Consider the following 139,281-nt stretch of genomic DNA (forward strand, 5'->3'; position numbering starts at 1 on the left):
ATGGTACATCTCCCTGACGGCACACTGGGTAAACATAGTGGAAGCTGGGACCCAGTCGGACCTTGGGACAGAACACATCCTCCCCACACTGAGGATTGCGGGCCCTATGTCAGTCAGAGTTGCCCCCACAGTGTACAGCTCCTGCGCATCATCCTCCTCCTCCTCATGTTCAGCCTCCATCTCAGATATCACCACATCAGTTACAAGCTGGAAGCACTGCAGTACTGCCTCCGCCAAGTGGCAACAGGCTGTACTGAAACTCATTGTAACGGGGCCGGGAGGTGGAACCTCTGAGCTGCAATACAAAGGGGAAGTCCTTGTAAGGAAGCGGGTGACTCCCAGGGAAGGCAAGCAGGTAGTCACAGCAAGTGACGGGGACAGTCTCTGGGTAAGCAGGCAGGTGGTCACGGCAAGTGACGGGCACAGTCTCTGGGTAAACAGGCAGGTGGTCACGGCAAGTGACGGGGACAGTCTCTGGGAAGACAGGCAGGTGGTCACGGCAAGTGACTAGGACAGTCTCTGGGTAGACAGGCAGGTGGTCACGGCAAGTGACGGGGACAGTCTCTCCAGGTAGGCTGGCAGAAAGCAAGCAGGTGCTCCTAGGAGAGCGGGCAGACAGACGAGGCGGATACCTGACAGGTAACTGGCGGGCGCTCCCAGGTGAGCGGGCTGACGGAGACAGCAGGTAACAGGCAGGTAACTGGTGGACGCTCCCAGGTGAGCGGTCTGACAGACGAGGCAGGTGACAGGCAGGTAACTGGTGGACGCTCCCAGGTGAGCGGTCTGGCAGACAAGGCAGGTAACAGGCAGGTAACTGGTGGATGCTCCCAGGGGAGCGGTCTGACAGACGAGGCAGGTGACAGACAGGTAACTGATGGATAACAGGCTGGCAGGCAGGACGAGAAGTCAGGCTAGCAGCGGGACCTGAGGGCTGAAGCACAGGAAGACACAGTGCAAACAACTTTGCTCGGGCATCTCCATTTTGGAGGAGGTGCCTTATATATGGGAGATCCTCCGGCAATTGGCCGGGGACTCCTGAGGACGGCGCACGCGGTCCCTTTAAGAGAGGGGGAGCGCGCGCGCGCCCTAAGCACACTGCCGGGGAAAGAGCGCGCGCCGGCAGCAGCGGGGAGAAAAGCGCTGGAGGACGCCGCGCCAGGAGCGGGGAGGTGAGAGGGACGGCGTCTCTGCCTAGTACGGGGCAGAGACGCCGATGCTACAGTACCCCCCCCCCTTTAGGCCCCCTCTTTTTTTGGACAGAAAGAAATTTTTCAAGGAGAAGCGGGGTGTTGATGTTCTCCCTGGGTTCCCAAGTTCTCTCCTCAGGACCAAACCCCTTCCAATCTACCAGAAAAAAGGTTTTTCCTCTTACCCTCTTGGAGGCCAGAATACTCTCTACCTCAAAGACGCCATCAGCGGAAACGGGAGCAGGAGGGGCACCTGGATTATTGGAAAAAGAGTTAAAGACAACGGGTTTGAGGAGAGATACGTGGAAGGAGTTGGGAATCCGTAGGGTGGCCGGGAGTTTTAATTTGTAGGCCACAGGGTTAATTTGCCTGAGGACTTCGAAGGGACCGATGAATCGAGGGCCCAACTTGTAGGAGGGTACTTTGAGCCGCACATGTTTGGAAGAGAGCCAAACCTTGTCTCCCGGACGGAATTGAGGAGGATCCAGACGTCTCTTATCAGCATATCTCTTCATTCGCTCGGAGGACAGAAGAAGAGCGGACCTGGTACACTCCCAAATAGTAGAAAATTCGCTGACAAGAGATTCCGCAGCAGGGTTGTCCACAGAAACGGAGACAGGAACTGGAATCCGGGGATGTTGGCCACCGACTATAAAGAACGGGGATTTGGAAGAGGATTCGCTCTCATGGTTATTATAAGAGAATTCGGCCCATGGTAGGAGATCCACCCAGTCCGAATGGTGGGCATTAACGAAGTGCCGGAGGTAACTGGTCAGGATCTGATTGATCCGCTCCACTTGACCATTGGACTGTGGGTGGTAAGCGGAGGAGAAGTCCAGGGTGACGTCTAGCAGCTTACATATGGCTCTCCAGAAGCGTGAGGTGAACTGAACCCCACGATCCGACACGATGTGGAGGGGCAGGCCATGGAGACGGAAGATGTGGCGGATAAAGTCTTTAGCCAGCTCGGGTGCAGATGGGAGACCAGGCAGGGGAATGAAGTGGGCCATCTTAGAAAAGCGGTCAGCGACAACCCAAATGACTGTATAACCGGCAGAAATAGGAAGATCGGTGATAAAGTCCATAGCAATGTGCTGCCAAGGAGCAGCAGGTACGGGAAGGGGCAGGAGATGGCCGGCTGGTAGATGTCTGGGAACTTTGTTACGGGCACAGGATGAACAGGCCGCGACGAAGTCTACAACGTCCTTACGCAGGGTAGGCCACCAGTAATGCCGGGTAATGAGTTGGAAGGTCTTCTTTTGGCCAGCATGGCCAGCTAGTTTAGAAGAATGTCCCCAACGAAGAACCCTCTCCCGATCTGGTACAGCTACAAACGTCTTACCGGGTGGGAGACGAGTCGGATCCAAGGGGGCCACATTCATCACCTTGGAGGAGTCAATGATGTGCGTAGGCTCCTCCTCTTGATCGGAGGACAGGAAGGACCGGGACAAAGCATCAGCTTTGACGTTCTTGTCCGCCGGACGGAAATGAAGAATGAAGTCGAAGCGGGCAAAAAACAACGACCACTGGGCCTGGCGAGGATTGAGTCTCTGGGAATTTTGGAGATATGCCAGGTTTTTGTGATCCGTGTAGATAATTACCGGATAAAGAGCCCCTTCAAGCAGATAGCGCCACTCCCCCAGTGCCAATTTGACGGCTAGCAATTCACGGTCTCCTATGGAGTAGTTGCGCTCAGACGAGGAGAAGATTTTGGAGAAGAAGCCGCAGGTTACCATTCTCCCGGTAGAAGATTTTTGGGTGAGTACCGCTCCAGCTCCGGAGGAGGAGGCATCAACCTCCAGGTAGAATTGTTTATTACAGTCCGGACGGTGCAGGACGGGAGCAGAGGCGAAGGCTTTCTTTAAGGAAAGGAAGGCCTCCTCGGCTTCAGGCAACCATATCTTGGGATTTGCCCCCTTACGGGTAAGCGCAGATATGGGAGCAGTCCGAGAAGAGAAGTGTGGGATGAAAAGACGATAGTAATTGGCGAAGCCCAGGAATCGCTGTATCGCCTTCAAACCTTTAGGACGAGGCCATTTTAGAACGGAAGAGAGCTTCTCGGGATCCATTTGCAGACCTGTCTGGGAGATAACATAGCCCAAGAATGGAAGGGAGGTCTGGTCGAAGAGGCACTTCTCGTATTTGGCATAGAGGTGGTTCTGACGAAGTCTAAGCAGGACCTGACGAACATCCCTTCGGTGTGTGGGGAGATCCGGAGAGAAGACCAAGATATCGTCCAGGTATACCACTACGCAGGAGTACAGGAGGTCACGGAAGATGTCGTTGACCAGCTCTTGAAAGACAGCGGGGGCGTTACAGAGACCAAAGGGCATCACAAGGTACTCATAGTGACCGTCCCGGGAATTGAATGCTGTCTTCCACTCGTCTCCTTGACGGATACGGACCAGGTTATATGCTCCTCATAGATCCAGCTTGGAGAAGATCCTGGCGCCCTTGAGACGGTCAAACAATTCGGAGATGAGTGGCAGGGGGTATTTGTTTTTTACAGTGATGAGATTGAGTCCTCTGTAGTCAATATAGGGATGTAGCGAGTCGTCTTTCTTTTTGACAAAGAAGAATCCGGCTCCAGCCGGGGAGGTAGATTTTCGGATAAATCCCCTAGCCAGATTCTCTTCAATGTATTCAGACATGGCCCGGGTCTCGGCTGCAGACAACGGGTAGATGCGCCCACGGGGAGGAGTGGCGCCAGGTACCAGGTCGATCGGGCAGTCATATGGCCTATGGGGTGGCAACGTCTCTGCTTCCTTTTTACCGAAGACGTCCGCATAGGGCCAGTAAGGAGCCGGGAGACCTGGTAAATTAGCTGGAGTAGGCGGAGGGCGAGCTGGGCGGACCGGAACCAGGCAGGTCTTATGGCAGTCTGGACCCCACCGGAGTACTTCACCGGATCGCAGTTCAATACGGGTTTGTGTGTCTGGAGCCAAGGTAGCCCTAGCAACAGGGAGTGAGAAAGTCTGGACAGCACATGGAATGAGATTTCCTCAGAGTGCAGCATTCCCACCTGCAGGGTTATGGGTTCAGTGACGAGCAGGATGGTCTCCGGGAGAAGTCTTCCATCCACGGAGGTGACTGACAATGGTTCAGCCAGGGACTTTGTGGGAAATACGTTATCTTTCTACCAAAGACTGGGAGATGAGGTTTCCAGCAGCTCCAGAATCCAGGTGGGCGAGTTCAAAGTGACGGTTTTCTCCCCAAGCAATAGAGACCGATAAAGTCAGAGACGGAGAGGGCTTACTTTTGTCTAGGACGACCTCTCCGAGCGGTCCTAGACACTGGCGTTTCCCGGCTTTTCTGGGCAGGAACGGATGAAGTGCTCCATACTGCCACAATAGAAACAGCTTCCCTCGGCTCGGCGAGATTCTTGGCGAGATTTGACCATCTTGGTCTGGTCGATCTGCATAGGTTCAGGCGAGTGCGCCCACGGAGTGACTGGTTGAGAGGCAGGTCTCAGGGAAGTAGGAGCAGAGCAAGAAAAGTCTTTCTCCCAGGCAGTCTCTTTGGCACGTTCTTGGAACCGGATGTCAATCCGGGTAGCTAGTGACACCAGGTCATCCAGAGTGGTAGGAATGTCCCGACCAGCTAACTCGTCCTTAATCCGGCCGGAAAGACCCTCCCAGAAGACGGACACCAGAGCCTCATTTTCCCAGGCAAGCTCAGAAGCGAGGGTGCGGAACCGTATGGCATATTGGCCCACGGTGAGACTCTCTTGGCGGAGACGTAGCAGAGAGGAGGCAGAAGAGGTTTTCCGTCCAGGTTCATCGAAGACTTTCTGGAAAGCAGCGAGGAAAGACGGCAGGTCGGACACCAGGGGATCCCCTCTCTCCCACAGGGGATTTAGCCATGCCAGTGCCTCCCCAGTGAGATGGGACATGATGAAGGCCACCTTGGCCCGGTCGGAGATGAACTGGTATGCCAATAGCTCAAAGTGCAGGGTGCACTGGTTTATGAAACCCCGAGCTAAAGTAGGTTCGCCGGCAAAGCGTGGAGGTGCCAGAAGCCGAGGTCCATAGCTGGGTACCATGAAGGGACTGGATTGCGGTACCGCAGGAATGGGCACGGCTGGACCAGAGGTAGACAAAGACGAGTCACACAATGCGCCTAGACAAGAGTTAACGGACTGTAGATAGGACAGTACCACTTCCTGCTGAGTTTTCTGACGTAAGACTTCCTGGTGCAGATCGGAGATCTGGGGGCCACCGGGTTCCATGGCCCGAGCAAACTGTAACGGGTCTGGGAGGTGGAACCTCTGAGCTACTATACAAAGGGGCAGTCCTTGTAAGGAAGCGGGCGGCTCCCAGGGAAAGCGGGCAGGCAGTCACGTCAAGTGACAGGGACAGTCTCTGGGTAGAAGGGCAGGAGATCACGGTGAGTGACGGGGACAGTCTCTTGACAGGCGGGTGGTCACGGCAAGTGACAGCAGGATAAGAGTCTCTAGGCAGGCAGGGGATCACGGCAAGTGATGGCAGAGCCTCCAGGTAGGCTAGCAGGCAGGTAGCAGGTGAGCGCTCCCAGGTGAGCGGGCAAGAGTCTCTGGACAGGCAGGTGGTCACAGCAAGTGACGGCAAAGCCTCCAGGTAGGCTAGCAGGCAGGTAGCAGGTGGGCACTCCCAGGTGAGCGGGCAAGAGTCTCTGGACAGGCAGGTGGTCACAGCAAGTGACGACAAAGCCTCCAGGTAGGCTAGCAGGCAGGTAGCAGGTGAGCGGGTAAGAGTCTCTGGACAGGCAGGTGATCACAGCAAGTAACGGCGGAGCCTCCAGGTAGGCTAGCAGGCAGGTAGCAGGTGAGCGCTCCCAGGTGAGCGGGCGAGAGTCTCTGGACAGGCAGGTGGTCACAGCAAGTGACGGCAGAGCCTCCAGGTAGGCTAACAGGCAGGTAACAGGTGAGCGCTCCCAGGTGAGCAGGTAAGAGTCTCTGAACAGGCAGGCAGGCAGGCACTTCCTGGTCCGCGGGCGGACTGATCCATAGACAGACTGGCAGGTGCTGGTAGGCAGACTGTCGGACCGCAGGAATGCAAGCAGGTAGACAGAAATCTGGCAGGTATTAGGCAGGTAACAGGCAGGTATCTGGCAACGGGACCTGAGGGCTGAAGCAGAGTTGAAAGGCTTTGCAACAACATTGCTCGGGCACCTCCATCTTGGAGGAGGTGCCTTACATATGGGAGGTCCTCTGGCAATTGGCCAGGGACTCCTTAGGACGGCGCGCGCGGTCCCTTTAAGAGAGGGGGAGCGCACGCGCGCGCGCCCTAAGCACACTGCCGGGGAAAGAGCGCGCGCCGGCAGCAGTGGGGAGAGAAGCGCTGGAGGACGCCGCGCCAGGAGCGGGGAGGTGAGAGGGACGGCGTCTCTGCCTAGTACGGGGCAGAAACGCCGATGCTACACCGATAAAGGCGGAAATATTGTTTTATGGCCTACAGAACAGTACACTTCTGAGGCACGTAGAAATCATTATTGTTCAATTGTCTATGTAAAACTTCCTTCTGATCTGACTATTGTGTTTCATAAAAAATTGAACAACTTGATTATGGAGGCCATATGGAACGGAGTGATTGATTAGAATGAAAAAGATTTCCTGTCAACATCCCATCCAGTTGTACCAACTTTCTATCTTGTACCAAAGGTGCACAAATCACTAATTAACCCTCCTGTTAGACGTATAGTTGCAGGAATCGGCAGTCTAAATGAACGTCCATGTGAGTATGTGGATTTATTCCTACAGCCACTGGTAACGAGTTTGAAATCTTATGTACGTGAGATTGTACATTTATTAGAGATTCTTGAAGTTTTGAGAGAGTTTTGAGAGTACCAACAAGTGTGCTATTGGTTTCTTTTGATGTAGAATCCCACTACACTTGTATTGACCATGACCTGGGTCTTGAGGCTGTTTCCACCTTCCTGGAAAAAAATCTCAGAGGTAAAACCACACATAACAAGTTTCTCCTAGACCTACTGGCCTTTACACTTAGACAGAATTATTTTGTCTTTGACCGGACCTTCTACAGGCAGATCTCCGGTGCGGCAATGAGTGCGTGTTGTGCGCCCTCCTTTGCCAATCTATTTCTAGGTTGGTGGGAGGAAACACACGTGTACCCGACTTGTCGGTTCCGTGAGTCTGTCTGTGGCTGGTTCCGGTACATAGACGATATTCTGCTTCTGTGGACTGGGTCAGAAGAGACCTGTCAGGAATTCATCAGTGAATTGAATACTAATCTGTTCAATATATGTCTCAACTGCAGATTTCCAGAAATGTGATGGAATTTTTAGATGTCAAATTAACTTGAAGTGGGGACCAGATCCACACAAATCTGCATCGTAAGACAACTGCAACAAACAGTCTGTTGCATTTTAATAGTTTCCACCCACAACAGCTTAAGGAAAGTATCCCGATGGGACAGTTTCTGAGGGTTAAGCAAAATTGTAGTTTGAATTCGGATTTTATCTTACAGGCAGCAGATTTGAGGGAAAGTTTTCGCACCCATGGTTATCCTAAGAGAGTCATCAGCAAAGCATTCAACAGAGCAAATCAACAAGACTGGAGGGACCTACTGAAACCAAAAAACAAACAAAATGGTAATAAGGATAAAATTCGGGTCATTACCACATATAATAATCAGTGGCATGACATTAGGTTTCTATTAAATAAGAACTGGAGCATACTATCTTCTGATCCTAAGCTCCAATGTATTGTTCCCCACAGACCACTACTAACTGCAAAAAGAGGCAGAAATCTACGCGACAATCTAACAAGAAGTCACTACACAAGACCTACGAGAACGGGAACAGGTACGTCTGTTCACGGATCCTTTCCTTGTGGAAGCTGTTCAATCTGCCAGTTTATGCCAGTAACAAGTATTTTTGTAGGACAGGCCACAAATAAAGAATATGTCTTGAAGAACTACATCAATTGCCGTACAAGCAACGTGGTATATGTCCTTACATGCCCCTGTGGAAAGAACTACGTGGAACAAATGTCGCAAGAACTACGCAAAAAGATACAGCACCATTTTTCAGATATTGCTTCGGCAGAGAAATACTGAAAGAAAGGAAAGACCATCTATACTGTCGCCAAACACTATTTAGCGTGTCATAACAGTTGACTGTCAGGCACAAGGATTGTGGGACTGGAACGGGTCATTCAAAATATCAGAGGGGGCAATGTATCATACCCATTACTATGAAGCGAATTGCGCTGGATTTTTAAATTGAACAGCGTAGCACCAAATGGGATAAATGAAAATCTCCTTTACAGGGTTGAGAGAACATTTTATATTTCTCAAATTTCTGAATATTTCTTGTGCATTTTACATGTTCAGGAGATCTGCTTGCTCAATTATGGGTTTCTATGGCCCTGTTTCTACGGCAATACTCTTGTTGTATAGTACAAATTTATATGATTTAAGTAGCCCTATTTTTTATCTTGAGTTGGCTAAAGTGTTTTCAGATGAAAAAATATCACTGTGACCAGTGGATTTCTACTGAATTGTGCTGTTATCTCTACATAATATGCATTTATTTAACCAGGAACAAATATTCCTTGGACACTTTTTTTGTGTCTTGGTTCCCAGGGGTGTGTTTATATTACACGCTTCTGGTTTCTGAGCTCAGAAACAAAAGTTGCGGGAACAAATATTCCCTGGATGTGTCTTGGTTCCCGGGGATGTGCTTACATGCGTTACACACTTCTGGTCTCTGAGCTCACGGACAAATGCTGAAGCAACAATTGTGGCAGCAGTCAGGATGCAGTGACAGTGATTGCCCATAGGGGGTGAGTTGTCTGTTGATTAACACACCATGTGATCAGAATTTTTCATTTATTATTTAATCACATATGGTATAAATACCATGACTGGTATAACGTGGGGCTCATACCCCTGAGGAAGCCTGAAAAGGCACAACGCATGGGGTTTCTCTTTTGTATCTTCAGGTTTCCACTCTTCTCTATTCACAGGTTGCTACAATGCCAGTTTATTCCATATACAGTACAAACCAAAAGTTTGGACACACCTTCTCATTTAAAGATTTTTCTGCATTTTCATGACTATGAAAATTGTACATTCACACTGAAGGCATCAGAACTATGAATTATCACATGTGGAATTATATACTTAACAAAAAAGTGTGAAACAACTGAAAATATGTCTTACATTCTAGGTTCTTCAAAGTAGAATGTTTAAAATATCCAATAAATTTCGTTCCACTTTACGATTGTGTCCCAAAAAAATTAGAATTTTATATCTTTATGTTTGAAGCCAGAAATGTGGCAAAAGGTAGAAAAGTTCAACGGGGCCAAATACTTTCACAAGGCACTGTATATACACTGCTCAAAAAAATAAAGGGAATACTGAAATAACACATCCTAGATCTGAATGAATGAAATATTCTCATTGAATACTTTGTTCTGTACAAAGTTGAATGTGCTGACAACAAAATCACACAAAAATCATCAATGGAAATCAAATTTATTAACCAAAGGAGGCCTGGATTTGGAGTCACCCCCAAAATTAAAGTGGAAAAACACACTACAGGCTGATCCAACTTTGATGTAATGTCCTTAAAACAAGTCAAAATGACGCTCAGTATTGTGTGTGGCCTCCACGTGCCTGTATGACCTCCCTACAATGCCTGGGCATGCTCCTGATGAGGTTGCGGATGGTCTCCTGTGGATCTCCTCCCAGACCTGGACTAAATCATCCGTCAACGCCTGGACAGTCTGTGGTACAACGTGACGTTGGTGGATGGAGCGAGACATAGTAACATAGTTTTTAAGGTTGAAGGAAGACTAAGTCCATCTAGTTCAACCCATAGCCTAACGTGTTGATCCAGAGGAAGGCAAAAAAAAACCACGTGGCAAACACTAAGCTCCACATTGGGGAAAAAAATTCATTCCCGACTCCATACGACAATCAGACTAGTTCCCTGGATCAACGCCCTATCAAGGAATCTAGTATATATAACCTATATATAGTATAGTATATATAACTAAGGGGTATAGTGTACATTTTGAACCCAGAGGTACGACAGAATTTGATTACATTAGGTCATCATATTGAATAAGTTGTCATTAGTCTTGAGCTCAAGTGCTCGCTACTTGAGTTTGCATCGGGTACTCGGGTATGCACCAAGTATCATGGGTGCTCGAGTGACAAGCTCGAGTCCCTGCCCCACATGTTTCATGGTTGTTTGACACCCAAAAAAAACATGCGGGGATTGCTCGTGCATGGCAGGCGATCCCAGCAACGTTTTTTTTGGCAGTGAAGCATATGGGGCAGAGACTCGAGAATGTCACTAGAACACCCATGATACTCAGTGCATTCACGAGCACCAATGCAAACTCAAGTAGCAAACACTTGCGCTCAATACTGGTCGCCATATTGTCATAATTTTTTTTTCTTTACTTTTAAAAAAATCCCAATCCTAATACAACCCCAAACCTAACCCCAACCCTAGCTCAACCCTAATACAACTCTAACCCTAGCACAACCCTATAGTTTATTTTTTTACACCGTTCCTCGTGTGGTATTAGATGACTTTATTCTTCAGGTCGGTGCGATTACAGTGATACCAGATTCATATTGGGTTTTTATGACAGCTGTCGCACACTAAAAGATGAATTTTTTTCCAAAGACTAGTATTTGCATCGCCATATTTTGATAGCTATAATTTTTCCATATTTTGGCCCGACAGTCATGTGACGGCTTGTTTTTTGCGGGACAAGTTGACGTTTTTATTGGTACCATTTTCGGGCATGTGACATTTTTTGATCGCTTTCTATTACGATTTTTGGGAGTCAGAACAAAAACAAAACAAAAAACAGCAATTCCGGAATTGTTTTCATGTTTTTTTTTTATGCCATTCCGCGTGTGGTAAAATTGATAAGGCAGCTTTATTCTTCAGGTCAGTACATTAACAGCGATACCGCATTTATATAGTTCTTCTATGTTTTGGCGCTTATACACAATAAAAACTATTTTCTAGAAAAAATTATTTTTTTGTATCGTTTTATTCTGAGAGCTATAACTTTTTTATTTTTCGGATGATGGAGCTGTATGGCGGCTTGTTTTTTGCGGGACAAGATGATGTTTTCAGCGGTACCATTTTTATTTACATTTGTCTTTTTGATCGCGTGTTATTCCATTTTTTGTTTGGCGATATGAGGATAAAGCATTGTTTTTTGCTTCGTTTTTTATTCTTATTTTTTATCGTATTCACTAAAGAGGTTAACTAGTGGGACAGTATTATAGATCAGGTCGTTCCGGACGCGGCGATACCAAATATTTGTACTTTTATTGGTTTATTTTTTTTTTTTTCATAATAAATAAATATTATGGGTTCAATATATTTTTATTTTTGGGGGATTCTATTTTTTCATTTTGTTTTTAATATTTTTTTTTAAAAAATTTCTATTTTTTTTTTTCACTTTTCTACTTTTTTTTTTTACTCTTACACATTATCCCACTATGGGACTTTCACTTTTTGCAGCCTGATCGGCTGCATGGCATAGAGAGCAGCAGCCTGTCAGCACTGCACACAGGGAGACATTACTTTGGTAATGCACAGCGCATGACCAAAGTAACGTCTTGCCTCCTGGTGACCCGGATGTTGTCATGACGACATTGGGTCATCATGACAACATCCGGAGGCTGCCGCAGACATCGCTGGATGCCGGCAGGAGAGGTGAGTATTGCAATCACCTCCCCCCTTGCCACTTGCGACTAGAATCGCAGCATTGGGGGGGTTAATGTGCAGGGAGCGAAGCGGGAACGCTCCCTGCACATAGCACTTCACACTGCTTGTGTGCGGGCGCGATCGCCGCACGCGTAATAGTGCGTAGCTGGTCCATAAGTCCCAGGGCGCAGCTACATACTATTACTGACCTCGTCGGAAAGGGGTAAAAGAACATCCTTTCCAGGGTAATGACTTGTATATAAGGCAAAATAAATAACCAAAACAAAAATGCTCCTCCACACCTAGGGCTATGTTCACACGTAGCATTTTTGACACGTTTTTGCACTTTTGCATTGCTTTCAACCAAGACAAGTGCATTCACCAGGAAATATAATTTTAACATTTTACAACCTTATCTGGCCATGTGGTGTGTGACACCTCATCAGACACATCCTGTTTCATTTATGATGGAGGGACTCTGAAAGCTACAAAGCCTATTTTTATAGGGCCATCAGGCGGCCATTACTATTCTTAAAGGGCCAGCAGTTGGCTATGCTTTGTTGTTCCCATTATTAACGAGTGGGTCTACTATACTGTTATTGCGTATGCAGTGACTGCAAGGGTTGCAAAAATTTGGAGGCACTCCAATCCCCTTGCAAGAGACATAGAGGTCAGAGAGCCTCCTAAAAACAATGTTCCCATTATTAGGAAGTGGGTCTCCCATAGTGTTTGACTATGCAGTGAAGCAATGGCTGCCAAAAATTTGGAGGACCCCCAATGCCCCTTGGAAGAGACGTAGAGGTCAGAGAGCCTCCTAAAAACAATGTTCCCATTATTAGGAAGTGGGTCTCCCATAGTGTTTGCCTATGCAGTGAAGCAACGGCTGCCACAATTTGGAGGAACTCCAATGCCCCTTGCAAGAGACGTAGATATGTTGATATGGTACATATGGTGGTGATATGGTGGTGTAGGATTAGACCTCCCCCCCAAAAAAAGACACTGTATTTGAGTTTATGTTACGCTGCTATCATTCGGTAGTATTGAGAAGTCTGGCCCAATTCTGCCCTTGTTCATTTTTATAAGAGTCAGCATTTTCAGTTGACAGACGAATGCGCCTATCGGTTATAATTCCACTGGCAGCACTAAAAATCCGCTCTGACAAAAAGCTAGCGGCAGGGCAGGCCAGGACCTTCAAGGCATAGAGAACCAGTTCATGCCACGTGTCCAGCTTGGATACCCAATAATTATAAGGCACAGAGAAATCACAGAGGACGTTCGTACGGTTGGCAAGGTACTCCCTCACCATCTTCTGAAACTTTGCAATCCTTGTGAGAGTACCCCCCGTCTCAGGGCCTTTGCGATGGGAGGGTCTGAGAAAACTGTCCCAGAATTTTGACAGTGTTCCCCTGCCTCTGCTGGATTGCATTTGTGGCTCTCTCGCCTATACTCCTTGGTTGTCCAACGAACTGTGACCCATGCCTCCAGAATTTTCAGATGGGAATTTTTTTCACTAATTCCACAACAAGGGCCTTCTCGAAATGCCCCATTTTATTAGGCCTATACTGCAAAGGAATAAGAGACATAAAGTTCTCCCTGTAGTGTGGGTCCAGAAGCGCCACCAACCAGTAATGACTGTCACCCAAAATTTGGACAACGCGAAGGTCACGGGAAAGGCAGCGTAGCATAAACTCAGCCATGTGTGCTAGACTGCAAAGAGGCAAGACTTCCGTGTCCTCACCAAGAGGACAACTGACCATGCTCTCCTCCTCATCCTTCCTGTCCTCGGGCCATCCGCTCTGAACCGATGGTATGGCAGTTGTGCAGGTAATACCGTCTATAGCGCAGGAAACTAGCTCCTGTTCTTCCTCCTCCTCTTCCTCATTGTCACCCAATCCACGTTGGAATGAGATGAGGCTGGGCTGTGTGTAATCACCCTGTATGGTTCCTTGCTCCATCTTATCGTGCTAAGCCTGCAATGCACCCTCTTTAATTGCGAGCAGAGAGCGTTTCAGAAGACAGAGAAGCGGGATGGTGACGCTAATTATGGCGTCATCACCGCTCACCATCTTGGTGGAGTCCTCAAAGTTTTGGAGGATGGTACAGATGTCTGACATCCATGTCCACTCCTGAAGTTTTATGTGTGGAGTCTGACCTGAATAACGACGGCCTTGTTGATGCAGGTATTCAACAACTGCCCTCTTCTGGTCACAAATCCTTCCCAACATCTACAATGTAGAGTTCCAACGTGTGGGGACATCACACACCAGTCGGTGAGCCGGAAGCTGCAAATGCTGCTGAAGCACGGCAAGAGTGGCACAAGCTGTAGCTGACCTTCTAAAATGGGCACACAGGCAGCGTAATTTAACAAGCAATTCCGACAGATCTGGGAAGGTTTTGAGAAACAGCTGAACCACGACGTTAAGCACATGGGCCAGGCATGGTACGTGTGAGAGCTTGCCTCGCCTCAGAGCCACCACCAGGTTCTGGCCACTGTCACACACGACCATGCCTGGCTGTAGGTTCAGCGGTGTCAGCCACATATCTGCCTGCTCTTTCAGAGCTGTCCACAACTCTTCAGTGTTGTGTGGTTTGTCACCTAAGCATATTAGCTTCAGCACAAACTGTTGCCACTTGGCCGAGGCAGTGCTGCAGTGCTTCCAGCTTGCGACTGATGTGGTAATTTTGGAGATGGATACTGAAGAGGAGGAGGTGTAGGAGATGTAGAAAGTGGGGGCAACCCTGATTGACCCAGGGCCCGCAATCCTTGACGTCGGGAGAACGTGTTCCGTCCCAAGTTCCGACTGGGTCCCGGCTTCCACTATGTTAACCCAGTGTGTCGTCATCTAAATATACCATCCCTGTCCACAAGCACATGTCCACATGTCCGTGGTTAGGTGGAGTGTCCCAGTAACTGCATTGTTGAGGGCACGGCTAATGTTGTGGGATATGTGCTTGTGTAATGCGGGGACGGCACACCGGGAGAAATAGTGGCGGAGGGATGGCAGCCGCCATCAGGTTGCAGAAAGCTTCAGTCTCCACGAGCCTAAATGGCAATATTTCAAGAGCAAGCAATTGCAAAATGTGTAAATTTAGTAGTGTGGCCTGTGGGGCGTTGGCTGCGTATTTGTGCTTGCGTTCCAAGGACTGGGGTAGGGACAACTGATTTGCTGCGCTGGGACAAGGACGTGCTTGCTGATATCACATCATCACATCACATACCGCAATTTCCTCCGGGATAAAATAAAGTATCACAATGATGGTGCTAGTTGAGAGTGTGCAAAGACACGTGCAGAGCGGGAGGCATCTTGGCATGCACCATAGACAGGGTGATTGGCATACACGCACAACTGCGGAAGACGCAGTGGTGTCACTCGCAGACACTGTTGCTGGACTCTGGGGTTCGGCCCACTTAGTCGGGTGCTTTACTGCCATGTGCCTGATCATGCTGGTGGTGGTCAGGCTGCTAGTTTTGCTACCCCTGCTGATGCTGGCCTGGCAGGTGGTGCAAATGGCCTTTTTAGGGTTATCGGCAGAGTCTTTAAAAAACAACCAGACTCGGGAAGACCTAACAGTTGTGCTGGCAACGTCCGTCGTGATGATGTCACCATGAACGGTTGCCCGCCTTCTGTCTGCGGTCACTACACTGCTTGTTCTTGCCTGTTGTGGTGCTACGCCTCTCTCCCCGTGTGCTGCTGTCCTCGCTCTGCATGTCACCTTGCCAGGTTGGGTCAGTGACTTCATCGTCCACCACCTCATCTTCCACTTCTGCACCCTGGTCCTCCTCCTGACTTTCTGGCAATTGTGTCTCATCATCCACCTTTGTGTGACCATGGCTGTTCAAATATTTGGGCATCTCTACATGCGATCTCCTCTTGCCCCGTTTCAATTGGACTGGGCGAGAGGCCCGAATCTATAAATGGAAAAGTGAACAGCTCTTCGGAGTGTCCAAGTGTGGGATCAGTTGGCTCCAGGCACTCGGCATGGTGGGAGGAAGGAGGATCTGGGTGAGGAATATGCAGTCCAGACTCACGGTTACTGAGACTTGACCGTGTGGAAGACAGGGTGGTGGTGGTGGTGGCTAAGTGACTGGAAGCATTATCTGCTATCCAACCAATATCCTTTTCACACTGCTCTGTGTTCAATAGTGGTATACTGCGGTCCCCTATTAGGACAGGAAGGTCGAGCGACAAGATGTGGGCGTTTGTTGTGGCACAATTTCAGCTTTCCGACGGCCTCGTCCTCTACATGCACAATCACATCCAGTTCCCTGTCCCTTGCCACGCGCCTTGCCCATTTTAAATGGAGGACTATATTTTCCACGCTTACTACAAATGGCTGAATTTGAACTGCAGTGATATGTGATACATGTGATGGAAAAACAGTTTTAAATAGCTGGCCAGTAGGTTACTATTTTTCACAGCGACCTGGTGTCAATAACTTCACTGACACACTGCAACAAAATTTAAATGGAGGTCAATATTTTCCACGTACACTACAAATTTCAGTTTTTTTATCACTGTAATAGGTTACTATTTTTCACAGCGACCTGGTGTCAATAACCTCATTGACACACTGCAACAAAATTTACATGGAGGCCAGAAATGGCTGAATTTGGAGCAAACTTGTATGTGATACGTGTGATGGAAAAACAGTTTTAAATAGCTGGCCTGTAGGTGTCAATACCAGCGACCTGGTGTCAATAACTTCACTGACACACTGCAACAAAATTTAAATGGAGGTCAATATTTTTCACGTTCACTATAAATTTCTGTTTTTTTATCGCTGTAACATGGAAAGAATCTGACTGTATTCTGCTGTGGCAACAAACAAATGGAGCAGAAAAACTGTGTTCTCTGGATTGCTATTTTAACCAAATAATCAGGATTAAGATCAAAAAAATAATTATCCCTCGCCCCAGATACCTCGGGCTATTTGTAGAAATATCTGTAACAGCAGCAGCAGACAGAACTGGTATATAGTGTGACCAAGTTGACAAGCACTTTCCAAGTGATGCTAAAAACGCTTGTCAACCCGCATGCAGAAATGCATGTGAAGAACGCTTCACATCCGCATGTCCCTGGCAGGAAAAACGCATGGACAATCCGCATGTACAATCCGCATGCGTTTTTTCTGCCAGGGAGATGCAGAAACGCTCAGGAAAAAATCCTGAGCAATACTGCATCGTGGGCACATAGCCTTAGGATTGATCCAGGGTTCTTGTACTGATCGCCTTTTCTTGGGGTCAAGAAGGAATTTTTTCTCGTGATGCAAATTGGCTGAATGTGTCCTGGGGTTTTTGCCTTCTTCTGGATCAACAGATTTAGGCAGATTTTAGTAATACCATTATTGGTATCACAAGAGTAAAATATAAAACTAAATAAATTATAACCTTGTTAATTTTTAATTGTAATAGTGCATCAATAATAAAAATGGTAATACATTTGCGAGGCATAATCCAAGTAAGTTAGTGTATGGAGTAGAATTGAGGGAGAAAGGTTGAACTGGATGGACCTAGGTCTTTATTCAACCTTTGTTACTATGTTACACCTCCGCTGCTTCAGAACCTCACAATACACCTCAGCTGCTGCAGAACCTCAAAACACACCAGAGCTGCTGCAGAACCTCATAATACACCACAGCTGCGCAGAACCTTATAATTCACCTTGGGCCACCTTCACATGTACGTCTTAAAGTGTGGCCCGGTTCATTTTTACCATCTGTGTGTACTGTCTGTGTGACATGTACCAGAATAAAATGCATTCAAGAAATTACAGATTTTTATGTGTTAAAGGGAACCTGTCACCAGAAAAAATGTTATTAACCTGCAGATATAGGGTTAATCTGCAGGTTAATAGAACTATTAACCTGCCCAGCACCCGCACTTAGCTGAAAGCTACAGGGAGAAAATGAACTTTATTCGCCCCGGCAGCGTTCCGGTTTCAGTCACGGGGGCGGCGCCGGTTCAGTCCTCGCTCTGTGTATGCAGAATGGTGGCTCTAACCACGCCCCGACCCTGACTGACAGCCGGCTCTGAATTGGGGCCGGCTGTCAGCCAGGACTGGGGGGGGGGGGGGTTACAGCCGCCATTCTGTATACACAGAGCAGAGACTGAACCAGCGTCGCCCCCGTGACTGAAACCGAAGCACTGCAGGGGAAATAAAGTTAATTTTCTCCCTGCAGCGTTTGGCTAAGTGAGGGCGCCGAGCAGCATAATAACGCTGTTAACCTGCAGATTAACCCCATATCTGCAGGTTAATAAGAGTTTTTTTCTGGAGATAGATTCCCTTTAAAGATGTGCAAAGATAATGATACATAGAGAGATAGATTGTTAATAGATATATAACTTCACAACCACACAAAATATTATAAAATTGCACCCTTTAGTGACTGGCATGTGAAGCTTGTTGTCCAGCTTTGTATTAACCAAATAAAAAAAAGTAGAAAAAATGGTGTGGGGCCCCCTTATTTTTGATCAGCTGTATGCTTCCCCTTGGCTGGTTGTGAAGACCCGGGGTCTTCCGTGGGCGTAACGCTACTCAGACAACACAGGGCGAGGGTAAAACAGCGTGGCAATACTTTATTGAACCACAAAGTGGACAATAAACACACAAAACAGTCCTAGCAAATACTCAAGATGGTACAACATTACACAGTCTCACACTTCCTTCTCAATAATATACTTTTTATTAAGGGCTTTTTTTTACAAAACAAGGGAAAGGGGAAATAAAATATGATAAAGACAGTATAGTAGCATTACAACAGTTATATTATCCCAACAACAAAACTTACAACTTGGAAGAAGAACCTGGGAAAGGATGCAGGAGAGAAAGGAAGGAAAGAAAGGAAGGAAAGAAAGGAAGGAAAGAAAGGGAGGGATGGATGCAATGGGAAAAAGGAAAACAAAAGGGAAGGATAAATGAGGAAAATAGGTAAAGGAAGGTGAAAACACAATAGTGTTACATGATACATTATAATCATTGTTATGGCATCACAGGATTTCAGTTTAATTATATTAAAATAATAAATGATCTGTATACTTTATGGCTAAAAGAAGATGTTGTTATTTGTTTGGAGAGGTATTCTTATTCAGGGAAAAGTACGAGTTCCAGGAAGACCATATAGAATAGTATTTCTTAAGACAATTGTTTCTTAAAGCATAAGAATGTTCAAAAGAATTGTGAATAAACATTTTATCTATAATTTCTGAGATAGTAGGAACATTTACTGACTTCCATTTAGATGCAATAAGTAGCTTTGTTATAGCAAATATATGAATGGAAATATGTTTTATCTTCTGTGGGAGTGTATTTGAGTCAAGAGATAAAAGGGATAATTGTGGTGAAATTTTAGCCATAGAATTGTTGATTTTATTCAACAATTTAAAGATCTCTTTCCATAATAACACAACTCCAGGGCATGTCCAAAAGATATGAAATAAGTTGGCTTTTTGTCCGCAGTTTCTCCAACATGAATCAGAGTAGTCCACAAAAGCTTTATTTAGTCTGGGTGGTGTAAAAAAAACAGCGAGACAAAATTTTAAAGTAGTTTTCATGCAAATTAGCATTTACATTAGAGTTACAGTACAGACCAAAAGTTTGGACACACCTTCTCATTTAAAGATTTTTCTGTATTTTCGTGACTATGAAAATTGTACATTCACACTGAAGGCATCAAAACTATGAATTAACACATGTGGAATTATATACTTAACAAAAAAAAGTGTGAAACAACTGAAAATAAGTCTTATATTCTAGGTTCTTCAAAGTAGCCACCTTTTGCTTTGATGACTGCTTTGCACACTCTTGGCATTCTCTTGATGAGCTTCAAGAGGTAGTCACCGGAAATGGTTTTCACTTCACAGGTGTGCCCTGTCAGGTTTAATAAGTGGGATTTCTTGCTTTATAAATGGGGTTGGGACCATCAGTTGTGTTGTGCAGAAGTCAGGTGGATACACAGCTGATAGTCCTACTGAATAGACTGTTAGAATTTGTATTATGGCAAGAAAAAAGCAGCTAAGTAAAGAAAAACGAGTGGCCATCATTACTGTAAGAAATTTTACTCTGTATCGTCACACAGCTGTGCTATTATCAGGCTGGGAAGGTCCCTGGTTATTAAGCCTAAAAATACAAGCCCACAGCCGCCCCAGAATTGGCGCATCAAATGAGATGCGCCAACTCTGGCGCTTTACCTGGCTCTTTTCGACTGTCCTGGTGCTTTGGCAATTGGGGTAATATTTGTGGGGTTCATGTCAGCTGTGTAATGTTCAGCTAGCAACAAGCCCTGGTGTTAGTAATGGAGAGGTGTCCATCAGACAACCCCATTACTAGCCCAGTAATAAAAATGAAAAACACACACAAAAATACTTTATTGAAATAAACACTTTCCCTCGTTCATCACTTTATTTAAAAAAAAAAGAAAAATTCCCACGCAGGTCAGACGTAGTCCACCTAACCTGACGTAGTCCATTGAATCCGACAAAAAGTCTATGGAGACTCGTTATAGTTAGACTTTGCCGACAGCCACTTCAGGGTCAAGGTGCGCTGCGCGTGACTAGGCAACTCTACACTAGAAAGATGGGGAGAAAGGTTGAACTTGATGGACCTAGGTGTTACACGCACGCTCCTAGGTTCAGATAGGGGCAAGACAGGTTACATGAATTCTTTGGAATCCTGGGGGAACCGTTACTCAGGGCGACAATAGACCATGTACTGCAGCTTCTCTCAGGCACACAGGGGTATTGACCCTCAGGCACAGACACATAGTTTGTTTCACTTGCTGACCAGACACACTTGACAAGAGTCCTCAAACGGTAGAACAGTAGCATTTAAGAAGAAGCCGCACAGCCAGTGCAAGTTAAGTCTTATCAACAACACGCTCCAGTGACAAACAGTACAGTTTCCTTCGCAGCACAACAGTTCACAATTTTCCCAGTAGTACAGGAGAGCACAGTTCTATTGCAAAGGCACATTAATGAACACAGCATTCTTTACAGCACACTGAGATGGAGGAGGGTTTGCTGAGGGAGATGATCCCCGTGACACCATTTCTTATAGTCCTTATCTTTCTGCTTGACAATACTCTGCACTGCTAGTTCAGGAACTCTACCTGACCTGTGCTTGGCTTCTCTCCTGACTTGAATCCTTTTCACTTGCAGGGGCGCTTCCGTCAGATGCAGAACACACACACCACCTTTCTCTTCGGCTCCAGCCAGACAGTAAACAACTTCCCCACAATCCCCCTGGGGCTCTGCTAAAACCTTCCCTGTCTCCTGTGACTGTGTTAACCCCTCTAGTTGCTGGATGCTTCTGGAGCACAACACTTCCTGTCTCATGTGCTTGTGTTACTTCTAATAGTTGCTGAATGCTTTTAAAGCAACAGCACTACTTGTGACTGTCACACTCTGCAACAGCACTACTTCTGCATGTCACATAGGTCTTTATTCAACCTATATTACTCTGTTTAGATAATAGATAGACAATAGATCAATAGATAATAGATATGGGATAGAAAGATAGATCAGTAGACACACAGCACATTATATTCACCTATGAAGAAGCCTTTTCCTTCCTGGGGTTTCTGGAGAGCACTGGGTGTTCGGTACCTAGTCACATGAGGCTGTCATGTGACCCAAAGGTCCTGGCAGGAGCTTCAGACTTTCTTGAGATTGAACAGTGGAGAAAGCTTTCAGCGTTATTCTCCACCATTCAGTTCAGCAGTCTGTCTCTGGTAACAGCTGATTGGACTGGTTAGTCCAATCAGCTGAGTCATTCCCCTGCAGCCTCAAAGGCACTGTGAGCTGAACATGAGGCTGGTGTGAGCTGAACATGAGGCTGGAGCATGAGGAGGGGGAGGGTCTGGAAGAGATTGAGGTGGTGTCTGTGGCTGGAGCAGGAGGAGCGGGAGGGTCTGCACAGACTGGGGGCGGAGTCTGTGGCTGAAGCAGGAGGATGGGGAGGGTCTGGCAGAGACTCGGGATGGTGTCTGTTGTTACATCACCAACTAGACTCTGCTAGACAGGAAAGCTCTACTCGGGGAGTGAGCATCTCCTCTAGAATCAGGAGAGAGCTGCTCACATGACTAGGTGTGCTATCTACGACACCATGCAGACAGGGAGAATAGTACAAACTGTCAGCATTCTGCAGCCTAGATACACACGCAAATTATACAGAAAGCCCGGACAACCCCTTTAACTTAAATGGGAGAGGGATGTGGGATTAGTCACTCAGGAGGAGTGGAAGGATAGCCTGGAGACACCAGGAAAAGTATCTATAAATACGACCCAAACAAAATCTCAATTATTTCTTATACACAGAGCCTATAGAACTCCTAGAATAATGTTTAGAATGGACATTAAGGCCGATGATCTGTGTCCACGGTGTGGAGGGAATAGGCAGATTTGGTCCATATGTTCTGATCCTGTACTCATCTAGCTGAGCTGCAGGAAGATGTTGGTAAGCTGATCTCAGAGGTTTTTAATACTCCTATTCCTCTAGCTTCCACGGTATGTGTGCTAGGTATGTGGCGGAGGTTAGAGATTCGCCTCCTATACAACTGGCAATAGCCAAGATTTTATAGCCAAGACGATAGTCTTATGCAAAATCAGATGGGTAAGGGAAAAAGGAAGGGGGGGGAGCGGATTGGTAGAGTTTTTTGAAATTCTGGAATTGTGGTGTTTTATTATATGTTATATTTTCTGTATCAAACTGCCTGTAAGATTTGTTTCTGTGTTAAATACAAATATAAAAAGGTTTTTGGTAAAAAAAACCAAAACACTTATACAAACCTCCGATGCTGGCGCCATTCCAGTGGCGTCATCACGTGCGTTCCCGGGGGTCATGTGAGGTTGTTACATCCTGTGAGCCCAATAAGCGCTGGAATCACTGTCCCCACCTTCAGAAAAATCGAACATCACATGGAAATCAGAGCAGCCACAGCCCTGGCTTCCTGTTGATGTTCAATACGTTTGAAGGCGGGGACAGTTAAGTCGACACTGACTGAGCGCAGCACTCATGTGATATAACAACCCCGGGAACGTGAGTCCTGAAACCGCTGGAACGGCGCTGGCCCGGGAATTGAGAGTAGGAGTGTTTTTATTTTAACTAGGCCAAACATGAGGAATGACAAGGAGTTGTCCTACTAGTGGACAACTCCTTTATGAAGATACAATTTTCGGTTAAAACATTTCCAACATTGAAAAAGGCTTCTCCCCTGTGTGACTTCTCTAAAGTGTATTAAGACTTGATTTTCAAAGAAAACATTTCCGACATTAAGAATATAAAAAAAGGCTACTACCCTGTGTGACTGCTCTGGTGACTAAGAAGAGATGATCTCTTCACAAAGCATTTCCCACATTCTGAACAGGAAAAAGGCTTCACCCCTGTGTGGGTTCTCTGGTGCTTCACACAATCTGATTTCTGGTTAAAACATTTCCCACATTCTGAACATGAAAAAGGCTTCTCCCCTGTGTGGGTTCTCTGGTGCTTAACACAATCTGATTTCTCGTTAAAACATTTCCCACATTCTGAACATGAAAAAGGCTTCTCCCCTGTGTGGGTTCTCTGGTGCTTAACAAAAGCTGATTTATCGTTAAAACATTTCCCACATTCTGAACATGAAAAAGGCTTCTCCCCTGTGTGGGTTCTCTGGTGGTTTTTAAGATAAGCTTTACTGGTAAAACATTTCCCACATTCTGAACATAAAAAAGGCTTCTCCCCTGTGTGGGTTCTCTGGTGTATAACAAAACTTGATATCTGCGTAAAACATTTCCCACATTCTGAACATGAAAAAGGCTTCTCTCCTGTGTGGGTTCTATGGTGCTGAACACAAGCTGATTTATTGTTAAAACATTTCCCACATTCTGAACAAGAAAAAGGCTTCTCACCTGTGTGAGTTCTCTGGTGTATAACAAAACCGGATATCTGTGTAAAACATTTCCCACATTCTGAACATGAAAAAGGCTTCTCCCCTGTGTGGGTTCTATGGTGCTTAACACAAGCTGATTTATTGTTAAAACATTTCCCACATTCTGAACATGAAAAAGGCTTCTCCCCTGTGTGGGTTCTCTGGTGTTTAACACAAGCTGATTTATCATTGAAACATTTCCCACATTCTGAACATGAAAAAGGCTTCTCCCCTGTGTGGGTTCTATAGTGCTTAACACAGTCTGATTTCTGGTTAAAACATTTCCCACATTCTGAACATGAAAACGGCTTCTCCCCTGTGTGAGTTCTCTGGTGTCTAACAAATTCTGATTTCATGTTAAAATATTTCCCACATTCTGAACATGAAAATGGCTTCTCCCCTGTGCGAGTTTTCTGGTGTCTAACAAAATCTGATTTCTTGTTAAAACATTTCCCACTCTTGGAACAAGAAAATCTATTCTGTGTTGTGTGAATTTTTTGATGTTTAGGAAAAGACTTTTGGAGGGGAAAACTATTACCATATTCTGAACCTGAAAACGGCTTCTTAGCTCTAGGAGCAGTTCGTTTTTTAATGCTTATTTTGTGACTTTGATTTTCCTTAGTAGTCGGTAATGAATCAAAAAACAGGACCTGTTTCAGTGGATCAGATGACAGATCTTTGCTGTGAAGGGATGATGGTATATCTGGAGTAATGGTATTCATTTCAATTGTATCCTGTGGGATCTCAACATCATCTGATTTAGAAATTGAAGATGTCAGCTGTCCCTCTGATCTCCTGGTACAGTCATCTGCCAAGAATAAAACCAATCATTATTACTGACTGTAGAAATGGAAAATTATGTAAAAATATTGAATTATTCACCAAGACAATGACAGTTCAGTCTAATAGAAAACCTCATAGGATGAACCAGTGGAGTGTTGTGTTCAACTGTTTGTTCATTCTGCCTCCTAAATATGCAATAAAAACCCACCAAACAATATTATGTAGGTGAATATAATACCAATAAAAACTTGTACACATCTTACAAAAAACAAACCCCACTCAGGTCCATCATCTGCCAGGGGAACAACAGAGGTTTCCACATTATTAGTGGCTCAAAGGCTCTTGAAAAGCAACATGGCTTCCATAAACCAATCCAGCAAAATTACCTCTCCCAAAGTCAAAGCTCCCCTCCGCTTCTGAGCCTTGCAGTGTGCCCAAACCACATTTAGCATCCATGTATTTGGCATTACTATAGTGAGAAGAACCCACTTAATTGATGGCGTGTGCCTCCTGGAGCACAATCTGGGCACTATGTGTTGGGTAATGAAATTATATATTTGTAATTTTCACTCTCCAACATCCACTGCGTGCTAATTTCTGGAAAGTGCCTGTGGAGTCAAAATAGTCACTACTCTAATAGATTATTTCACTGAGGGTTAAAAATTCCAAAATGGAGTCATTTTATGGTGATTTCTAGTGCTCTGATTTTCTGTCATTTTGTCACATTAGGGCTTCTGTAAATGGTGGGTCCCATCTCCTCTGGGATCTGCTCCTGTGACGTCTGCTTCTGTCACCAGGAGCCGCCTTATTCATTCTGCATGCAGCGCTGGTGATGGAGGAGACATCAGAACCAGAAAGTGACACATGTCAGATTTGCAAAAATGGCCCTGATTAGGAACACAAAACTAGCTGCGGGAAACGGTTAAGTCAGAGTATTTTGGGAACTAACTACTGTAGCAAAAAACTGCGAGTAACGACAATATCACATCTACTGAAATGATCCAACTCAACATTCTTCATCAGTAAAAAATAAGTAACTAGTGGTGAAACCTCTCTGGGGTAAGTGGAGTATGGGGCTCGGTGGCTCTTGGCAATATAAACTAACGAAAGGGCCAATATTTTCAGTCAGAGGAGTTTCAAGAAATTAGTTATTCGGTTTTAAAAGAAATTGAACAGTCAGGATAAACTGAAATTCTGTTGTTATTGTACAGAAATTCACACTTGGCCTCACTGCACATTTAATGTTGTCGATCATAAAGGTAAAATTTAGCCAGAAAGACTGGACCTGGTCTTGTAGGAACCATATGAGCACATTCAGCAGCACAGAAGGGAGAGAAGGTAGATTCATCCAATAAGATATCAGGGTTCTAGGAAGCCAACACCATCATTACCCTCCGCTTTCTCTTACAGGCCCATCATAATATTTTTCTTCAAGCGATTTTCTAACTTGTCAGCAAATTCTATGTACGCTGTCATTTGGCTTTGTAGTTTACAGATCGAGTCAGGATCTTCTAATCCCAAGAAATAAGTGGATCCTCCAGGTTGTAAGTTCTATAGAAAAGGGCTTTCATTGCCCAAAGTCAATTGAACAATTTTTGGTGGAGGAGAATGTTGTGGTCTAGAGGCAAAATGGTGATCACACGATTGTGATATGGCCGGACTACACCACCGATAAAGCAGCCACAGTCGGTGACTGAGAAGAAGCTGTGACTTCTCTGCATTTAGTGGTCACTACTCACCTGGGTAGTCATATGTAGGAATCTCCTCTTTACACCACTCATCACCCCTCACATATGTCTCTGTAGTACCAATATGGGTCAGATCTTCACCCTGAAACAAATATTGTAAAAGTCACAGACAGATGGAGAAGTCCCATCTATGATCAGCTCTAATCCTGCCATCTCCACCATTCTCATTACACAAGTATCTACTATATAATTGTCTTATCCCGTCTGTCTGTCTGTCTTTCTGTCTGTCTGTCCTGGAAATCCCGGGTCGCTGATTGGTCCGGCCGCGGCCAATCAGCGATGCGGCATTTCTGAAAAACATGGCGGCCGTTAGCGGCTCATGTGCGGCACGGAGGTCAGCGGCGATGCAGCCAGGAGATGCAGCCGGATATCTCGCAGCTTAAGTCGACCGACCGCAGGCGCCGCTGACCTACATGCGGCTATCATCGGGAGATCAGCGGCTACGGCCACTTATCTCCCGAGGACAAGTGTGACGCCCCTCCCCTCCCTTCCTCTCCTCTCCCCTCCCCTCTCCTCCCGTCCCTCCCCCTTCTCGATCAGGACCCCGGCACCCAGCGTCATACTTACCCCTCCCCTCCTCTCCTCTCCTCTCCCCTCCCCTCTCCTCCCGTCCCTCCCCAAGCTCGATCAGGACCCCGGCACCCGGCGTCATACTTACCCCTCCCCTCCCCTCTCCTCTCCTCCCGTCCCTCCCCCTGCTCGATCAGGACCCCGGCACCGGCGTCATACTTACCCCTCCCCGTGCCTCCGCAGCAGCTCCTGTGTCTTCCGCTGATGCTCTGTGACGTCTCAGGTCAGAGGGCGCGGTGACGTCTTTACACCGCGCTCTCTCCTGACCGGTCACAGCGCACAGCGTCAACATGCGGGCTACGCTGGAGTCCAGAGAAGCAGCTGAGAAGGGAGGTGAGTATTGGATTTTTTTTTTTGTATGGGGCCATAGGGGACCTGCATGGGGCACTATGGGGGGATGGATATACAGGGGATATGACTTCCTGCATGGGGCATTATATGGGGGGGGGGTGACATCCTACATGGGGTATTATATGGGGGGGGGGGAGAGGTGACATCCTACATGGGGCATTATATGGGGGAGAGGTGACATCCTGCATGGGGCATTATATGGGGGGGAGAGGTCACATCCTGCATGGGCATTATATGGGGGGAGAGGTCACATCCTGCATGGGGCATTATATGGGGGAGAGGTGACATCCTGCATGGGGCATTATATGGGGGGAGAGGTGACATCCTGCATGGGACATTATATGGGGGGAGAGGTGACATCCTGCATGGGACATTATATGGGGGGAGAGGTCACATCCTGCATGGGACATTATATGGGGGGAGAGGTCACATCCTACATGGGGCATTATATGGGGGAGAGGTGACATCCTGCATGGGGCATTATATACGGGGGATGTGACTTCCTGCATGGGGTATTATATACTGGGGATGTGACTTCCTGCATGGGGCATTATAAAGGAGGGTCGGGAGACATATGCTAGAATACCCGATGCGCTAGAATCGGGCCACCATCTAGTAAAACATATAATCCTGGTGGATAAAACAAGACGGAGCACAAAACCTTCACAGCCATCTACACATCATAGGGGAGATCTCATGACACCTTCTCCCCATCTACCTGATGATCCTGAGGAACATTGGGGTCTTCTTGTTTACAGTCCTGTGGAAGAAGCGGACAGGGACATCTCTCTGGTGTTGTCCTCTTGCTGGATAGATCTGGAGGAAACATATAGAGGGACTGAACTCATTCTTTACATACAGATAATTATAGGCCGTGTGTATTTAGTCCTGTCTATTACCTGGTGATGTTATGGGCTCGGGAACCTCCATCATGACGTCCTTGTACAGATCTTTGTGTCCTTCTAAATACTCCCACTCCTCCATGGAGAAATAGACAGCGACATCCTGACATCTTATAGGAACCTGACACACACAATGATACAGTCATGCCGCCGATCCCTTCATAGCGTTACTGTATAATGTTCCAGCATTCCCAGCAGTGTCACCTCTGAAGTCAGCAGCTCAATCATCTTATAGGTGAGTTCTAGCATCTTCTGGTCATTGATGTCCTCATGTATCAGGAGGTGAGATGGAGGCCCCATGATTGGGCTCAGGGGTCTTCCCCATCCCTCAGACACAGGGTCCTGACAGTGCTCACTAGAGGTCTTCTTCACTACTGTGTAATCCTGGTTATGGAGAGACACATTAATAAATCTCCCTCGAGACATTTCCAGAGTCCTCACCTCTCCAGTTCTGTTCATCTGTTATTCCCATAGATAAGAATGATGTAATGTGACGTCATCAGAATCTCTCACCTCTCCAGTAAGCCGGAAGAGGATCTCTAGGGTGAGGTGTAATATCCTCTCCGCCATCTTGTCTCTGTCCATTTCCATCTTTGATGGGTAATTCAGAAAAATTCTCTTCTATAGTAGATGTCCACTTAGAGCATCCGATATTGTAGAGACCTGAATGAGAAGAAGATGAGCCGATGTAACATCATAAAAATCCTGTGTAATAATACAATTACTGGAGACAATAAGGGGAAACATATAAGGAGATTTATTATTTTACAGTATTTAGTTTCCTTCTTTACACCTACTAATAAAACATATACATTTTAGGCCACAGACAACAAGCAGTTTCTTCCTCTGAGTCTGTAGCTGAACACATTTCTCAGACTCATCTCACTTATTGCTAATTCTTGTCTAATTTACAGATACTGGAATCAACATTAGCAATACTGCAGGAGATATTCATTACACGTGACATAAGAAATAACTACTTCATGATGAGGATGACATCTTCATCTTCTACTACAGCACTAGAAACATATTTGGCCACAGTCCGTCACTGACTACATCACCACCGGCTGTCTATATGAATGTTTCCCGTCTTCCCCGGACTGTAATCTTCTATCACGTAAGATCTCATGTCTGATTTACACACAGATGTTTGAGGCTTTTATAAAAGCTTTTATGTTTGCACAAACACCGTGGACAGAAATTATTTGATACCAAAGTCTCCATGTAGAGTGTTTTATTGAGTTTAGTTCTGGCCTTAGGCTTTCCTATATTACAAGACAAAACACCAGAAAAAAAGCAGAAATTGAAATGTTTCAAAAGAAAATTTGACAAACAATTCTTGTAAAAAGAAAAAAAACATGCAAAAAGCAGAAGACATTTTATTATTTTTTAAATAACAGAAAATTAACTCTTTTCAGCACCAGAACATAGATGTACACCGCAGGGATGGCAAAGGTGCAGTTGCAACAAAAACCCTGGCAGTTTACCCACTTGCTGCTGTTAAGTGCAAACATGGCATCTAAGAAGGTTTGACAGAGTCTGGCTGTATGGGGTTGTTAGTATTACACTGACAGGCAGTGATGATACACGGCACTACAGTAGTACAGTGCATCACCTGAGCAATCAGACCCCGGTATGTTGTAGGATTGCACTAATGAAAGTTGTTTCAAAAAGTTTAAAGAAAGGTTTAACGTGAACAATAATATCAGTTTTAGCAACAAGAAATATCCGTCACTATAGGGAAAACAGACTCCCTGCACAATGTTAGGTAAATCATGTCCATAACAACTTTATTATACTCTATTATCCTATACACAATGGCATAGATAGAAATCACAGGTTCCTCAAACAGCTGAAAAGGGGAAAAAAAAAAGTATTATATATATCATATCTCCCAACTCTGCAGATCGAATGCTACTGTATTACTTGGCAGCCCTGGACCAGATGGTATGAAGATGAATGAGGGAGACTAAATTCCAAAAATAATCTTTTCTTTACTTAACAAGAACTTGATGAGAATTATATACATCAGATAGTAGGCACAACACTTTATGAATGACCACTGTGGTAGATCTGCTCACTTGGCTGCACATGGAGGTAGAAAAGAAATACTGTCTCTTTAAATTTTAAGTTGGTTAATTAAGCAGCATAAACCAAATGTAGAGTTCATGAAAGTAAACACAGCTCATCTGGCATAACGGCAAAACAAAATAAGATAGTGTCCAGCAAAGTACTTGGACCGGCCACTCAGGATTAGCAAAAACCACACGGTTGAGGTTAGCAGAAACAAACCCAAACTCCTCTCTCTGGCCTTCAGATACTGACCACCTCTTGAGTCGATAGGCTGGCTCTTTATAGCCCAAACCATGCCCTGGAGTGGAAATAAGGTGGATGGCGTCCCGCCCAGCACTTAGCCATCCACATGAAAAACATGCCCTTGTAAACCTGGCTATTTACCCTCTCTGCACCTAATGAGCAGGAGAAACTTCCATATTTCACATCACTGTAGCCAATAGTCTCAGTGAAACATATCTCCCCTCCAGTATTCTGCGAGTGACTTTGTCACATATCTCCCCCCGCTCTGCCCCAAGCCAGGGGTTTTGTCACCTTCACTTACTAAACATGGAAGTCTGGACAGGGCATCAGCATTCCTATGTAGCTTCCCGGGCCTATGTTCAACCGAGAAACTAAAGTCCTGGAGTGCTAAAAACCACCTAGTCACCCGGGCATTCTTCCCCATCCATCTCAGGGGTGCATGGTCTGAAACTAACCTAAACGTCTGACCTAACAGGAGTGTCAACTGCCCACTTTATGGACACGCACTCCTTTTCCACAATAGCATAGTTTTTCTCACAAGTCGAGAGTTTTCTGCTTAGATAAAAGGGGAGGAACATCCTGTGTTCTATTTCTTGAGACAACACGGCTCCTACCCCAACTTCTGAGGCATCCGTCTGGACTATGAACTCCTTATTGAAATCAGGGGCAATCAAAACCGGCTGCTTACACAGGGCAAGCTTCAATTCCTGGAAAGCCATCTCTGCCTCAAAAGACCAATTGGCCATTTCCATCTTTGTATCTTTCAATAGGTCGGTCAGTGGTGCGGCTATGATGGAGAAATTTGGGATAAACCGCCGATCGTACTCCACCAGTTCTAGAAAGGGTCAAACCTGTTTTTTGGAGGCCAGTTGTGGTCCATTCTGGATTGCTTCCACCTTCTTTACTTGCGGCTTTATTTCGCCCCTTCCGACAATATCGCCCAAGTACTTCACCTCTTCTTTCACCATAGCACACTTCTACAGGTTAATGGTAAAGCCGGCCTTCCTCAGCGCATTCAGAACCGCCTGGACTTTCTGTAGGTGACTTCCCAATCTGGACTGAAGATCACGATGTAGTCTAGATAAGCGGCGACGTACTTCCTGTGCGAGGCTAGGATCCGATCCATGGTCCTCTGGAAGGTAGCCGGGGCTCCTTGCATCTGGGTGTACTGAAAACACCTGTCTGGTGTAGAGAAGGAAGTCTTCTCCTTCAAACTTGGAGACAGGAGGATTTGCCAGAACCCTTTTGTTAGGTCCAGGGTGGTGATGTACCTGGCTGGCCCTAGCCTTTCAATAAGTTTGTCTACCCGGGGCATCGGGTACATGTCAAATTCAGACACTTCATTTAGCCTTCTGTAATCATTACAGAACCGCCACTCTCCGTCCGGCTTTGGCACAAGCACAATGGGGCTAGACCAGCTGCTCTTTGACTCCTCGACACCCAGGTTCAACATTCTCCGCACCTCCTTGGAGATTACCTTGCGGCGGGCCTCGTGGATTAGATACGGCCTCTGGTTCACCTGTACATGCGGTTCCGTCTGGATATCATGTTCCACAACCGGCATGCACACTGGCAACTCCGAAAACAGGTCTCCGTTTCGCTGAAGCAACTCTCTGCAGTGTTGCTTCTGGGCCAGTGACAGGATCTCTGCTACTGCGACATCCTTGGCCTTGGCTTCAAGATGGTTCTCCAAGCACATAGGTTCCACCAGTTCCCTGTCCTGCCAGGGTTCGAGCAGGATAATGTAATATACCTGGTATGGCTTTCTTCTTCCTGGTTGGTGTACCTTGTAGTTGACATTACTCAACTTTTCGACATCCTCGTATGGCCCTTGCCACCTGGCCAGGAATTTACTTTCCACAGTGGGTATTAACACCAACACCCAAGCTAAACTGTCTCAGCCTCGCCGCCCAGTTGTAGACCCGAGCTTGAACCTCTTGGGATTGAAGGAGGCTCTCCCTCACAATTGGCATCACCTTCTCTATCCGGTCCTGCATATGGGCCACATGCTCGATGACGCTCCTGTGGGGTGTCACCTTGGCTCCCCAAGTTTCCTTTGCAATATCCAGAAGTCCGTGAGGAGCCGACCATATAGCAGCTTGAAGGGGGAGAATCCTGTAGACGCCTGGGGAACTTCGCTAACTGAGAACAGCGGGTAGGGGAGTAAGACAATTCCAGTCTCTGCCATCCTTTTCCATCACCTTCTTCAACATGGACTTCAGGGTCTTGTTAAATCTTTCCACGAGGCTGTCCGCCTGCAGATGGTACATGGAGGTTCTGAGCTGTGTAATTTGGAGAGCCGTACACAACTCCCTCATCACTTTTGACATAAACGGGGTTCCCTGGTCCGTCAAGATCTCCTTTGGAAAGCCCGTCCGGGAGAAAATATGCACAAGCTCTCTGGCGATACTCGCAGCAGAGGAGTTTCTCAATGGTACCGCCTCTGCATACCGAGTTGCATAGTCCAACACTACCATGATGTATTGGTGCCCCCTGGCATACTTGACCAGGGGCCCGACAAGGTCCATTGCAATCCAGTCAAATGGGACCTCTATAATAGGAAATGGCACTAGAGGGCTTCGGAAGTGGGACACGGGAGCAGTTAGCTGACAGGTGGGGCAGGACTGGCAGTAATTAACTTTCCCTGTGACATCCAGACCAGTAGAACCTCTGCAAGACCCACTCTTGGGTTTTCTCTACTTCCAGATGTCCACATAAAATATAAGAATGGGCCAGGTCTAACACTCTACGTCTATAGGGACACAGCACCAGCAACTGCTCTACCACTTCCCCTTTTGGTTTAGTGACCCGATAAAGTAGTTCCTCATTTAGTGTGAAATATGGGAACCTGGTTTCAGCCCCCGGCTCTTGAGCAACCCCATTTACCACAGACACATTATCAAATGCATTTTTCAATGTGGGACCGTCTCAGTCTGCATTGGGAATTCAACATAGTGGGATCGGCTGCTTCCTGAGTCACGTGGTACACCTGCTTTCTGTCATAATTCCCAGAACAGGCTAAAGTCCCGCCCTATTATCACTGGGTGTAGCAGGTCCTTAACTACTTCCACCTAATGGGACTCAGCGCCGCAGTTAGTTTAATAGTCACTCTGGCAACTTGCAGTCTTTAGCATCCCCGTGAATACAGCGGACACCCACGTTTTTCCCGGGTATCAACCTGTCGGGGAGTGTGGCCATTATCAGAGTCACCAAACTCCCTGAGTCCAAGAGTCCCGTTACCAGTATCCCATTGATTGTTACGGGACATGCCTATGGCCCCTCACCGAGCCGTCAGTCCACACTGCAAGCTGGCTAGGCATAATATGAACAGCGCCTGCGCAGGCTGCAATCCATCTGCTCGGAGGACATAAGACAACGGGCAGCTATGTGTCCGGGACCGTATCATCTCTAACAGGTCAAGTTTTTACCAGCGACTTTTGGCAATCCCTCATCGACCCCTTAGGATCTCGAACTCCCCCCAGTTGTGGCTCTACTACCCCTCTTTTGAGAATTCGGGCTCTTTCTGGGTACTCCAGTATGGGGATGCGACCACACCCGACTTCCTTAGGGACCTCTCGACCACCTGGTACCTTTCTACTAGTCCAACTAGGTCGTCTGCATTTTGGGGGTCCCCCTGGACAAACCAGGTGTGCACCGGCCATGGAAGCCAGTGTATAAATCTGTCTAAAACAACTCATTCGACCATCTGGGGTAGAGTTGAGGAGTCCGGCTGCAACCACTTTTTTTCAAGATTTAGTAAGTCAAACATCTGGGAGCGAGGGGGTTTGTCACCACAATACGCCCAGTGGTGGACCCTTTGGGCTCAAACTGACAGTCACTCCAACACGTGCCAAAATTTCCGTTTTTAAATTTAGCATACTCCTGTGCATCCTGTAATGCCAGGTCATAATAAGCCTTTTGCGACTCGCCAGTTAGATAGGGAGCTAGCACCTCCGCCCACTGCTTCGGCGGCAGCCTCTCTTGCTCTGCTACCTGTCAAAAATGCCTCCACATCATCACCTGGGGTCATCTTTTGCATGGCTCGTCTTACTGCTTTCCGGACGTACAAGTCATCACCTGGACTTGGGGGAGGGGCTGCCGGCCTCCCACAAACCGCCTCTGTGAGCAACTCAATCTGATGCTGCTGTCGGTACTGGTCTTGCTGATGCTACTGTTGTCGGAACTGGTCTTGTTGCTGCTGCTGCTGTCCGTATGATCTTGCAGCTGTTGCTGCTGCTGTTGTAAGATCTGTTGCATCAGTAGCTTACTCATCTCCTGATGTTCCAGTTGTTGCTGTTGGGCCATCTGTTGCTGCTGTTGGGCCTTCACAGGGCGCTGAAGCAGGTCCTCCATGCTGTCTGACTCCGCCTCCTGGCTCACTTCCGCCTTCACCCAGGACACTCACTCGCTTGTAGCAGTCACACGTGTTTGCTGGGAATGCTGCCCGCACTTCTAACACCACCAGTGGTAGATCTGCTCACTCGGCTGCACATGGAGGTAGAAAAGGAATACTGTCTCTTTAAATTTTCAGTTGGTTTATGAAGCAGCATAAAACAATGTAGAGTTCATGAAAATAAACACAGCTCATCTGGCCTAATGGCAAAACAAAATAAGGAAGTGTCCAGCAAAGTCCTAGCAACGGCCACTCAGGATTAGCAAAAACCACACGCTTCAGGTTAGCACAAACAAACACAAGCTCCTCTCTTTGGAGCTGGCCTCCAGATATGACCATCTCCTGAGTCAATAGGCTGGCTCTTTATAGCCCAAACCACGCCCTGAAGTGGAGATAGGGTGGATGGCGTCCCTCCAAGCCATCCACCTGTAAAGCATGCCCTTGTAAACCTGGCTATTAACCCTCTCTGCACCTAATGTGCAGGAGAAACTTCCATGATTCGCATCACTGAAGCAAATAGTCTCAGTAAAACATATCTCCCCTCCAGTATTCTGCCAGTGACTTTGTCACACCCCCCCAAGGCAATGTTCTGTACTGTAGTGTTTAAGTAGGCCTCCTGGCCTGAGCCATGTGCCTCATCCTGCTGCTCACCTTAGCAAAGTTTTATCCCTATAATTAAGTCTCCAGGCCTTCTGCTGCCCTTGGGCAAAGTTCTGTACTGGTTAAGTAGGCCTCCTGGCTGAGATAAAGACATCACCCTGTAGGGTGCATGGCCTGGCCGGACATGTGAGTGGAAGTGTGCTAGGAGTGCTCCTGGGATAAGCATCCTAATGGAGGATCCACTGGGCCCCTAACTACATAAGAAGTGGTATTAGCCCTTCTATACACGTCCTAGCACTGACCGATGTGCATAGGAGGCGCGATCATGGCCGGAGGAGCAGCAGCGAGACGAAGGGGAGCAGCAGCAGGAGGGAATAGAGGCATCCAAGATGGCACATACTCCTCTGCAACAGGCACCAGTACAGGAAGTCAGTGGCTGCAGGCACAGCACTGAGGCAGGCTGGCTTCGTTAAAGCTGCAAGCACAGGAGCCTGAACTGGCAATGAGGCACATATATGGGTGCTACGCCAGATGACCTAGTCACCAGACCTGAACCCCATCGAGATGGTTTGGCAGAGTGAAGGCAAAAGGGCCAACAAGTGCTAAGCATCTCTGGGAACTTCTTCAAGATTGTTGGAAGACCATTTCCGGTGACTACCTCTTGAAGCTCATCAAGAGAATGCCAAGAGTGTGCAAAGCAGTCATCAAAACAAAAGGTGGCTACTTTGAAGAACCTAGAATATAAGACATATTTTCAGTTGTTTCACACTTTTTTGTTAAGTATATAATTCCACATGTGTTAATTCATAGTTTTGATGCCTTCAGTGTGAAAGTACAATTTTCAAAGTCATGAAAATACAGTAAAATTTTTAAATGAGGTGTGTCCAAACTTTTGGTCTGTAATGTACATATCATGGCGGTGTCTAATCATTTCTCTGTGCTCTCAGAGGAATTCAAGAACACTGCTAATAATGACTCTGAAAGTCCCTGAGCCCCGCAACCTCAGCCAGAAATCACAGCTTCCCACCATAAGGCTGCGTGCCCACGTTGCGTATTACAAGCGTATATGCTGCGGAATTTCCGCAGCGTAAACGCTTGTAAAACGCATGTATATCCGCACCCCATGGTCCCCAATGGCATTCCGCAATGTCAATGCCCATGCTGCGGATTTTTCCGCAGCGTATATGCTGCGGTCAAAAATCCGCAGCATGTTCATTAATTTTGCGTTTCCGCATGCGGAATCAATGTGCGGATGGTACCCAAGTCTGGAGGAGAGGAGACTCTCCTCCAGACCTGGGTACCAAAGAACCTGTAAAAAAAAGAATAAAATAAAGTTTATACTTATCTTCTGATGTTTTCCCGCCGTCGCGCTGCTGTGTGAAGGACCTGCCACGTCATGAGTCATGTGACCCATCACATGACTCAATGACGTCACCGCAGGTCCTGCATACAACAGCGTGAGCAGCTCAAGACTCCGGACGGGGCAGAGAATGCATCAGAAGGTGAGTATAAACTTTATTTTTTTATTTTTTACCATTCTGATTCTTTTTTTTTTAACTATTACTTGGTCACACTATATAAATCCATGCCGGTTGCATGGATTTATATAGTGTGAACAAGTTGTCAAGCACTTTTCCAAGTGCTGCTTAAATCACTTGGAGAAGTGCTTGATAACCCGCATGCGGAAATGCATGCAAATACGCTGCAAAGACGCCTCACAAACGCTTCTACCTGGCGGGAAAACCGCATGTAAAATCCGCATGCGATTTTCCCGCCAGGGAGAAGCGTAAAAAAATATGCTTCAGTTCCGCAACGTGGGCACATAGCCTAATACAGATCAGCACATTAAGGAGCCCACGTTAAAGGATGTGTTTATAGCTGTAACACAGTATGGATCTGCTTTAGCCTCACTTAGCAGTCAGATGGGAGAGATTAAAGAGGAGCTTTCTTTTATGAGGCAAGTGATACAAAGGGTTAATGAACGCACTACAGCAGCAGAGGGCAAAATCAGTGATCTGGAGGATAAGCGTGGCGCCCCTGAGGGTTCGGTCACCACAGGGGTACTGCATCTCTTTAATGAGGTGTGGTAGCTCTCCTTCGAGGTAAGGATGGTGTAACTGTCAGGACCCCACCTCTGCATCCAACACTACACCTCTCCCACCCGAGGGGGGGGGGCTCATATGCACCAGGGTGCTGCCACACCCGGGATAAGTGGAGATGGGGGGAACCAAAAGATAGGGGGAACCTGGTAGTGGGTGAGGGTGGAGGACGCACATTTAGGTTACACAACAAAAATTCATATTTAATAAACAGCCATCTTGGGCTTAAGGTCTTTGACTCTGATCTTCATCACTGAATGTGGCTTTCTGTGTGAACCTGCAGCCGATGGGGACACGATCCTCGTACTCTTGCCTTGAGACGAGGAGCGGGTCAGAGTTAACGGTTGTCTCTACCCGGTCAAGGTCCCTACCCAAGAAGGCCTGGAGGGGAGCAGAGGAGACAAGCTCCGCAGGCAAAAGGATCCCAGGGGGATGCAGCGGAGCGGTATACGCCACCTGTCCTCACTATTCTGGCCTAGTCAGAGGGATTCCTGCTGCAAAAGGGGTGCCAGCCCCCGATATCTGACTCTGTCACTTTAAGTCTTAGTCGGAGAAGCCCGGAGGCTCAGTGGATCCCACCGGGTAACGGAAGGAGCGGAGTAGCCACGCATACCCTTGTTCTGTGCATAGTCCAGAGGGAGACCCGGCCTTAGTACAAGTACCACACATGGATAGGAGAGGACCTAGTGGGAAAAGTCTAGGAACACTCTGGTGCGGGGTCCTGACCAAAGCACCTGAACTACTCGGAGGTTGTCGACCCCTGGTCCTGGTGGCCGCAGTGCGCCGTGAGGAGCAGGGAGAAGCCTTGCAGCTGTGCATTCTACCGTGAGTAAAGCTTGGAAGACTACCCCTATGGCCTCCGGTTTCTTATTGTAACACGACACCGCACGACACCACACCACATCTCCCACTACAATTCCCATCCTCCTGTTTCCTCTGCCCTGAGGCCCTGCTCCGCCTGTGGGGAGTAGTACCATCTGCTGCTGCCACTACATCCCGCCTCAGGGGACTGAACGCAGCGCTGGTGGAGGATCACCAAAAACCACAGGTGGCGTAGTCTTTCACACCACTCGAAACACTGTCACCGTCCCTCCTAGCCCTTAACTTTTTAATGTGACAACCCTGGGCACGGACCGGGCCTAGGACGCGACTACATCCACCCTGCACAGTGGCCCGGCTTCTGAGTACCCCAACTCTCAGGGTGGGCTAGCGAGCGGGGAGGGGAAGGAGAGGCGTCCCCTAGTCCAACCGAATCAGACGTATTGCTATTAACCATCTCTCTCCTCCACCCGGGCGTCACATAAGCAGCCTCAAATACTGGACAGCCAGAGACATGAATAACAAATCATGGCCCTATTAGCTAAAACAAATGATTTGGAAAACAGACTCAGGCGAAATAATATAAGAGTGATTGGGGTCCCTGAAATAACAGAGCAATAATCCGAATGAGTGCTTTGAGACATGGTTACGTTTTTGTTTGTAACTGATTGCCTGTCTGCCCTCTTTGCTGTGGAAAGGGTGCCAACCCGGCCACTGCCACCAGGGACCCCTTCACGTCCAGTATTAATAAAGCTGCTGCACTGCAAAGACAGAGATGCCATCCTTAAGACTCCCTGTGATAAAGGGGACATTTCTATTAATGGCCAAAGAATTTTTTTTTTTTCCGGATTACACCATTGAAGTTTCAAAACGTAGGGCGCAGTTACTTGATGTAAAACGAAGTCTGCAAACCTCATACTCCATGATTTACCCTGCGAAACTTAGAGTGGCGGCTCTGGGAGCCACTTTCTTTTTTGAACATCCGAAAGACGCACTCCTTTGGACTGATCTGAATGAGCAGAGGATCCGTCAAAATCAGTAACTTTGAACCTGGATAATTAAAGATATACAGTGCCTACAAGTAATATTCAACCCCCTGCAGATTTAGCTGGTTTGATAAGATGCAAATAAGTTAGAGCCTTCAAACTGCAAACGAGAGTAGGTTTTATGAACAGAAGCATAAATCTTACAAACCAAAAAGTTATGTTGCTCAGTTGAATTTTATTAAATTTTAAACATAAAAGTGTGGGTCAATTATTATACAACCCCTATGTTTAATATTTTGTGGAATAACCCTTGTTTGCAATTACAGCTAATAATCATCTTTTATAAGACCTGATCAGGCCGGCACAGGTCTGTGGAGTTATCTTGGCCCACTCCTCCATGCAGATCTTCTCCAAGTTATCTAGGTTCTTTGGGTGTCTCATGTGGACTTTATTCTTGAGCTCCTTCCACAAGTTTTCAATTGGGTTAAGGTCAGGAGACTGACTAGGCCACTCCAACACCTTGACTTTTTCCCTCTTGAACCAGGCCTTGGTTTTCTTGGCTGTGTGCTTTGGGTCGTTGTCTTGTTGGAAGATGAAATTACGACCCATCTTAAGATCCTTGATGGAGGAGCGGAGGTTCTTGGCCAAAATCTCCAGGTAGGCCGTGCTATCCATCTTCCCATGGATGCGGACCAGATGGCCAGGCCCCTTGGCAGAGAAACAGCCCCACAGCATGATGCTGCCACCCCCATGCTTGACTGTAGGGATGGTATTCTTGGGGTCGTATGCAGTGCCATCCAGTCTCCAAACGTCACGTGTGTGGTTGGCACCAAAGATCTCGATCTTGGTCTCATCAGACCATAGAACCTTGAACCAGTCTGTCTCAGAGTCCTCCAAGTGATCATGAGCAAACTGTAGACGAGCCTTGACATGACGCTTTGAAAGTAAAGGTACCTTACGGGCTCGTCTGGAACGGAGACCATTGCGGTGGAGTACGTTACTTATGGTATTGACTGAAACCAATGTCCCCACTGCCATGAGATCTTCCCGGAGCTCCTTCCTTGTTGTCCTTGGGTTAGCCTTGACTCTTCGGACAAGCCTGGCCTCGGCATGGGAGGACACTTTCAAAGGCTGACCAGGCCGTGGAAGGCTAACAGTAGTACCATAAGCCTTCCACTTACGGATGATGCTCCCAACAGTGGAGACAGGTAGGCCCAACTCCTTGGAAAGGGTTTTGTACCCCTTGCCAGCCTTGTGACCCTCCACGATCTTGTCTCTGATGGCCTTGGAATGCTCCTTTGTCTTTCCCATGTTGACCATGTCTGAGTGCTGTTCACAAGTTTGGGGAGGGTCTTAAATAGTCAGAAAAGGCTGGCAAAAGAGATCTTTAATCCACACATGTGAAGCTCATTATTCTTGGTGCCTGAACTACTTCTTAATACTTTAGGGGGACAAAACAGAATTCTTGCGGTTTGAGGGGTTGAATAATAAATGACACTCTGAATTAACTTTTAACGTTTTAAAAAAAAAACTAAAAAAAAGTTGCTGCAGTGCATTTCCCACTTCCAGGCTGATCTACAGTACAAATGTCACAATGCCAAGTTAATTCCGCATGTGTCAACCAGCTAAATCTGCAGGGGGTTGAATACTACTTGTAGGCACTGTATACCATCGGAGTTTCCCGATTGAATATTGGGGTCATATCCTTTACTCCCTAGCCCACGGCCCAGTGGACACAACTATCCTGAGCTACAACCCCTGGCAAAAATAATGGAATCACCGGGCTCGGAGGATGTTCATTCAGTTGTTTGATGTTGTTGATAAAAAGCAGATCACAGACATGGTCCCAAAGTAAAGTCTTTTCAAATGGCAACTTTAGGGCTTTAGAAACACTAAAAGAAATCAAAATTCAAAATGTGGTAGTCAGTAGGGTAATTTTTTTCAGACGAAGCAGAGGGAAAAAATTATGGAATCATGAAAAAGAAACACACAAAAGAACACTCCAATACATCACTAGTATTTTGTTGCACCACCTCTGGCTTTAATAACAGCTTGCAGTCTCTGAGGCATGGACTTAATGAGTGACAAACAGTACTCTTCATCAATCTGCCTCCAACTTTCTCTGATTGCTGTTGCCAGATCAGCTTTGCAGGTTGGAGCCTGGTCATGGACCATTTTCTTCAACTTCCACCAAAGATTTTCAATTGGATTGAGATCCGGACTATTTGCAGGCCATGACATTGACCTTATGTGTCTTCTTTCAAGGAATGTTTTCACAGTTTTTGCTCTATGGCAGGATGCATTATCATCTTGAAAAATATTATGTCATCATCCTCAAATATCATTTCAATTGATGGAATAAGAACACTGTCCAAAATATCAATGTAAACTTGGGCATTTATTGAAGATGTAATGACAGCCATCTCCCCAGTGCCTTTACCTTACATGCAGCCCCATATCATCAATGACTGCGGAAATTTGCATGCTCTCTTCATGCAGTCATCTTTATAAATCTCATTGGAACGGCACCAAATAAAAGTTCCAACATCATCACCTTGCCCAATGCAGATTTGCGATTCATCACTGAATATGACTTTCATCCAGTCATCCACAGTCCACGATTGCTTGTTTTTTTCTGTTTAGGTGTTAATGATGTCTCATGTTTAGCTTTTCTGCATGTAAATCCCATTTCCTTTAGGCGGTTTCTTACAGTTCGGTCACAGACTGACTCCAGTTTCCTCCCATTCGTTCCTCATTTGTTTTGTTGTGCATTTCCTGTTTTGGAGACATATTGCTTTAAGTTTCCAGTCTTGATGCTTTGATGTCTTCCTTAGTCTACCAGCATGTTTGCCTTTAACCACCTTCCCATGTTGTTTGTATTTGGTCCAGATTTTAGACCCAGCTGACTGTGAACAACCAACATCTTTTGCAATATTGCGTGATGATTTACCTTCTTTTAAGAGTTTGATAGCCCTCTCCTTTGTTTCAATTGACATCTCTCATGTTGGAGCCAGGATTCATGTCAGTCCACTTGGTGCAACAGCTCTCCAAGGTGTGATCACTTCTTTTTAGATGCAGACTAACGAGCAGATCTAATTTGATGCAGGTGTTAGTTTTGGTAATGAAAATTTACAGGGTGATTCCATAATTTTTTCCCTCTGCTTGGTCTGCAAAAAATTACCCTTACTGAGTACCACACTTTTAATCTTGATTTCTTTTAGTGTTTCTTAAAGCCCTAAAGTTGCCATTTGAAATGACTTTAGCTTTGTGCTATGTCTGTGATCTGCTTTTTTTTTTAACAACATTAAACAACTGAATGAACATCCTCCGAGCCCGGTGATTCCATAATTTTTGCCAGGGGTTGTATATCCGAATATTGCAGGCCCCCAGGAAGTGTTTAACCCTGTTCATTTTAGGTTTATTGTTTGCCTTATATACGGCTACAGGATGGACTGGTGCCTTTCTTCATGCAGATTGCATGGATGGATTAATGTTGACTTGTTTAAATGTGTTTGTGGGGTTTTTGTTTCTATAATTTCTTGTCTGGTTCTGCAAATACTAGCGGTCAAGCCGACTAAGTGGAAATACTGTAAAGAGGGTTATAAAAGGGAAGAGAAAGGTGAGATACCGCACAAGTCACCTGTGTTGGAAAAGTTTGGTATAGGACCAAGTTTTATTTCATGGGTTAAATTGCTGTATGGTAGGCCGATGGCTAAAATACGGGTAAATGGACGCCTCTCCCCGGCCTTTGGACTGAGTAGAGGTACGCGACAAGGGTGCCCGTTGTCCCCTCTGCTCTTTGCACTGGCCATTGAACCTCTGGCACCAGTTATCAGGGAGCATCCAGGAATAGTTGGCTATAACTTCTGAGTCCCTTCCTACAGCAATAGAAACGATAGAAACATTTGGAAAATACTCTGGTCTGAAGATAAACTGGAGCAAATCAGTAATACTTCCATTGGATAATATAGATGAGAATGCTTCCAACTACATTAATTTGGGTTTACAAGTGGTATCGGAGTTTAAATATTTAGGCATCAATATATCGGCAAAAATAAATGATTATGAGATGTTGAATCCTGACCCAGTCTTAATTAAATTTAGAGGTAAACTAGGCGCCTGGTCTAAGTTACCGTTGTCGGTTGTGGGCCGTCCTAATCTGGTCAAAATGATCTGGATGCCACAATTGCTGTATGTTCTACACAACTCCCCAATATGGATAAATCTGAGATTTTTCTTTAAAGTCAGTCAGGAGTTTAGGAAGGAGTTTAGAAAATTAATATGGGGCAAACAGGCTCCGAGAATTAAACTGGAAACATTGCAAAGAAACAAAACAATGGGATGGCTTGCGGTTCCTAACCCATGGGTATATTATGTGGCATCTCAGCTTCAACATATTCGGGGATGGGACGACCCTGGGGGAGGGGGATCTCGGAGTATATTGCTACAGCATTATTTCCAGTCAGATGAACTCTATGAGGTATTGGAGGTGCATACGTTTGGGACACTTGGAGGCAAAATACCGACTATGCTGTTATGTTACAAACTTTGGGGGACGGTGGAAAAATTACAAGGAATAGAAGGTGTTTCACAATTTACTTCATTATGGAACACTCCATGGCTTCCAAATCTATACCTGGTGGGATTTGGCTCCTGGAGCTCCAAGGGTTTAAACAGACTTAATCAAGTGCTGATACGTGATATGATTAAGGAATTCTCACAGCTGCAAAATGAGACAAATGGATTCTGGAGGCGCTCCCGTGGAAGAAAGAGTAACCAAAAAAATTGTTGAGTCTTCCAAATATGGTGCAATCAAATGGAGGATATTCCACAATGGATAAAAAAAAGATCACACAATGCATTTCTGCTCATAGAGCCTTCATCAGGTGTGTATCAAGGCTCTATGAGCGGAAACGCATTGTATAATCCTTTTTAAGACCCCCTTCTCCCTCCCCTTTTTTGTGTATCCATGTCCCTTATGTGTATTCATGGTTTTATGATTTTTTAATAAACCCACGAGTATTAATCCCTTGTGGAATATCCTCCTTGTGATTGCACCATATTTGGAAGACTCAACAATTTTTTGGTCACTCTTTCTTCCTTGGAAGCGCCTCCAGAATTCATTTGTCTCAACTTGTTCACGTTGTAGCTGTCTGTCGGGTAGGACAAATATACCACCACAGTCTATGGAAGAGCTGAAAACCGTGGTCTGAGAACCTCAATAACAGGCAAATTCCTCAAATAGAGTTGTGCCTATCAGCACAACTTGCTCAGGTGAGCATAAAAGATTTTTTATTCTTTTAAAGTTTTTAGTCTCTACTTACTAAGCTTAGGTAGCACTCTCTTTTTCCTCCACATATTTCTACCCAGGAACAATCATCAGCTGCAAAACGAATATGGGTTACCTCACTCTGAATTCTATAAATATTTACAATTTAGGAACGCATATCGGGCAGAAGGCATTGTTCTGGAAGGGGAAGGGGGGTACTCCGAAACTCAATAATACAGAGAATAGCTAATCTACACAGTTCTCGTGGACTGATCTCATCTATATATATATAATCGTCTTATCCCGTGTGTCTGTCTGTGTGTCTGTATGTCTGTCCAGGAAATCCCGCGTCGCTCATTGGTCCGGCAGCGGCCAATCAGCGCCGCGGGATTTCTGGAAAAAGATGGCGGCCGTTAGCGGCTCAACTGCGGGACGGAGCTGAGCGGCGATGCAGCCGGGAGATGAGCGCCGCGAGGCACTCATCTCCCGGCCGGCAACAGCAGAAGGAACCCGACCGCCGGACCCATCTGCGGGACGGAGATGCAGCTGGGAGATGAGCGGCGCGAGGCGCTCATCTCCCGGCCGGTAGCAGCTGACCTCCATGCGGAAGGGAGGACCGGGGAGCGGTGCTGCGGGTCGGGATACTTCTGCTGCGAGCGCCCGCTATGTCCCGGGTTCTCGCAGCGTAAGTAGCCGCACAGGCAGCGCCGCTCCCCGGTCCTCACCAAGACGATTCGATGATTGGTCACGGTCTTCGGACCAGACCAATCACTGATCTTAGCGCAAAACTTCAACACCGCTGTGCTGATTGGTCGGCGACGCCGCCCGCGACCAATCACCGATTTGGGCGCCACATTTAAATATCGGCCGCGACCAATCAGCACAGCGGTGTTTAACCCCTTAATAACATCTGACGTACTAATACGCGTCTGTGCCCTGGGACTTAAGAGCCAGACCCGTATTAGTACGTCATCGCGATCGCGCCCGCACACAGGCTGTGCGGGCGCGATCGCCGCCGGGTGTCAGCTGATTGTCACAGCTGACACCCGGTACTATGTGCAGGGAGCGGTCACGCACCGCTCCCAGCACATTAACCCCCGCGATGCTGCGATCGAAGTCGATCGCGGCATTGCGGGGGCAAGGGGAGGTGATCGGCGATACTCACCTCCTCTTCCGGCTTCCAGCGCAGTCTGCAAAGGCTTCCCGGGTGTTGCCATGACGACCCGATGTCGTCATGACAACATCCGGGTCACCAGAGAGCAGGAAGATTGCTTGGACATGCGCAGTGCATCTCCAAGCAATCTTCACACTGTGCACTTCTGACAGCCTTCATGGCATAGGGATGGTGCTCCATTCCTGTGCCATGCAGGCGATCAGAAAAAAAAAAGTGAAAGTCCCAGAGTGGGACAAAGTAATAAAGTGTATAAACTGTCTGAAAGTGGAAAAAAAAAAAAAAAAAAAATGTGCAAAAATATTATAAAAAAATAAAAAAAATAATACACCAAAAATAAAAATATAATGTACCCATCAATAAATATTATTATAAAAAAAATAAAAAAAAAACAATAAAAGTACACATATTTGGTATCGCCGCGTCCGGAACAACCTGACCTATAAAACTGTCCCACTAGTTAACCCCTTCAGTGAACACGGTAAAAAAAAAAAAAAAAAAACCAAGCAAAAAACAATGCTTTATCACCATACCGCCAAACAAAAAGTGGAATAACACGCGATCAAAAAGACGCATATAAATAAAAATGATACCACTGAAAACGTCATCTCGTCCCGCAAAAAACAAGCCGCCATATAGCTCCATCAGCCGAAAAATAAAAAAGTTATAGCTCTCAGAATAAAGCGATACTAAAAAATATTTTTTTCTATAAAATAGCTTTTATTGTGTATAAGCGCCAAAACATAGAAAAATGATACAAATGTGGTACCGCTGTAAACGTACTGACCCGAAGAGTAAAGCTGCCTCATCAATTTTACCACACGCGGAACAGAATAAAAAAAAAAAAAAAAAAACAATTCCTGAATTGTTGGTTTTTGTTTATTCTGCCTCCCAAAAATCGGAATAGAAAGCGATCAAAAAAAGTCACGTGCCTGAAAATGGCACCAATAACAACGTCAAGTCATCCCGCAAAAAACGAGCCGTCACATGACTGTCTGCCAAAATCTGGAAAAATTATAGCTCTCAAAATATGGCGATGCAAAAACTAGATTTTACAAAAAATGCGTCTTTTAGTGTGTGACAGCTGTCAGTCATAAAAACCCCATATGATTCTGGCATTGCTGTAATCACACCGACCCGAAGAATAAAGTCGTCTAATCACTTATATCGCACAAGGAACGGCGTCAAAAATAAACTCTTGAGTTAGGATTGGGCTAGGGTTAGGGCTGGGTTTGGGGCTAGGGTTGTGCTGGGGCTAGGGTTGTGCTGGGGCTAGGGTTGTGCTAGGGTTAGGGCTGGGGTTGGGATTTTTTTCAAAAGTAAGAAAAAAAGATGACGATATGGCGACTAGTGTTCAGAGCAAGTGCTCGCTACTTGAGTTTGCATCGGGTGCTCTGGTATGCATTTAGTATCGTGGGTATTTGAGTGACATGCTCGAGTCTCTGCCCCATATGCTTCGCGGCCAAAAAACTTTACGGGGATTGCCTGCCATGCACGAGCGATCCCCGCATGTTTTTTTTTGGGTGTCTAATAACCGTGAAACATGCGGAGCAGGGACTCGAGCATGTCACTCGAGCACACGCTGTACATGGTGCATACCTGAGTACCCGATGCAAACTCAAGTAGCGAGCACTTACGCTCAAGAATAATGAAAACTTATTCAATATGATGACCTAATGTAAACAAATAATGTGCCGTACCTCTGGGTTCAAAATGTTCACTATACACCTTAATAAAATCTTTGAGGGGTATAGTTTCCAAAATGGGGACACTTGTGGGGGAGCTCCACTGTTTAGGCACATCACGGGCTCTCCAAACGCGACATGGTGTCCGCTAACAAATTGAATGGAAAATCGGCTCAAATTGTTAGCGGACGCCATGTTGCGTTTGGAGAGCCCCTGTGTGTCCAAACATTGGAGCTCCCCCACAAGTGACCCCATTTTGGAAACTAGACCCCCCAAGGCACCTATCTAGATGCATAGTGAGCACTTAGAACCCCCAGGTGCTTCACAAATTGATTCGTAAAAATGAAAAAGTGAAAATAAAACACTTTTTCATTTTTATGAATCAATTTGTGAAGCACCTGGGGTTCCAAGTGCTCACTATGAATCTAGATAGGTGCCTTGGGGGGTCTAGTTTCCAAAATGGGGTCACTTGTGGGGGAGCTCCAATGTTTGGGCACACAGGGACTCTCTAAATGCAACATGGTATCCGCTAACAAATTGAATGGAAAATCGGCTCAAATTGTTAGCGGACACCACATTGCGTTTGGAGAGCCCCTCTGTGCCCAAACTTTGGAGCTCCCCCACAAGTGACCCCATTTTGGAAACTAGACCCCCCAAGGCACCTTTCTAGATGCATAGTGAGCACTTGGAACCCCCAGGTGCTTCACAAATTGATTCGTAAAAATGAAAAAGTGAAAAAAAAAACACTTTTTCATTTTTATGAATCAATTTGTGAAGAACCTGGGGTTCCAAGTGCTCACTATGAATCTAGATAGGTGCCTTGGGGGGTCTAGTTTCCAAAATGGGGTCACTTGTGGGGGAGCTCCAATGTTTGGGCACACAGGGACTCTCCAAATGCAACATGATATCCGCTAACAAATTGTCGGCTCAAATTGTTAGCGGATATCATGTTGCATTTGGAGAGTCCCTGTGTGCCCAAACATTGGAGCTCCTCCACAAGTGACCCCATTTTGGAAACTAGACCCCCCAAGGCACCTATCTAGATGCATAGTGAGCACTTGGAACCCCTAGGTGCTTCACAAATTAATTCGTAAAAATGAAAAAGTGTTTTTTTTTTCACTTTTTCATTATTACGAATCAATTTGTGAAGCACCTGGGGGTTCCAAGTGCTCACTATGCATCTAGAAAGGTGCCTTGGGGGGTCTAGTTTCCAAAATGGGGTCACTTGTGGGGGAGCTCCAAAGTTTGGGCACAGAGAAGCTCTCCAAACGCAATGTGGTGTCCGCTAACAATTTGAGCCGATTTTCCATTCAATTTGTTAGCGGATACCATGTTGCATTTAGAGAGTCCCTGTGTGCCCAAACATTGGAGCTCTCCCACAAGTGACCCCATTTTGGAAACTAGACCCCCCAAGGCACCTATCTAGATGCATAGTGAGCAGTTGGAACCCCCAGGTGCTTCACAAATTGATTCATAAAAATGAAAAAGTGTTTTTTTTTCACTTTTTCATTGTTACGAATCAATTTGTGAAGCACCTGGGGGTTCCAAGTGCTCACTATGCATCTAGATAGGTGCCTTGGGGGGTCTAGTTTCCAAAATGGGGTCACTTGTGGGGGAGCTCCAATGTTTGGGCACACAGCAGCTCTCCAAACGCAACATGGTGTCGCTAACAATTTGAGCCAATTTTGCGTTAAATTTGTTAGCGGACACCATGTTGCATTTAGAGAGCCGCTGTGTGCCCAAATATTGGAGCTCCCCCACAAGTGACCCCATTTTGGAAACTAGACCACCCAAGGCACCTATCTAGATGCATAGTGAGCACTTGGAACCCTCAGGTGCTTCACAAATTGATTCATACAAATGAAAAAGTGTTTTTTTTTTCACTTTTTCATTGTTACGAATCAATTTGTGAAGCACCTGGGGGTTCCAAGTGCTCACTATGCATCTAGATAGGTGCCTTGGGGGGTCTAGTTTCCAAAATGGGGTCACTTGTGGGGGAGCTCCAATGTTTGGGCACACAGGGACTCTCTAAATGCAACATGGTGTCCTCTAACAAATTTAACGGAAAATCGGCTCAAATTGTTAGCGACACCATGTTGCGTTTGGAGAGCCGCTGTGTGCCCAAACATTGGAGCTCCCCCACAAGTGACCCCATTTTGGAAACTAGACCCCCCAAGGCACCTATCTAGATGCATTGTGAGCACTTGGAACACTCAGGTGCTTCACAAATTGATTCATAAAAATGAAAAAGTGTTTTTTTTTTTCACTTTTTCATTGTTACGAATCAATTTGTGAAGCACCTGGGGGTTCCAAGTGCTCACTATGCATCTAGAAAGGTGCCTTGGGGGGTCTAGTTTCCAAAATGGGGTCACTTGTGGGGGAGCTCCAAAGTTTGGGCACACATGGGCTCTCCAAACACAACATGGCGTCCGCTAATTATTCAAGCAAATTTTACAATCAAAAAGTCAAATAGCGCTCCTTCCCTTCCGAGCCCTGCCGTGCGCCCAAACAGTATTTTTTCCCCAAATATTGGGTATCTGCGTGCCCAGGGGAAATTGCACAACAAATTTTGGGGTCCATTTTTTCTTGTTACCCCTGTGAAAATAAAAAAAATTGGGTCTAAATTAACATTTTTGTGAAAAAAGTTAAATGTTCATTTTTTTCTTCCACATTCAAAAAATTCCTGTGAAGCACCTGAAGGGTTAATAAAGTTCTTGAATGTGGTTTTGAGCACCTTGAGGGGTGCAGTTTTTAGAATGGTGTCACTTTTGGGTATTTTCTGTCATAAAGACCTCTCAAAGTGACTTCAAATGTGATGTGGTCCCTAAAAAAATGGTTTTGTAAATTTTGTTGGAAAAATGAGAAATCGCTGGTCAACTTTTAACCCTTATAGCTCCCTAACAAAAAAAAATTTTGGTTCCAAAATTGTGCTGATGTAAAGTAGACATGTGGGAAATGTTATTTATTAACTCTTTTGTGTGACATATCGCTCTGATTTCAGGGCTTAAAAATTCAAATTTTGAAAATTGCAAAATTTTCAAAATTTTCGCCAAATTTCCGTTTTTTTCACAAATAAACGCAAGTGATATCGAAGAAATTTTTCCACAATCATGAAGTACAATATGTCACGAAAAAACAATCTCAGAATCAGGGGGATCCGTTGAAGCGTTCGAGAGTAATTACCTCATAAAGTGACAGTGGTCAGAATTGTAAAAATTGGCCCGGTCATTAACGTGCAAACCACCCGCGGGGCTTAAGGGGTTAAATGTGGAGCCAAGATCGGTGATTGGTCGCGACCGATATTTAAATTTGGTGCCCAAATCGGTGATTGGTCGTGGGCAGCGTCCGCGACCAATCAGCACAGTAGTGTTTCACTTTGGCCGCAAGATCAACGATTTGAGCGGCACATTTAAATACCGGCCGCGACCAATTGGATGTCAGCGCCGCTCCCCGGTCTTCCCTTCACGCCTTAGCCGCATGGATGTCAGCGGCGCTGCCTGTGCAGGTACTTCCGCTCCCAGAACCCGGGACATGAGCGGGCGCTCAGAGCAGAATTATCCCAACCCGCAGCGCCGCTCCCCGGTCCTCCCTTCACACCCTAGCCGCTGATGTCCCCACAGTATCCGCATGGTGTTACAAAGGTCCGGACATTTGTGTTAAAAATCGCTGATTGGTCGCTGGCGCTGCCCGCGACCAATCACCGATTTGGGCGCCAAATTTAAATATCGGCCGCGATCAGCGATTTTTAACACAAATGTCCGGACCTTTGTAACATCATGCGGATACTGTGGGGACATCAGCGGCTAGGGTGTGAAGGGAGGACCGGGGAGCGGCGCTGCGGGTCGGGATACTTCTGCTCCGAGCGCCCACTCATGTCCCGGGTTATCGCAGCGGAAGCTCCCGCACAGGCAGCGGCGCTCCCCGGTCCTCACTAATACGATTCCGCTCCCCGCTCCTCACCAATACGATTCGCTGATTGGTCGCGCTCTCCGCACGCGACCAATCAGTGATCTTGGCGCTAAAGTTAAACACCGCTCTGCTGATTGATCGCGGTTGTCGGCCGTGACCAGTCAGCAGTATTGGCGCCAAATTTAAACCTCACTCTGCTGATTGGTCGCAACCACCGGCCGCGACCAATCTTCGTTTTTTGTGCCAAATTTAAACAACGCTCTGCTGATTGGTCGCTGTCGCCAGCCGCGAACGATCAGCGAGATTGGCGCCAAATTTAAACACCGCTCTGCTGATTGGTTGAGGCCTCCGGCCGCGACCAATCAGCGATTTTGGCGCCAAATTTTAACAACGCTCTGCTGATTGGTCGCGGCCGGCGACCAATCAGCAGTATTGTCACCAAATTTAAACACCTCTTTGCTGATTGGTCGGGGGCGGCGGCCGCGACCAATCAGCGATTTTGGCGCCAAATTTAAACAACGCTCTTCATCGCTCTGCTGATTGGTCGCGGTCGGCGGTCGCGACCAATCAGCAGTATTGGAACCAAATTTAAAAACCGCTCTGCTGACTAATCAGCGATTTTGGTGCCAAATTTAAACACGCTCTCCAGTTCTCACTAACATGGTTCGCTGATTGGTCGCCGCCGCCGCCCGCGACCAATCTCCGATATTGCCACCAAATTTAAACACCGCTTTGCTAATTGCGCCCGGTCGGCCGCATACATATTCTAGAATACCCGATGCGTTAGAATCGGGCCACCATCTAGTCTATATATATAATCGTCTTATCCCGTCTGTCTGTCTGTCTGTCTGTCCAGCGGCTCATCTGGCGGACGGAGGTCAGCGGCGATGCAGCGGGGAGATGAGCGCCGCTAGCAGCACAACTACCCCGACCGGCGCCGCTGGACTCCATGCGACTAACGTCGGGAGATCAGCGGCTTGGCCCGCTGATCTCCCGACAGCAAGTGTGAACGGAGGACCGGGAAGCGGCGCCGCCGGTCGGGATGCTTCTGCTGCGAGCAGCCGCTCATCTCCTGGCTTCTCGCAGCAGAAGGAGCCTCACACGCAGCGCCGCTCCCCGGTCCTCGCTAATACGGAGCCGCACAAGCAGCGCCGCTCCCGGCCCCACACTAATACGACGCTGATTGGTCGCGGTGGCCGGCCGCGACCAATCAGCGAGATGGGCGGCAAATTTAAACGCCGCTCTGCTGATTGGTCACGGCCGGCCACCGCGACCAATCAGCGAGATGGGTGGCAAATTTAAACGCCGCTGTGCTGATTGGTCACGGCCGGCCACCGCGACCAATCAGCGAGATGGGTGGCAAATTTAAACGCCGCTGTGCTGATTGGTCGCGGTGGCCGGCCGTGACCAATCAGCGAGATGGGCGGCAAATTTAAACAACGCTCTGCTGATTGGTTGCGGTGGCCGGCCGCGACCAATGAGCAGCATTGGCGCCAAATTTAAACCCCGCTCTGCTGATTGGTCGCGCCCGGCGGTCGCGACCAATCAGCGATTTTGGCGCCAAATGTAAACTCCGCTCTGCTGATTGGTCGCGGACGCCAGCCGCGACCAATCAGCGAGATTGGCGCCAAATTTAAACAATGCTATGCTGATTGGTTGCGGTCTCCAGCCGCGACCAATCAGCGAGATTGGCGCCAAATTTAAACAGCGCTCTGCTGATTGGTCGCGGACGCTGCCCGCGACCAATCAGCGATTTTGGCGCCACATTTAAACACTGCTGTACTGATTGGTCGCGGACTCCAGCCGCGACCAATCAGCGAGATTGGTGCCAAATTTAAACAGCGCTCTGCTGATTGGTCGCGGACGCCAGACGCGACCAATCAGCCACATTGGCGCCAAATTTAACCAACGCTCTGCTGATTGGTCGCGGCTGCCAGCCCCGACCAATCAGCAATTTTGGTGCCAAATTTAAACAACGCTCTGCTGATTGGTCGCGACCGCCGGCCGCAACCAATCAGCATTATTGGCGCCAAATTTAAACCCCGCTCTGTTGATTGGTCGCGACCGCCGGCCGTGACCAATCTGCGACATAGGTGCCAAATTTTAACACCGCATTGCTGATTGCGCCCGGTCGGCCGCATACATATTCTAGAATACCCGATGCATTAGAATCGGGTCACCATCTAGTTACTTTATAACACTCTCCTAGACATTATATTGACAAACTGATGCAATCAAAAGAGAAATGTGAGAGTGTAATGGGATCTGTAGGGGAAAATCGCTGGTCAGATATACTGGAAAGAGTTCCACAACTGTCTTTAAGTGAATCCCATAGACTGTCCCATATATATGTGATACACCAAGTATACAGGACACCTCAATTTTTATTTAACATAGGATTACGTTCCAGTCCCCACTGTCCTAGATGTAAAACTAACATAGCACATATGCTTCATATGAAGTGGAACTGTCCTAACCTGGTGTCCTTTTGGAAGAGTGTTGTAGCAATGATTAACAAGGTTTATTCAATTGATGCAGAGCTTTCACCATTAGTATGTATACTGGGATATGTTGAAAACTGCGGCGGCACGTATGTTCTATATGGCAAGAAAATAGATAGCCAAAAAATGGATAGCAGACCAGGAGCCTATGATATCAGAATTTATTGATAAAGTTAACTGCCTAGTAAATTTGGAAAAAGGCATATACCTAAAAAGAGATGCTATCTCTAAATTTGACAAGATATGTGGTCTATGATTGATGGCTCTGGTTTGACATCTATGGAATTGAGGAGATTTTGCCCCGGCTTGCTTTGAGTTACGTTTATACACTGCTCAAAAAAATAAAGGGAACACTCAAATAACACATCCTAGATCTGAATGAATGAAATATTCTCATTGAATACTTTGTTCTGTACAAAGTTGAATGTGCTGACAACAAAATAACACAAAAAATCAATGGAAATCAAATTTATTAACCAATGGAGGCCTGGATTTGGAGTCACCCCCAAAATTAAAGTGGAAAAACACATTACAGGCTGATCCAACTTTGATGTAATGTCCTTAAAACAAGTCAAAATGAGGCTCAGTATTGTGTGTGGCCTCCACATGTCTGTATGACCTCCCTACAACACCTGGGCATGCTCCTGATGAGGTTGCGGATGGTCTCCTGTTGGATCTCCTCCCAGACCTGGACTAAAGCATCCGCCAAGTCCTGGACAGTCTGTGGTGCAATGTGACGTTGGTAGATGGAGCAAGACATGATGTCCCAGATGTGCTCAATCGGATTCAGGTCTGGGGAACGGGCAGGCCAGTCCATAGCTTCAATGCCTTCATCTTGCAGGAACTGCTGACACACTCCAGCCACATGAGGTCTGGCATTGTCCAGCATAAGAAGGAACCCAGGGCCAACCGCACCAGCATATGGTCTCACAAGGAGTCTGAGGATCTCATCTCGGTACCTAATGGCAGTCAGGCTACCTCTGGCGAGCACATGGAGGGCTGTATGGCCCTCCAAAGAAATGCCACCCCACACCATTACTGACCCACTGCCAAAACGGTCTTGCTGAAGGATGTTGCAGGCAGCAGATCGCTCTTCACGGCGTCTCCAGACTCTGTCACGTCTGTCACATGTGCTCAGTGTGAACCTGCTTTCATCTGTGAAGAGCACAGGGCGCCAGTGGCGACTTTGCCAATCCTGGTGTTCTGTGGCAAAAGCCAAGTGTCCTGCACGGTGTTGGGCTGTGAGCACAACCCCCATCTGTGGACGTCGGGCCCTCATACTACCCTCATGGAGTCGGTTTCTAACAGTTTGTGCAGACACATGCACATTTGTGGCCTGCTGGAGGTCATTTTGCAGGGCTCTGGCAATGCTACTCCTGTTCCTCCTTGCACAAAGGCGGAGGTAGCGGTCCTGCTGCTGGGTTGTTGCCCTCCTACGGCCCCCTCCACGTCTCCTGGTAGCGCCTCCAGCCACTGGACACTACTCTGACAGACACAGCAAACCTTCTTGCCACAGCTCGCATTGAGGTGCCATCCTGGATAAGCTGCACCACCTGAGCAACTTCTGTGGGTTGCAGAGTCCATCTCATGCTACCACGAGTGTGAAAGCACAACCAACATTCAAAAGTGACCAAAACATCAGCCAAAAAGCACTGGTACTGAGATGTGGTCTGTGGTCCCCACCTGCAGAACCACTCCTTTATTGAGGGTGTCTTGATAATTGGCAATAATTTCCATCTATTGTCTATTCCATTTGCACAACAGCATGTGAAATTGATTGTCAATCGGTGTTGCTTCCTAAGTGGACAGTTTGATTTCACAGAAGTTTGATTTACTTGGAGTTATATTCTGTTCTTTAAGTGTTCCCTTTATTTTTTTGAGCAGTGTATTTATATATAAAGAAAATACACTGATACATTAAATAGGACCAGATACGACACATGGTATATACAGTGGGGAAAATAACTATTTGATACACTGACGATTTTGCAAGTTTTCACACCTACAAAGAATGGAGAGGTCTGTGATTTTCATCGTAGGTACAATTCAACTATGAGAGACAGAATCTAAAAATGAAAACAAGAAAAATCATATTGTATGATTTTTTAAAAAAACTAAATTGCATTTTATTGCATGAAATAAGTATTTGATCACCTACCAATTAGCAAGAATTCTGGCCCCCACAGACCTGTTAATTTTTCTTTAAGAAGCCCTCCTACTCTGCACTCATTATCTGTATTAACTGCACCTGTTTGAACTTGTTACCTGTATAAAAGACACCTATCCACACACTCAATCAATCACATTCCAACCTCTCCACCATGGCAAATACCAAAGAGCTGTTTAAGGACACCAGGGACAAAATTGTAGACCTGCACAAGGCTGGGATGGGCTACAGGACAATAGGCAATCAGCTGTGTGAAAAGGCAACAACTGTTCGCAGAAATATTAGAAAATGGACCAAACACAAGATGATTGTCAATCTTCCTCGGTCTGGGGCTCCATACAAGATCTCGCCTTGTGGAGTAAGGATGATTTTGAGAAAAGTCAGTAATCAGCTCAGAACTACACGGAAGGACCCGGTCAATGACTTAATGAGAATTGGGACCACAGTCTCAAACATTACTGTTAGTAACACACTATGCTGTCATTAAAATCCTGCAGGGCATGTAAAGTTCCCTCTGGTCCAGGCCCGTTTAAAGTTCACCAATGACCACTTGGATGATTCAGAGGAGGCATGACAGAAGGTCATGTGGTCTGATGAGACAAAAATAGAATTTTTTGTTATCAACTTCACTCGCCGTGTTTGAAAGAAGAAGGATGAATACAACCCCAAGAACAGCATCCCAATCATGAAGCATGGTGGGGGAAACATCATACTTTGAGGGTGTTTTTCTGCAAAGGGTACAGGATGACTGCACCGTATTGAAGGAAGGATGGATGGGATGATATATCGAGAGATTTTAGCCAACAACCTCCTTCCTTCAGTAAGAGCATTGAAGATGGGTCATAGCTGGGTCTTCCAGCATGACAATGACCCAAAACACACAGCCAGGACAACAAAGGAGTGGCTCTGTAAGAAGCATGTCAAGGTTCTGGAGTGGCATAGTCAGTCTCCATACCTGAACCCAATAGAAAATCTTTGGAGGATGCTGAAACTCAATGTTGCCCAGCAACAGCCCCGAAACCTGAAAGATCTGGAGAAGATCTGTATGGAGGCGTGGGCCAAAATCCCTGCTGCAGTGTGTGCAAACCTGGTCAACAGCTACAGGAAAAATCTGACCTATATAATTGCAAACAAAGGTTTCTGTACCAAATAAGTTCTGTTTTTCTATTGTATTACAGTATATACAGTACAGACCAAAAGTTTGGACACACCTTCTCATTTAAAGATTTTTCTGTATTTTCATGACTATGAAAATTGTACATTCACACTGAAGGCATCAAAACTATGAATTAACACATGTGGAATTATATACTTAACAAAAAAGTGTGAAACAACTGAAAATATGTTTTATATTCTAGGTTCTTCAAAGTAGCCACCTTTTGCTTTGATGACTGCTTTGCACACTATGTATAATGTATAAGGGGCATAATAGGGGCATTACACTGTGTGGGGGCATCATACATCTTACATACTGCATAAGGGGCATGATGGGGGCATTACACTGTGTGGGGCATCATACATCCTGCATAAAGGGGGCATTACACTGTGTGAGGGCATCATACATACTGCATAAGGGGCATAATGGGGGCATTACACTGTGGGGGGGCATCATACATCCTGTATAAGGGGCATAATGGGGGCATTACACTGTGTGGGGGCATACTACATACTACATAAGGGGCATAATGGGGGCATTACACTGTGTAGGGGGCATCATACATCCTGTATAAGGGGCATAATGGGGGCATTACACTGTGTGGGGGCATCATACATCCTGCATAAGGGGCATAATGGGGTCATTACACTGTGTGGGGGCATCATACATACTGCATAAGGGGCATAATGGGGGCATTACACTGTGTGGGGGGCATCATACATCCTGTATAAGGGACATAATGGGAGCATACACTGTGTGGGGGCATACTACATAAGGGGCATAATGGGGGCATTACACTGTGTGGGGGCATCATACATCCTGCATAAGGGGCATAATGGGGGCATTACACTGTGGGGGCATCATACATCCTGCATAAGGGGCATAATGGGGGCATTACACTGTGTGGGGGCATCATATATCCTGCATAAGGGGCATAATGGGGTATTACACTGTTTGGGGGCATTATACATCCTGCATAGGGGGCATAATGGGGGCATTACACTGTGTGGGGGCATCATGCATCCTGCATAAGGGGCATAATGGGGGCATTACACTGTGTGGGGGCATCATAAATCCTGCATAAGGGGTATAATGGGGGCATTACACTGTGTGGGGGCATCATACATCCTGCATAAGGGGCATAATGGGGGCATTACACTGTGTGGCGCATCATACATACTGTATAAGGGGCATAATGGGGGCATTACACTGTGTGGGGGCATCATACATACTGCATAAGGGGCATAATGGGGGCATTACACTGTGGGGGCATCATACATCCTGCATAAGGGGCATAATGGGGGCATTACACTGTGTGGGGGGCATCATACATCCTGCATAAGGGGCATAATGGGGGCATTACACTGTGTGGGGGCATCATACATCCTGCATAAGGGACATAATGGGGGCATTACACTGTGTGGGGGCATCATACATCCTGTATAAGGGGTATAATGGGGGCATTACACTGTGGGGCAGTAAAGGGGTCCTGTACTATGAGAACAATGCGTTTCCTCCCTTCCTGTCTCCATAGTTGGGTCGTATGTATCTATTACAGGGAACAGAACAAAAACCTTATGATTCTTATAAAGGGGCAACACAAGACCCCAAAAGAGTCTCCGTGCTGAAGGGGTTAATGCCCCCTGCGCCCAGTAATGGGGGTCTCCACATACCTCCACCTGCAGAGCCGCCACCACATATATGGCTGCTCTGTGCGCACAGGAGCTGTGATGAGGTCACAGGAGGGGAGGAGTCAGGGGTCACATGATCAGGGGCCTCAGTGGATGCAGGACTCTGCTGTGCTGGTTGTCATGGTGCTGGATGAGCTGAAGTTTATGTGTGGGGTCAGGAGGGGTTTACAGTGTGGATGTAGCAGAGCCGCGTGTGTACGAGGTGTACGGAGCAGAGCCGTGTGTGTACGAGGCGTACGGAGCAGAGCCGCGTGTGTACGAGGTGTACGGAGCGGAGCCGCGCGTGTACGAGGTGTACGGAGCAGAGCCGCGTGTGTACGAGGCGTGCGGAGCGGAGCCGCGTGTGTACGAGGCGTGCGGAGCGGAGCCGCGTGTGTACGAGGCGTGCGGAGCGGAGCCGCGTGTGTACGAGGCGTGCGGAGCGGAGCCGCGTGTGTACGAAGCGTGCGGAGCGGAGCCGCGTGTGTACGAGGCGTGCGGAGCGGAGCCGCGTGTGTACGAGGCGTGCGGAGCGGAGCCGCGTGTGTACGAGGCGTACGGAGCGGAGCCGTGTGTGTACGAGGCGTACGGAGCAGAGCCGCATGTGTATGAGGCGTACGGAGCGGAGCAACGCGTGTACGAGGTGTACGGAGCGGAGCCGCGCGTGTGCGAGGCGTACGGAGCTGAGCCGTGTGTGTACGAGGTGTACGGAGCGGAGCCGCGTGTGTACGAGGTATACGGAGCAGAGCCGTGTGTGTACGAGGTGTACGGTGAGCTGAAGTTTATGTGTGGGGGGTCAGGAGGGGTTTACAGTGTGGATGTAGCAGAGCCACGTGTGTACGAGGTTTACGGAGCGGAGGCGCGCGTGTACGAGGCGTACGGAGCGGAGGCGCGCGTGTACGAGGCGTACGGAGCGGAGGCGCGCGTGTACGAGGCGTACGGAGCGGAGGCGCGCGTGTACGAGGCGTACGGAGCGGAGGCGCGCGTGTACGAGGCGTACGGAGCGGAGGCGCGCGTGTACTAGGCGTACGGTGCGGAGGCGCGCGTGTACGAGGCGTACGGTGCGGAGGCGCGCGTGTACGAGGCGTACGGAGCGGAGGCGCGCGTGTACGAGGCGTACTGGGCGGAGCCGCGCGTGTACGAGGCGTACTGGGCGGAGCCGCGCGTGTACGAGGCGTACTGGGCGGAGCCGCGCGTGTACGAGGCGTACTGGGCGGAGCGGAGCCGTGTGTATGTACTTCTGCTGTGGCTGCTGCTGTGGCTGTATTGATTAGACTGAGGAGATGAAGGGTTTTTGGGGCTACAGAAGTAGAAGATGCTCCTACATGAGGGCTGCACAGGGAACAGGTGGATTTTTTTAATGTGTGGGTCTGCGTGGGGAAGAAGAGAGTCCTTTTACTTGCATGGGGCTTCGTGTTGGAGGTCTGCGTGGGGAAGGAGGTTGGTGCTGTTACTTGCATGGGGCTGGAGGTCTGCGTTGGGAAGGAGGGGGTGCTATTACTTGCATGCTGGGGGCTGTGTGAGGGAGGAAGAGGATGATGCGACATAGCTGTGTGGGGAAGAAGATGATGTTACATAGTGCTGCGCAGGATAATATATGATGTCCCTCTTCGACCGCCTGCTCCCTCTTTGACCGCCTGCAATCTGGCTTCCGATCGCATCACTCGACTGAAACTGCCCTGACCAAAGTCACCAACGACCTACTAAATGTCAAATCCAAGCGACACTACTCCATCCTCCTTCTTCTGGACCTGTCATCTGCCTTTGACACAGTGGACCATTCCCTCTTACTCCAGATTCTCTCATCTCTTGGCATCACGGACTTGGCTTTATCTTGGATCTCCTCATACTTAACAGACAGGACATTCAGCGTCTCCCACTCGCGCACCACCTCCTCATCTCGCCCCCTATCTGTTGGTGTCCCCCAAGGTTCAGTTCTAGGACCTCTGCTCTTCTCCATCTACACCTTTGGCCTGGGACAGCTCATAGAGTCTCACGGTTTTCAGTATCACCTCTATGCTGAAGACACACAGATCTACCTCTCTGGACCTGATATCTCCACCCTACTAACCAAAATCCCACAATGTCTGACCGCCATCACATCCTTCTTCTCTGACAGATTTCTAAAACTCAACATGGATAAAACAGAGTTCATCATCTTTCCGCCATCTCATTCAACCCTCCCAACTGACATAGCTATCAACGTCAATGGCTGTTCACTCTCCCCAGTCCCACAAGCTCGCTGCCTTGGAGTAACCCTGGACTCTGATCTCTCCTTCAAGCCACATATCCAAGCTCTTTCCACTTCCTGCCGACTCCAACTCAAAACATCTCCTGGATCCGTGCATTCCTCAGCAAAGACTCTGCAAAAACACTAGTGCATGCCCTCATCATATCCCGCCTCGACTACTGCAACCTCCTGCTCCGTGGCCTCCCTTCCAACACTCTTGCGCCTCTCCAATCTATCCTAAACTCTGCTGCTCGACTAATCCACCTGTCCCCCCGCTATTCCCCAGCCTCTCCTCTCTGTCAATCTCTTCACTGGCTCCCCATTGCCCAGAGAATTCAGTTCAAAACTCTAACCATGGCATACAAAGCCATCCACAACCTGTCTCCCCCATACATCTGTGACCTAGTCTCCTGGTACTTACCTGCACGCAATCTCCGATCCTCACAAGATCTCCTCCTCTACTCCCCTCTTATCTCCTCCTCCCACAATCGTATACAAGCTTTCTCCCGTGCATCCCCCCTACTCTGGAACTCTCTACCCCAACACATCAGACTCTCACCGACCGTGGAAACCTTCAAAAGAAACCTGAAGACCTGCCTCTTCCGACAAGCCTACAACCTGCAGTAACCACCGCTGCACGACCAGCTCTACCCTCACCTAATGTATCCTCACCCATCCCTTCTAGAATGTGAGCCCTCGCGGGCAGGGTCCTCGCTCCTCCTGTACCAGTCGCTGACTCGTTTTGTTAAGATTATGTAAATGCGTTTGTTATGTATATCCCTATCACATGTAAAGCGCCATGGAATAAATGGTGCTATAATAATAAATAATAATAATGTCCCTTGAGTTGGCCTTCATACGGTAGGTTGCACAGGGAAGTATTGTGTTACTTGTATGGGTCTGCATGTGGTGGGTACATAAAGCTGTTTTTCTCATTAACCCTCCGTCACATACAATAGGCCTGACAGACATCTCTTTTACTTTCATTTCTCCTTCCTCACCAGATTGTGAGGAAATCCCCTCCCTCCAGGTAGTCTCCTGTCTCTAGCAGCTCTGTGAAACCTCATACCACAGTTGGATTGCAGAGCTTCAGGAGGACAGATATAACTGCGCTAATCTCTCAGGCTCATTGTATGTGAACTAGTGTTGAGCGATACCTTCCGATATCAGGAAATATCGTATCGGATTGGATCGGGCCGATACCCAAAAAGTATCGGATATCGCCGATTCCGATACCGGAAACCAATGCAAGTCAATGGGACACAAATATCGGAATGAAAATAAACCCTTTCTTTCCTTGTAAGTTAATTCTACATGAAGTAAAACAACTAAGAATAATGTAGAATGACATGAAAAGCCGGCAATTCATCAGCGGCATTCACCGGTACCCGACAATTTACAACAGAAAGAATAGAGCTTCACACATAGATTAGGTAGATAGAACCATGTCAGTCACATATATATGAAGTACAGTGACAGTGTTACTTACAGAACTTGTCATTTAGTGTAAAGGATTTATTTAAAAAAATATTAGTGTTTTCGTGCACCGTCTCTTTAAAAAAGCCGGCCGGCAATTCAGCAGCGGTACCCGACAATTTATAACAGACAGAATAGAGCTTCACACATAGATTAGATAGATAGAAACATGTCAGTCACATATATATGAAGTACAGTGACAGTGTTGCTTACTGTACTTGTCATTTAGTGTTAAAATAAATGATTTATTTAAAAAAAAATTGGCGTGGGGTTCCCCTTAATTTTAGGCTCTAGCGGAGGTTAAGCAGACAGCTGGGGCAAATGTTTGAAGCCTGGGAAGGGGGTAATACCCACGGAGCTTCCCAGGCTACTTATATCAGCCCCCAGCTGAATACCTAGCCTTTACTAGCTATTAAAATGGGGGAACCCCCCCCCAAAAAATAACGTGGGGTTCCCCCTAATTTAATAGCTAGCAAAGGCTAGGCAGACAGCTGGGGGCTGATTTTAATAGCCCAGGAAGGGTGCCATGAATATTGGCCCCCTCCCAGGCTAGAAACACCAGCCTGGGAGGGGGCAAATTAAAAAAAATTGATGTGGGGCTTCGCCCTATATTTGTGTCCAGCCAGGTACAGCAGGCAGGAACGGGCTGCCCCCAACCACCAGCAGCCTATTTGTACCTAGCCGGACACAACAATATAGGGAAGCCCTTTTTTTCTTAATTATTCCATGAATTTCATGAATTTAAAAAAAAAAATACGTGGAGCTTCGCCCTATTTTTGTGTCCAGCCAGGTACAACTAGGCAGCTGGGGGCTGGAATCTGCAGCGCAGGGAGGCCCAAGCTTTCTGGGCCCCACCCGCTGCAAATTGCAGTCCGCAGCCGCCCCGGAAAATGGCGCGTTCATAGAAGCGCCATCTTCTGGCGCTGTACCCAACTCATCCAGGGCCCTGGTGCGGTGGCTCACTGGGTAATAAAGGGGTTAAGGCCAGCTTGGCATTATCAGCTGGCCCTAAGCCCGAAATTCATGGGGTCACGCCAATATTAGACATGACCACCATGAATTTCTAGTAAAGTATTTAAAAAAAACACAAACACACAGAAAAAAGTCCTTTAATTGAAATAAACACACAATTCTTTATTGTTCTAAATTAAACCATACTTACAGTCACGCCCATTCCAGCTGAAGCCAACGATCTCCTGCAATAAAAGTAAAATAATAAAGCAACATCATCCTTACCTTTCCATGGCTCCCACGACAGCTTCAGCTCTGCTACATCGAGATGACAGGCTGGACCGCAGCAGAACGCTGCCATCCAGCCTGTCATCCCGCAGACACTGAGAAGCGCAGGCATGCTTGCGCTCCTCAGTGTCTGGCTGTGACGGCATAAAGATGAGCCGAGGTCATGTCCAATGAACTCAGCTCACTTCATGTACGTCACTGACAGCGTGGGAGAATTCTCACGCTGAAGCGCTGAGTGCAGGAGAATTTTCCCACGCTGTCAGTGACGTGCATGAGGTGAGCTGAGTTCATTGGACATGACCTCACCTCATGTATGTCACTGACAGCGTGGGAGAATTCTCATGCTGAAGCGCTGAGTGCAGGAGAATTTTCCCACGCTGTCAGTGATGTGCATGAGGTGAGCTGAGTTCATTGGACATGACCTCGGCTCATCTTTATACCGTCACAGCCTGACACTGAGGAGCGCAAGCATGCCTGCGCTTCTCAGTGTCCGCGGGATGACAGGCTGGATGGCAGCGTTCTGCTGCGGTCCAGCCTGTCATCTCGATGTAGCAGAGCTGAAGCTGTCGTAGGAACCATGGAAAGGTAAGGATGAGGTTGCTTTATTATTTTTCTTTTATTGAAGGAGATCGTTGGCTTCAGCTGGAATGGGCGTGACGGTAAGTATGGTTTAATTTAGAACAATAAAGAATTGTGTCTTTATTTCAATTAAAGGACTTTTTTCTGGGTGTTTGTGTTTTTTTTAAATACTTTACTAGAAATTCATGGCGGTCATGTCTAATATTGGCGTGACCCCATGAATTTCGGGCTTAGGGCCAGCTGATAATGCCAAGCTGGCCTTAACCCCTTTATTACCCAGTGAGCCACCGCATCAGGGCCCTGGATGAGTTGGGTACAGCGCCAGAAGATGGCGCTTCTATGAACGCGCCATTTTCCGGGGCGGCTGCGGACTGCAATTTGCAGCGGGTGGGGCCCAGAAAGCTTGGGCCTCCCTGCGCTGCAGATTCCAGCCCCCAGCTGCCTAGTTGTACCTGGCTGGACACAAAAATAGGGCGAAGCCCCACGTATTTTTTTTTTAAATTATTTCATGAAATTCATGGAATAATTAAGAAAAAAAGGGCTTCCCCATATTGTTGTGTCCGGCCAGGTACAAATAGGCAGCTGGTGGTTGGGGGCAGCCCGTTCCTGCCTGCTGTACCTGGCTGGACACAAATATAGGGCGAAGCCCCACATAAATTTTTTTTAATTATTTCATGAATTTCCTGAAATAATTAAAAAAAAATTGACGTGGGGCTTTGCACTATATTTGTGTCCAGCCAGGTACAGCAGGCAGGAACGGGCTGCCCCCAACCACCAGCTGCCTATTTGTACCTGGTTGGACACAACAATATAGGGAAGCCCTTTTTTTCTTAATTATTCCATGAATTTCATGAAATAATTAAAAAAAAAAAAAACGTGGAGCTTCTCCCTATTTTTGTGTCCAGCCAGGTACAACTAGGCAGCTGGGGGATGGAATCTGCAGCGCAGGGAGGCCCAAGCTTTCTGCCCCCCCCCCCCCCGCTGAAAATTGCAGTCCGCAGCCGCCCCGGAAAATGGCGCGTTCATAGAAGCTGGATGCTGTACCTGGCTGGCATACAAAAATATGGCGAAGCCCACGTCAAAAGTTTTGGGAAAAATTAATTAAAAAATAAATAATAATTTAGGGACTGCATCTTTATTAACTCCTCAAATGTCATTTAGTGTTAAAATAAAGGATTTATTTAAAAAAAAATTGGCGTGGGATCCCCCATAATTTTAGTCTCTAGCGGAGGTTAAGCAGACGGCTGGGGCAGATGTTTGAAGCCTGGGAAGGGGGTAATACCCACGGAGCTTCCCAGGCTACTAATATCAGCCCCCAGCTGAATACCTAGCCTTTACTAGCTATTAAAATGGGGGACCCCCCCAAAAAAAATTACGTGGGGTTCCCCCTATTTTAATAGCTAGCAAAGGCTAGGCAGACAGCTGGGGGCTGATATTAATAGCCCAGGAAGGGTGCCATGAATAATGGCCCCCTCCCAGGCTAGAAACACCAGCCGTCAGCCGCCCCAGAAATGGCGCATCCATATGATGCGCCAATTCTGGCACTTAGCCTCGCTCTTCCACGCTGCCCTGGTGCGGTGGCAGGGGGTAATAGTGGTGGGGTTCATGTCAGCGCCAGCTGCCATGAAGCCCAGGTTAGTAATGATGGGCGTCTATAAGACACCCCCATTACTAACCTACAAAGTGTTAAAAAGAAAAAACACACTACACCCAGAAAAAAATAATTTATTTGAAATAAAACACACCATTTTATTTAATTCTTAGTTTACTAAAAATAATAGTTACCTGTCCACGTTCCTGCGCTGATCTCCCATGCACAGCTGTCACATCTGGAGATGGTGACAGCTGTGCATGGCTGCTGTAAGCTCACGCTGCCGGGAACACGTCCGCTCCCGGCAGCGGGAGCCACTGACTGAGGTCACCGGAGTGCATTCAGGCAGCGCAGCTCCGGAGACCTCCTTTACGGCACTACTGTACCGTGGGAATTTCTCACGATACAGCAGGGCCGTAAAGCAGCTAACCGAAGCAGCACTGCCTGAACTCCGGCAAACCCTTACGGCCCCGTCATTCTAGCGGCGGCAGCGGTTTAGAGCGGTCACATTCTATGTGGCTTCTCTGAACTGGAGATCTTCGTGGGACACTCGTGGACTACTACGGAGGGGTAAGGATAAGGTTGTGGTTTATTATTTTATATTTTATTACAGGAGATCAATGGCTTCGGGGAATTAGGTGTCTAGGTGAGTATAGGTGTAGTTTTTTATTTTATTTTAGGTGGCGATCGGCGGGGACAGGTAATGTATGAACTAATTTATTGTAGGCAACCACTGGCCACCAATGACATGTATTTAAAATTTATTGGGGACACAGTAGGGCAATTTAAATAGCAGCATCAGGCTGATGGGAACTACTGCTCCCATCGAGCTGATCCTGCTGGCACGAGTGGACGGGGGACAGACATAGGCCGATGGGAGTAGTAGTGTCACATCGGCCTATGTCTGCCTGCACGCACAGACACCGCGCACACCCGCACAAACATCGCACAGACACCCCGCACACACACGCAGACATCGCACACACACTAATCATGATCGGTCTGATGGTCTGGGAGGTGAGGCTGACCTGTGCGGCCGTGGGAAAGTTCATGTGAATTCAGGCTTCAGGTCACCAAAGCACCTTGTCCCGGCCCTAGGTACAGTAGGGTCATCATAATGTGGTGTGGAGGGTACTGTGTAGGAATACACTGTGTGGGTATCTTACAGTGTTTGGGGAGGCACTTTAGTTGGCATCATACTTTATAGGAGCAATGAAAGGGGAATCTAGGGCTTAAATAGGAGGAAAATTACTCTGTACGTGCGGTAAAGTGGTGAGATCTGCTCTTCTGGGCCCCTGATTATTATGATGCAATTTTTCTCTTTATTACTCACCTGCTTTGTTACCTGCTGTGACCTTCTTTCCTGTGATTGGTCGTGTTTGATCATGTGCATTGCAGGATATCCTATAAGACTCTTCCCAATTCACAATTGTATATGCAATGAATATAGACAGCAGTGTGAACATTTGCTGGTAACAGATGGTTACTGGACTTGTGACCTTTTAAGTATTTTTTTAATAAAGTGTTTTTACGAAGATTTGAATGCTGCAATTTTTCTTCCTACCTTTTTCCTGTGTCACCGCAAGTTTCCTCTGCACAGCTCTTCTGTATATGACTGAGCTGACCTGTTTCTCCTACTTTTTCGCTGGATTAGAGTTACTCCTGTGAGGATCTTACCGAATCAGCTCTAATCTACACTGTGTTCCAAATTATTATGCAAATAATATTTTCTCAGATTTTCCCAAATTACCTATATGAATTGCAGTCATTGTAATTTTTCAGTCAAATAACTATTAGAGTACAATTGAAAGGTTTTTGTACAAACTGGCTATGATAACAGTATATTTTTAAAAAAATAAAACACTCAAACTGCACTCAAAATGCATGTTCCAAATTATTATGGACAGCAGAGTTTTCAACCTTTTCATTTTAATAAAGAACAAAAAAATGGTCATTTTTGAAATTATAAGCATTAGCAGGTTATTACAAACTGAAATCAAACAGTTTTCAACTCAAAATTTTCATGGATGATAATGCACCGTCTCATGCTGCACAAAACACATCTGCATCTCTGGCTGCTATGGGCATAAAAGGGGACAAACTTATGGTGTAGCACCCATGCTTCCCTAACCTCAACCCCATTGAGAACCTCTGGAGCATCATCAAAAGGAGCGTCTATGAGGGCGGGAGGCAGTTTACATCTAAGCAACAGCTCTGGGAGGGTATTCTGTCCTCATGCAAAACAATTAAAGCAGAAACCATCCAAAACCTGACAAATTCAATGGACGAGAGAGTTCAGAAGCTCCTTTCAAACAAGGGGTCCTATGTGCAAATGTAACGTCACCTAGAATAAAGTTTTGAGTTGAAAACTGTTTGATTTCAGTTTGTAATAACCTGCTAATGCTTATAATTTAAAAAATGACCATTTTTTTGTTCTTTATTAAAATTAAAAGGTTGAAAACTCTGCTTTGCATAATAATTTGGAACATGCATTTTGAGTGTAGTTTGAGTTTTTTATTTTTTTTAAAAATATACTGTTATCATAGGCAGTTTGTACAAAAACCTTTCAATTGTACTCTAATAGTTATTTGACTGGAAAATTACAATGACTGCAATTCATATAGGTAATTTGGGAAAATCTGAGAAAATATTATTTGCATAATAATTTGGAACACAGTGTATATAAATCCATGCCGGTTGCATGGATTTATATAGTGTGACCAAGTTGTCAAGCACTTTCCAAGTGATGCTAAAATCACAACCCGCATGTGGAAATGCAAGTGAAGAACGCTTCACATCCGCATGTCCCTGGCAGGAAAACGCATGTACAATCCACATGTAAAATCTGCATGCGTTTTTTCTGCCAGGGAGATGCAGAAACGCTCAAAAAAAATCCGGAACATTTCTGTATCGTGGGCACATAGCCTTAAATTAATTGTATGACTCAATATTGAGCACACGTAGCCATCTATACACAGCGGGAGGCTGCACGGTGCCATCTATACACAGCGGGAGGCCGCACGTAGCCATCTATACACAGGGGGAGGCCGCACGGCGCCATCTATACACAGCAGGAGGCCGCACGGCGCCATCTATACACAGCGGGAGGCAGCACGGCGCCCCCCCAGAGACAGCAGGAGGCCGCACGGTGCCATCTATATACAGCATGAGGCCGCACGGCGCCATCTATACACAGCAGGGGGCCGCACGGCACCATCTATACACAGCAGGGGGCCGCACGGCGCCATCTATACACAGCAGGGGGCCGCACGGCGCCATCTATACACAGCAGGGGGCCGCACGGCGCCATCTATACACAGCAGGGGGCCGCACGGCACCACCGATACACAGCAGGGGGCCGCACGGCGCCACCGATACACAGCAGGGGGCCGCACGGCGCCATCTATACACAGCGGGGGGCCGCACGGCGCCATCTATACATAGTGGGAGGCCGCACGGCGCCCCCCGCAGAGACAGCAGGAGGCAGCACGGCGCCAACTATACTCAGCAGGAGGCCGCACGCAGTCACGCACACACACAAACATATACAGACATATACATACACGCATAAACACATTTGAATCACAAAAATACATATAAACAGACATCACAAAATATCTGCCCACACACACACACACACACACACATACATACACATACACACACACACACAGACTCACCATCCCCCGGCTCCATTCTTCCGGCCTGCTCTGACTTCTCCGTTGCAGCAGTGCAGGCCGGGCGCGCACTGTGTGACGTCACAGCTAGGAGACACGGCTGCGCACAGGGCCGTGTCTCCTAGCAGTGATGCGGCCGAGCCAGCACAGGGAAGTTAACTGCTGCAGTGCTGGCCCGGCCGATGAAGAAGTAGCGGCGGCCGCTGCTGGGGGAGCGTTCCGGGGCCCCCCTCCCACCACTGCTACCGGTATGTGCCGCGGCGGCCCGCACATATAATGAGGGCAATCCGGCATTAGACCCCCCCCCCCGCAGCCGCGGGCCCCCTTCAGGCTCGGGGGCCCCGGGCGGTAGCCCGGATTGCCCTCATTATAATCCGCCTATGGTCATATATAAGTACAGATTAGTGATGAGCGAGCGTGCTCACCACTGCTTGTTACTCACCCGAGCATCTCACTGCTCGAGTTGCTAAGCGAGTACTTCCGGATTGCTTGGGCGGGAGCTTGGGTCCGGGCCCCGCATGTTTGGCGCATTTTAGAGAGCCAATTAACATGCAGGGATTACCTGTCACTCACTGTAATGCCAAAGCCATGATGATTGTGGCATTACAGCGATTGGCTGGCCGCATAGCGTCATCGGGTCTATATGAGGCCCGGAGACCCTATGCTCATCACAGTCTACCTAGGAAACAAGCAGACCCACTCCTTAACAATGGTAACACTTTTTTTTATTGAGGCCCTCCTCTACGTCTCTTCAAAGGGGTATTGGAGTGCGTCCAAATTTTGGCAGCCCTTGGAGTCACTGCATGCGCAATAACTTTATAAGAGACCCACTCTTTAATAATGGGAAGTTCAAAGCATCTTCTGATCATGTCTCACACACCACATGGGCAAATAAGGTAGTAAAATGTTAAAATGACTGTCATGGAAATATTGAAAATCTCTCTTCTCCTCTGTCATAGAAATATTGAAAATACTGTCTCTCCCCCTGAAGCCCCTCTCACCCCTCCCTTATCAACCATTTATCAGTACAAGAGCTGTCCTCAGGCAAATGCTAGCACACATGAGAGGTGACTAACCCAATTAACATGAGAGTGTGTTTTCCAGTGGCCCAGGCTTGTGACAAATTTACACCCAGCTAATAAAGATGTAGCCCCTGGCTTCAAAAGAACTCTACAGTTTGGCCGGCACCGTTGCGAAATATAGAATATCTAAAGTTCTATATATCCGACAATAATGGGGTCCATAATTTTATTGGCAGGGTCAGCTAAGGAACAAGATGCATAATTTTCCGTAGCTGTATGCCCCTCAAGTGAGCGGTAATGCAAATGTATCAGATAACAGACCACAGCTATGTCATGTGGTCTCTAAAGAAAAGTAAATGTATAATGGAAAATATGGTATCACTTTCAAGCTTCGGCAATCAACCAGCGATAAGTTATCACAGAAGCCAGATATTTTAATAAAAATAAGAAGGCTGGAGCCCAGGCCACATGATGTCAGCACAAGGGGTGTGTAGGCAGGTCTCCTTCTTTGGAATAAAAGACACAGACGAAGGTGGGTCAGTATTCATTGCCAGAGAATGTATATTTGTAAGCAAGGGGTCCCGTTCCATAAAGGTCATTGGAGCGCCTCCCTCCAGCTAAACTGAATTGTCTCTGCAATCTTTTTAGTAAGTAATTCTTTAATCCTGTTTATTTTTGTGTAACTGTACATTCTGTATTGTAAACGTCTCCTTTTGTAAAACCGTTTGTATATTTTTCATGAACACTGCCTCCCTTTTGGATTAAATATAAAATGTAATAGTGCTGGCAGCGAATAATAATAAGTGGGCTATCGTGAAGCTGGCAGTGACCGTACTCTGGCATATACACAAGTTTCATGCGTTGGAATCCGGAGGTGTGTATGCCATACCCTCACTGTGCGTTTGTCGATACCTACATAGTGAGTAATCGGGATCGTGTGTGCGCAAATCCCTGACGACAGCGGTGAGATATTGTGTGATCCCCCGATGTAGTTCTTGACAATGACATTTACTGGTGAATGTATTTTTCACCGTTGATAGCAATGCAAAAGTGCAAAAACTCATCAAAAATGCTACGTGTGAACATAGCCCAAGGTGTGGAAGAACATTTTTTTGGTGATTGTGAGTCTGTAAAAGTGGCATAATACTCTGACAACATTGTTCACAGCAGTGACCAGGGAGTCAGAGATGTTTCCAGGGGTCTTCCCCACGCTGTTTCCACGTCATTTTTTGGGCCCCCTGCAGACCTCTGAGGGGGGCTGCAGGAAAAATGCTCGAGTTTCTTAGTGATTTACATTGGGCTCGTTGCTCGGGTCGAGCACCTAAGCATTACGATTTGCTCGACCCAATGCACCTGAGCATTTTAGTGCTCGCTCATCACTAGTATAGATTCATAGTGGGATTTATTGCTTTATACCATGTATATTTATGTCATTTTTTATGCGGGGCTTTCACTCTCCCTGTCTTTCCATACTGCAATATATGCTTCTGTGATCAGCTGGCCACTTATTAAACACTAGTAATCATATTACCCAAATTGAATCTCTCTATGCAAGAGAGCGCAACACTTCGGATTCAATTATAACATACCAGTTCTATGATAATTTCATCACAGAAAAACGATTGAAGTGCATGATATAAAGTAATCTCTTTATTAAATAACATTTAAAATAATAAACTACAGAAAAAATGTTAAAAAGGTACCTCCAATCAAACGGGGAGACCCACACAGAGAGAAAATTCAAAACTTAATTAATAATAATGACGTAATAATCTGAAATTACACACGGTGCCTGTAAGAGGAGCAGCAGATTAAGCTTTCTTCTAATGTTGATCACAACAAAAATGGAACTAAACTGAGTCATGTTCTAATAATTCAAGTAATTATTAAATAAATGGAAATAGTTATACAAATCTTAATATAATTAACATATATGCAGCTATAAACAATCAAAAAAGTATATTCCCATATTGGCATAATTTGCTTATATGCGACTGTGAATCATTAAAAAAGTATATTCTTACGATTAAAATATATGTACATATTGACTCAAAATAATCAAACAATTTTTAATTCCAAATCTTCTTTTTGAGAAATGTGGTGCAGCTCGCTTTTATGAAATGCTGTGCAGCTCGCTTTTATGAAATGCGGTGCAGCTCGCTTTTATGAAATGCGGTGCAGCTCGCTTTTATGAAATGCGGTGCAGCTCGCTTTTATGAAATGCGGTGCAGCTCGCTTTTATAGAGTGCTGCAGAATCAGATGAGGCCAAGCATTGCCCATTATCTAGTCAGGCTGGCAGCATGTACTTATATTTAATGTAACTTACCCAAACAGACAGCGCTGTAAACACGGATATACCAAGCATAGAAAAAGGGAAAAGGAGAGTCAGCTTACCGGTGAATAAAGCCGTCCTCTATTGGGAATGATATCGCACGGAGACGCCCTGGTTCAGGTCAAGCAAATGCACAGGGAAAAAGAGGAAATGTCCGGCGATAAAATAAAAGTATCTCACTTTATTGATTCCTTTAAAACAATTCTGAGTAGGAGAAACCCAACCAACACATTACAGCTCGATCTATCTAGATCATGACTAAGACTTTCTAAAGTTGTGTTGGTTGGATTTGTTCTATTCAGGATTATTTTAAAGGAATCAATAAAGGAAGATACTTTTATTTTATCGCTGGACATTTCCTCTTTTTCCCTGTGTAAACACCGATACTGCTAACACATGATCTGCTAAGACAGTTAATCAGACAGTGCCTAGATATATGCCATGTGGCTATCTTAGCAAAATACTGAGTGTAAAGATGGTATAAAGGAATTACCTGTCAGATCAGAGACCAGGCCATGTGTGAACACTGAGTTTGCTCCCCTCATCCTGACACGCGTTTCTCCTTGCTTCTTCCTGTCGGCATGTCAGGGTGGGGAGCATCACGACTATTTAAAGTTTAGGCAGCCAATCAAAGCACTCGCTGATTAAGCACAGCGCTATTCCGCCAATACTGGGCCTATCCAATTCGGCCACGTCACTACTCAAAACTCCGCCCTCTGACATGACGTCTCATGTCCCAGTTCCTTTCCTTTCTCCTCAGTTAGGTTGGTGGGAACTTCTTCTTGTTTAATTTATTATTCTCCTTAGTTCTCCTTATTTTTCCTTTGTGCATGTGCTTTAAGTTTCCTCTGCCTATATCCTCGTATCCCTCTGCACACTTTCCCTCTCCTAGTTATCTGTGCACAGTGGCCTTTTAGGGAGTCAGGTCAGAGGTGGTGTTTTCAGTTCTGCAGCTAGGGATTGTTTGGTCTGTACAGGGACCTGTAGGGTGTGGGTTTAGCTCCTCGGTGTTGTAGGCTTTACTATTCCCGTTACCAGTGTATGAGTGAGTTACATACATAAGATTTGTTTGTAATAAAGAAAAAGATTAGTTTTGCTAAGTCTAAGTATGATACCAGTATGAAACATGTAATGAGGGACAGTTATCACCCCTTTCATTGAAAATAAGCTCTGAAGGCAGATTCTGAGGGCGATCATTTACATCAGATTGCATATATCAAGGTATCGTATTATTCAATGTTCTAGGACCTGCATACCCATATAAGTGGCTTAGGAGGGTTGATCTTACCGACAGATTCCCTTTACACATATTTTTCAAGATTAAAGAAAAAAAAAAAATCAATAAAAAAGTTTAACATCACCATAATCATATAGACCTGGAGAATGATGTTGACCATATCATATTTTACAATGCCATTAATGTTGAAACCAATACCCTTCCCACCTCCCTCCCCTCAGAAGAAAACAAAAATAAGAGGATTTGCGTTTATTCACTACATGTGTCAGATGCACTGCTGGGAAGGGATGCCATTTTAAAGTTCACCTCAGTTATCAGGAAAGTCAGAATCAGTCCTGCAACCAGTCCTCAATTACAATGTCCACATGTCAGTATTACATTGCAGTCATCCAGGACAAGGCATTTTGGTGACCAAGGCAGATAATGCCAATGGCACCCCATCCCCAAGCAAAGGAATGGGTCAGAGAGTAAGGTAATATGACCCCTAACACATCCCCCTGCCCAGATTGGTCAGGTACCAAGATCTGATTAGACTTGCAAAGCCATTATAATGTGGTGATTGCAATTTCAGAGTTACATATAGAATCATTCAATGTTAAGGGCCACTTAAAGAATTCCAGGGACAAATGGCGATATAAATCTCTGACATTCTATATTTTAAATGTCAGACCCATGCATAGTCATGGAAACTAATATAGCTAACTATAATGGGGGCCATTTGGTTTCAATTATGCAAAAAATACAGCTTACAATGAAAATGATGTTGTTTCTGGTGCTATATTCCTGTCCTGATAGTGGTTCTGATTACATATTCATGTAGTGATGGTTGTTCTGGTGCTATATTCATGTACTACTGATGGCTCTGGTGATGTGTTCAAGTACTGATGGTGTTCTAGTGATGCATTCATCACCAGAACCATCATTAGTATATTAATATGAAGCCAAAATCATCATTAGTATATAAACAGAACTTTAGAGCCATTAATAGTACATGAATATGAAACCAGAATCACCATCAGTAAATAATAGGTTACCAGAACCACCATCAGTAAAAAAAAAAAAAAAAAAAAAAAAAACACCAGTACCCTCATCATGTACATCAGGGGCTCTCCAAAAGAGAAATGGCATCCGCTAATTATTCCAGCAAATTTTGCATTCAAAATGTCAAATGGTGCTCCTTCCCTTCCGAGCTCTGCCGTGCGCCCAAACAGTAATTTTCCCCCACATATGGAGTATCGGCTTGCTAAGGAGAAATTGCACAACAAATTTTGAGGTCCATTTTCTCCTGTTACCCTTGTAAAAATATTAAAAATTTCTGAAGTCACTCACCCCCCTCCCTCCTTTTTCTTATTACACAAATTCCCAGTAACACAAGCAGCTGACACTCTTAGATGCAGGATTGTACAATAGACAAAGATGTGAACCATCTTAGTTAACCACTCTACCCCCCAACGCTGTTTGCACCTTCATGACCAGGCTAAATTTTACAATTCTGACCAGTGTCACTTTATGAGGTGTAGGGATGGTACTCACTCAGGTGCGGTTTGAGGCAAACATGAGGCATGTTCCTTTAAATGTCTGTAACGGTTTACTAGCTTCATAAACCGTTCAAAGGGAAAATGCAAACAAAACAGCCTTTAGTGGAGGCAAAAACAAAGATAACAGTTCTTTTACCAAAGTCTCTGGATGGCCAGCGCTGTGGTCACACAGGCTGGTGTAGCGTCCAGTGTCCTGGCTTGGTCTGGAGACAAAACATACACAGGAGACCTTCTCCCTCCAAGCACACAGACCATGGGGCAAACAACAGCCTCCATTTTATAGGCTGTTAACCACACCCAGAGGTGAGGTATGTGGGTAGCTGGACTCGCCCATTCTCTCCTAGCTACCTGTAACCCGGCTCCCAGGTGCACCAAACGATCCTCTTAGTGCTTATGTGCCCTAGAGAAACACTCTGGGTTACATCACAGAGACCAGCCATCTCTGTGACACATGCCTCGCATTGACTACGCAACCATTAGCCACCTTACAGAGGTAATAACTTTGGAAAACTTCAACGGATCCCACTGATTCTGAGATTGTTTTTTGTGATGTATTGCATTTCATGACAGTGGTAAATTTTCTTCGATATCACTTACGTTTATTTGTGAAAAAAACGGAAATTTGGCCAGCCACAATTTCGAAAATGTTGCAATTTTAAAACTTTGAATTCTTATGCCCTTAAATCAGCGAGATATATGTCACACAAAACAGTTAATATACAACATTTCCTACATAAGACAAAAGACAAAAATATATCTCATACCCTACCATCATTTTTGCTAGTGTGAACATGCTTCTATTTCTTGCATGTCTACCATCTTAGACCTCAGTTCACATTGCTTGGTTTAACATTTCCTACATGTCTACTTTACATCAGCACAATTTTTGAAACAATTTTTTTTTGTAAGGAAGTTAGAAGGTTTAAAAGTTGACCAGCGATTTCTCATTTTTCCAACAAAATTTACAAGAACATTTTTTTAGGGACCATGTCACATTTGAAGTGACCTTGAGGGGTCTGTATGACAGAAAACACCCAAAAGTGATACCATTCTAAAAACTGCAACCCACAAGGTGCTCAAAACCACATTCAAGAAGTTTATTAACCCTTCAGGTGCTTCACAAGAATTTTTGGAATGTGGAAAAAAATGAAAAAATAATGTGAAAATAAAAAATTGAGTATTTCTCACAAAAAAATTATTTTAGCCCCAATTTTTTATTTTCAAAAGGGTAAAAGGAGAAATTGCATCATACAATTTGTTGTGCAATTTCTCATGAGTACGCTGATACCCCAAATGTGAGAAGAAACTACTGTTGGGGTGCACGGCAGAGCTCAGAAAGGAAGGAAGGAAGGAAGGAGTGATGTTTTGGAACGCAGACTTTGATGGAATGGTGTCACCGGTGTGTCAGAAGTGACAGACAGTCGCCCTGCAGTTGGTTGCAGAAGATCTCTTCATTTGGCATTACAGACACCTTAGATCTGTCTCACTCTAGGACACAGCAGCTACCTTCCTCTTGCTAATTAATACCCTGGCCTGAGTGTATAAATACTTTCACTTTGCAATAGGAAGGCACTGGTGATAATCACATGTTTCCCGGTGATTGCTTGGAGCTCTCAAACTGCTATTTCCTCTGTGGTGATAGGAGGACGGAGTTATCACTCTGAAGTTGCTAAAGCTAAGCTACTATCCTTTGTCTCCCTTGTTGTCTTTAGTAGTCAGTGGGGATCGACTAGTGCTCATCCTCACCCCGTTCCGATCCAGGGCTTAGTGCTAGGGTAATACAGGGTTTAGGTTCCTGTGCGCGATTGATGAGGAACAAATATAGGGATGTTTAGGGAAGAAAGGGTGATATCAGATCAGCCTAGGAAGTCTCCATGTCCCCTTTCCCTTTGTGTTGCACTTAGTCTTTCCCACACCTGGTGTGACAAATGGTCTGCAGGTGGCATGTAATGTTTGTAGAGCCCCTGATGTGCCAAAACAGTGGAAACCCCCAAAAAGTGGCCCCATTTTGAAAACTTAGACCCCTCAAGGAATTTATCTAACATTGGTGAGAACCTTGTACCCCCAGGTGCTTACAAATTTGATCTGTGAAAACGAAAAATGAAAAGATTTTTCCCAGAAAAAAAATTTTTAGCCCCAAATTTTTCATTTTCACAAGCTTAGCAGGAGAAAATGTACCCCAAAATTTGTTGTGCAATTTCTCCTGAGTATACTGATACCCCATATGTAGTCAAAAATTGCTTTTGAGGCACAGTGCAAAGCTCAGAATGGAAGAAGCGCCATATTGAAGTTCAGATTTTGCTGGAATGGTCTGAGGAGGCCATGTCACATTGGCTGAGCCCCTGTGGTGCCAGAACAACAGAAACCCCCCATATGTGACCTCATTTTACAAACTACACCCCCCAATGAATTAATCTAGGGGTGCAGTGATCATATTGAGACCACATGTGCCTCAGAATTTTATATCATTGGGCGATGATAAAAGAATAAATTACATTTTTACCACTAAAATGTTGCTTTAGCCCCAAGTTCTTAATTTTTCTTAGGGCTAATAGAAGAAATTTTTACAACAAACTGAGGTCCATTTTTCCTGAGTGCACCAATGCCCTACATGTAATAGGAAATACTTTTCAGGCACAGTGCAAAGCTCAGAAGTGAAGGAGCGCCATATTATAGTGCAGATTTTATTGTTCTGGTTTGTGGATGCCATAACCTGCTAGGAGTGCCCCTGAGGTTATCTAGGGGTGCAGTGATCATATTGACACTCTGCGTGTGTCACAGAATTTTATACCATTGGGCAGTGAAGAAAAAATAATTACATTTTTACCACCAAAATTTTGTTTTAGCCCCAGATTTTACATGTTCACACAGGAAAGTGAGTAAAAATTGCACAAAAATACGTCCACAATTTCTGCTGAACGTGGCAATATCCCATTGTGTACAGTACTGCTTAGCCACACAGCGAGACTCGGGATGGACAGCGAACTATTTGCCTCCTGTAGACAGATTTTCCTAGAATTGTTTGTGGACTCCTTATACAGAGCCCCGAAATGCTAGAAGAGCAAAATTCCCCCTCAAGTAACCCCATTTTGGAAATTATGCTCCTTTGGGAATTTATCTACAGGTGTAGAGATGATTTTGTCTCCATGGGAGTTTTCCAGAAACAAGCAGCAGTGGATGTTGCTGAGTGAAAATTGCAAACAGCCATTGTATTAGCCAGTACTTTGTAGTGCCCAGCTCATGCATCTGTTCAATGGAGTCTTTTTTAGAAGTGGACAAAACTGTGGCCGACGGCACTTTTATGCATGCCTAAAATGGCGTATACCGCCGGATCACAGGCCAGACGGCGTGCACAGTGCCTTCATCTGCCTCATTATATGGAATCTTCCGCTGGGGAATTCTGTCTGAATCACGTATTTCAGAGATTTATATAGAAACCACGGTGTAAGCGCTCAGCACAGGATAAACATGAGCCGAGCCTTACGGCAATCTTTGTGAGGCAGAATGAATAAATCAACAGCAGGTAAAGAATTGGTTTTGTTTATTTTTTACGTTATTTTTTGTGCGGTATAAGGCTATGTGCCCACGATTCAGGAATGCTCAGGACTTGTTCCTGAGTGTTTCTGCATCTCTCTGGCAGAAAAAACGCATGCAGATTGTACATGCATTTTTCCAGCCAAACACACGCGGATGTGAAGCGTTCTAAACATGCATTTCCGCATGCGGGTTGACAAGCGCTTTCCAAGCGATTTTAGCATCACTTGGAAAGTGCTTGTCAACTAGGTCACACTATATAAATCCATGCAACCAGCATGGACTTATATAGTGTGACCTTAAGAATGTTTAAAAATAAAAAAATAAATCTATACTTGCCTTCCGATGGCCCCCGGAGTCTTGCTTCGCTCCTCCTGGCTGCCGGCAACTCGCGGTACACTGAAGGACCTGCCGTCACATGACTATGACGTCAGCGCAGGTCCTTCAGTCCCCCGCGAGCTGCCGGCAAAGGAGGACAAGAGCAGCGGGGGCCGTCAGAAGGTAAATATGATATATATTTTTTATTTTATTCTTTTTTTTTTACATGTTCTATGGTACCCGGGTCCGGAGGAGAGTTTCCTCTCCTCCACACCCGGGAACCATCCGCACATTGGAACGCATGGATTCCGCTTCTACAGATGCAGTGATGCATAATCCATGCGTTCCAATGCAAGTCAATGGAGGCAATTACTCTGCGTGTCCGCAAAATTAATGGACATGCTGCGTATTTTTCCGCAGTGATAAACCACAGCGGAAATTTACGCAGCATGTGCACAGCACATGATAATTATCATTGGGGAACATGGCACGCCTTCTACCATGCATTTTTTAACCGTTTCTGCAGTGTTTTTGCCACTGCGGAAAAGCTTAAAAAACACATCGTCGGCACACAGCCTAAGTGGTTAGACAACTTTATTCTTCGGGTCGGTGCGATTACAGAGATACCAGATTTATATCAGATTTTTATGCTTGGCTGCTGTCACACACTAAAAGACGCTTTTTTTTGTAAAAACTAGTCTTTGCATCTCCATATTTTGAGAGCTGTAATATTTCCATATTTTGGCCGACAGTCATGTAAGGGCTTGTTTTTTGCGGAATGAGTTGATGTTTTTATCGATACCATTTTTAGGCACACTAAATTTTTTGATTCAATTCTATTCAGATTTGTGGGAGGCAGAATGAACAAAACTCAGCAATTCAGGAATTGTTTTTTTTTTTGGTTTTTTTTTATGTCGTTCCACTTGTGGTAAAATTGATAAGATGATTTTACTCTTTGGGTCAGCACGATTACAGAGTTTTTAATGTTTTGCCGCTTTTACACAATAAAAACTATTTTATAGAAAAAATAATTACTTTTGCATTGCTGTATTCTGAGAGCTATAACTTTTTTTATTTTTCAGCTGATGGAGCTGTATGATGGCTTTTTTTTTTGCAGGACAAGATGAAATTTTCAATGATACTATTTTTATTTACATTATCTTTTTGATCGCATCTTATTCCACTTTATGTTTGGCAGTATGATGAAAAAGCCTAGTTTTTAGCCCCCCACTTTTTTTTTTTTTGCAGTGTTCATTGACGGGGTTAATTAGTGTGACAGTTTTATGGGGCAAGTCGTTTTGGACGCAGCGATACCAAACGTGTATTTTTTTTTACATAAAAGTACAATACATATATTTTTTGCATTATTTTAAAACTTATTTTTTATATTTATTTTTTAACTTTTTTATACTTTTTCACTTTTAATAGTCTGATCGCCTTATAACTGTCAGATCTAACTTGTGTCAGTGCAGATCATGCACTGCGCATGATCTACCTAACTTGCTAGCGCCTGGTGACCCGGATATCAACATGACGACATTGGGTCACTATGGCAACGATCGGGCTCCTCCGACTTTACGTGGAGGCACCGATCCAAGAGCAGAGGGGGCTCCCTCCCTCTGCCTGCCAGCTAAATGCTGCGATTGTTAAAGTGCAGGGAGCGGTGTGGGCACCGCTCCTGGTATCGAGTTCCGGGTGTCAGCTGTCAGAATCAGCTGACATCCGGCAGCGATCGTGCGCACACAGCCTGTATGTGCGCAAAATCACCCGGAAATTCTCAGTACATCCCAGGTCAGGAAGCACTTCCCAACCAGGACGTACTGAGATCGCCTAAGGTCGGTAAGGGGTTAAAGTGCATGAAGACCTTTTGATGCCCATAAGACTGAAAGAAGATGCCTTAAAGAGATTTAAAGTAGAAAGGAGAACTCTTTTCAAAGAGTTGGACAACAAAAAGGGTACATGTGTTTATACATAAACAGGGCAGGGCCTTTTGTCCACAGAAAAAGGCCTTTTAAGTTTTGGAGAAGCTTAAAGCAGATTCCTCACACTCTTTAGAAATGGCTATTGTCACCCTGCATACATATTCCTTTTATCAGAACAGCTTCAGCAGACAGTATGCCTGCGAAATAAAATATAGAATACTACAATTTGTACAAATCTGATATTAATGAGACATAGATTTTCAGCACAGGGGCTAAAAGGGAAAGAAGACACAATTTTTCAGAACTGTAACCCCTACCAATGAGCCACAAATCCACAGTATTCAGATAACTGACAACAGCTATGCCATGTTTACTATCTAAGTGAAGATAAAATCCCAATGGAAAATATGGCATCTTGAACTTTTGGGATCATCCGGAGAGGCGTTATCACATAAGTTGGGGATTTCATAAAATCATGAATGGCTGAGACCAGCCTATAACTTGACCCATGTGAGGTCATCATGGGGGAGTGTGTGGGTGGGAATCAGGAGTTGATAAAAGATCAAGCCAAATCATGATCTGGGTTCCTGTAGAGCAGTGTTTCTCAACTCCAGTCCTCAGGACCCCGCAACAGGCCATGTTTTCAGGATTTCCTTAGTATTGCACAGGTGATGGAAGTTCTCTCACCTGTGCAATACTAAGGAGATCCTGAAAACATGATCTGTTGTGGGGTCCTGAGGACTGGAGTTGAGAAACACTGCTGTAGAGAGATACATTTCGGTGTCTGCATGATTCCCGTCCACTGGACGTTCTTCAAACGAAGCGCTTTCCTTTGGTAGGCCGAATCATACCTGTGATGGTCGTAGTAAGTTTCTTTTTTATTATTTTCATTTTATGTAATTGTATACAGTATTGTTTTGTCCCCTTTGTAAAATCTTTTGTATATTTTTCATTGGAATTAAATATAACATTTAACAGTTCTGTTCCTTTTGTTCTGTAACCGTGCCTCAAAGCCATATACTATCCAATCGGCCTTATAAACGATTGGTGATGGCAGCGAGTAGTCTGGAGTTATCATGGAGTTAGCGGTGATTGTTCGGGGTTATATACACATATTCCATGTTTTGGAATCCGGAGGTGTATATACCATACGCTCACTGTTAGTTTTCTGATAACCGGTCTGTTAGTGCAAACAGCCTGTGGCCTCCAATCATCAGCCAATCGTGTAATTGTCCGGACGATAGGGGGCAGCAGAGAGTTGTTCACTCAAGAGATCACAGTGGGTGGTTTTGAATGACCTTCCCAGACTGTAATAGTTAATAAATCACTAACAGGGTATAAAATACATTTTTTGTGCAAAAAAAGTATAATGTGAATTTTTTCCTTCCACATTCCATTAATTCTTGTGAAGAACATTAAGGGCTAATAAAAATCTTGAATGTGGTTTTGAGCACCTTGTGGGTTACAGTTTTTAGAGTGGTGTCACTTTTGGGTATTTTCTGTCATACAGTCCCCTCAAAGTCACTTCAAATGTGATGTGGTCTCTAAAAAAATGTTTTTGTAAATTTTGTTGGAAAAATGAGAAATCGCTGGTCAACTTTTAACCCTTACAACTTCCTAACAAAAAATATTTTGCTTCAAAAATTGTATGGATGTAAAGTAGACATGTGGGAAATGTTATTTATTTACTATTTTGTGTGTCATAACAGCGCTCTGATTTAAGAGCATAAAAATTAAAAGTCTGAACTTTGCTAAATTTTCACCAAATTTCCATTTTTTTTCACAAATAAACGCAAGTCATATCAAACAAATTTTACCACTGTCATGAAGTACAATATGTCACAAAAAACACTCTCAGAATCAGTTCCAGAGTAAAATTTGGCCTGGTCATGAAGGTGAAAACAGGCTCGGGGGATAAAGGGGTTATGAAGATACAACTTTTGGTTCAAATATTTCTAACATTCAGAACATGAAAAAGGCTTCGCCCCTGTGTGAATTATTTGGTGGTTAACTAAATGTGATTTCTGTGTAAAATCTTTGCCACATTCTGAACAGGAGAAAGGCTTTTCCCCAGTGTGAGTTCTCTGGTGGTTAACTAAATGTGATTTTTGTGTAAAATATTTCCCACATTCTGAACAGGAGAAAGGCTTCTCCCCTGTGTGAGTTCTCTGGTGGTTAACAATACTTGATTTCTGTGTAAAATATTTCCCACATTCTGTACAGGAAAAAGGCTTCTCCCCTGTGTGAGTTTTCTGGTGGTTATCAAAACTTGATTTCCGTGTAAAATATTTTCCACATTCTGAACAGGAAAAAGGCTTCTCCCCTGTGTGAATTCTCTGGTGCTTAACCAAATCAGATTTCTGGTTAAAACATTTCCCACATTCTGAACATAAAAAACGTGTCTCCCCTGTATGAATTCTCTGGTGGTTATCAAAACTTGCTTTCCGTGTAAAATACTTCCCACATTCTGAACAGAAAAAAGGCTTCTCCCCTGTATGAATTCTCTGGTGCTTAACCAAATCAGATTTCTGGTTAAAACATTTCCCACATTCTGAACATGAAAAAGGTTTCTCCCCTGTGTGAGTTCTTTTGTGTATAGCAAGAAACCATTTATGGTTAAAATATTTCCCACATTCTGAGCAGGAAAAGGGCTTCTCCCCTGTGTGGGTTCTCTGGTGCGTAACAAAATTTGATTTCTGGTTAAAACATTTCCCACATTCTGAACATGAAAAAAGCTTCTCCCCTGTGTGAGTTCGCTGATGTACAACAAGTGTTGATTTGTCTGTAAAACATTTCCCACATTCTGAACAGGAAAAAGGCTTCTCCCCTGTGTGAATTCTCTGGTGCCTAACAAAAGCTGATTTCTGGTTAAAACCTTTCCCACACTCGGAACAAGAAAATCTATTTTCCACTGTATGAATTTTTGGATGTTTAAAAGACATTTCGGGGGGAAAACTATTTCCATATTCTGAACATGAAAATGGCTTATTTGCTTTAGGAGCAGTTTGTTTTTTAATGCTTATTTTGTGACTTTGATTTTCCTTAGTAGTCGGTAATGAATCAGAAGACAGGACCTCTTTCAAAGGATCAGATGACAGATCTTTGCTGTGAAGGGATGATGGTATATCTGGAGTAATGGCATTCACTTCAATTGTATCCTGTGGGATCTCAAGATCATCTGATTTAAAAACTGAAGATGTCGGCAGTCCCTCTGATCTCCTGGTACAGTGATCTGCTAAGAATAAAACCAAGTATTATTTTTGAATAAAATATCCTTGAATTTTATATTTTTGAACATTTCTACTTAAACTCTCTCTAGAAACAGCAAATTGTTAAAAATATTGAATTTTTCACCAAGACAATGACCGTTCACAGTCTAATAGAAAATCTCATAGGATGAACCAGTACACACGGAGCGTGGTGTTCAACTGAGTTCATTCTGCCTCCCAAATTTGTTATAAAAATCCACCAAACAATGTTATGTTGGCGAAAATAATACCAATAATAACTTCTACACATCTTGCAAAAAAACAAGTCCCCACTCAGGTCCATCATCTGTCAGTGGAAAAACAAAGGTTTGAACATCATTATTGGCTCAAAGGCTCTTGAAAAGCAACATGGCTTCCATAAACCAATCCAGCAATATTCGCTCTCCCAAAGTCATATCATCTCTTGCTTTTCAGCCTCGCAGTGCGCCCAAACCACATTTAGCATCCATGTATTTGGCATTACTATAGTGAGAAGAACCCACTTAATTTACAGTGTGTGTCTCCAGGAGCACAATCTGGGCACTATGTGTTGGGCAATAAAATGGCAATTTTTACTCTTCAGCATCCACTGCGTGCTAATTTCCAGAAAGTGGCTGTGAAGTCAATATAGTCACTACTCCTATAGATTAATTCACTGAGGGTTATAATTTCCAAAATTGAGTCACTTTATGGGGATTTCTACTGCTCTGGTTTTCTGCCATTTTTTTTCATGTTGGGGCTTCGGCAAATGGTGGGTCCCATTTCATCTGGGATCTGCTCCTGCGACATCTGCTTCTGTCACTAGGCGCTGCCTTATTCATCCTGCAGGCAGCGCTGGTGATGGAGGAGATGTCGGATCCAGAAGCTCTGGGTGGTGCAGGCTCTGTCCAGCCACTAAGATTAGGGTGCCTGGGACCTGTAGTACCTTCCCATCTGGCAGTATGTGTGTGTGTCCTGTACAGCTGGAGTAATCTGCTCCCTGCTTCAGCCCATATGCAAGCATCACACCCTACAAAAGCTATAAGCATTGTGGGGTTTCTACTCACTTGGGTGCGTTGGCAGGCAAACAAGAAGCATGTTCCTTTAAATGTCCATGTTGGCTTATAAATTCATAAACCAGGCAAAAGCAAAAGGAATACAAACAGCCTCTAGTTCAGGCAAAAACAAAGTAAAGATTCCTTAAGGCAAAGTCTCTGGTTTGCCAGTCCTGTGGGCACACAAGCTGGGTGGCATCCAGGTCACTGGCTCAGTCGGAAGACCACAACACACAGGAGGCCTTCTCTCTCCAAACACACAGACCATGTGCCAAACAACGGCCTCCATTTTATATTTTAACCACACCCAGAGGTGAGGTATGTGGGTAGGTAGAACCGCCTATCTCTCCAACTACCCGTAACCCGGTCCCAGATACACCAAACAGTCCTCTTAGTGCTTAAGTGTACTAGAGTAACATTCCGAGTTACATCACAGAGGACAGCCATCTCTGTGATACCTACCTCCTATAAACTATGTGTCCGTTAGCCCCCTTAAGCATATTGTCGTAAGCTTCCAGAAACAGCCTAGTTTTCCTCTGGTTCAGTCCTCCTGTTGTGGCCCCTGCCCGTTTACTGACTACTCTTGAGTCTTCTGATTTTGTATTTTCACTGCCCTCATGGTTATGACCCGGTTACCTGACTATTCTTCTTCCCATCTCACACCACAGAACAGCAGATACCACCATGGCCCAAGCCTAGGGGTCTCCGTGTAAGTCCAAATCCATGTAGTGTAGAATGATTAAAGGTTAATGAGCAAGATAATCCATGGGATCTGGAAAATAGAGTAGATAGCGCCAAGACTGTTTGTGGTAGCCATCTTTTGAGCTGCAAGGTGACCAAGAACAGTGCCCCCAATACATTGTGTCTGCAAACAGCAAGATCTGCATTCGAATAGCTAAATGGCACTCCTTCCCTTCTTAACCTTCCATGTGCCCAGACAGTAGTGTATAACCGTATATAGGGGATTGTTGGATTCAAGAAAAGTTGGAAAATAATTTGTAAGGTCCAATTGTTTACCATTATCCTTTGTGAAGAATTCCAAAGTTATCACCACATAAAGTGACACAAGTCAGATTTGAAGAATGGGGCTGATTAGGAACACAAAACTGTCTGCAGGAAGTGGTTATATCACAGTATAGACAATAACACATCTACTAAAATGATCAAACTGAACAGTCTTCACCAGTAAAAATTGAGTAACTAGTGGTGAAACCTCTCTGGGGTAATTAGAGTATGGGGCTCGGTGGCTCTTGGCAATCTAAACTCTCGTAAGGGACAATATTTTATGTCAGATGAGTTTCAAGAAGAAATATTAGACCTTGAGGCCGAGTTCACACGATGCGTTTTTAATGCGTTTCCGCTGCGTTTTTGCAGCTGCGTAAACGCCGCGGAAACGCATTAAAACGCATGGTAGAAGGGCAGCAATGTTCCCCAATTGAAATCCGCATGTGCTGTGCCCATGATGCGGATTTTTCCGCAGCGTAAACGCGGCGCTCAAAAATACGCAGCATGTCCATTAATTTTGCGGAAACGCTGCGTTTTCGCCACCATTGACTTGCATTAGAACGCGCCAATTCTGCAAGACTGCATCTGTACTTGCGTAATTGATGCGTTCTAATGTGCGGATGGTACCCGGGTTTGGAGGAGAGGAGAGTCTCATCCACTCCCAGGTACCATTAAAAAATCTGTAAAAAAAAGAATAAAATAAAAAATAAATGTATACTTACCTTCTGTTGGCCCGCTCACCGCTCCTGCTTGGTTCCCGGCACTTTGCAGTGAGTTGAAGGACCTGCGCTGACGTCAGAATCATGTGACGGGTCACGTGACGCTGACGTCGGCAGGTCTTTCAATTCAAAGTTGCCGGCGAGGGAGAACGGAGTGAGCGGGACAGCGCGGGCCATCGGAGGTAAGTATATACACTCTCTCGGGTCACACTATATAAATCCATGCTGTTTGCATGGATTTATATAGTGTGACCTAGTTGTCAAGCACTTTCCAGGTGATGCTAAAATCGCCTGGAAAGCGCTTGTCAATCCACATGCGGAAACGCATGTGAATCTGCATGTATTCCGCAGGAAAAACGCATGCACAATCTGCATGCGTTTTTTCTGCCAGGGAGATGCAGAAATGATGCAGAAATTTTCTGCTTCATTTCTGCATCGCGTGCACATACCCTGAAAGAGAACTTTTTATAATACTGCAGAGCTGAGGTGTCTTAAATTTAGCTTACAGATATATCACGGCACACGTGTAATGTTTATGTTGTTTATCGTTAACCAAACCAGTTTGGACGTCCTGCCGAGATGTTCCCTTGACTCGCGTTTCATGATCAGCTTCTCCCGAGGGCATCCACACTTGTTTGTCTTGCTTTATATACTTATATTTGTTACATGACACTGCCATCTATGCACCAGCACTTTTACTAGTGTTGCTGTGTTCTGTGGTCTCCTATGTGCCTTGTATAGCTTTTGAATGAATTCTAGGTATTTATACCTTTTGTCCATACTTCATTTCACTTGACTTTGAATGAGCTAATGTCGGCCTATTATGATTATACACAGCATGCAGAATTATTAGGCAAATTAGTATTTTGATCACATGATACTTTTTATACATGTTGTCCTACTACAAGCTGCATAGGCTTGAGAGCCAACTACCAATTAAGTAAATCTGGTGATGTGCATCTCTGTAATGAGGAGGGGTGTTGACTAATAACATCAGCACCCTATATAAGGTGTGCTTAATTATTAGGCAACTTCCTCTCCTTTGGCAAAATGGGTCAGAAGAGAGATTTGACGGGCTCTGAAAAGTCCAAAATTGTAAGATGTCTGGCAGAGGGATGCAGCAGTCTTGAAATTTCCAAACTTTTGAAGCGTGATCACCGAACAGTCAAGCGTTTCATGGCAAATAGCCAACAGGGTCGCAAGAAGCGTATTGGCCAAAAAAGGCGCAAAATAACTGCCCATGAATTGAGGAAAATCAAGTGGGAAGCTGCCAAGATGCCATTCGCCACCAGTTTTGCCATATTTCAGAGCTGCAACGTTACTGGAGTATCAAAAAGCACAAGGTGTGCGATACTCAGGAACATGGCCAAGGTAAGGAAGGCTGAAAAACGACCACCTTTGAACAAGAAACATAAGATAAAACGTCAAGAAAGGGCCAAGAAATATCTTAAGACTGATTTTTCAAAGGTTTTATGGACTGATGAAATGAGAGTGACTCTTGATGGGCCAGATAGATGGGCCAGAGGCTGGATCAGTAAAGGGCAGAGAGCTCCACTCCGACTCAGACGCCAGCATGGTGGAGGTGGGGTACTGGTATGGGCTGGTATCATCAAAGATGAACTTGTGGGACCTTTTCGGGTTGAGAATGGAGTGAAGCTCAACTCCCAGACCTACTGCCAGTTTATGGAAGACAACTTCTTCAAGCAGTGGTACAGGAAGAAGTCCGTATCGTTCAAGAAAAACATGATTTTCATGCAGGACAATGCTCCATCACATGCATCCAACTACTCCACAGCGTGGCTGGCCAGTAAAGGTCTAAAAGAAGAAAAAATAATGACATGGCCCCCTTGTTCACCTGATCTGAACCCCATAGAGAACCTGTGTTCCATCATAAAATGTGAGATCTACAGGGAGGGAAAACAGTACACCTCTCGGAACAGTGTCTGGGAGGCTGTGGTGGCTGCTGCACGCAATGTTGATTTGATCGAAAACAGATCAAGCAACTGACAGAATCTATGGATGGAAGGCTGTTGAGTGTCATCATAAAGAAAGGTGGCTATATTCATCACTAATTTTTGGGGTTTTTGTTTTTGCGTGTCAGAAATGTTTATTTCTAAATTTTGTGCACTGATATTGGTTTACCTGGTGAAAATAAACAAGTGAGATTATATTTGGTTTTTATTAAGTTGCCTAATAATTCTGCACAGTAATAGTTACCTGCACAAACAGATATCCTTCTAAGATAGCCAAATCTAAAAAAAAAAACTCCCCAACTTCCAAAAATATTAAGCTTGGATATTTATGAGTCTTTTGGGTTGATCGAGAACATAGTTGTTGATCAATAATAAAATTAATCCTCTAAAATAAAACTTGCCTAATAATTCTGCACACAGTGTATTAATATATGCACATTGATTCCCCCCGAGTCACATTGGAAACGTGTGTTCAGCTATCATGTCTAGATCTCTTTACATATATTGACTTCTCTCAAACCATCCTGTTTGTGTCCTTTCTGTTCTAGCTACCCAGTATATAACATTATCATCCCACTTGGATTATATTAATATTTCACATACTTATGTATAAGTTTTATACAGGCTTGGTCTTGGAGTAGATCAGTCTCACATTTGGGCGAGACTGGGCGTACTCTTGTATTTTGTGAATGGTATAAATTGTCATCTAATCTCAATACTTATCTGTGATAAGCTACAGTGTACTCTAATGGCAGTTTTTTCTTTATTCTTTCAATAGGTGTTCACCTCTGTTTTAACATCTCCTTTCATACTTTTAATTTTACTTGTGTGTTATGTATGATGTGGAAACTAATAAAATTACTTGTCAGGGTTCCTCAGTGACGACACCGGAGAGATCACACAATAGCTCACCGTTGCCGTCACTCTCATTTATTCACAGGATTGAGCAGGGATTCGTGAGCACACGATCCCGATTACTTACTACGTAGGTATCGGCAAGCACACAGCGAGCGTATGGCATACATACCTCCGGATTCCAATGCATGGAATATGTGTATATGCCCCGTACGGTCGCTGCCAACTTCACGATAGCCCACTTATGACTATTTGCTGCCACCACCAGCCACGTTTGAACTATAATACAGGCCTGGCCGGATGCCTGCGTTTGGTAGCATATATGGCTTCGGGGGAGGGAACGATTACAGAGCAAAAGAAACAAGACTATTAAATTTTATATTTAATCCAAAAGGGAGGCAGTGTTAGGAAAAATCTACAAATGTTTTACAAAGGGAACAATTACAATACATATAAAGTTACATGAAATAAAACAGGATTAAAAAAGACTTACTATATGATCGCTGAGACAATTCAATATAGGTGGAGGGGAGACACTCCGCTTGATTTGAGCGTTATCAAACGCAATCCTTTGCTATGATAAACATATACTCCCGGGCCAAAGAAAACCTCAGCAGATTCTTTTTTGCTGAAGGGGGAACCTGCCCACAACCCCCCCTGTCCTGACATCACAGAGGCTGGGCTCTAGCCTGCACATTTTTAGTAAGATATCTGGTTTTGGGGATAACTTATTGCTGTTTAATCCCAGAAGCCCAAACGTGATACCATATTTTCCATTGTGAATTTACCTTCATTTAGAGACCACACATGGTGTAGTTGTGATCTGCTATTCTGGTACTTTTGCATTAATGCTCCCCAAACGGGATTACAGCTATGGAAAAATAGCATGTTGTTCCTTGGCTGACCCTGCCACTAAAAATATAGGTCCCGTTATTATCGGACATATGGAACTTTAGTTATTTCATATTTAGTTTTGGCTCCGAAAATCCTCCGAGACCTATGATAAATTCCCTTTAAAGTCCTGGGAATCAAGCTTCCTCAGCTGGAGCTAAGTTGTCGCAGCGTGTGTCTAATTAACTCCTGCCTCTGCAGGGGGAAAGACCCTCGCATTTTTAATCGGGTTGGTGACACCTCTTGTGTGCCAGCATTTGTTTAAGCTACTTTGGCTGTGGGTGATAATTTGCAGGGAGACAGATGCTGGGCTGTCAGCTCTACTCTTGTGACAAATGGGGGATAAGGGAGGGGTGAGAGGCAATGAGGGGTCTGGGAGAGAGACTTCTTAATATCTATGACAGTGGTGAAGAAAATATTTTCAATTTTTCTATGACATCTCCCCCTCTTTGAGGTGGCGTAGGGGCGGATTTACAGATTGCCCCTTAAGCCTACCTCCTCGGTATCTCCTTGACGGGACAGCCCGTCGTTCACTACCCTTGTGCTGAATGGTAAAATCGTACTGCTGTAAAGCTAGGCTCCACCGCAGTAATTTGCCATTGTCACTGGACACCCGATGCAGCCAGCTGAGGGGGTTGTGGTCAGTCACTATGGTGAAGTTGCACCCATATAGATAGGGCTGCAGCTTCCGCAGGGCCCACGCTGTATTGAGGCAGTCCTTCTCCACAGTGGCATATGCTACTTCCCGGGGTAAGAGCTTGCAGCTGAGAAACATCACTGGATGCTCTTCCCCCTGCTAGTTTACCTGGCTGAGCACAGCACCCAGGCCAAACGCACTGTTGCCCGTTTGGACCACAAACCGCCAGGCGAAGTCCGGGGCCTGCAGAACTGGGGAACTGGCCAGGGCAGCTTTCAGCGCCGTGAAGGACCACTCACAGTCAGCTGTCCAGTCGTCTGTGGTAGCTTCTTTTTCGTGAAGTCCGTCAGGGGCTTAGCAAGGGCACTATAGTTGGGCACAAACTTCCTATAGTATCCTGCCGTACCCAAGAAGGACAACACCTGCTTCTTGGTTTTGGGGGAAAGCCAGGAGGTGATGGCACCAACCTTCCCGGGCTCAGGGTTCGCCAGGTGTTCCTCCCAGGTGGGACTGAAGACGGCAATGTCATCCAGGTAAGCAACCGCGAACCCCTCCAGTCCCTCGACCAGATGGTTGACTAATTGCTGGAAAGTGGCAGGTGCATTCCTCATGCCAAAGGGCATGACAAGGGATTCATACAGCCCAAACGGTGTAATGAAGGGGGACCTCTTCTGGACCTCCTGAGACAGAGGAATCTGCCAGTATCCTCGACTCAGGTCCATAATTGTGAAGTACTGGGCTCCAGCTAAGCGATCCAGCAGCTCATCGATGTGTGGCATTGGGTACGCATGGGGAGCTGTGAAAGCCCACGCACTTTTGGACCTTTGGATCACCCCCAAACCCAACATTTCATCTATCTCCGCCTTCATGTCTTTCTGCACCTCTAAAGAGACATGGCAAGCGGATTCACTCTCTGTAGGAGGACAGCTAGCTGTGTCCTCCCTGGCACACCCATAAAGAGGGTCAAGTAAGGCTGGAACACCTCTCGCAGCTGGGACTTCTGGTCTGGGGATAGCTGCGGGTTGAATTTCGCACCCTTAATAGACCCTCCGTCCCGGGCAGCGGCCAGTAAGTCCACAAGGACTTCTGTCTTGCCTTTTTCGGGGATGCTACACACAGGAAGGGCACAGGCCTCCCGGTCATGATGAGCCTTCATCATGTTGACGTGGAAGACCTTCTGCCTCTTACGGGCATGGTCAATGGGGACCACGTAGTTCACATCATTGAGGCTCTGGGGTATGGGCCTTCCCAGGCCATCTGAAGCTTGTCCTGGGGACTAGGACCCACACCTTCTGACCCACTTTGTACACCCGCTCCTGGGCGTTCTGGTCGCACCACAGCTTTTGGCTGGCCTGGGCCTGCACCATATTCTCATGTACCAGCTGCGTCATTGCCTGCATTTTATCATAGAGAAGCATGACATACTCTATGATGAACACTTCGGGTGAGTTCAGTTCCCCTTCGTAGGATTCTCTTACCAGACCAAGGCGCCCCCGGACTCATCTGCCATACAGGAGCTCGAAGGGGGAGAACCCTGTTGAGGCCTGTGGTACCTCTCTGTAAGCAAAGAGCAGGTGTGGGAGGTACCGCTCCCAGTCGCTCGCATTGGACTCAACCAGAATCTTAAGCATCTGCTTAAGGGTACCATTGAATCGTTCACACAAACCATTGGTCTGTGGGTGATAAGAACTTGATGCCAGGTGCAGCACCTGCATTTTCTAAAAGAGAGCATCCATTAGACGAGACATGAACTGAGTTCCCTGGTCCGTAAGCATGTCCCTGGGAAATCCTACTCTTGAAAAAATGGGCAGAAGGGCATCTGCCACCTTATGAGCCCGAATGGAGGACAGAGCTACTGCATCTGGGTATCGGGTAGCACAGTATACAACAGTAAGGATGAAAAGTTTTTCATTGGCCAGTGGGTCAATGATGTCCACAGCAGTCCTCTGTAATGGCTCCTCTATCAGTGGCAAAGGGATCACGGGAGCCATGGGTGCATGCCCCGACTTCCCCACTCTTTGACACGTGAAACAGGAGCGGCAGTAGTTGGCCAGATCTGTCTCCAACTGGGGCCAATAGAAGTGGTGCGACAGCCAGGCCTTGGCTTTGCAGACACCCAAGTGTCCAGCTAGTGGGATCTCATGGGCAACCCGCAACAACTCCTCCCTAAACTGATAGAGCATGACCAGCTATCTTTTCCTCATCCACTCCTGTTGGGGGTTACACAGGACTGTTTCCCGGTACAACCTCCCCTGATACCAGAATACCCTCTCCTTATCAGAGTCAGAGATGGGCTTCTCTGCGAGGTCCCTTAACGCCTCTAGGCTGGCATTTTGCGCAGGGCCACCTGGAACTCCTGGCTGGTGGTAGCCAGAAGGGACCGGCTCTGCATCCACAGCCAGTTCTGTTGTCCCGCCAGGGGATGAGGGCCCAGAAGGCAGCGCATAATGTGCGTTCAGGGTACTCATACTCCGAGTGACAGCGGCTATGTAGGCCGTCTCCCTGGAGGACAACAACCCTTTACCATCAGCCTGACAGGCTGGGTGCACCACCTCCCCATCAGCCCCCAATACCTCAGGAGCTGTGCCAGTCATGGGACAGCTACGACCGGCCAGGTCACAGTCCATCATGACACTGGTCAGCGGCACGGGACCGCTGGCCTCAAAGTCCCCGTGCCTGCTCCCATCGCCCTTGGCATGCATACTGGCTCCATTTTGGGGGTCCAAAGCAGCATCACCCCGCAGGGTGACATGGCTGAGCACTTGGTAACCACAAGACATATTATCATTATGCATCATGTTATTGTTCATATCATCAGCATTTTCATCACAGACATTATCAGATCTGGGAGGGTTGTCAGGAATAGATTAGGCAATCAACCATCCCAGAACAGTCACCAATAGCACATTTGTCAGGAGGTTCTCAGATACCCCCACTTCCCGCAAGTCCCTCCCCGCACCCCAGTCTAGGAAAACCTGGGCCACAGGCAAAGGACGGTGAACACCCCCAATCCCAGTGACAGTCAGGGTTTTCCCGGGAATAAGATCTTCAGGGGACACCAACTCAGGGCGGATGAGGGTTTGTTCGGCTCCGGTGTCCTTGAGCCCCATAGTGACTTTATCACCCACGGTGACTGATTGTAAGTTGCCACAGACCAAGGTGGGGCAGGAGCCGCTGATGGCCGGCTTGCTGGAACACTGTCGGTGGTTGTGGGCTTACCCCCATTCCAGCTGGCGGCGGCTGACTTCCGCACCTCTGGCGTGCGGTTGGCCTCATAGGTATCTGTGATCTGGGCAGCTTTGGCGGCTTCCTTCGGCTCCCGGTCCAGCACAAACTGCCTCACTTCCACAGGGCAAAGAAGAAGAAACTGGTCCTTCACTAATAGCTCTTTCAGGTCCTCGAAGATGGTGATTGACAGTCCCTGGACCCACTGCTCAAAGTTGGTCCTGAGCCCATCCACCACATCACTGTAGCTATCATGTGGTCCATGCTGGTGGGCTCTGAACTTCTTTCGGTAAACCTCCCGAGTCAGCTGCTACTGCTTAACAGCCTCAGTCTCCATCTTGTTCTCGAGGGAGAGAAGCAAACAACTCCAGAGCTTTTCCACAGAACCCTGGGAGTTAAATACCTGGCCCACTGGGCTTCAGGCAGCTGATACTGTCTAGAGGCTTTTTCAAATCCCCGCAGAAATAGGTCCAAGTCCCTGTCCTTTTCCATTACATCAAATAGCTCAGGACGGGGTTTAAAGCTGTTGGCACTGTTGAACTCATATGTCCGTGTGGAGGGTGGCTCCTTCTGAATCCGGATTAGCTCCAGCTGGTACAGACGCTCTGCTTGGGCCTGCCGCTCCTCTCGGTCAGCTTGGGCCTGTCGCTCAGCAGCCTCTCGGTCAGCTTTGGCCTGTAACTGAGCTCTCTCAGCTTCGGCCTGTCGCTCGGCTCTTTCAGCCTGGGCTTGTCGCTCGGCTCTCTCAGCCTGGGCCTGTCGCTCGGCAGCCTCTCGGTCAGCTTTGGCCTGTTGCTCTGCTCGCTCCTGGAATTTCAGGATCAGCTGCAGTCGTCCGTCACGATCGTCTGCTGCGAGCTGCTCCAAGGCCATCTGCAGGTGGGGGTCCACACTACCCTGGCTGTGGGTCTGGCTGGCAATAGCAGGTGGCATCCCTGCAACAGCTCCATCGGGGCCTTGGCTGGCCAACAGTTCAGCAATTATTTGGGCCTTGTTTTTGCCCATGGGGTCAATCTGTTCCAAATCACAGAGGGCAGTGTAGCCATTATTGCCAGATAAAAGATAGGACAGAAAAACAAGAGAAGGGGAGGGGATGCAACTGATACACGTACAGTAATGTCCCAGATAAAAAATATTAAAACACTGAGTCTGCTTTCTTAAAACTCTGCACAGAATTCTCGCAAGTACCGTGCAATTTTTCAGTCACAGGAATGATTGCTCAGTCCAGCCACTGATGTTCTGTAATATCCCACCACTTGCCACCAATTTGTCAGGGTTCCTCAGGGACGACACCGGGGAGATCACACAATATCACACAATTTTTCATAGATTTGAGCAGGGATTCCGAGCACACGATCCTGATTACTCACTACGTAGGTATCAGCAAGTGCACAGCGAGCGTATGGCATACACGCCTCCAAATTCCAATGCATGGAATATGTGTTTATGCCCCGTACGGTCGCTGCCAACTTCACGATAGCCCACTTATAACTATTCGCTGCCACCACCGGCCGCGTTTGAACTATAATAGAGGCTGGCCGGATGCCTGCTTTTTGGTAGCATATATGGCTTCGGGGGAGGGAACGATTACAGAGCAAAAGAAACAAGACTATTACATTTTATATTTAATCCAAAAGGGAGGCAGTGTTAGGGAAAATATACAAAAATTTTACAAAGGGCACAATTACAATACATATACAGTTACACAAAATAAAACAGGATTAAAGAAGACTTACTATACGATCGCTGAGATGGTTCAATATAGGTGGAGGGGAGGCACTCCGCTTGATTTGCGCGTTATCGAACGCGATCTTTTACTATGATAAACATATACTCCCGGGCCAAGAATGCTACTCAAACCTCAGCAGATTCTTTTATGCTGAAGGGGGAACCTGCCCACACCCCCCTGTCCTGACATCACAGGGGCTGGGCTCTAGCCTGCACATTTTTAGTAAGATACCTGTTTTTTGGGATAACTTATCGCTGGTTGATCCCAGAAGCCCAAATGTGATACCATATTTTCCGTTATGAATTTACCTTTATTTAGAGACTTCACATGGCGCAGTTGTGATCTGCTATTCTGGAACTTTTGCATTACCGATCCCTGGAGGCTTATGGCAATGGAAAAATAGCAGATGGTTCCTTGGCTGACCCTGCCACTAAAAATAGATCCCGTTATTATCGGACATATGGAACTTTAGTTATTCCATATTTCGTTTTGGTTCCGAAAATCCTGTGAGACCTCTGATAAATTCCCTTTGACGTCCTGGGAGTCAAGCTTCCTCAGCTGGAGCTAAGTTGTCGCAGAGTGTGTCTAACTCCTGCCTCTGCAGGGGGAAAGACCCTCGCATTTTTAATCGAGTTGGTGACACCTCTTGTGTGCCAGCGTTTGTTTAAGCTACTTTGGCTGTGGGTGATAATTTGCAGGGAGACAGATGCTGGGCTGTCAGCTCTCCTCTTGTGACAAATGAGGGATAAGGGAGGGGTGAGAGGCAATGAGGGGTCTGGGAGAGAGACTTCTTAATATCTATGACAGGGGTGAAGAAAAGATTTTCAAATTTTCTATGACATTACTATTTTATTTATTTTGCCTGTTATACTCCTTGTCTAGTATAGAATTTATATCTTGTTAGGAGTGCCGTTCACTACAAAGTCTGTTTATAGGCTTCTACATTTTAAGTACGTTGTCATTTGGCTTTGTAGTTTACAGATCTGGGCAGAGTCAGCATCTTCTAATTTACGTATGTGGATCTTCCTGGTTGTAAGTTCTATAGAAAAGGGCTTTCAATACCCAAAGTCATTTGAACAAATTTGGGTGGAGGAGAATGCTGTGGTCTAGAGGCAAAATGGTGATCACATGATTGTGACACGGCCAGTCTACACAACCGAAAAAGCAGCCACAGCTTGTAGTCTGAGAAAAATCGGAGACGTCTCAACATTTCGTGGTTACTACTCACCTGGGTTGTAATATGTAGGAATCTCCTCTTTACACAACTCATCACCCATCACATATGTCTCTGTAGTATTAATATGGGTCAGATCTTCACCCTGAAACAAATATTGTAAAAGTCACAAACAGATGGAGAAGTCCCATCTATGTTCAGCTCTAATCCTGCCATCTCCACCGTTCTCATCACACAAGTATAAAACACATAATACTAGTGGATAAAACAAGACTGAACACAAGACCTTCACAGCCGTCTACACATCATAGGGGAGATCTCATGACACCTTCTCTCCATCTACCTGATGATCCTGAGGAACATTGGGATCTTCTTGTTTACAGTCCTTTGGAAGAAGAGGACGGTGACATCTGTCTGGTGTTGTCCTCTTACTGGATAGATCTGGAGGAAACACATACAGGGACTGAATTCATTCTTTACATACAGATAATTATAGGCCGTGTGTATTTAGTCCTGTCTATTACCTGGTGATGTGAGGGGCTGGGGAACCTCCATCATGATGTTCTTGTATAGATCTTTGTGTCCTTCTAAATACTCCCACTCCTCCATGGAGAAATAGACAGCAACATCCTGACACCTTATAGGAACCTGACACATACAATGATACCGTTATTCCCCCGATCCCTTCATAGCGTTACTGTATAATATCCCAGCATTCCCAGCAGTGTCACCTCTCCTGTCAGCAGCTCAATCATCTTGTAGGCGAGTTCTGGGATCTTCTGGTCATTGTTGTCCTCATGTATCAGGGGGTGAGGTGGAGGCCCCGTGATTGGGCTCAGGGGTCTTCCCCATCCCTCAGACACAGGGTCCTGACAGCGCTCACTAAAGGTCTTCTTCACTACTGTGTAATCCTGGGTATGGAGAGACACATTAATAAATCTCACTCCAGACATTTCCAGAGTCCTCACCTCTCCAGTTCTGTCCATCTGTTATTCCCATAGATAAGAATGATGTAATGTGACGTCATCAGAATCTCTCACCTCTCCAGTAAGCCGGAAGAGGATCTCTAGGGTGAGGTGTAATATCCTCTCCACCATCTCGTTTCTGTCCATAACTATCTTTGATGGGTAAATCAGGAAAATTCTCTTTTATAGTAGATCTTCACTGAGGGGATCTGATATTGTAGGGACCTGAATGAGAAGATGATGAGCCGATGTAACATCATAAAAATCCTGTGTAATAATACAATTACTGGAGATAATAAGGGAAACATATGAGGAGATATATTATTTTACCGTATCTAGTTTCCTTCTTTACATCTACTAATAAAAACTTTATATTTTAGGCCACAGACAACAAGCAGTTTCTTCCTCGGAGTCTGCAGCTGAATACCTTTCTCATAGACTCATCTTCCTTATTGCTAATTCTCATTTCATTTACCGACACTGGAATCGGCATTAGCAATACTGCAGGAGATATTCATTACACGTGACATGAGAAATAACTACTTCATGAGGAGGACGACATCTTCATCTTCTACTACGGCTCTAGAAACATATTTGGCCAGAGTCCATCACTGACTACATCTCCACCGGCCGTCTATATGAATGTTTCCCGTCTTCCCCGGGCTGTAATCTTCTGTCATGTTAGTTCTCATGTCTGATTCACACACAGATGTTTGAGGCTTTTATAAAAGCTTTTTTGTCTCCACAAACACTGCGGACATAAATTATTTGATACTGAACTCTCAATATACTGTGTACTATGGGGTTTATTTCTGGCCTTAGGCTTTCCTATATTACAAGAAAACCTCCAGAAAAAAAAGCAAATATTAAATTGTTTCAAAAGAAAATTGGCACCAACAATTCTTGCAAAAAGAAAAAAAACATGCAAAAAAATATAAAACACATTTTGCCATTTTCAACACGGTAAACATTGTTTAAAAAAAAAAAAAAAAAAAAAAAAAAAAATCGCTCTTTTGGGCACCAGAACATAGTTGTACACTGCAGGGATGGCACAGGTGGGGCTTCAACAAAACCCTGGCAGTTTACCCACTTGCTGCTATCATAAGCAAACATGGCATCTCAGAAGGCTTGACAGAGTCCGGCTCAATGACCCTCCTCTCCCAAGTACTGGATAGTATGGGGCTGTCTAGTTACCACGATACTGAAATGTTTAATAATGGTGTCTGGGCCTGCAATGTACGAAAGTCTATTAGGCCGGGCCAGAGACAGCGTCCAATATGTTACATTTTAACATCCCCCAAATACATTAGACTAAAGTTGCATGAAAGCACTGATTTTGGAGGGTTTGGTCAACTTTATAATCATATAATGTATTTGGGGGCCTCCTGACAGATGATGTCAGGGCAGAGAAGGATCTGGCATCCTCAATTTCAGAGGCTAATCATTTGTTTTTCCTGTAGATAATCCTCTGCTAGCGGCTTATCTCTGCATGTGTCACAACTGTCTAACAGCCGTGATACCTGCAGGCGCGGCGACATAGAATGAAACGAAGAGCACACCAAAATACTCAACGAGCACCCAAGCGGAGCTCGCCGAAAGGGTTAATGAAGCGTAATCGCTCTTCACTATTGGTAACATTTTGGGGTTCATAACATTTTTGATCACTTTCAGTATAAGGCTGGGATCACAATCTTGTGTTCCACATTCAGCACTTACGTCGGGATTTCCATGTAAATACCACAGAAATGTGATTCAGACAAAACCCCCAATGGAACCACCCACGATAATGAGGCAGATGGAGACACTTTGGGCTCCATTTGGCGTCTGCTCCAGTGGTCTCCATCTTTTTAGGCGTACACAGATCTATGGTCGCCCACACTTGTGCGCTAAAGAGACGCCTAAGACAACTGTTAAATATATGGTAGTTGTAAAAAAAGTTGGAACAAACAGTGAGACTGGGGACGTTTTGTCCTCTCCCCCCACTGCAACCGTTTGGTGTGGTTACGGCCCATTACTCTACCCTAGTCCCTACGGGAGGAAATATTGTGCTACGGTCGCAGTGACCCAATTGTTAAAGGTTCATTTTAGGATATATTTAGAGTAGTGTTGAGCGAGTATACTCGTTGCTCGAGATTTACGAGCATACTCGGGCGAGTACCTCTTATCATGTTCACGGAACAGGAAAAACGTACACACCGAGCACTCCGATGATAAGAGGTACTCGCCCGAGTATGCTCGTAAATCTCGAAGTGAGCCCTCAATAATATGCCTTCAAGAAACAGATGAAACAACACAAACCACCAAATTGTTAACCCCCTCCTGGATAGGATCAGGTTATCACTCAGTGTTCTCTAGATATTCTGGAGGGGTCAGTATCTTGTTTCATCACTCCACTCCCTTTCAATGTACTGATGAAGAGATAGACAAAGAGGGGAGATAAATATGCCTGTTTGGGAAGTTACTTAATACTCTGGTCATTATAACTACGATTCATGTCCCTCCACCATATACGGGATCGGTTCTCCAAAACGTCCTAATATTTGCTAGTAAATACCCCGGTTGCTCCTTAATGATTGTGGGAGACTTTAATAATACAGTACACTACATGATGGATAGACTCTCGGGGGGTGCATCAAGGGATGGGAAAATCCCATTCGGAAGAGTACTAGAAGAGGCGTCACTGATAGGCATATGGAAGGCAAGACATCCGAAGATAAAATATTATCATGTCACTCAGCCGTGCATGGTTCACTGTCATGTATAGATCTTATAATAAACAATGCCTCTGCTGCAGGGATGATTGGTAAAATTGAATATCTTCCCCGTGGGCTCTTGGATCAATCACCGCTTATGGTGGAACTAATTTTCTCTGGTAATGGCAGTTTGCCCAATCGTTCCTGGAGGTTTAATCCTTTTTGGCTGGGGGTCATACCACCTGACAATAATATCCCTAAATTAATAACAGAATTCTCGAGGTCAACAAGGGCACGGCCTCTGTACTGATGATCTGGGAGGCCCTAAGGGGGCTGTTGATCAAAGAGATTAATGGTGTTAAAGCACTTTCCAGAGCACTGGAGAAGTACCTAATGGTGGAGGTGCAAAGGGCAGAAACTTAGCATGTGCAGAACCCCTCCACTCTAACAAATAAAAACTTACAAGACTCTCCAGGTCAACTGAAACAACACTTAGGCTGTGTGCACACGATGCTTTTTTTAAGCTTTCCGCAGCGGCAAATACGCTGCAGAAACACTTAAAAAATGCATGGTAGAAGGCCAGCCATGTTCCCCAATGATAATGCGCATGTGCTATGCACATGCAGCTGAAATTTCCGCTGCGGATTATCATTGCGGAAAAAAAAGCAGCACTACCAATTATTTTGCGGAAGCACTGCGTTTTCACCGCCATTGACTTGCATTGAATCGCTTGGATTCCGCATCACTGCATCTGTGGATGTGGAATCCAAGCGATTCAATGTGTGGATGGTACCCGGGTGTGGGGGACAGGAGACTTTCCTCCGAACCCAGGTACCATAGAACCTGTAAAAAAAAGAATAAAAATATGTATCATATTTACCTTCTGATGGCCCCCGCTGCGCTTGTACTCCCTTGCCGGCAGATCGCGGTGGACTGAAGGACCTGCGCTGATGTCATAGTCATGTGACGGCAGGTCCTTCAGTGTAGTACACCGCGAGCTGCCAGCATGCCAGGACGGAGCGAAGCAATACTCCGGGGGACATCAGAAGGCAAGTATAGATTTATTTTTTTTTTTTAAACATTCTTTACGGTCACACTATATAAATCCATGCCGTTTGCATGGATTTATATAGTGTGACCAAGTTGACAAGCACTTTCCAAGTGATGCTAAAATTGCTTGGAAAGCGCTTGTCAACCCGCATGCGGAAATGCAAGTGAAGAACGCTTCACATCCGCATGTCCCTGGCAGGAAAAATGCATGTACAATCCGCATGCGTTTTTTCTGCCAGGGAGATGCAGAAACGCTCAGGAAAAAATCCTGAGCATTTCTGCATCGTGGGCACATAGTCTAAATCACAAAAGCGACTAATAAGAGGTTCTTTATGAAGCAGACACTTTATGAATAGGGGGAGGGAGCAGGGCACATGTTGGCTATGGTTGTTAAGACACAACAAAAATCATCATATATTGGGACTATCAAAGATTCGATGGGAGTAGAGCTCTGTTCTCCCCCGGATATACTTAGGGTGTTTAGAGATTTCTATGCTTCATTGTATGCCTCAAAAGGTACAACCCACGACGGAAGACCTAGAGGGCTTCCTTTCCCCTCTCTCCCTGCACGGACAAACACAGAATCCCAACTCTTAGACAAACCACTTTCACTTGGGGAATTAGAAGAAGCCTTGGGCTCCTTATCATATAATAAGGCACCAGGAGAGGATGGTATCACGGTAGAGGTTTACAAAAAGTATAGCAAATATATTCTTCCACAATTGATGGAGGTTTACAATGAGGCTTTACAGAGTGGGAGACTTCCACAGTCCATGAACGAGGCCATAATTGTAGTGATTCCAATCGCCCTATTTCATTACTTACAGTGGACATTAAGATACTGGCAAAGTTACTAGCCAATAGGCTTAAAGTCCATAATCCACCAAGACCAGGCAGGCTTTATGCCAAACATGTCAACAGCGATTAATATACGTAGACTGTACTTAAACCTTCAGCTTCCCAACAATTCTAGGTCTTTCCCTAATCAAAATAACAGCTACAGGGCTATAGCATCTTTGGATGCAGCCAAAGCCTTTGACAGTATAGAGTGGGCCTTTCTGTGGAGTACATTGTCACACATGAGATTTGGGAATACATTTATCTCCTGGATTAAGCTTCTTTATTCTGCCCCCCAAGCCAAAATTCAAGTTAACAGTCATAAATCAGATATGGGGCAAAAGGCAGGGATGCCCACTTTCTCCACTGTTGTTCGCCATTGCTATAGAGCCGTTGGCTGCAGCAATTCGCCTCTCCCCAAGGGTTCAGGGGTTCCCTTATGATGACCATCAAGAAAAAAATCGCATTACATGCAGACGATATACTTCTTTTTCAAGATAACTGTCCGGAATCATTGAGGGAAGTCATGGCAATTATTAACAACAACGGCTCTTTGTCAGGCCTCTCTATTAATTGGGGTAAATCAGCGCTTATGATGGTGGGAACTAAACTCTCAAATGAAGCAATGGAAGTGGGACATCTTAAAATTGTCCACTCATTTAAGTATCTTGGGATTAAAATAAGCGAGAATATGGAGAAGTATTTATCTCTAAATATTGACCCCCCCCAAAACAAAATTGCAGCTTGGTGTAAGTTGCCCCTGTCGGTGATAGGGAGAACCAATCTAATTAAGATCATCCTCATGCCACAGTTAATGTACCTGCTGCATAATGCATCAATATGGCTTCCTTTACAAGTTTTTTATAAAGTTAATAGAATTTTTAGAGACTTAATATGGAAAAAAAGGTGCCAAGGATAAAACTTGAGACCCTGCAGAGACCAAAGGGGGATGGAGCACTTGCGGTTCCTGACCCACTGGTGTATTATCTTTCCTCACAATTACAGCATTTGAGGGGGTGGGAGAGCCGGAACTCCCATCCTCATTGGCTAGAATTACGAGCTAGTTAGAGGAACAATCAGAGGGATTCATAAAATATGGTCTAAAGTTAAAAAGACAATGGGGATAGTGGGATACTCAAAATACTCACCCATATGGAATAATTCTAACTATCCAGAATTCGATAGCCTGGAGTTGTTTGGTCAATGGCAAAGACTGGTACTTTATAAGATCATACAATTAGTCAAGGATGGTAAGTTTAATTCTTTCCAGGAGTTCCAGAATTAGTTTGGGGTCTCCAGCAAGGGATTTTATAAATACCTGCAGTTGAGGCACGCCTTCATGACAAAAAATGGTCGGGAGCCTATTATTCAAAGTAGAGGAACAGCTTTCTTGGACACAGTGGTGGGGAAGGGGTCAACGAGAGGGGTAATCTCGCTCCATTATAAATGTCTAATGGAACAGGTCCTCAAAGAGCAAGGTAGTAATCTTAAAACTAAAGGGAAAAACCTGGGCCCAATAGAGGAAGACACATGGGAAGATATTGTAAAGTCCATACCACTAGTGTCGACAAGCAAGAGGCAAAAACTTTTGCAATACTATCTGATTCATAGAGTATATAATACCACTTTGCGCTTACACAATTTTGGTTACAAAAACGACTCAAACTGTTATAGGTGTGGTAATCCTGATGCAGACCTAAGTCACGTAATGTGAAACTACCCTAAACTTAGGGGATTCTGGAGAGAGATTCTAGATCTTGTGTCCAATGTGTTTGAATGTGAGATTCCCCATGATCCTATTGTGTGTCTATTAGGATATGTAAGTGGCTTACCAACTGAAGAGGCCCATCAGATAGCTATCCTCCGTCTACTATACCAGGCCAGGAAGCTGATAGCTTTGCACTGGAAAGACAATGAACCTCCAAACATAAAAGAATATATCCCTAAAATCAACAATATACTTAAGCTAGCAAAATTACAAGCGCAATGACTTGGTGTGGATGTATATAAACAGATCTAAACAATGATGCTGCTGAATAATTGATACAGTCGCTACCATACCCTATCCCATACCTAAACAAAGCGGATACTGCCTAGCTGCGGAGGTTAGCACCCACAACAATGGTGCCCCCGCTCACTGGTGGCTGTCTCTCCGAAGCTCTAGTTCATGCTGATATATATCAAAAAATACACTGATAAATTAAATAGGATCAGATATGTCTCCAGGTATATATAAAGGAAAGGGTATGGTACTCATCAGAGAATGGTTCAATAATCTGCCCCAACACGTTTCCCCAACAGATTCATTAGGAGGCTTGATACAGGGATGATAATTCATGATGTTCAGCATAGTGTGCCTAATAGCCAGGTGTCCATGTTTAAATAGCCCACTTCATCCAAAACCCCTCCCAGACTAGGAGACCCATTCCCATTCCTAAAGGTGAATTGTCATAGGATATACAGAATGGAGTCAGTCTACAGTAATGTACTGCGCCTACGCTACTTCTCATGAGCTAGAGGTCAGATAATGTCCATCCCCTAGTGTGCATGTCCGGAAGTGACGCGCTTTACACTGAAACGCCGGATAAACTGATTGCCGTCGCGCCACTCGTACCTGTGACTGCGCATGACCGTAGTTATGTGTTCCACGCCGCAGAGCATAATGGCCTATATGTGTCCGGACCATCATTCCTGTCAGTAAAATAACATACGATTAAAGGGTTTCAGTTTACCTGTGTGTTGTATCCTGTCACCTGATTACAGGGACATAATGGGGGCATTACACTGTGTGGGGGCATCATACATACTGCATAAGGGGCATAATGGGGGCATTACACTGTGGGGGCATCATGCACCCTGCATAAGGGGCATAATGGGGGCATCATACATCCTGCATAAGGGGCATAATGGGGGCATTACACTGTGTGGGGGCATCATACATCCTGCATAAAGGGCATAATGGGGGCATTACACTGTGTGGGGCATCATACATCCTGCATAAGGGGCATAATGGGGGCATTACACTGTGTGGGGGCATCATACATCCTGCATAAGGGGCATAATGGTGGCATTACACTGTGTGGGGGCATCATACATCCTGTATAAGGGGCATAATGGGGGCATTACACTGTGGGGCATCATACATACTGCATAAGGGGCATAATGGGGGCATTACACTGTGTGGGGCATCATACATCCTGCATAAGGGGCATAATGGGGGCATTACACTGTGTGGGGCATCATACATCCTGCATAAGGGGCATAATGGGGCATTACACTGTGGGGGCATCATACATCCTGCATAAGGGGCATAATGGGGGCATTACACTGTGTGGGGGGCATCATACATCCTGCATAAGGGGCATAATGGGGGCATTACACTGTGTGGGGGGCATCATACATCCTGCATAAGTGGCATAATGGGGGCATTACACTGTGTGGGGGGCATCATACATCCTGCATAAGTGGCATAATGGGGGCATTACACTGTGTGGGGGGCATCATACATCCTGCATAAGGGGCATAATGGGGGCATTACACTGTGTGGGGGGCATCATACATCCTGCATAAGGGGCATAATGGGGGCATTACACTGTGTGGGGGGCATCATACATCCTGCATAAGGGGCATAATGGGGGCATTACACTGTGGGGGGCATCATACATCCTGCATAAGGGGCATAATGGGGGCATTACACTGTGTGGGGGCATCATACATCCTGCATAAGGGGCATAATGGGGGCATTACACTGTATGGGGGCATCATACATACTGTATAAGGGGCATAATGGGGGCATTACACTGTGTGGGGGCATCATACATCCTGCATAAGGGGCATAATGGGGGCATTACACTGTATGGGGGCATCATACATACTGTATAAGGGGCATAATGGGGGCATTACACTGTATGGGGGCATCATACATCCTGCATAAGGGGCATAATGGGGGCATTACACTGTATGGGGGCATCATACATCCTGCATAAGGGGCATAATGGGGGCATTACACTGTGTGGGGGCATCATATATCCTGCATAAGGGACATAATGGGGGCATTACACTGTGGGGCCAGTAAAGGGGTCCTGTACTATGAGAACAATACGTTTCCCCCCTTCCTGTCTCCATAGTTGGGTCGTATGTATCTATTACAGGAAACAGAACAAAAACCTTATGATTCTTATAAAGGGGCAACACAAGACCCCAAAAGAGTCTCCGTGCTGAAGGGGTTAATGCCCCCTGCGCCCAGTAATGGGGGTCTCCACATACCTCCACCTGCAGAGCCGCCACCACATATATGGCTGCTCTGTGAGCACAGGAGCTGTGATGAGGTCACAGGAGGGGAGGAGTCAGGGGTCACATGATCAGGGGCCTCAGTGGATGCAGGACTCTGCTGTGCTGGTTGTCATGGTGCTGGATGAGCTGAAGTTTATGTGTGGGGTCAGGAGGGGTTTACAGTGTGGATGTAGCAGAGCCGCGTGTGTACGAGGTGTACGGAGCAGAGCCGTGTGTGTACGAGGTGTACGGAGCGGAGCCGCGCGTGTACGAGGTGTACGGAGCGGAGCCGCGCGTGTACGAGGTGTACGGAGCAGAGCCGCGCGTGTACGAGGCGTACGGAGCAGAGCCGCGCGTGTACGAGGCGTACGGAGCAGAGCCGCGCGTGTACGAGGTGTACGGAGCAGAGCCGCGTGTGTACGAGGCGTACGGAGCAGAGCCGCGTGTGTACGAGGCGTACGGAGCAGAGCCGCGCGTGTACGAGGCGTACGGAGCAGAGCCGCGCGTGTACGAGGCGTACGGAGCGGAGCCGGGCGTGTACGAGGCGTACGGAGCCGCGCGTGTACGAGGCGTACGGAGCGGAGCCGCGCGTGTACGAGGCGTACGGAGCGGAGCCGCGCGTGTACGAGGCGTACGGAGCGGAGCCGCGCGTGTAGAGGCGTACGTAGCGGAGCCTCGCGTGTACGAGGCGTACGGAGCGGAGCCGCGCGTGTACGAGGCGTACGGAGCGGAGCCGGGCGTGTACGAGGCGTGCGGAGCGGAGCCGGGCGTGTACGAGGCGTGCGGAGCGGAGCCGCGCGTGTACGAGGCGTACGGAGCAGAGCCGCGCGTGTACGAGGCGTACGGAGCAGAGCCGCGCGTGTACGAGGCGTACGGAGCAGAGCCGCGCGTGTACGAGGCGTACGGAGCGGAGCCGTGTGTACGAGATGTACGGAGCGGAGCCGCGCGTGTACGAGATGTACGGAGCAGAGCCGCGCGTGTACGAGATGTACGGAGCGGAGCCGCGCGTGTACGAGGTGTACGGAGCGGAGCCGCGCGTGTACGAGGTGTACGGAGCGGAGCCGCGTGTGTACGAGGTGTACGGAGCGGAGCCGCGTGTGTACGAGGTGTACGGAGCGGAGCCGTGTGTGTACGGAGCGGAGCCGGGTGTGTACGAGGTGTACGGAGCGGAGCCGTGTGTGTACGGAGCGGAGCCGCGTGTGTACGAGGTGTACGGAGCGGAGCCGCGTGTGTACGAGGTGTACGGAGCGGAGCCGCGTGTGTACGAGGTGTATGGAGCGGAGCCGCACGTGTACGGAGCAGAGCCGCGTGTGTGTATAGAGCCTTGTGTGTATGCTGTATACAGCTGTATACTCCCAGGTTCGGTCCCACCGCGGCTCTTTATCAGACTGTAGAAGAACTGACACTGGACACTCGGTAAAACTGCACTCGGATGTCTCTTGTTTCTCGCACAGATATTGATGACATAAGATGGAGTCAGACGAACCCTCCTACAAAACCTGATAACAAAGTCATTACTACAGGACTGGATGAGAAAGGGATTTATTCTACAAGAAACGCTGGGGCCACAAATGAGAGAATCCGGGCCCCGTGGCTGGATACTCCGGACCCCCAGCGTGTTAGGACCAGACGGGGTCTTTGTCCCTGGAGCTTCTCTGCTCGGTATAATGAGACTCTGATCTTGTTCTTATAAAGAGGGTTGGAGTAGAATAGAAGCTGCCTGAATATGAGGACCTTGTCTGATCTCTATGTCCTTGTGTACAGAGCTATGGAGATGGCGCTATTCTCTGTATAATAGATGTGATGTCGCTGGAGCCCTAATATTCCTGTACAGGGGTCTCTGTAGAGATAATCTTACCCCAGCATTATGGATTGGGAGAAGGGAAAAAGAGAATGGAGACATTTTATTGTAATTTCCCTGTAATAAAAACTGTAATAAAATATAACGGATTAATAAAAAGTGTTTTGTTTTCCCACCATTTTGTCTGTAGGAGGTAAAGAGCCGAGGCTGAAGACGCTTTGTCTACAAAAGGCCCCAGTCCCACTATCAGTATTCGGTCAGTATTTTTTCTCAGGAGTGGGTGATAAATGCAGAATTGGTGACTTGTTTCTATTATACCTTTTCTCTGATTGCTCCTCACATGGTTTTGGCTCCCACTCCTGAGAAAAAATACTGATAGTGGGACCGTGGCCTAAGAGGGAGGATTGGAAACTCCGAATGTCCTAGTCTATTTGGGGATTGGGAGTTAGGAAAAGGGGCAGGAGAACATTTTGGGTTTTGTTTTGGGGGCAAGAGATGCAATATTTGTCCATATAGTGAAAATATATGAATACAGTTCGGTCCAGAAATATTTGGACAGTGAATCTTCGTGATTTCAGCTCTGCAGGCCGCTAATCTGGATTTAATATGAAACAACTGAGATGTAATTGTAGTGGAGACTTTCAGGTTTAATTAAAAGGATTAAACAAAAATCTCCTGTGAAACGTTTAGAGATTACAACCATTTTTCTACGAAGTCTCCTCATTTCAGGGGCTGAAAAGTAATTGGAGAAATTAACTTTACCATAAATAAAATGCTCATTAATACTTTGTAGAGAATCCTTTGCAGCAATGACGGCCTGAAGTCTGGAAGCCATGGACGTCACCAAGCGCCGGGTTTCCTCCTTTGTGAGGCTTTGCCGCCTTTACTGCAGTGACTTCAGTTGTTGCTTGTTTGTGGGTCTTTCTGCCTTATGTTTTGTCTTCAGCCTGTGAAATGCAGCTCGATGGGGACGAGATCTGGTGACTGACGTGACCATTGCGCCATTACAGAATATTTCACTTCTTTACAGTAAATAACTCCAGGGTTGCTTTTGCACTATGTTTTGGGTCATTGTCCATCTGTATTGTGAAGAACTGATCATGTGACTGCTGTCCATGTGATCTTCTCCGCCCAGCCACATGACCGTGACTATAATGATGTGATCGTACATCACTTCCCGTTCTGCCACCACATTATTCATTATCATGTGATTTTTTTTTATGTGCCGATTACGTCAGCACTTCTAGTATTGGCGCGTCACCGGTGAGATGACTGCTTCCTCTCACGTGTTTGTCGCATCACATGAAAGCAGCACCATCAATCATGCGCACAGGCACCTTGTTTTCAGTGGGCGGGCCATCTGAAGATAGTGTCTGAAGTCACTACTGCTTCTTGGATGATGTTCCATTCATTTTGTATGTGCAGGAATCCACATGCGTTACAACTTTTTTGATTGGGTCCTACATGTAAATAGCCATGTTGTTCAGTCCACCATCTCCCCATGACGAAGCCAGGTGCAAAACGTGCGTCGGGTATGTTTTTCCCTTTTGACTGGTGAGGTTACTTTATGCCACTGTGCATTTCTTACACTTTAATATTAATATAATATAATGATGGTCTGTTTCACTTCCATGAGAGCTGTTTTCCGCATTATGGGTTCACAGCAAAGTTTCCAAATACAAATGCCACACCTGGAATCAGCTCCAGACCTTTTACCTGCTTAATTGATGATGGATTAATGAGGGAAGAGCCCATGCAGTCAATGAAAGAGCTTTTGAGATAATTGTCCAATTACTTTGGTCCCATGAAAAAGATACTGCTCCATATTAAAGAGCTGTAATTCCTAAACCCTTCAATTAGGATGTGAATACCCTCAAATTAAGGCTATGGCCCCACTATCAGTTTTTGGTCAGTATTCTTTCTCAAGAATGGGAGCCAAAACCAGGTCACATGACCGTGAATCGCCAATGGGTTGGCATGACAACCTGGGGTCTGCAGGAGACCCCTGCGGTTGTCATTGCCAGGATGCTATGAACGCCGCCTAGCGGTCGGCGCTTATAGCCAGTGAGCATTTCTGCTACACACAGGTGATCTGATGATCGCAGCTTCTACTCTCCCATAGAGACTATTGAAGGAAGTGAAAAGTAAAAAAAAATGTTTATAAAAATATTTAAAAAATATAAGTTTAAATCGCCCCCTTTCACCACATTCAAAACAATAACAAAAAAAATAAAATATACAGATATTTGGTGTCGCTGCATTTAGAATCATCCAATCTATCAATATATGGGCAGCTGACCAGTGCTCAACAGCCAGTGGCGGCTGCCCCATAGTTAGCCCGGCTCCCGAAGTAACAAAGAGGGGTGGAAAGGTAGGGTAGCACGGTGGCTCAGTGGTTAGGGTCCTGGGTTCAAATCCCACCAAGGACAACATCTGCAAGGAGTTTGTATGTTCTCCCCGTGTTTGTGTGGGTTTCCTCTGGGTTCTCCAGTTTCCTCCCACACTCCAAAAACATACTATAAAATAAGTAGAGGGGAGAGAGCGCAGATTGTAAGTGCAATATCAAGATTCAAATATATATTAAATAAGTGCTGGTTGCACTCACCTTTATGATGTCATAATAAACTTGTCAATAATTCCAAAATAACCATAAGAAAGAAAAATGAGCTGCACTCACCAGTCCTTAAAAGCAGTATCTTTATTCCCTGAGGATAAAAAGTCCGGCGAGCAGGGAGAGCGGGGAAGAAAAAAGCCGACAACAGCTGATTCACGTGAAGACGCGTCTACAGGTCTGTGTTACACACAAAACATCACATCACATCCTTTATATGCAAATACGCCATATGCACCACACAGTATACGGCGTACGCACCACACACACACTGTATACGGCGTACACACCATACACACACTGTATGCACCACACACACTGTATACGCCGTACGCAACACACACACACTGTATACACTGTATACGCTGTACGCACCACACACACACTATATACGCCGTACGCAACACACACACACTGTATACGCCGTATGCACCACACACAGTATACGGCGTACGCACCACACACACACTGTATACGCCGTACGCACCACACACACACTGTATACGCCGTACGCACCACACACACTGTATACGCCGTATGCACCACACACACACTATATACGCTGTACTTTAACCCCTTAAGGACCCTGGGATTTTCCGTTTTTGCATTTTCATTTTTTGCTCCCCTTGTTCCCAGAGCCATAGCGTTTTTATTTGTTGGTCAATATGGTCATGTGAGGGCTTATTTTTTGCGGGATGAGTTGTACTTTTGAACAAAATTACTGGTTTTACCATATCATGTACGGAAACCGGGAAAAATATTCCAAGTACGGTGAAATTGCAAAAAAAGTGCAATACCACAGATGTTTTTATTTTTTATTTTTTTTACCACGTTCACTGAATGCTAAAACTGACCTGCCATTATTATTCTCCAGGTCATTACGAGTTTGCAGATACCAAACATGTACAGGTTCTTTTTTATTTAAGTGGTGAAAAAAAAATCTAAAAGTTTGCTAAAAAAAATAAAATAAAATGGCGCCATTTTACAAGACCCGTAGCGTCTCCATTTTTCGGGATCTGGGACCGGGTTTATTTTTTGCACGCCGAGCTGAAGTTTTTATTGATACCATTTTGGGGTAGATCCGATGTTTTGATCACCCGTTATTGCATTTAATTGCAATGTTGCGGTGACAAAAAAAACGTAATTCTGGCGTTTGGAAATTTTTTTCTCGTTACGCCTTTTACCGATCGGATTAATTCTTTTTTTATATTGATAGATCGGGCGATTCTGAACACGGCAATACCAAATATGTGTATGTAGGTGGTATTTTTAGAATTTTATTTTGAATGGGACGAAAGGGGGGTGATTTAAACTTTTAGATATTTTCACATTTTTTTATATTTTTAAAAACTTTTTTTTTTTTTACACTTTTTGCTTGCTTCTATAGTCTCATTAGGAGGCTAGAAGCAGCAACTGTCCAATCACCTCTGCTACATAGAGGTGATGAGCAGATCAGCTCTATGTATCAGAAATGCTCCTGTGCTATGAGCGCCGACCACTAGGTGGCGCTCATAGCGTCAGTACATGACAATCACTGGGGTCTGCTGCAGACCCAGGGTTGTCATGCCCACCCATCAGTGACTCGCGATTACGTGACGGGGTCACCGATGGGCGGGATAAGTGACGCACATCCGGCGCGGCGCTGTTAAATGCCGCTGTCAGAGATTGATAGTGGCATTTAACATGTTAACAGTCGTGGGTGGATCGTGATTCCACCCGCGACTGTTGGGGTCACATGTCAGCTGTATAAATCAGCTGACATGTGCCCGGTTCAGTGCGGCTCAGCGCCGGAGCCCTCACTGAACCGGGGGTGATAGCCTGGTGCGTACTATTACGCCCCATGCTTTAAAGGGGTTAAATGGAGTATAATATTTGACAGCTACCAAAAATTTCAGGATTTTTACGGCAGTGATATGGGATCACGTCTGATGACCACGGTTTTAGGCACTGGCCTTGTAGTGTGGTATTGGTCTGCGACCAAGTGTGAATAGGTTCAACAAAACACAGCTGGCAGACTTTAAATGGAGGGTAATATTTGGCACGCTCCACAAAATGTCACGATTATTAGGTAAGGTGTGTATAGGAAAATGTTATTTACGGAAATAAAATGTACATATTATTGGGGATTCCACCGCAGTCAGTGATTTTAGTCCAGTGTTTTCCTGTAACTCACATAGCAGTAGAAGACAAAGACAGAAACACAATACACAATTCCCCTGCAGTAAATAAACCGCAATAGTGCATGAAAATAACAAAGGGGACTTAGTTAACAGAATTGTGATCAAAATAATGCGAAAGCCATCCCGCTCATCACAGCGACCCTTATGGGACAGTCCTAACTCTAATATTTAACACCTTACCGTTTGTCATGTGGACACAGAGACATGGGGCGCAAGATGCTTTCTTTGAGCTGGAAAGCTTATTCATCTTGCTCCCCATGTCTCCGTGTCCACTGTTTTGGTTCAGTCTCTCTTCCTTTATCCACATGTACGTCACTTGACAAACGGTAAAGTTTTAAATATTAGAGTTAGGACTGTCCCATAAGGGTCGCTGTGACGAGGCAGGATGGCTTTCGCATTATTTCGATCAAAATTCTATTAACTAAGTATGCTTTATTATTTTCATGCACTATTGTGATTTATTTATTTACTGCAGGGTGTTTGTGTATTGTATTTCTGTCTTAGTTTTTTTTCTGGTTAGTGGCCATGTGTGAACATGCTCTTACATGCTGCATGCACGACAATTTATATTCCAGTTCAGGTCTTGAGTTTTTTTTCATATAACAGAAGGTTATATGGATTAAAATAAAGGTTCATTTAAATAGCTGTCATGAATTATAACATGGGGCTGTGGGATATTTGCAGTCTGTGACTTTTTTGTTTAGTAATTTATTTCCTGAAGTGTAAACTTGATACATAAAACAGCAGTGTCCGTTATGATGACATCACAAAGCACATGACAGCACCGAGAACATGACATCATAGACCTCACATGACATCATAACTGCTACAGAATGTACAAAGTTCTATTCGTGAGCCATCTTGTGTCACAGCTTGAAGAGGACCAGTCCAGGTAAGTAGCTCATCACTCAACGCTGGGGATCGGGTCACATCGGAAAGTGAGGAGATCTGGCTGAACAGCATTGTGTCACAGCACAAACAGCAGAGCAGGATCAGGAAGAGATCTGCAGTGTGCGCTGTATGGACTGTGTCCTCATCCCCATGATATTTCCAGATGATTATTAGCTGCATTGTTTTCTTTCTTCCTGACCTTCCTCAAGGCTGTTCTGAGATCTGTGGAGTAACTATCATACGTCCGGTAATTATCAACTGAGAAGACTTTTTGGGATTCAGCAAGAAGGTAGGTGTGCGTGCATGTGACTGTGTGTGTAGGCACAGCATTGAAGGTTTGTGTGACCCCAGATCTAAAGGGATGTGTGTCTGTGACCCCACCAATAAAGGGATGTGTGTCTGTGACCCCACCAATAAAGGGATGTGTGCCTGTGACCCCACCAATAAAGGGGTGGCTGTGTGATGGTTTGTGTGTCCCTGCACTAATGGGGTGTGTGCTTGTTTCCTCAACACTGCAGCACTGAAAGGGTGTGTGCACGTGTGTTTGGCACAAGTGTACATGTCCCCTGAAATGCAGCACTGAAGGGCTGTGTGTGTGGTCCCAGCAGTGAAGGTGTGTGTCTGTGTTTGTTTGTGTGACCTCAGCACCAAAGGGATGTGTGTCTGTGACCCCAGCAATAAAGATGTGTGTCTCTATGGCCCCATCAATAACAGGGAGGCTGTGTGATGGTTTGCATGTCCCTACACTAATGGGGTGTGTGCTTGTTTCTTCATCACTGCAACACTGAAGGGGTGTGTGCACGTGTGTTTGGCACACATGTACATGTCGCATGAAATGCAGCACTGAAGGGCTGTGTGTGTGGCTCCAGCACTGAAGGTGTGTGTCTGTGTCTGTTTGTGTGACCTCAGCACCAAAGGGATGTGTGTCTGTGACCCAGAAATGAAGGGGTGTCTCTGTGACCCCATCAATAAAGGGGTGGGTGTGTGATGGTTTGTGTGTCCCTGCAATAATGGTGTGTGTGTTTGTGTCCTCAACACTGCAGCACTGAAGGGGTGTATGCGCGTGTGTTTGGCACACGTGTACATGTCCCCTGAAATGCAGCACTGAAGGCCTGTGTGTGTGGCCCCAGCACTGAAGGTGTGTGTCTGTGTCTGTTTGTGTGACCTCAGCACCAGAGGGATGTGTGACTGTGACCCCAGCAATAAAGATGTGTGTCTCTATGGCCCCATCAATAACGGGGAGGCAGTGTGATGGTTTGCGTGTCCCTGCACTAATGGGGTGTGTGCTTGTTTCCTCAACACTGCAACACTGAAGGGGTGTGTGCACGTGTGTTTGGCACACATGTACATGTCGCATGAAATGCAGCACTGAAGGGCTGTGTGTGTGGCTCCAGCACTGAAGGTGTGTGTCTGTGTCTGTTTGTGTGACCTCAGCACCAAAGGGATGTGTGTCTGTGACCCAGAAATGAAGGGGTGTCTCTGTGACCCCATCAATAAAGGGGTGGGTGTGTGATGGTTTGTGTGTCCCTGCAATAATGGTGTGTGTGTTTGTGTCCTCAACACTGCAGCACTGAAGGGGTGTATGCGCGTGTGTTTGGCACACGTGTACATGTCCCCTGAAATGCAGCACTGAAGGCCTGTGTGTGTGGCCCCAGCACTGAAGGTGTGTGTCTGTGTCTGTTTGTGTGACCTCTGCACCAGAGGGATGTGTGACTGTGACCCCAGCAATAAAGATGTGTGTCTCTATGGCCCCATCAATAACGGGGAGGCAGTGTGATGGTTTGCGTGTCCCTGCACTAATGGGGTGTGTGCTTGTTTCCTCAACACTGCAACACTGAAGGGGTGTGTGCACGTGTGTTTAGCACACGTGTACATGTCCTCTGAAATGCAGCACTGAAGGGCTGTGTGTGTGGCTCCAGCACTGAAGGTGTGTGTCTGAGTCTGTTTGTGTGACCTCAGCACCAAAGGGATGTGTGTCTGTGACCCCAGCAATGAAGGGGTTGTGTCTCTATGGCCCCATCAATAATGGGGTGGCTGTGTGATGGTTTGCGTGTCCCTGCACTAATGGGGTGTGTGCTTGTTTCCTCAACACTGCAGCACAGAGGGGTGTGTGCACGTGTGTTTGGCACACGTGTACATGTCCCAGGCACACGTGTACATGTCCCCTGAAATACAGCACTGAAGGGCTGTGTGTGTGGCTCCAGTACTGAAAGTGTGTGTCTTTGTCTGTTTGTGTGACCTCAGCACCAAAGGGATGTGTGTCTGTGACCCCAGAAATGAAGGGGTGTCTCTGTGACCCAATCAATAAAGGGGTGGATGTGTGATGGTTTGTGTGTACCTGCACTAATGGGGTGTGTGCTTGTGTCCTCAACACTGCAGCACTGAAGGGGTGTGTGCACGTGTGTTTGGCACAAGTGTACATGTCCCCTGAAATGCAGCACTGAAGGGCTGTGTGTGTGGCCCCAGCACTGAAGGTGTGTGTCTGTTTGTGTGACCTCAGCACCAAAGGGATGTGTGTCTGTGACCCCAGCAATAAAGATGTGTGTCTCTATGGCCCCATCAATAAAGGGGTGGTTGTGTGACGGTTTGTGTGTTCCTGCACTAATGGGGTGGGTGTTTGTGTCCTCAACACTGCAGCACTGAAGGGGTGTGTACACGTGTGTTTGGCACAAGTGTACATGTCCCATGAAATGCAGCACTGAAGGGCTGTGTGTGTGGCCCCAGCACTGAAGGTGTGTGTCTGTGTCTGTTTGTGTGACCTCAGCACCAAAGGGATGTGTGTCTGTGACCCCAGCAATAAAGATGTGTGTCTCTATGGCCCCATCAATAACGGGGAGGCCGTGTGATGGTTTGCGTGTCCCTGCACTAATGGGGTGTGTGCTTGTTTCCTCATCACTGCAACACTGAAGGGGTGTGTGCACGTGTGTTTGGCACACGTGTACATTTCGCCTGAAATGCAGCACTGAAGGGCTGTGTGTGTGGCTCCAGCACTGAAGGTGTGTGTCTGTGTCTGTTTGTGTGACCTCAGCATCAAAGGGATGTGTGTCTGTGACCCCAGAAATGAAGGGGTGTCTATGTGACCCCATCAATAAAGGGGTGGATGTGTGATGGTTTGCGTGTCCCTGCACTAATGGGGTGTGTGCTTGTGTCCTCAACACTGCAGCACTGAAGGGGTGTGTGCACGTGTGTTTGGCACAAGTGTACATGTCCCATGAAATGCAGCACTGAAGAGCTGTGTGTGTGGCCCCAGCACTGAAGGTGTGTGTCTGTGTCTGTTTGTGTGACCTCAGCACCAAAGGGATGTGTGTCTGTGACCCCAGCAATTCAGGGGTTGTGTTTCTATGGCCCCATCAATAATGGGGTTGCTGTGTAATGGTTTGCGTGTCCCTGCACTAATGGGGTGTGTGTTTGTGTCCTCAACACTGTAGCACTGAAGGGGTGTGTGCACATGTGTTTGGCACACGTGTACATGTCACCTGAAGGGCTGTGTGTGTGGCCCCAGCACTGAAGGTGTGTGTCTGTGTCTGTATGACCTCAGCACCAAAGGGATGTGTGTCTGTGACCCCGAAATGAAGGGGTGTCTCTGTGACCCCATCAATAAAGGGGTGGATGTGTGATGGTTTGTGTGTCCCTGGACTAACGGTCTGTGTGTTTGTGTACCGAGCACTGCAGCACTGAAGGGGTGTGTGCACGTGTGTTTATTGTATGTGTATAGAGGTGAGTGTGTATTTGTGTCTGTGTGTATGTATGTGTGTGTTGAGGTGAGTGTGTATGTGTGTGAATGTTCATGGATGTATTAAAGGTAACCCATCACTTCATTTCAGGCCCCTAAACCACCACCATTGTGAAATACCACTGTGTAATGAGTTTATAAAGATGCCCCTGTATAAATCATTCATTTCTGCATTGTGTAGAAAATGAGCTTATAATGAACCAACAGTTTATAGAAGGACATATTTATTATTCTGTTGGTGCCTTGGTGGTGATTTCATTCCCAGTCCCCTTAAAGGGTTATTTGGGACTTAAGAATTGATGACCTATCTGTAAGATAGCTCCTCAGTATGAGATCAGAGGGTCTGACATCTGGCACCCCCACGATCAGCTGAATTCTGCTCCGGCAGGTGCCAGACACATGATAAGCATACTTGATAGGACGCTGCTTCTGGTCTATAGGACGCACACAATACTGAGCAAGATTTTTTGTTGTTAAAAAGTGAGTCATATAGTCTAGAAAATACAGTTAATGACGGTCACTCTTTAACTAAGAAATGCATCTTAACTTATGAAGGACTATATCCGTCATAATTCTGCTCCCCGCATTTCTTGCAGGCTCACACGCCGAGTCTGCATCTTTCTCGGCAGATGATGGCTGTGTTATTCAGCAATCATATGCCTCTAACAGTCGCAGGTTGAGCGGAGCTCTGCCCACGAGTTAGCCTATTAAATCTTGCTATCAGTGTGTGACAGCGGCATTTAATGTGCGCCAGCAGGGGGTGCACCATTCCATCTCTTCATTGGCGCACCCGTGACTTGATCACTGAAGATCCCTGTGTCTGTCATCACTGGATTCCTGTGACAGCCAGCCTGTTGCTAGTGTTCATAGGAGACCGTGATTTCTGCTATATATAGCAATGCTGTATATAGCACAAGCAATCAGATGATCGCAGGTTCAAGTCCCCTAAAGAGACGAACAAATACAGTGAAAAGTAAAAAAAAAATGAAAAAAGTATAAAAGTTCAAATCATCCCAGTTTTCCCCCCATTAAAAATTAAGAAATATAAAACATTTAAAAAATACACATATTTGGTATCGCTGCGTTTGTAAAAGTCAGATCCATCAAACTATAAAATAAATTAATCCATTTAGTAAACGGCGTAACTAGAACATTACATAAAATGCCAGAATTACAGATTTTCAGTCGTTGCAACAAGAAAAAAATATATAATAACAGACAATCAAAACATTGTATATACCCCAAAATGATATCAATATAACCATCAGTTTGTGGTGCAAAAAAACAGCCCTCACGCAGCCCCATTCCCGAAACATGAAAACGCCGCGGCTTTCAGATCTCGGAAAGTGGCGACACAAGCAAATTATTTTTACAAATTTCAGAATTTTTTTTCATCACTTAAATATAAATCCTATAAATCGTCACTTAAGTAGAAGAGATGAAGCTTTACTACCTCCTGCTCCAGTTCCAGCACTTCACCGCTGCCGCTGATCTTTAGTCACTGGCTTCAAGGGTGACATCATGACTGCAGCTCTGTAGCCAATCACTTGGCTCAGTGGCCCATGCTGACAGAGCTTCTAAGCTCAGTGATTGGCTGCAGCAATGATGTGTGCTGAAGTTGAGCCATCACCCCTGCAGCCTGTCACAATAGAGCACAGGAAGCGCTGAAGATCCAGAGCTGGAGCAGCAGGAGAAAGTAAAGCTCTGTGTGTTTTCTCTACCACTGGGAACCTCCTATATATTACATAAAAACATTCCTGAAAACCCCTTTAATCTGACTTTATAGAAAAAGTCTATATCCGGCTACTGTCCCCCCCTCATGAATCACAAAATATGCCAAGTGTGAACAACTCCTGTCCCCAAATGAGGACTTGCAGGCGATCAGTTGATAGTCGGGGGTCCGGCAGTGAACACCCTCAGCAATCAGCTGTGTTTTGCTGGACGTAGCGGCCTCTTCAGGACACATGTGGTATTACATGGTTCGCTTTCAGAATAATATGTAATATGTAATACATGATATCTTGAAGTCTTCCAGAAGAAGATATTGGCAGACAGGTAATGACTTATTACCTACCAGCCATTGTCTCCTTTATCACTCGCTAGTTCTTATACACATTTGGATGATGTCACATCTTCATTGGAAGCCGTATTAGGAACCTCCATCGCAGATTTTATCATACAGGACGAGTTCTCAGCCAACAGCTATTTGGCCATTGTTCACATGACGTAAGCCTATGTTATATACAGCAATATACAGCAGGATACACGAGATCCAGGGAAATATCCGATCGCCAGAAATGGGGTCAGGAAGGAATTTTTTTCCCCCCTGAATCAGAATTCTTTTGGGGGGGTTTCTTTGCCTTCTTCTGGATCTTTGGGTCCCAATGATTCTCAGGTGGTCACCAATGACCGCAGCTCGTTTTGTGGTCTCCACCGGGGCCAATCTGAGAGTGACTGTGACCATAGTTTAATTTCTTAAAGAACCAGTAATATTTTCATTACAATGTTGCTTATTGCTATTTCAATAAAAAAATTAATTATATATATATTGTTTTGTGTGTTTTTTTTCCTGGATTTCACCTTACACAGTGAGAATGATAAGAGTAATCACAAAATACGGGGCTCCATACACAGAGAGAACTCTGGTACCAAATTCCATGACAATTGTTCTGGGGTTCAGTCTGTGATGGAGCAGTAACATTGTATCCAGGACGTCGTACACACCATGCTACAGAAAGAAGACTGAAGAATGGGACGCAGCCGCAGAATACAGGAGACACAGGGTCTTGTGTAACAGTAAAAAACAGGAAAGATGTTCAACAAGTGGCCGGGGGGCTCCAGGACCAAACCAGGAGGGAGGCCTCAGTCATCAGTGGCCAATATTCGCATGAAGTGGCCACATTTACCAACCGTTCTGCAGCCACTCGTTTACCTTTGTCCAACACCTCCGTCGGTCCTTGCAGTTATTAGGCCACCACTGAAATGCTTTTCTGACTACACACAGACACGTACATAGAAACCGTGCATGCCGCCATCACCGTCCACAACCAGAGTCCTGGTCCCGACCAGTGGCCTTTCCAATTCAAGTCTACTTGGGTTTATACAAGGGCACTGTCTCTAAGAGAACCATGTGCTTGCCACTTGGAACAGCAGTAATACAGTAACACCAGGTTAATATTCTTCGGGCACAGAGATGCACAGACAGTGAACCCTCTTAAAAAGAAGAATTGGACTGACATTCCCTAAGCAATAAGTACCCACACAATTGGAGGGACAGATTGCTAGCCCTTGCTGCACCATGGTGTATGCCCAGTGGAGGCCACTCTTAGTCTAAGTTGGCTCTTCAGATTGCATGGTGATAAAGAACCTGAGGGCCATATACCTTCAAGAAAAAGATCTCATAAGGACACGTTGCCTTGAATTGTGAAGAACACAATAATGTTTTCCATACAATTCTATTGTGTTCTATTCAGGATACATTAAAAAAGTCTGGTCCTTAGAAGTTATAAAATGAGGCCAATACAACCTCAGGTGAAGAACACATCACAAATTACACCAGGTCACCGAATATTTACCAAAAAATAGACTTAAATGCAGAAACAGTGTGTGAAAAATTAAAGGGGTTGTCCAAGGAAAACAAGCTCCAATCTACAGGAACCTTCATCCCCTTTAGATTGGAACGGTGGTCCGCATGCTAAAATGCTGCTCCATTCATTCTATATGAGGCGGCCATGAAGTGCGCCCGACTTTTTGGACCGATGAGACAGAGTGGCCTTACAGAGAAGGGTCCTTGGATTGGACGCCAAGTTACGGACCCCAAAGCAGCACTGAATATGATGTACTAGTGGGAGTCACGAGTGCAAGGGTTCAAGGGCACCAGTAGTGGAAGACATAGTGCGCGAAACCGAAGAACAAGTAAGCTGACCTGCTGATCAGCACTGCAGTGCTGAGGCCGAGTTATGGTGAAATAGGGAGCGACAGTGCGCCTCACCAGTCCTGGAGGATATTACAGAGAAAGGATACTGTGTGGAAAATGCTTCATACTGTAAAGGAAATGGCCAGAACACTTTGTGCCCCCCGATATCCCTTGTATGCCGGGACGTTGCTAGGGTCCTAAAAGATCAGGGGCCAAAGCCCCAAAGTAGGTGTTTCCCCATACAGCCTCCCAGCCACTTAAAAGACGACCTATACATATATAATTACAGTACACCATTGTTGCTAACCTAAAATACACAACTGAAAGACCAATATTCCCAAAATGACTTCTGTACAAGGCAATAATAATCCCGCTACACAATGCCCTCTACCATCAACACTACACAGTGAGTACATAGTATTATGATATGACCATTACCTCTACATAAAAAAACACACTGTACAAAGACCATCTGACTTCTCACATTTCCAGCACCGTCCCCATCTATTCCCACCCTGCACAACCTCCCCATGCTGCCTGCTCTTCCGACGTGGAATAGGAACCTCAATACTTAAAAAATTATGTCATTACTATGATTACCCTCCACCAATTAATGCTACAAAGACTGTGCCAGATAGAGTGGACCTATAAAAATAATAGCGTCCCATAGAAAGTAGTAAAGACCCCACTGTGCTACCTAGCAAGTAATAATGCCAGATATGCTCGTATGAAAGTTTCAATATCTGAAGTGTTCCCTCCAAGCAACAAATACTGTTGAGTATATCCTTTAAGTAATAATGCCCCCTTAAAGCCACAATCAAACTACACCCAACTACAAAGTTCTTCTTCAAGGGTATGGACGATGATTTCGGGGTGGTGAAAGAAGACATTTCTGATGATGCACCCATTTAAAAGAAATAATGTCCTGAGTGCCCCCATAGCACCCAATATATTGTATGATAGTCCCACAGCTCACTACACACTGTATGATGATCCCCACATTTCCCTATGCACTGTACGATGGTCCCCACAGATCCCTATACACTGCATGATGGTCCCCACAGCTCCCTAGACACTGTATGATGGTCCTCACAGCTCCCTACGCACTGTATGATGATCCCCACAGCGCCCTATGCACTGTATGATGACCCCCATAGCTCCCTATACCCTGTATGATGGTCCCCACAGCTCCGTATGCTCTGCATAATGGTCCCCACAGCTCCCTATGCCCTGTATGATGGTACCCACAGTTCCATATGCACTGTATCATGGTCCCCACAGCTCCCTACGCTCTGTATGATGGTCCCCACAGCTATCTACACTCTGCATGATGGAACCCACAGCTCACTATGCACTGTATGATGGTCCCCACAGCTATCTACGCTCTGTATGATGGTCCCCACAGCTCACTATGCACTGTATGATGGTCCCCACAGCTCCTTAGATACTGTATGATGGTCCTCATACTTCCCTATACACTGTATGATGGTCCCCACAGCTCCCTACACACTGTATGATGGTCCCCACAGCTCCTTAGATACTGTATGAGGGTCCCCACAGCTCCCTAGACACTGTATGATGGTTCCCACAACTCCCTATGCTCTGTATGATGGTCCCCACAGCTTCCTATGCTCTGCATGATGGTCCCCACAGTGCCCTATGCACTGTATGATGGTCTTCACAGCTCCCTATGCATTGTATGATGGTCTCCACAGCTCCCTATGCATTGTATGATGGTCCTCATAGCTCTCTACGCACTGTATGATGGTCCCGCAGCTCCTTATGCACTGTATGATGGTCCCCACGGCTCCTTATACACTGTATGATGGTCCCCACGGCTCCTTATACACTGTATGATGGTCCCCACAGCTCCTTATGTACTGTATGATAGTCCCCACAGCTCCCTACGCTCTGTATGATGGTCCCCACAACTCCCTATGCACAGCATAATGGTCCCCACAGCTCCCTACGCACTGCATAATGGTTCCCATAGCTCCCTATGCCCTGTATGATGGTCCCCTCATCTCCCTATGCACTGCATAATGGTCCCCACAGCTCTCTATGCACTGCATAATGGTCCCCACATCTCCCTACGCACTGTATGATGGTCTCCACAGCTCCCTACGCACTGTATGATGGTCCCCACAGTGCCCTATGCACTGTATTATGGTCTCCACAGCTCCCTATGCACTCTATGATGGTCTCTACAGCTCCCTATATCCTGTATAATGGCCCTCACAGCCCCATATATACAGTACTGTATGATGGCCCCCGCAGCTCAATATATACTGTATTATGGCCCCCACACCCACTTGTACATTATATTATGGCCCCTACAGCTCCCTTTACACTGTATGATGGCCCCACGGCCCCTTATAAACTGTATTCTGGCACCTACTCCCCATTTTATATAATATGATGGCCCCACTGCCCCTTATATATAGCATGATGACTCCCATAGCCCCTTATTGTATGATGGCACCCACACCCCTTATATATACAGGTGCATTTCACTAAATTAGAATATCATCAAAAAGTTTATTTATTTTAGTTCTTCAATGCTGAAAATGAAACTCATAAATTATATAAAGTCATTACAATCAAAGTGATCTATTTCACGTGTTTATTTCTATTATTGTTGATGATTATGGCCAGGGGCGCACATAGAAATCATGAGGCCCCATAGCAGAAGCTCTAATTGGACCCCCCCACCAAAAAAATAAAGAAATATTTGTCTGTGTCACAGAAGAGCCGATCTCACAACTTTCCAGCCTTTACACTGTGTTCCAAATTATTATGCAAATAATATTTTCTCAGATTTTCCCAAATTACCTATATGAATTGCAGTCATTGTAATTTTCCAGTCAAATAACTATTAGAGTACAATTGAAAGGTTTTTGTACAAACTGCCTATGATAACAGTATATTTAAAAAAAATAAAAAACTCAAACTGCACTCAAAATTCATGTTCCAAATTATTATGCACAGCAGAGTTTTCAACCTTTTCATTTTAATAAACAACAAAAAAATGGTCATTTTTGAAATTATAAGCATTAGCAGGTTATTACAAACTGAAATCAAACAGTTTTCAACTCAAAACTTTATTCTAGGTGATGTTACATTTGCACATAGGACCCCTTGTTCGAAAAGAGCTTCTGAACTCTCTTGTCCATTGAATTTGTCAGGTTTTGGATGTGTTCTGCTTCAATTGTTTTGCATGAGGACAGAATACCCTCCCAGAGCTGTTGCTTAGATGTGAACTGCCTCCCGCCATCATAGACACTCCTTTTGATGATGCTCCAGAGGTTCTCAATGGGGTGGTTGAGGTCAGGGGAGCATGGGGGCCACACCATAAGTTTGTCCCCTTTTATGCCCATAGCAGCCAGAGATGCAGATGTGTTATGTGCAGCATGAGATGGGGTCCTATGTTCTTTATTAAAATGAAAAGGTTGAAAACTCTGCTGTGCATAATAATTTGGAACATGCATTTTGAGTGCAGTTTGAGTTTTTTATTTTTTTTAAAAATATACTGTTATCATAGGCAGTTTGTACAAAAACCTTTCAACTGTACTCTAATATTTATTTGACTGGAAAATTACAATGACTGCAATTCATATAGGTAATTTGGGAAAATCTGAGAAAATATTATTTGCATAATAATTTGGAACACAGTGTACTTCGTTTTTCTAATTTTCCTCCAACTGAAGTCCTAGATCCCTCTTTCATTGCCCCCATGAAGTATGATGCCAATAAAAGTGCCCCCCAAACACAGTATGATACCCCCATGGTGCATTCCTCCACATTAGCCTCTACATGAACAGTATAATGACCTTATTGTACCCCACTTCAACTCCCAAGGCAAAGTATGGTGACCCTAACACAGTATGATTCCCCCAACTGTGACTACCACACAGCCCTCCATCTACTATATAATTGTCTTATCCCGTCTGTCTGTCTGTCTTTCTGTCTGTCCTGGAAATTCCGCGTCGCTCATTGGTCCGGCAGCGGCCAATCAGCGCCGCGGGATTTCTGAAAAAAGATGGCGGCCGTTAGCGGCTCATCTGGCGGACGGAGGTCAGCGGCGATGCAGCGGGGAGATGAGCGGTGCTAGCAGCACAACTACCCCGACCGGCGCCGCTGACCTCCATGCGGCTAACGTCGGAAGATCAGCGGCTTTGCCCGCTGATCTCCCGACAGCCAGTGTGAACGGAGGACCGGGGAGCGGCGCCGCCGGTTGGGATGCTTCTGCTGCGAGCAGCCGCTCATCTCCCGGCTTCTCGCAGCGCCGCGCCCCGGTCCTCGCTAATGCAGAGCCGCACAAGCAGCGCCGCTCCCGGGCCCACACTAATACGACGCTGATTGGTCGCGGTGGCCGACCGCGACCAATCAGCGAGATAGGCGGCAAATTTAAACGCCGTTCTGCTGATTGGTCGCGGTGGCCGGCCGACCGCGACCAATCAGCGAGATGGGCGGCAAATTTAAACGCCGCTCTGCTGATTGGTCGCGACCGCCGGCCGCGACCAATCAGCAATTTTGGCGCCAAATGTAAACTCCGCTCTGCTGATTGGTCGCGGTGGCCGGCCGCGACCAATCAGCAATATTAGCGCCAAATTTAAACACCGCTCTGCTGATTGGTCGCGGTCGCCGGCCGTGACCAATCAGCAGTATTGGCGACAACCAGCATTATTGGCGACAAATTTAAACAACGCTCTGCTGATTGGTCGCAGCTGTCAGCCGCGGCCAATCAGCGAGATTGGCGCCAAATTTAAACAACGCTCTGCTGATTGGTCGCGACCGCCGGGTGCAACCAATCAGCAATTTTGGCGCCAAATGTAAACTCCGCTCTGCTCATTGGTCGCGGTGGCCGGCCGTGACCAATCAGCAATATTGGCGCCAAATTTAAACACCGCTCTGCTGATTGGTCGCAGTCGCCGGCCGCGACCAATCAGCAGTATTGGCGCCAAATTTAAACCTCGCTCTGCTGATTAGTCGCAACCACCGGCCGTGACCAATCATCGATATTGGCGCCAAATTTAAACACCACTTCGCTGATTGGTCGTGGTGGCCGGCCGCGACCAATCAGCGATATTGGCGCCATATTTAAACACCGCTCTGCTCATTGGTCGCGGTTACCAGTCACGAATAACCAGCATTATTGGCGACAAATTTAAACACCGCTCTGCTGATTAGTCGCGGCCGTGACCAATCACCATTATTGGCGCCAAATTTAAATAACGCTCTGCTGATTGGTCGCGTTCGCTGGCCGTGACCAATCAGCATTATTGGCGCCAAATTTAAACCGCGCTCTGCTGATTAGTCGCGACCGCCCGCCGTGACCAATCTGCGATATAGGCGCCAAATTTTAACACCGCTTTGCTAATTGGTCGCGGTTGCCGGCCTCGACCAATCAGCGATTTTGGCGCCAAATTTAAATACCGCTCTGCTGATTGCGCCCGGTCGGCCGCATACCTATTCTAGAATACCTGATGCGTTAGAATCGGGCCACCATCTAGTACAGTATAATGGGCCTACATACAGTATAATGGCCCACACTAGCCCTCCAAACAGTATAATGGCCCCACACAGCCCTCCAAACAGTATGATGGACCCCACACAAACCTTCACACCGTATAATTGCTTTCATACAGTATAACAGTCCCCCACATAGCCCTCAAAATATCATAATGGCCCCACATAGACTTCCATATAGTATAATATGCCACCCATAATCCTCCATATAGTATAATGCACCCTCCAAAATCCTCCATATAGTATAATGCACCCCCCATAATCCTCCATATAGTATAATGAACTTCCCATGGTCCTCGATAGAATTTAATGCACTCCCCATAGTCCTCCATACAGTATATTTCACACCCCAAAGGGTAAAATGCAGCCCCCATATAGTATAATGCACCACACAGTCCTGCAGTATTATGTGCACCACGTACTCACTGATTTTAAAATACTGTATGTTTTAAATAAGACGACCCGAGTATAAGCCGAGGCCCCTAATTTTACCACAAAAAAACTGAGAAAACGCATTGAGTTGAGTATAAGCCTAGGGTGGAAAATGCAGCAGCTACTGGAAAATTTCACCATCCTGGTATGTATGGTTCCCTCATCACCAATCCTGGTATGTATGGCACCCCTCATCCCCCAATCTTGGAACATATGGTACCCCTCATCCCCCAATCCTGGTATGCATGAGCCCCCCCCTCATCCCCCAATCCTGGTATGCATGGCCACCCCTCATCCACCAATCCTGGTATGCATAGCACCCCTCATCCCCCAATCCTGGCATGCATGCCCCCCTCATCCCCCAATCCTGATATGCATGGTCTCCTCATCCCCCAATCCTAATATGAATGGTCTCCTCATCCCCCAATCCTGGTATGTATGGCCTCTTCATCCCCCAATCCTGGCATGCATGGCCTCTTCATCCCCCAATCCTGGCATGCATGGCCTCTTCATCTCCCATTCCTGGTATATATGGCCCCCCTCATCCCCAATCCTGGTATGCATGGCACCCCTCATCCCCCAATCCTGGTATGCGTGCCCCCCCTCATCCCCCACCAATCCTGGTATGAGTGGCCCCCCTCATCCCCCAATCCTGGTATGCGTAGCCCCCTCATCCCCCAATCCTGGTATGTGTGGCCTCCTCATCCCCCAATCCTGGTATGTGTGGCCTCCTCATCCCCCAATCCTGGTATGTATGGCCTCCTCATCCCCCAATCTTGGTATGTGTGGCCTTCTCATCCCCCAATCCTGCTATATGTGGCACCCTCAACCCCCAATCCTGGTATGCATGCCCCCCTCATCCCCCAATCCTGGTATGTGGGGCCTCCTCACCCCCCAATCCTGGTATATGTGGCCCCATCACTGCACACTGTCTGTCATCACTGTATTCCTGTGACAGCCAGCCTGTTGCTAGTATTCATAGGAGATCGTGATTTCTGCTATATATAGCAATGCTGTATATAGCACAAGCAATCAGATGATTGCAGGTTCAAGCCCCCTAAAGAGACTAACAAATACAGTGAAAAGTAAAAGAAAAAAAATGAAAAAAGTATAAAAGTTCAAATCATCCCAGTTTTCCCTCCATTAAAAATTAAGAAATATAAAACATTTAAAAAATACACATATTTGGTATCGCTGCGTTTGTAAAAGTCAGATCCATCAAAATATAAAATAAATTAATCCATTTAGTAAACGGCGTAACTAGAACATTAAATAAAATGCCAGAATTACAGATTTTCATTTGCTGCAACAAGAAAAAAATATATAATAACAGGCAATCAAAACATTGTATATACCCCAAAATGATATCACTATAACCATCAGTTTGTGGTGCAAGAAACTAGCCTTCACGCAGCCCCATTCCCGAAACATGGAAACGCCGCGGCTTTCGGATCTCGGAAAGTGGCGACACAAGCAAATTATTTTTACAAATTTCTGAATTTTTTTTTCATCACTTAAATATAAATCCTATAAATCGTCACTTAAGTAGAAGAGATGAAGCTTTACTACCTCCTGCTCCAGTTCCAGCACTTCACCGCTGCCGCTGATCTTTAGTCACTGGCTTCAAGGGTGACATCATGACTGCAGCTCTGCAGCCAATCACTTGGCTCAGTGGGCCATGCTGACAGAGCTTCTAAGCTCAGTGATTGGCTGCAGCAATGATGTGTGCTGAAGTTGAGCCATCACCCCTGCAGCCAGTCACAATAGAGCACAGGAAGCGCTGAAGATCCAGAGCTGGAGCAGCAGGAGAAAGTAAAGCTCTGTGTGTTTTCTCTACCACTGGGAACCTCCTATATATTACATAAAAACATTCCTGAAAACCCCTTTAACCTGACTTTATAGAAAAAGTCTATATCCGGCTACTGTCCCCCCCTCATGAATCACAAAATATGCCAAGTGTGAACAACTCCTGTCCCCAAATGAGGACTTGCAGGCGATCAGTTGATAGTCGGGGGTCTGGCAGTGAACACCCTCAGCAATCAGCTGTGTTTTGCTGGACGTAGTGGCCTCTCCAGGACACATGTGGTATTACATGGTGCTCTTTCACAATAATATGTAATATGTAATACATGATATCTTGAAGTCTTCCAGAAGAAGATATTGGCAGACAGGTAATGACTTATTACCTACCAGCTATTTTCTCCTTTATCACTCGCTAGTTCTTATACACATTTGGATGATGTCACATCTTCGTTGGAAGCTGTATTAGGAACCTCCATTGCAGATTTTATCAGACAGGACGAGTTCTCAGCCAACAGCTATTTGGCCATTGTTCACATGACGTAAGCCTATGTTATATACAGCAATATGCAGCAGGATACACGAGATCCAGGGAAATATTCGATTGCCAAAAATGGGGTCAGGAATGGTATGTGTGGCCTTCTCATCCCCCAATCCTGGTATGTGTGGCCCCCTCATCCCCCAATCCTGGTATGCATAGCCCCTTCATCCCCCAATCCTGGTATGTATGGCCTCCTCACCCCCCAATCCTGGTATGTGTGGCCCCCTCATCCCCCAATCCTGTAAAGTGCTGCCGAATATGTTGGCGCTCTGTAAATAAAAAATATTATTATTATTATCCTGGTATGCATGGCCCCCTCATCCCCCAATCCTGACATGCATGGCCTCTTCATCCCCCATTGCTGGTATATATGGTCCCCCTCAATCCTGGCATGCATGGCACCCCTCATCCCCCAATCCTGGTATGCGTGCCGCCCTTATCCCCCAATCATGGTATGCGTGGCCCCCTCATCCCCCAATCCTGGTATGTGTGGCCTCCTCACCCCCCAATCCTGGTATGTGTGGCCTCCTCATCCCCCAATCTTGGTATCTGTGGCCTCCTCATCCCCCAATCTTGGTATGTGTGGCCTCCTCATCCCCCAATCTTGGTATGTATGGCCTCCTCATCCCCCAACCTTGGTATCTGTGGCTTCCTCATCCCCCAATCCTGGTATGTGTGGCCTTCTCATCCCCCAATCCTGGTATGTGTGGACCCCTCAACCCCCAATCCTGGTATGCATGGCCCCCTCATTCCCCAATCCTGGTATGTGGGGCCTCCTCACCCCCCAATCCTGGTATGTGTGGCCCCATCACTGCACACTGTCTGTCATCACTGTATTCCTGTGACAGCCAGCCTGTTGCTAGTGTTCATAGGAGATCGTGATTTCTGCTATATATAGCAATGCTGTATATAGCACAAGCAATCAGGTGATTGCAGGTTCAAGCCCCCTAAAGAGACTAACAAATACAGTGAAAACTAAAAAAAAAAATGAAAAAAGTATAAAAGGTCAAATCATCCCAGTTTTCCCCCCATTAAAAATTAAGAAATATAAAACATTTAAAAAATACACATATTTGGTATCGCTGCGCTTGTAAAAGTCAGATCCATCAAAATATAAAATAAATTAATCCATTTAGTAAACGGCGTAATTAGAACATTAAATAAAATGCCAGAATTACAGATTTTCAGTCGTTGCAACAAGAAAAAAATATATAATAACAGACAATCAAAACATTGTATATACCCCAAAATGATATCAATATAACCATCAGTTTGTGGTGCAAAAAAATAGCCCTCACACAACCCCATTCCCGAAAAATGGAAACGCCACGGCTTTCGGATCTCGGAAAGTGGTGACACAAGCAAATTATTTTTATTATTTTTTTTTACAAATTTCTGAATTTTTTTTCATCACTTAAATATAAATCCTATAAATCGTCACTTAAGTAGAACAGATGAAGCTTTACTACCTCCTGCTCCAGCTCCAGCACTTCACCGCTGCCACTGATCTTTAGTCACTGGCTTCAAGGGTGACATCATGACTGCAGTTCTGCAGCCAATCACTTGGCTCAGTGGCCCATGCTGACAGAGCTTCTAAGCTCAGTGATTGGCTGCAGCAATGATGTGTGCTGAAGTTGAGCCATTACCCCTGCAGCCTGTCAAAATAGACCACAGGAAGCGCTGAAGATCCAGAGCTGAAGCAGCAGGAGAAAGTAAAGCTCTGTGTTTTCTCTACCACTGGGAACCTCCTATATATTACATAAAAACATTCCTGAAAACCCCTTTAATCTGACTTTATAGAAAAAGTCTATATCCGGCTACTGTCCCCCCTCATGAATCACAAAATATGCCAAGTGTGAACAACTCCTGTCCCCAAATCAGGACTCGCAGGCGATCAGTTGATAGTCGGGGGTCTGGCAGTGAACACCCTCAGCAATCAGCGAGATCCAGGGAAATATCCAATCGCCAGAAATGGGGTCAAGAATGGTATGTGTGGCCTTCTCATCCCCCAATCCAGGTGTGTGTGGCCCCCTCATCCTCCAATCCTGGTATGCATGGCCCCCTCATCCCCCAATCCTGGTATGTATGGCCTCCTCACCCCCCAATCCTCGTATGTGTGGCCCCATCACTGCACACACAAAAAATAAACACTTATACTCACCTTCCTTCCTCACCTCTGCTCCAGAGCTGCTGTGTTCTGTCTGCCAGCAGCTCATGTTGGTATCTGAGCAGGACGCGCTCTCAGTTGCCGAGGTGAGCTGCTGCTGCCGGCATATTCATTCCTCTCCACGCCGGGACTATGAGCGTTGACAAGCGTGAATATGCATTCTCTTTAGTAGCGGGCACTGTAAGCAGGAGCCACGGCTCAGCGCTCCTCCGTGCCCGCTACTAAAGAGAATGAATATTCCCTCTTCTCCACGCCCATGGAAGTGGAGAAGAGGGAATATTCATGTCCCTCCCTTTAGCAGCGGGCACACGTGGTAGCTACAGCAGCCGCTACTGCGTGTGCCCGCTCCTCCGCCGCCGCAACCTCCCACCCCCCCAATACTCACCTATCCTCCTCGCTCCCCCGAGGCTCACGGGCCCCATAGCAGTGGTGTGGGCTGTCACCATTGGCGGTACGCCACTGATTATGGCTTACAGCCAATGAAATCACAAAAGTCATTATCTCAGTAAATTAAAATACTTTATAACATCAGCTTGAAAAATGTTTTTAAAATCCAAAATGTTGTCCTACTGAAATGTATGTTCAGTAAATGCCCTCAATACTTGGTCGGGGCTCCTTTTGCATCAATTACTGCATCAATGCGGTGTGGCATGGAGGCGATCAGCCTGTGGCCCTGCTGAGGTGTTATGGAGGCCCAGGTTGCTTTGATAGCAGCCTTCAGCTCGTCTGCATTGTTGGGTTTGGTGTCTCTCATCTTCCTCTTGACAATACCCCATAGATTCTCTATAATAGATTCTCTATGGGGTTAAGATCAGGCGAGTTTGCTGACCAATTAAGCAGAGTGATACTGTTGTTTGTAAACCAGTTATTGGTACTTTTGGCAGTGTGGACAGGTGCCAAGTCCTGCTGGAGAATGAAATTTCCATCTCCAAAAAGCTTGTCGGCAGAGGGAAGCATGAAGTGCTGTAAAATGTCCTGGTAGACGGCTGCCCTGACTTTGGTGTTGATAAAACACAGTGGACCTACACCAGCAGATGACATGGTCCCCAAACCATCACTGATTGTGGAGACTTCACACTAGACCTCAAGCAGCTTGGATTGTGGCCTCTCCACTCTTCCTCCAGACTCTGGGACCTTGATTTCCAAAGGAAAATTGGAACTCTGGGACCTTGTGGATGGTGTCAATGACTGCCTTCTTGGCATTTGTCAAGTCAGCAGTCTTCCCCATGATTGTGGAGCCTACTGAAACAGACTATGGTACATTTTTAAACACTTAGGAAGCCGTTGCATGTGTTTTTTGTTAATTATTCTAATTTACTGAGATAATGACTTTTGTGTTTTCATTGGCTGTAAGCCATAACCATCAACATTAACAGAAATAAACATGTGAAATAGATCTCTCTGTTTGTAATGACTCTATATAATATAGGAGTTTCACTTTTTGTATTGAAGAACTCAAATAAAATAACTTTTTGATGATATTCTAATTTAGTGAGATGCACCTGCATATGATGACTGTTGCCCCCAGTGGAATATATGCGGTGTCTATTTTGGGATATTTTAGTATACCCATGATGATACTATAGACAGCCATTATACCTGGAATGGCCCCTTCCTTGCGTGCCTTCCTTTTTTCGCTTACATGTCTAACAATCACATATGTGTTGTGTTCCTTCCCCCATCATCCTATTTTTCTATTGTGAATAAATATGATAGATTTTATACTCCCTGGACTCCTTTGATGGTCTTTTACCCTGCGGGGTTTTCTTTCATATATGGATTCACTGTGTGGTGGTGATGGTAGAGGACATTGTGTAGCAGGATCATTTTGGCCTTGTATAGTAGTAATTTTGGGAATATTGGTCTTTGTATAGTGTATTTTAGATTAGTAACAGTGGTATACTGTAATTGTATATGTATAAATCCTCTTTTAAGTGGCAGGGGGGTTATATGGGGAAACATGTACTTTGGGGCTGGGGTCCCTGATCTCTTAGGACCCCAGCAACGCTCCTGCACTGGGGAAAAGCAGGGTCTGGAGGCCACTTTAATATCATCATTTTATGGATATGACACCAAAGAAACTAATGAAGTGCTTTGCAAAGTGCCATAATTTTCACAATTCTGAAAACAATTGTAAATTTAGTTCCACTATAAGTGATGTTAATTCTGTTATGAGAGCTAACCTTCTGAGACAATTTATCAATGCAGTGTGTGAATTGTCACATTAAGCTTTGCTACATCTATACATAGTGAAGTTCAGGATCAAAATGCTGCAGGTCCCATCTCTTCTACAGAACAATCCCATGGAAATAAAGCTGATCATTTTATCAGATGGGATCATTAGACCTTACCTGGTTGGATCCTTTGTTTCTGGTGGTTTCTTTCCCAGGTCGTCATTAAGGCCCTTTACAATAAGCTCCAAAAACTCATCGGACTTTCTGAATCTTTCAAGCGTTTTCTCAATCACAGAAAGGACAGAAAGGAGGCGCTTATCCTGGCAGAAGAGAATCACAGATATATTGTTCTACATCTTCCAGATGTTTGGATTTATTTACAGACTAATGATTAATCTCGCATGAAGAATGAGAATATTATAACAGATCACAATTTTGGGGTAATGTTATTCAATTTTAAATAAATATATATATAGCAATTACATTATTCTGACAAGACCAATTTTTGGTTTTTTTCCTCCCCTTTTTCCCAAAAAATATAACTTTGTTTTTTCATTCACATAGACGGAGGGCTTGTGTTTTGTGGGACTAGTTGTTGTTTGGAATGACAACATTCAATTTAGCACATAAAGTATTGAAAAATGGGGGAAAAATCAAAGTAAGGTTATTATTTTTGTTTGTTTGTTTTTTATGAACATTTAAAAAAAATGTGGTTTGTGAGACCATTTTCATCTTGCGAAGACCTAATTTTATAAAATGATTTCATTGATGGAGTTGTCGGCTTGTTCTTGTGGAGAGATCAGTAGTTACAAGTTTCTGATTGCATTTTTGGGAGGGAAGTAGAGTCACCCAAAAACCACAAACACAACCATGGCACTTTACTGTCCTTTACAGCATTGACCCGACGTGTAAGGCTGAGTTCACATGATGCGTATTTCATGCGTTTCCGCGGCGTTTTTGCAGTTGCGTAAACGCCGCGGAAACGCATGATAGAAGGGCAGCAATGTTACCCAATGGAAATCCGCATGTGCTGTGCCCATGATGCGGATTTTTCCGCAGCGTGAACGCTGCGGTCAAAAATCCGCAGCATGTCAATTAATTTTGCGGAAACGCGGCGATTTCGCCGCCATTGACTTGCATTAGAACACGCCAATTCCGCAAGACAGCATCTGTACTTGCGCTATTGGCGCGTTCTAATATGCGGATGGTACCCGAGTGTGGAGGAGAGGAGAGTCTCATCCACACCCAGGTACCATTAAAAAAGCTGTAAAAAAAGAATAAAATAAAAAATAAATGTATTCTCACCTTCGGGCGGCCCGCGCAGCGCTCCCGCTTGGTTCCCGGCACTTGCAGTGAGTTGTAGGACCTGCGCTGACGTCAGAGTCATGTGACGGGTCACGTGACGCTGACGTCGGCAGGTCTTTCAATTCAAAGTTGCCGGGAACTTTGTAAAGCAGGACAGCGCGGGCCATCGGAGGTAAGTATATACACTCTCTCGGGTCACACTATATAAATCCATGCTGTTTGCATGGATTTATATAGTGTGACCTAGTTGTCAAGCACTTTCCAGGTGATGCTAAAATCGCCTGGAAAGCGCTTGTCAATCTGCATGGGGAAACGCATGTGAATCTGCAACATGCATGTGGATCCGCATGTATTCTGCAGGAAAAACGCATGCACAATCTGCATGCGTTTTTTCTGCCAGGGAGATGCAGAAATGATGCAGAAATTTTCTGCTTCATTTCTGCATCGTGTGCACATACCCTAATAGATTTATATATAATGAAAGATTGTACTTATGTCAATGCAGCAGAAACAAATATTGTTTTACGCTTTTTCTTTTTTATAAACCGCAGAACCTTAAGCAGAAAATGACATGAATGAGAACATCTGCCCGGCTTGTACCGGATCCGGGGGTGTTACGTACAAGGCGAAGGTCCCAGAATAAGGATTTGCTTCATTTTGGTGCAGAGTTTCTAGTAGTTTCTGGTTACTACTGTTACAGGCAGATGCCGTCTGCATAATACAGCCAGCACCGCCTCAACCCCTCCATGCATGTGGACCCCGGCACAAACACTCCGGTACATCCTTTTATGTAAGACATTAATAATTCTACAATTATTACACACAACTTATATACAGAAACCTCCCAACCGTCCCCGATCCAATGGGACTGTCCGGCTGTCGCTGGAGGTCGGGGCTACGTCCTGACGAGCTGTGTTCTGTCAGGACAGTCCGTGTAGTACAAGAATGTCTCATGCCGTGCTGCTGTGATCGCTCCTGGAGAGGGGCAGCATCCACTCCGCACGCCTCGTACACGCCCGGCTCCGCTCCGTACGCCTCGTACACACGCGGCTCCTCTCCGTACACCTCGTACACACGCGGCTCCGCTCCGTACACCTCGTACACACACGGCTCCGCTCCGTATACCTCGTACACACACGGCTCCGCTCCGTATACCTCGTACACACACGGCTCCGCTCTGTATACCTCGTACACGCGCGGCTCCGCTCCGCACGCCTCGCACACGCGCGGCTCCGCACGACTCGTACAAGCGCGGCTCCGCACGACTCGTACAAGCGCGGCTCCGCTCCGTACACCTCGTACATGCGCGGCTCCGCTCCGTACACCTCGTACACGCAGCTCCGCTCCGTACACCTCGTACACACGCGGCTCTGCTCCGTACACCTCGTAAACACGCGGCTCTGCTCCGTACACCTCGTAAACACGCGGCTCTGCTCCGTACACCTAGTACACACACGGCTCTGCTCCGTACACCTCGTACACGCGCGGCTCCGCTCCGAACACCTCGTACACGCGCGGCTCCGCTCCGTACACCTCGTACACACGCGGCTCTGCTCCGTACACCTCGTAAACACGCGGCTCTGCTCCGTACACCTCGTAAACGCGCGGCTCTGCTCCGTACACCTAGTACACGCGCGGCTCCGCTCCGTACACCTCGTACACGCGCGGCTCCGCTCCGAACACCTCGTACACGCGCGGCTCCGCTCCGTACACCTCCTACACGCGCGGCTCCGCTCCGTACACCTCCTACACGCGCGGCTCCGCTCCGTACACCTCCTACACGCGCGGCTCCGCTCCGAACACCTCCTACACGCGCGGCTCCGCTCCGTACACCTCGTACACGCGCGGCTCCGCTCCGAACACCTCGTACACGCGCGGCTCCGCTCCGTACACCTCGTACACACGCGGCTCCGCTCCGCACACCTCGTACACACGCGGCTCTGCTCCGAACACCTCGTACACGCGCGGCTCCGCTCACCTCGTACACACGCGGCTCCGCTCCGTACACCTCGTACACACGCGGCTCTGCTCCATACACCTCGTACACACGCGGCTCTGCTCCGTACACCTCGTACACACGCGGCTCTGCTCCGTACACCTCGTACACACGCGGCTCCGCTCCGCACACCTCGTACACACGCGGCTCTGCTCCGAACACCTCGTACACGCGCGGCTCCGCTCACCTCGTACACACGCGGCTCCGCTCCGTACACCTCGTACACACGCGGCTCTGCTCCATACACCTCGTACACACGCGGCTCTGCTCCGTACACCTCGTACACACGCGGCTCCGCTCCGTACACCTCGTACACACGCGGCTCTGCTCCATACA

The 139,281-nt window shown here is 46.1% G+C and overlaps 1 pseudogene; it reads right to left on the reverse strand.

Annotated features, from left to right (window-relative positions):
* Positions 1-18,550: 18,550 nt before the first annotated feature.
* On the reverse strand, positions 18,551-107,939 carry LOC141178616 (uncharacterized; annotated as a pseudogene).
* Positions 107,940-139,281: the final 31,342 nt, after the last annotated feature.

This window comes from Phyllobates terribilis, unplaced genomic scaffold (assembly GCF_046119375.1).
Source record: "Phyllobates terribilis strain yellow unplaced genomic scaffold, ASM4611937v1 Scaffold_29__1_contigs__length_15306474, whole genome shotgun sequence".
Lineage (NCBI taxonomy): Eukaryota > Metazoa > Chordata > Amphibia > Anura > Dendrobatidae > Phyllobates > Phyllobates terribilis.